The sequence below is a fragment of the Leptidea sinapis genome, chromosome 19 (genome assembly GCF_905404315.1).
Source record: "Leptidea sinapis chromosome 19, ilLepSina1.1, whole genome shotgun sequence".
In the NCBI taxonomy this organism is placed as follows: domain Eukaryota; kingdom Metazoa; phylum Arthropoda; class Insecta; order Lepidoptera; family Pieridae; genus Leptidea; species Leptidea sinapis.
In genome coordinates this window covers 11234705-11378883 of record NC_066283.1, presented here as the reverse complement: position 1 = coordinate 11378883, position 144179 = coordinate 11234705, and the positions used below count along the sequence as shown (strand labels likewise).

At 34.2% G+C, this 144179-nt stretch overlaps 1 protein-coding gene across 1 annotated transcript; it reads left to right on the top strand.

Moving 5' to 3' along the window:
* The first annotated feature begins 27499 nt into the window (after nt 1-27499).
* On the top strand, nt 27500-94562 carry LOC126969860 (serine/threonine-protein phosphatase rdgC). Its single transcript, XM_050815437.1, has 15 exons — nt 27500-27666; nt 42289-42667; nt 45234-45361; nt 55420-55510; nt 64660-64802; nt 65764-65928; nt 72574-72740; nt 73442-73478; nt 74267-74416; nt 78091-78171; nt 88706-88891; nt 89189-89444; nt 91670-91818; nt 92624-92726; nt 92795-94562. The coding sequence occupies exons 2-15, from the start codon at nt 42442-42444 to the stop codon at nt 93010-93012; spliced, it is 2100 nt and encodes a 699-aa protein (XP_050671394.1). The 5' UTR covers nt 27500-27666; nt 42289-42441; the 3' UTR covers nt 93013-94562.
* The last annotated feature ends 49617 nt before the right edge of the window (nt 94563-144179 follow it).

Below are 144179 nucleotides of genomic sequence, written 5' to 3'. Positions count from 1 at the left end.
AATCTGTCTTATTCGATTGTGGTCTCATTCGCGTCAATATTCAAATCTAATTCTTTAGCTTGACGGCCAACCATAGAACAATGAGTTCTTATATGCGGATAAGAAATCCTTCTAACAATACCAATATACGTCTTTCGATATAGTACGGGATTTTTATAACAACCGGTATATGGAATCATTAACAGAATAAGGAAGAGTTTAGATATAGTTTATTGATGAAGGGAAACGGACATAGAAGGACATCACTGACCTCTATGAATATACCACGAAATTTGTAGGTACTTGCTTATTTATTAACAATAGTGAGTGAATATGTATGAAATGTATAAAAGGAGAGGAGGCTTTCATAGAAAAATATTTTTTATAAATTTTAACACCATTCTTAATACCTTAGGCTAAAAATATTTCAGCCGCCCCTAGTTAAGTTGTAAAATTAGCTATATCAAACAGAAAAGTAGAAAAAAAGCGGAACTATAGACGGCGGCTATCGGTAGGAATGGAGAAGGTCTGGTAATTAGCCTGGATATAGCGAAGGTGTATGATTTTGATCGTGTATGGCACAAGGCACATCTCTCAAAACTTCGATCATTTGGGCTTCCCTAGATTTATGCGAGTGGACCTCCAGCTAACTAACGCAGCATACAGATCGTTATCGATGGTTATTGTTCAAACCCGAAGCTCGTGAACGCCTGAGTGTCGCATGGCTGTGTGCTATCTCCTACACTGTTTCGTCTAAGTCAATGATATGTTGGACACCTCCAAAATACATTGCTATGCAGACGACAGTACTGGTGATGCCGTATACATGAGCTATGCAAGTCTCTCTTAGGAAATTATCGTCCAGTGCCAGATGAAACTTGTGTCTTCCATCGAGTCCTCTCTTGAGAAGGTCGCGGAATAGGGTAAAATGAACCTTGTCCAATTTGACCCCCAGAAGACTCAAGTTTGCACGTTTACTACCAAAAAAAAACCATTTGTCGTATCACCGCCCTTCGACAACACCCCTTAAAGGCTAAAGCGTCACTCAGTATCGGAATACTAGGTCTCGAAATCTCGAAAGAATGCCAATTCCGCGGTCACCTGGAAGGCAGAGCCAAATTGGATTCGAAGGAGCTGGGCGTCATTAATAGAGCACGGAATACTTCAACCCAGCCCACATTCTAGAGCTCTTCAAAGCGCAGGTCCGGCCACATATAAAGTATTGCTGTCATCTCTGGTCTGGCGCACCCCAGTATCAGCTCGACCATTTGACCCCGTGCAACACAGGCTGCTTGAATTGGCGGAGACCCAGTGCTCAGTGAACGGTTCGATCAACTGGCGTTGCGTAGAAACGTATCTTCATTGTTTCAAGATAAATCTCCATGCAAAAATTCGCCGTCAAGTGGCAGCTATGCTGTCGCGTTTCGATTGGTCAGTGAGAGTCCCGGAGGTCCACTCCCTTTACCTCCACTACAGTCCCGTAGGTCTAACCCCTTTTCCTCCTCCACAGCCCCGTAAGTCCACTCTGCTTCCCTTTCCATACCATTTCCTAAAAATCCAGTAATGCATCGGCGAGCCCTCCGGTGGTGCAGTTTTCCATGGGCGGCAGTTCTTTCCATCAAGTAATCCTCATGCCCATCTGCCTTCTTTTTCCACAAAAAAAATCATTAATTCTATTGAAATAGTACGTATTTCTTATAAAAAAAAACTACGTTTAAAAAACCGAATTCAAAAACTGAAAAGTATCAAATAACTAAAAATTTAATACAATACACCTCTTATGTAAACCTTTACCTTTAACAGTAATAAAATACTATTATTTATATGTGCTACTTATTGATAGGTTTTAAGTCAGTACAAAGCCCTAAACAAAATAAAACTTATATATAAACAGCTTACTTACTGTATTTATTTAGATTGCCAGGCCTTGCGTGTCTATCCGCTTGGGTTGTTTTGTTCTAGACGAAGCTATCCCGCTCAAAGTCACGCGTGGCGAGTGTAGGTACCTTTATTATATTTGGCTTGGCACCGACTTCAAAGCTATCTATCTAAAATATGTTGCACATACAAATAATAGTATTTTATTAATATTAAAGGTAAAGGTTTGCTTAAGAGGTGTATTAAATTACATAACCAAATTATTTGATACTTTTTAGTTTTTGATGTCGGTTTTTTTAATGAAGTTTTTTTTTATTTTTTACCTTTTAGTGTATAATTCTAATTTATCATCTACCTGAATGAAAACCTCCAAAAAAGCCGTACACAGAAAACAATTATGTCATCCAGGTAGACGAAAACTTTCATGTAAATGATCATAAAATGAAAATTACTGGGCCAAACTATGTAAAATGTTTATGGGACCAAATAGCATCTATTTCGCATCAAACAAAAGAAGAATTACGTAAATCGGATCATAAATCTCAGAGTAATACATAAAAAAAATACCGATCGAATTGATAACTTTGAAGCCGGTTAAAAATAGACTTCTATTTTAAGAGATACTTAATTCAAACCTCGAATAAAGGCCCAAAAGCAAGAATTCAATAACTTTACATTTTTTTTTATTATGGCTTGTTCATATTGTCGCGTAGCAACGCTTCGACCTATATGACGAGAGTTGTCAAACGTCATATCGTGCAGCAACGTACGTGACGAGAGTTGTCAAACGTCTACACATTGATAATTTCAACAGCTCCGTCAGCAATTCTCGTAGCTTTAGCGTCAAAGTGTTTACTTTAGACGCTGTAGACCCGGGTTCGATACACCTACCAGTGTATGGAATTTTTTGGGTTTTGTAAAGTTAATGGAAATTTCTAGTAAGTTCAGGATCAAATCGAACAGAAAGAAAGGGATGGAAAATGTGTAAACAGGATAAAAATAGTTAAAAGAATTTTCTAGTACAATTTAAGTATAAAGATAGAATTGGAGAATCATTGTGAAAATAGATCAGATCCGGGGGTATATAAGCCGTACTAGCGTGGCCTACAGCAGTTCTAGTTCTGACTCGAAAGTGTAAAGAAGAAGAAGAAGAAAAGAAAAAGTAGTGAAAAGTGGAAATGTTGAAGAAGAAGATAGAAGAGACTTAGTGTTCGGTGCGGTAAGAGGAGCAGCGGCAGACCGGCGAAACGCAAGTTCAGAAAAAGTGAACGAAAATGAAGACTCGTTCTTATAAGCGGAGTATTATTTCCAATCCCTGACCCACTCTCATGTCAATATTTAAAAAACTCGCTTGATTTTAATTATACATATATTCAGCAATATAATAGTATTTTACTTTTCTTTAACATGATCATATTTAAGATGATATAGGGAAAACAATATTACTAAAACTATAAGTGGCTTTATTCATAGTTCTGTTTTTGTCAGTTAATGAGATCTTGCAGTAAACCGACGATATATAGAGCTTTACTCTAGGTATGACGGTACTGAAATCAAGGATGATCCGTACTATCATTCCAAAGGAGCTCCAAAGAAAACTGATGTGCACTATAACAAACACGCACACACGTTTCATTTAATTCAGAAGCATTTAAGTCTAGGACCGATGACAATTTATAATTTTGAACTTTAATCTTATATACTAACCAGGATCACCAGAGCAATATTTTTATACCAAGCTCTGTAGTACCGATCGGTGGCATATCATAGCCCTGGTTCGATGCGTCAGTTAAAGCAGCATTTGACTGCAAAAAACACGCGTATCGTACTTGGGTTGCGGCGCTGGGCTCAAAGGATCCGAACTCCAAAGTTCTAAAGAGGAAATAAAGGCATAAAAGGCATTTATTTTCTCAAAATTTATTCCTTTAGAATTCTTTTTGATGCCATTTCTAATAACTACTAGATACTACTACCGCTTCGGAAACAAATGGCGCTCTGAGAGAGAAGAAACGGCGCAAGAAACTCTCCCAGCATTCTTTTTTTGCGTTTTTTTAAATAAAAATATACAATATTTTACAATCATTTCTATCGCTATAAAATAATCACAATCTAGTCCCAGGCTGTTCGATCATTTAGATATTCAGCAGTGGAGTAATAGGATTTACGATAGAGCCATTTTTTTATAAAACATTTAAATTTATTTATAGATAATGCATGAACAGTGGCTTGGACTTTATTATAGAAGTGTATACATTTACCCTTAAAGCTATTATGTATCTTATGAAGCCTACTAGAATTAGTTACAAGCAATCCCTTATTTCTAGTGTTATAATAATGAAAATCACTATTAAGAGCAAAAAGGTGACGATTTTTGTGAACGTATATTAAATTTTCATAAATGTACTGAGAATGAACAGTCATAATATTTATTTCTTTAAATTTTTCTTTGAGAGACTGTCTATAACCAAGCTGATATATAGCACGAACAGCTCTCTTTTGCAGAGCAAACACTATATCAATGTCAGCAGCATGACCCCATAGTAAAATACCGTACGTCATGAGGCTGTGAAAATAACGGAAGTACACTAATCTAGCGGTCGCAACATTCGTGTACTCTCTAATCTTTCTAACTGCATATGCCACAGAGCTGAGTCTATCTGCTACATGGGCAATATGTGGACCCCACTGAAGCTTTTTATCTAACGTCATACCCAAGAAGACCGTAGTGTCCACAAGCTCCAATATAACCATGCCTCCAGAATTTTTATGCGGCAAATCACCCGTGGGAAATCGAAGCACGTCGTCAAAATGAGCGAGCAGCTTTCCAGCTACCCGACCGGAACACGCAAGTTCTGGTCGTTCTCGTAAGCTGCTCTTGGTAACTTTAACCAGCCTTCTATGCAAATGAGGAATGACACCCTGACCCATGCGGAAAAAGAGAAAGCCGATCTCCTATGTGCTCTTTTTGCCTCCAACTCGACTCTTGACGACAATGGAAAAACACCACCCTCCATCCCGCGGTGTCAGAGCTCTGTGCCTGAAGTATAGTTCAGACAAAAAAACTGTTTGGCGAGCTCAGTTTTCTTTGAACGTCAGGAAGTCGAGCGGGCCGGACGGCATTTCTCCAATCGTGCTTAGAACATGGAGAATATTCCAAAATCATGGAGAGCATAACTAACCGCTAGTTCAAATTGCATTGCCATGTCGTAACTTGCCGCAAGATAGCGCTATATGAATGAATGAATGAAAACTTTATTAATAACAAACACAAACCACACAGAATAATACAACTAAAAGACTTAGAGGTAAAAAAATAATTAAAAACTTATAGCATAAAAATATACAAATGATAAAAAAAAAAAACAAATATGTGCATAATATTATAGTGATTATCTTAATTTAAAAGTACTGTGTAGCAGTTATTGTTATCAAAAGGAACTGACTCAGCGTCATGCTGCATTGGAATAATACCAACACAGCGCTGATTTTCAGCAGCCCCCAGGTGACCCATTGAGTAACTACTATTGTTAAAAAATAAATTTAGTTGTATTAAAGGTTCCGTAATATTATTTTTAAACATGATAATTTGAAGTTAGGTTCTACTTGTTCAGAATATTATATAAATATACATACATACATACATAAATATTAAAATAATATCAATTTTAGAAATATTTGCAGAAACAAACTAAAACTTCGATCCCATTATGTATTGTTAATAAGATATTATATCTTATAACGTAGGACTTATGCACACAATTTGTGCGCAGATACTTAATAATTCAAATAAACATAAGGATGAGATTTTTAACTTTTTTTTGGAAAGTTCCAACAGTCTTCAAATTGCGAAACGGTGGTGGTATATCATTTCAGCACTTGGTGGCACTGTACCTAAAACTTCCTCTAAAAGAGGCGGAATGATGGAGTGGGACTGACAGGACATTGAATGCGAACCTTGTTTCAAAATTTAACTGGCTGCGCTGACCTAGCCATTCCAATTTACTATATAAATATTTTGGCGTTTTTGTCTTAATAATACCAAAAAGAAGCGTGGCTAAATGAAGTCGTCTACGAGCATCCATATTTAAAATATTTGCTTCTTTGAGGTATGGAGAAAGCGGGCCGGTATGTCCCAGCAAAAACGAGCACATGCATTTTGTACTCTTTGCATTGACTTTCTTGTTCTGCCAAGCAGCCTACATGTCATCTTTAACTTCGATCTTCATGAAAACTGGTGTGCATAGGTATTGTCACCATGTGCATTTGACTACTTGCCGCAAGATGGCGCTACAACGCATCAAAAATGACGTGAGCTGATTCGTTTCAGAGTTCTATAGGTACGTGGTTATAAGTATATGGGCCCCTATTTTGAAGGATTGGCTAATAGACTTAGTTCTGCAGCATTTGTGGACAGCACAGATACGGCCCTACTTAGTGTACTTTAGTAATTTACATAGTATTGTATCCTATGGTATATTGTTATGGGGCAGTACAGCTGATATTAATACCACCTTTGTGCTGCAGAAAAGGGTTATTCACGGTATTTATAACCTAGTTCCTAAGGAATCATTATGAGAAAAATTTAAAGAAATAAAAATTTGAACTTTTTCTTCTCAATACATTCTTTATAATATTATGTGAGTTCATAGTCACGTTAGAGAATTTGCTAGAAACTGTGATATTCATAATATTAACAGCAGGAACAGACGTGCCCTTGTTATGTCTATTACTCGGTTAAGTCGAGTTAGTAAGTCTTTTGTTGGGCGATGTATAATATTCCTATGCTTTTACAACATGACCCCAGAAAAAATACATATTACTTACATGATTAAATGACTTTCTGATACCACAGATTCAGAATGGAGCGCTCGCCCTCAGGCTATCGAATAATAATATTTATTGTATGAAATTATATTGTGATGAAATATAATTTAAAAATAAATAGGAAAATGGTTGACCTTAAAGGTTACTCTTCGAGCTCAAAACTCTATAATTTGAAAAAATCATTCTGAACATCATGTCTGATAAAAGTTTAATAAAACACTATTTTTAGAATTTTCACACGGCAATTACTTTTGAATGAATGATTTTTCACGCAGTTATGTGGCATAAACTTTCAGCAATATTTTATGTTTCAAAAGTGATTCTTAATCCTATTTTGGACTAACAACGTAACAGTTAAGAAATAAATTCCAGTTGGTGTAGGTAGGTATAAGTACTAAGAATATATGATCTTGGATAAATGATAGACTTCATGATAATACGATGTTGGTAATTATTTTGGATGGCGTTGTTAGCTGTAGTCATTTGTTTTATGACGTTCTATACATATGGACATATCATAAGTAAGTATTAAAAGTATTTATTATTATTATTATTATTTATTATTTAAGTATTCTTGGTACGCTTCCACGTAACGATAGTTTTAATTTTATGTAGTCGTAGTATTGTAAATATAGTTATAAGATTTGTTTTGATTAAATAAACATATAAAACGAATATATTTTGATTGAATATGGTATTAATTATTGATAAGTCCCCATACAAGCTTGTCAAAATGGGACAGATGAAAGGACACAGTCAGACATGCGAACAATAGAGTCGTTCTTTTTAACCGACTTCAAAAAAGCAGGAGGTTTTCGATTCATCGGTATATTTTTTTTATGTTTTTTACCTAAGAACTTTCGACTGGGTGAACCGATTTTGATAAAATATTTTTATTTAAAGCTGGTGGTTCCATGTTACTAGAATTAGATTGTATAAAATACGCAATTATTTTAGCAATATTGTATTTTGTGTGACGTGAACGCTTACATACTAGTGCTATTTACATTTTATCACAGAGAAATCGTTACATAGTGATAATTGATACTTATTTACATCGCAAATATGTAAAAGCTAATATTTTTCAGCTTTCCCGTACACGACATAATGAAAGAGAATTTGCACCTGTCATACAGAGAATTGTTGATGTCCGTACACACTTACACTACATATACCAAAAAGATACCCTGGAAAAGATATCTAAGTCTAAAAGACAATTTTTATTTAATTAAGGAACTTAACATTAATTAAATAAACAGTTTAACTAATAAAAAATATGTAAATAAAAATATTATATTTGAGTATTAGTTTCTCTCATTAAATGTTACCTTATCTTATTAAATCCAAATCACTTTAGAACGCAAAGAAGTAACAAATATAAACACAAACCAATTAATAAACATAAAAACTTTCCCCTTTATAATATGAGTGTGATTTTTGTGTAAAAACGTAAAACACCTCCGACTGAACAGATTTTTATCGGAAAATGGGATAGACTGACGAACGTAAAACTTATAGCAACCCACTTTTTCGTCTGGATTTAAAAAATACCTAACTGCTACTCCACTGATGTGACTGTCCAAATCAGGTTCTAAATTCAAAATATGCAGCTGAAACTGATATAGTGTTTACATTGCTGCCTACTGACCAATAATATTTTCAACAACTGGAGCAAACGCAGAAATGTATAGACATAGCAGGCGAAGGTGTTTATTGTGTAATTTGTGACATGTGCTATATTTCGGCTTTGATTTTGTATGAGGTGCATCCTACTAATATTATAAATGTGAAAGTTTGTATGACTGTTTGAACTTCTTTAACGCAAAAACATCTGAATAGATTTTGATGAAACTTTACAATAATATAGCTTACACACCAGAATAACAAATAGGCTATAATTTTTAAAACTATTGTGTGAATTAAACAAAATATAAAAGAAGTGTGATTGTTACTAATGAATACAACTAGCGCCATCTCTTATCGACAAGCAAGCAAAAGATATATACAAATGAAAACTTAACTAGCGCCATCTCTTATCGACTAGCAAGCAAAAGATGAATAGACAAATGAACACTTAACTTTTCTGAACATAATATTGTGTTGAATAGTTAATTATAAGGGATTACTTCGTTTTTATTTTTATTAACATAGTTTATAGGAGTATATTGCAGTAGCTTCTAACTCACTAACTTTTGCATTCCATCCCTTGAAACTATAGCGTTTATAATTCATTGAAAATTCTGTTACCAATAGAAAACTGCAATTTTTTGAGTATCATAGTGGTAGTCTTTGACATTCAATAAATGATATTAAATCCTACTTTGAATAACAATATTTGAATTTGTATTTATATTATAGATAGATAGATAAATATTTAAAAATCAAAAGGTTTATAGCAAAAAGTAGCAAACTCCTTAATAACCAATTCCTAGGCCAAAAATTTTGCAAAATTAGGTCAAAAAACCAAGAGTTGCTGAAAAAATTACAAAAATATAATAAAGAATTAACAGAGTCCCATATAATACATAAAATTGATACAGATATATTAAATAATAAAATATCTTCTCTAGAAACAATGTTGCAAAACATTACTCAAAAATATAATTCAGCGCAGGAGCAAATATCAGAACATATAAAGCAGGCTGATTGCTTAATTAAATTAGGCAATGAAAACATGGAACACTTTGAATCCTTTATAAACAATAATAATATGTGCCACTGCTCCAGCACAACTAATAAACATTCACTAGAAAATTATCAAGACCTAAGTGTATCCCCATTAAAAACTAGTCAAAGTATGGATACAAGTGCATCAAGTAGGTTTATATTATTTTCAGACAAAATTGGCCAAGGGTTTGGACCTTTATTAAATAATGCAGTTGCAAAGAATTGTGAGTTGATAAATATATGTAAACCCAATATAACTTTCAATAACCTCATAAATTCCATACCAAAAATAAATCTAAAAGAAAAAACAATCATAGGTATAATGTTTGGTAATAACTCTCATAATATTAGAAATAAGGACCTAATTAAAAATATAGAAAAATTAATTAATATTTCCAATAAGACAAAATCTAAAGTGATGATGTGTACATTCCCATACTCCTCGGATTTGACACAGGAGCAAAATAGAAAAATATTTAAATTAAATACAACTTTGTATAATGCGACATTCCACAACAATGAAAATTTTATTTTATTTGACACAAATAAATTCATTAATTATAAAATGAAAATAACCAATGGTAATCTATACCTACCATTTAGAGTTAAGCGACAGCTGGCTACTTTAGTAGCTTATAGTCTTAGTCAACAAACTACTTCCTCTGTAGTATTATTTAATAAACATGCCTCTATTGGGCAAAATTGTAAAATAATCGACATACAAGCCCCTATTGGGGAATGTATTAGTACTAATGTACAAAAATATAACAATGAAGATTTTTCTTCAATTAATTTAAATTAACTTATTTGACAAGGGAGGACAACTCTTGCAATATCATACAAAATAGGCAACATTCACCAAATATAAATGTTACTGCTATAGATAATCATAATATAAAGCTCATAAATATTGTTCACCAGAATATACAAGGTATCTCAAGTAAGGAATTAGAAATTGAACTGTTTTTGAGCTGCTGTAATATAGATATATTATGTATTACAGAACATTGGCGTAAGAGTCATCAGCTCCAGTTTAGTTTTAGAGAACATAAAGTAGTCAGTTCGTTTTGTAGAAGTAGGGCAATACATGGAGGTTCCCTAATTATTATTAATAATAGATTAAAATGTAAAAATAGAAGAGATATTGTTAATCTCTCTATAGAACAACTAATTGAGATAGCTTGTATAGAACTAGAGCAATTTATTATTGTAAGTGTATACCGCCCCCCCACTGCATCATATGAACAATTCCAACATAGAATGGAGGAGGTACTATCAAAATTTAGCAAAACTAGCAAGTCAATTATAGTGTGTGGAGATTTTAATATAAACTTGCTTGAACCTTCGGCCAATTGTACTAGCCTTAAAAATTTATTTCAAAGTTTTAATTTGTTCAATGTATTTTGGGAACCTACTAGAATCACTTCTACAACAGCAACCTGTTTAGATAATATTTTTACAGATGTTACTATTACTAGTAAACTCATAATTAATAATCTTCAGTCCGACCATAGTGGGCAACTTATAAAAGTAAATACAAGATTGGACAATGTCAGACCAAAAAAGGTGACGATTATACCAGTTACGGGTAGCCGTCTTGAGAGGTTTAGAAATAATTTGGTAAATACGATACCATTTTTACACTGTGGTGAAACTGCTAATTTTCACTATAACTTAGTCTTCAATTCCTTCTGTGAGGAATTTGACAGGATTTTTACTCCAGTAACGGTGACAGTAAACAACAAACATAGTTTTAATGATTGGGCAACAATGGGTATCCACAAAAGTCGTAAACGCTTATATGACCTTTATTATGAGAAACATTACAATAATAGTGAAGAATTTAAAATATATGTAAAAAAATACTCCAAGCTTTTTAAAATAGTTTGTCATGAAGCGAAAACACGTTTCATTGCAGATAAAATTAAAAACAGTAATAATAAAGTAAAAGCGACTTGGAGTGTAATTAACAATGAAACTGGTAGATCGAATTGCCGTAACACCTCTATCTGTTTAAATATTAATAATCGCGTTATAAATTCGGAAATAGAAATTGCAAATGAATTTGATAAATACTTCTCCGAAATCCCGATTGTCACGACCAAATACCTTAACGCTTCGCCAAAAGCAGCATATGATATGCTTAAATTACACGTACCAGTATCTTCTACTGACTTGAAATTTAAGTATGTTACAGGTAGCGATATAATAAAAATCTTCAAATTAATTAACCTAAAAAATACAAAAGACCTATGGGGCCATTCGACTAATATTGTTAAATACATACTTGACATTATAGCACCTGAATTAGCAATAATATTTAATGAATGCATAGATGAGGGTGTGTTCCCTGACCTCATGAAATACAGCATAGTTATACCTTTGTTTAAATCGGGCAGTTCTTTTGACCCTGCTAATTTCAGACCTATTTCAGTGCTGCCTGTTTTTAGTAAAATTTTTGAAAAACTTTTGCTTCAACAGCTACAAATGCATTTTTGTAAATTAATGAACAAAAATCAGTTTGGTTTCACTAGGGGTTTATCAACAATTAATGCGGGTACTAGACTCATTGAGCACATCTTTGACGCCTGGGAAGAGTCACAGGATGCATTGGGCATTTTTTGTGATTTGTCAAAAGCATTTGACTGCGTCCACCATGAAACTTTACTCCTAAAACTAAAGCATTATGGAGTGAAAAATAGAGCCCTAAATCTGTTAAAATCATATTTAAGCGAAAGAGTTCAGATAGTCGATGTAAATGGCAAACGGTCTTCGGGTAAACCTGTGCGAATAGGTGTTCCACAGGGTTCTATTCTCGGTCCTTTCTTGTTTCTTATATATATTAACGATCTACCGTTTGTGGTAGATGATAGCCATGAGATTGTATTGTTTGCTGATGATACTTCACTTATTTTTAAAGTGAAGCGACGTGCGGATATTGATGACGAGGTAAGCAATGCACTCTCAAAGATAGTGCGTTGGTTTGAGACGAATAATCTGCACTTAAACAGTAAAAAAACAAAGTGTTTACGGTTCATTACACCAAACACAGCGGAGGTGCAAACCAACGTACTTATAAATGACCAGAGATTGGAACTTGTGGACACTACGGTCTTCCTGGGTATCACGTTAGATAAAAAGCTTCAGTGGGGTCCACATATTACCCATCTAGCAGATAGACTCAGCTCTGCGGCATATGCAGTTAGAAAGATTAGAGAGAACACGAATGTTGCGACCGCTAGATTAGTGTACTTTAGTTATTTTCACAGCATCATGACGTACGGTATATTACTATGGGGTCATGCTGCTGACATTGATATAGTGTTTGCTCTGCAAAAGAGAGCTGTTCGTGCTATATATCAGCTTGGTTATAGACAGTCTCTCAAAGAAAAATTTAAAGAAATAAATATTATGACTGTTTATTGTCAGTACATTTATGAAAATTTAATATATGTTCACAAAAATCGTCACCTTTTTGCTCTTAATAGTGATTTTCATTATTATAACACTAGAAATAAGGGATTGCTTGTAACTAATTCTAGTAGGCTTCATAAGATACATAATAGCTTTAAGGGTAAATGTATACACTTCTACAATAAAGTCCCAGCCACTGTTCAGGCATTGTCTATAAATAAATTTAAATGTTTTATAAAAAAATGGCTCTGTCGTAAATCCTATTACTCCACTGCTGAATATCTAAATGATCGGACAGCCTGGGACTAGATTGTGATTATTTTATAGCAACTGTAAAATATTGTATATTTTTATTGAAAAGAGCTCAAAAAAAAAAGAATGCTGGGAGAGTTTCTTGCGCCGCTTCTTCTCTCTCAGAGCGCCATTTGTTTCCGAAGCGGTAGTAGTATCTAGTAGTATAAGAAATGACATCAAAAAGAATTCTAAAGGAATCAATTTTGAGAAAATAAATGCCTTTTATGCCTTTATTTATATAAATATATTAACCCGAAGAATGAATAGACTTTTTAGTAGCAGTCGGATTTGTTGAGTAAGTGGGATAAAAAAGGGTGGACCACTTAAAATAATTTATATGGCAAAACAACGTTTGCCGGGTCAGCTAGTTGTCTATACGTATAGAACGTCGTTGGTTCCAATATTGTCGTGGTTCTCCCAGATCCAGATTATGTGAGTCTGTTATTTCTTCTACGTGTGTTAGTAATAATTTTACCGAAAATACGTGTGTCTACCAAGTAAGGTCAAAAAATTGGAATTTTGTCATTTTTAAGGTCTTCATAATTAGGTACTTATAATTTCTTAATACATGTTTTTTTTATTGTACGACAAGACGTGTTATCGATAAAAAGTTCAAAATTTCGTATATATTATTATATCGATAAACGAAATCGTATCCTACACCTATATAGCGAGTGACCTTTCAGCACAGCTTAGGTAGATATACAAAATGAAGCAAGAGATATAATGATGGTTACAGCACAGTCGATAGTGTTTCTCACATCGAATTAATCTAATTCCTCATAATAATGCCTTTAATTTTAAACGTGTACAGTTTTCCGTGCGCTTTATATGTTACGAAGTACCTAACTAACTAGTAGTGCCATAAAAAGACACAAGGAAAAACTCTTTTCATTACAGGTTTGAGTGTGAGTTGATTTGAATGAGCGCAAATAACTTAATGCACACCTTTCTGGATATTTGACTTCTTTTTAACCGACTTCAAAAAAGGAGGAGGTTCTCAATTCGCCGGTATATTTATTTTATGTTTATTACCTCGAAACTTTCGACTGGGCACCGATTTTGATAATTATTCAGATCTGACAATGGCATCCATGAGAAAACCATAACGGCCTTACAAATAAACGTTTTATAAAGTTATACTTAAGTATAAAACAAGAATATCTTAAGTCCTTACAAATAAACTGAAAATAGTATTTTACCGACTATATCGCCACATGAGTAAAAAGAAAGGTACAGAGACTAAGCTTCATACAACCACGATAAACGGTTGCACTTCTACAATAATCCGGGGCAAGTGTGATTGTCCACTGGCCGCTTGTTCTTGTTGCGTACGCGGCAATACTGGTTATAACCGGTTGACGATCGCACAGACAGTTGACAACAGTTAGCGCGATACACGTATTGTTCTATTGATTGCAAGCTTGAATACTTTAACGTAGAAAGTGATATTAGAATATTATTATTAATATGGTAGATTACTGTATTGTATGAATAAATAATACGAGAAAAAATAAAAATGTATTATACTATGTTGACTATTCCATGGTCTATAATAGGTAAGTAAATATTTGATAATATTCATATTTGCATCATCCTTTTGCGTATGGGAAGAGATTACATCACGGTTTTGACAATTTTATTATTATTGCAAGGTTTTACTTAACATTTGTTTATCGGTTAGTTGGTATATAACTATGTAAGTATTTGTATCAATTCAGACTCTGAAATAAACTTTTATAACACTTCCCGATATCTAATTGAGCTAAAATTTTGTAAACCTACATAACTTCGGTGAAAATGTAATAACACGATATTATACATGATCTGACCTTGCAGCCAGGATTATCTCTTCAATAGGGAACTTTTCAACAGTACAGCACGATCACGTAATTTTATATATAAGTTTAGTTTTAATATCTAATCACGTTTTTATTACGAACTCTTGCTGCAGTGATGATTGTCACCTTACGAGATAACTCCTTATTAATAAGATGTTACGCATGTATGTAAATTTCTCTTAAGAAGCATTGTCTCTGTACTATTTTTCATCAGATGATATCGCTGACAACTGTCAAAACAATGTTTATTGTGAAGTTTTTGAATGTCATACAGCCTTGCAAATAAACGCGGGAAACGATGTACCTCCAAACAAATTAGACATAAGCAAAATGTCTACGAATAAAATGAGAACAATTTATTTTTCGTATATCAACGATATACGAAAAATATATCTGCCCATACAATGATTATTCTGATGTTATTCACATAGCAACCCTTGTGTAAGTCTAGTATAACTATGAAAATAACAGTTTGACTTCGTTTGCACGTACTTATGTACGTGTTACTATTTTAACTACAATTGAATTAAGCGTTATGGATAAAAATGGAGAAAAAGAAAAATATAATGCTCTTAAAAAACGAGAAAATCTTTGGACTTAAAACAAAAAAAAAATTCGTTTTTCTGTTCGTGATGTGCTGAAGGTACCAATGATTTAGTAGTCAGGTTAGTATGTTTCACTCGTATTACATACAGATTCGTATCTCCGCGATTTCAGAATAGTTTCCTAATTACCACAGCCGGTATTGTCATACTGTGCGTCGTTTGAGTGACGTTCAGTTTCGTGGTCACTTGGAAGAGAAGGCTTGAAAAATGCCTGTTGTGCTCGGTTAGGCGAGACAGCACTGGTGATGCCGTATACACGGGCCATGCAGGTCTCTCTCAATCGTAAGCCAGTACCGGGAGAAATTTGTGTCTTCTATCGAGTCCTCTCTTGAGAAGGTTGCGGAATGGGGTAAATTGAACCTTGTCCAATTTAACCCTCAGAAGACTCAAGTTTGCGAGTTTATTACTAAAAAAAAACATTTGCCGTATTACCGCTCTTCGACAAGACTAAGCGATTGCGAATTCCGTGGTCATCTGTAGAGCAAAGCTAAATTGGCTTCGAAGAACCTGGAGCGTCATAAATAGAGCACGGCAATACCTAAAGCAATAGTATCAGCCCGATCGATTTGTCTGCGTGCAACGCAGATCAGCTCGAATTGTCGAGGACCCAGTGCTTTGTGAACAGTTGGATCACTTGGCATTGCGTAGAGACGTCGATTCATTGTGTGTTTTCTAGCGCATTCATGTCGGGGAGTGTTCCTAAGAGCGGTTTCACCTGATTCCTACCGCCTAATTCCACCTTCGCACGACACGCCACAAATTTGGATATCTTCCACACCAAACAGTGGGAGGCTCTTTTGCACAGGATGCCGGCTAGATTATGGGTACCACAACGGCGCTATTTCTGCCGTAAAGCAGTAATGTGTAAATATTACTGTGTTTCGTTCTGAGGGAGCTGTAGCTAGTGAAATTACTGGGCAAATGAGACTTAACATCTTATGTTTCAAGGTGACGAGCGCAGTTGTTCTGCCACTGCAGAATTTTTGGGATTTTCAAGAATCCTCAGCGGCACTGCATTGTAATGGACAGGGCGTGTCACTTACCATCAGCTAAACGTCCTGCTCGTCCTTATACCTTTAAAACCTATTTGACCTTCAAATTTTCATCACATACTATGAATAAGTTAAGCAACGCATAATTACATAGGCTGCACTAAAAGTATCGGGAATGGAATATTTCCACTGTTCCTGTCATATTAAAATATTTTTAATTGAAAACTCTTTGGTTTTAAAAATCGAATTCCATTTATTTATTTAAAAAAAGATTCTCGGTCTTGTCACAAGGTCTTGTTAAACTTGTTGTCGTTGAGAAAATGGAATTGACTCGAGAAAATTCTAGAGAGATGATTTATTATGACTTTCGAAGTGGTTTAACACAAAAACAGTGTGTTGACTGGATGATTTCTGCATTTGGTGATGAAGCCCAATCCAAAAGCATAATTTATCACTGGTTTGCTGAATTTCAACGTGGACGTGTCAAGCTCAGTGATGATCCCCGACTCAAAAAAAAAGATGGTGTGACTTATCATCGGTAAGGTTATTTTTATATATAAGATTGTAATGCAAAAAGCGTAAGTAATTTAATAAAACGAATATATTTTGATTGAATATGGTATTAATTATTGATAAGTCCCCATACAAGCTTGTCAAAATGGGACAGATGAAAGGACACAGTCAGACATGCGAACAATAGAGTCGTTCTTTTTAACCGACTTCAAAAAAGCAGGAGGTTTTCGATTCATCGGTATATTTTTTTTATGTTTTTTACCTAAGAACTTTCGACTGGGTGAACCGATTTTGATAAAATATTTTTATTTAAAGCTGGTGGTTCCATGTTACTAGAATTAGATTGTATAAAATACGCAATTATTTTAGCAATATTGTATTTTGTGTGACGTGAACGCTTACATACTAGTGCTATTTACATTTTATCACAGAGAAATCGTTACATAGTGATAATTGATACTTATTTACATCGCAAATATGTAAAAGCTAATATTTTTCAGCTTTCCCGTACACGACATAATGAAAGAGAATTTGCACCTGTCATACAGAGAATTGTTGATGTCCGTACACACTTACACTACATATACCAAAAAGATACCCTGGAAAAGATATCTAAGTCTAAAAGACAATTTTTATTTAATTAAGGAACTTAACATTAATTAAATAAACAGTTTAACTAATAAAAAATATGTAAATAAAAATATTATATTTGAGTATTAGTTTCTCTCATTAAATGTTACCTTATCTTATTAAATCCAAATCACTTTAGAACGCAAAGAAGTAACAAATATAAACACAAACCAATTAATAAACATAAAAACTTTCCCCTTTATAATATGAGTGTGATTTTTGTGTAAAAACGTAAAACACCTCCGACTGAACAGATTTTTATCGGAAAATGGGATAGACTGACGAACGTAAAACTTATAGCAACCCACTTTTTCGTCTGGATTTAAAAAATACCTAACTGCTACTCCACTGATGTGACTGTCCAAATCAGGTTCTAAATTCAAAATATGCAGCTGAAACTGATATAGTGTTTACATTGCTGCCTACTGACCAATAATATTTTCAACAACTGGAGCAAACGCAGAAATGTATAGACATAGCAGGCGAAGGTGTTTATTGTGTAATTTGTGACATGTGCTATATTTCGGCTTTGATTTTGTATGAGGTGCATCCTACTAATATTATAAATGTGAAAGTTTGTATGACTGTTTGAACTTCTTTAACGCAAAAACATCTGAATAGATTTTGATGAAACTTTACAATAATATAGCTTACACACCAGAATAACAAATAGGCTATAACTTTTAAAACTATTGTGTGAATTAAACAAAATATAAAAGAAGTGTGATTGTTACTAATGAATACAACTAGCGCCATCTCTTATCGACAAGCAAGCAAAAGATATATACAAATGAAAACTTAACTAGCGCCATCTCTTATCGACTAGCAAGCAAAAGATGAATAGACAAATGAACACTTAACTTTTCTGAACATAATATTGTGTTGAATAGTTAATTATAAGGGATTACTTCGTTTTTATTTTTATTAACATAGTTTATAGGAGTATATTGCAGTAGCTTCTAACTCACTAACTTTTGCATTCCATCCCTTGAAACGCGTATATAATTCATTGAAAATTCTGTTACCAATAGAAAACTGCAATTTTTTGAGTATCATAGTGGTAGTCTTTGACATTCAATAAATGATATTAAATCCTACTTTGAATAACAATATTTGAATTTGTATTTATATTTATATAAATATATTAACCCGAAGAATGAATAGACTTTTTAGTAGCAGTCGGATTTGTTGAGTAAGTGGGATAAAAAAGGGTGGACCACTTAAAATAATTTATATGGCAAAACAACGTTTGCCGGGTCAGCTAGTTGTCTATACGTATAGAACGTCGTTGGTTCCAATATTGTCGTGGTTCTCCCAGATCCAGATTATGTGAGTCTGTTATTTCTTCTACGTGTGTTAGTAATAATTTTACCGAAAATACGTGTGTCTACCAAGTAAGGTCGAAAAATTGGAATTTTGTCATTTTTAAGGTCTTCATAATTAGGTAGGTACTTATAATTTCTTAATACATGTTTTTTTTATTATACGACAAGTGTTATCGATAAAAAGTTCAAAATTTCGTATATATTTTTATAGCGATAAACTAAATCGTATCCTACACCTATATAGCGAGTGACCTTTCAGCACAGCTTAGGTAGATATACAAAATGAAGCAAGAGATATAATGATGGTTGCAGCACAGTCGATAGAGTTTCTCACATCGAATTAATCTAATTCCTCATAATAATGCATTTAATTTTAAACGTGTACAGTTTCCCGTGCGCTTTATATGTTACGAAGTACCTAACTAACTAGTAGTGCCATAAAAAGACACAAGGAAAAACTCTTTTCATTACAGGTTTGAGTGTGAGTTGATTTGAATGAGCGCAAATAACTTAATGCACACCTTTCTGGATATTTGACTTCTTTTTAACCGACTTCATAAAAGGAGGAGTTTCTCAATTCGCCGGTATATTTATTTTATGTTTGTTACCTCGAAACTTTCGACTGGGCACCGATTTTGATAATTATTCAGATCTGACAATGGCATCCATGAGAAAACCATAACGGCCTTACAAATAAACGTTTTATAAAGTTATACTTAAGTATAAAACAAGAATATGTTAAATCCTTACAAATAAACTGAAAATAGTATTTTACCGACTATATCGCCACATGAGTAAAAAGAAAGGTACAGAGACTAACCTTCATACAACCACGATAAACGGTTGCACTTCTACAATAATCCGGGGCAAGTGTGATTGTCCACTGGCCGCTTGTTCTTGTTGCGTACGCGGCAATACTGGTTATAACCGGTTGACGATCGCACAGACAGTTGACAACAGTTAGCGCGATACACGTATTGTTCTATTGATTGCAAGCTTGAATACTTTAACGTAGAAAGTGATATTAGAATATTATTATTAATATGGTAGATTACTGTATTGTATGAATAAATAATACGAGAAAAAATAAAAATGTATCATACTATGTTGACTATTCCATGGTCTATAATAGGTAAGTAAATATTTGATAATATTCATATTTGCATCATCCTTTTGCGTATGGGAAGAGATTACATCACGGTTTTGACAATTTTATTATTATTGCAAGGTTTTACTTAACATTTGTTTATCGGTTAGTTGGTATATAACTATGTAAGTATTTGTATCAATTCAGACTCTGAAATAAACTTTTATAACACTTCCCGATATCTAATTGAGCTAAAATTTTGTAAACCTACATAACTTCGGTGAAAATGTAATAACATGATATTATACATGATCTGACCTTGCAGCCAGGATTATCTCTTCAATAGGGAACTTTTCAACAGTACAGCACGATCACGTAATTTTATATATAAGTTTAGTTTTAATATCTAATCACGTTTTTATTACGAACTCTTGCTGCAGTGATGATTGTCACCTTACGAGATAACTCCTTATTAATAAGATGTTACGCATGTATGTAAATTTCTCTTAAGAAGCATTGTCTCTGTACTGTTTTTCATCAGATGATATCGCTGACAACTGTCAAAACAATGTTTATTGTGAAGTTTTTCGAATGTCATACGGCCTTGCAAATAAACGCGGGAAACGATGTACCTCCAAACAAATTAGACATAAGCAAAATGTCTACGAATAAAATGAGAACAATTTATTTTTCGTATATCAACGATATACGAAAAATATATCTGCCCATACAATGATTATTCTGATGTTATTCACATAGCAACCCTTGTGTAAGTCTAGTATAACTATGAAAATAACAGTTTGACTTCGTTTGCACGTACTTATGTACGTGTTACTATTTTAACTACAATTGAATTAAGCGTTATGGATAAAAATGGAGAAAAAGAAAAATATAATGCTCTTAAAAAACGAGAAAATCTTTGGACTTAAAACAAAAAAAAAACGATTTTCTGTTCGTGATGTGCTGAAGGTACCAATGATTTAGTAGTCAGGTTAGTATGTTTCACTCGTATTACATACAGATTCGTATCTCCGCGATTTCAGAATAGTTTCCTAATTACCACAGCCGGTATTGTCATACACTGCAGAATTTTTGGGATTTTCCTTGGTTTTAAAAATCGAATACCATTTATTTATTAAAAAAAAAGATTCTCGGTCTTGTCACAAGGTCTTGTCAAACTTGTTGTCGTCGAGAAAATGGAATTGACTCGAGAAAATTCAAGAGAGATGATTTATTATGACTTTCGAAGTGGTTTAACACAAAAACAGTGTGTTGACCGCATGATTTCTGCATTTGGTGATGAAGCCCCATCCAAAACCATAATTTATCGCTGGTTTGCTGAATTTCAACGTGGACGTGTCAAGCTCAGTGATGATCCCCGTCAAGGTCGTCCAAAAACTGCAGTCGCCTCGACATGTGTCGACATGTGATATACCGCGAAATTCAGGCAACTTTAGACATTGGCATGAGTCAAATACAAATAATCTTGCATGAACAATTAGGTGTAAAAAAGTTGTTTTCCCAATGGATACCGCAATTGCTCTGTGAATAGAAAAAGCGGCTCGCGTTACTTGGTGCGTCAGAACTCTCGAAAGATTCCACGCAGGATCCTCAAATGCTGTATACAACATCGTATCAGGTGAGGAATCCTGGATATATGCGGACGAACCCGAAACAAAAAACCAGTCACGAGTTTGGGTGTTCGAAAATGAGTTAAAGCCAACAAAAATTGTTCGTTCACGGAGTGTTGCAAAAAATGGTGGCCATGTTTGTCTCCAAAACCAGCCATGTGGCGACTATTCCTCTTGAGGGACAAAGAACGGTTAATGCAGAATGGTATGCTAGCATTTGTTTGCCACAGGTCGTTTCTGAACTCCGTAAAGAGAACTGCAACCGCCACATCATCCTCCATCACGACAATACGAGTTTTCACACCGAGCACAGAACAAAAGAGTATTTAGAGCAAGAAAACATAGAATTATTAGACCATCCGCCGTACAGCCCCGACCTAAGCCGTAATGATTTCTATACTTTCCCTAAAATAAAGAATAAATTGCGTGGTCAGAGATTTTCATCACCTGTAGAAGCTGTGGACGTCTACAAAACGGCCATTTTGGAGACCCCAACTTCCGAATGGAATGGTTGCTTCAATGATTGGTTCCATCGTTTGGAAAAATGTGTCAAATTTCGCGGAGAATTGTCGAAAATCAATAAATACATTTTTAAATAGTAATGTTGAGTCACTTCCTTGATTCCCGAAATTATCAGTGCCGCCCTCGTACCTACACGCATTCTACAATTATTTTGTTTATTTATATATGATTATAGAATAGAAGTTGATTAGTATATTATAAGGAAAAAGAAAGCCTTTAGTAGAAAAATAATGAAAATAATTAACAATTAAGAACGGTAGAACGCTATGGGCCTCCAAAAAAAGAAAGCTCAAGGTCGCACAGAGGGCAATGGAGAGGGCTATGCTCGGAGTTACCTGCGAGATTGAATCAGTAATGTAGAGATCCGTAGGAGAAACAAAGTCCCGACCCAGCCCAGATTGTTGTGAAAGTGAAGTGTGGCAATGAGTTTCTTACTACTTCTTCTCATTAGTTCAACCGTTTACGAAGCAGCGGTAGATTTAGTAAGAAAAAATATTTTTTTGACATTTATAAGTGTCATTTCCGTGAACTACATGAATAAAGTGATTTTGATTTGATTTGATTTGAAGTGGCAGTTGGCAGGGTCTCGGGACGGCAGGACCGTTGGGAGACCGATCTTTGGGAGAGACTTGTTCCAGCAGTAGACGTGTACCGGCATGAATGATAATGATGACGGGAAAATACTTACCAATCTATAGTCCGCATTGGAGTAGATCTTAGGATCGGTATCTCTCATAAGGAACTGCATATATTTCATAATAATTGTACGGTAAAATGCCAGGGACTTATAAGGGTATAATTAAGAACAAGATTTATCGTGGGTTCAGCTGCACTTTCTATGACCCGCAATGTTGATTTAATACCGCATTATTCTTACATAATACAGAATGAATTACGTAAGCAATGTGCCAAAAATGAAATAATTACTACGTAAGTATCAATCCCTACTCTGTGGCAATACGCTTAAAGCACACCGCTAACAATAAAAGCACTTTATATAATGTTAATTATAATATATAATAGGGATAGATACTAACAAAAATAATGCGTCGCCCAGTTGTAATTTATTTGTCAAATCTACAAAACCCTTAATTGAAACATACGACCAGGCGTCCAGAAACTCTTTAATCAACATTTCAGCTTCCAATTTCCGGCCTATTTTCCTTAATTTTAATGTGAAAATAGCGTTTTGATGTCGTGTCGTTGTTCAATATTAAAAAGAGTAGAGAAAATGTAAGTAAACTTAAAAACATAATTTTTAAAATTACCTTAATAAGCTTAAATATATAATTATTCATTTTGTATATGGACCACATCGTAATTTCAGGTTTAAATTAAAAAATCATTTTTTTTTATGGAATAGGAGGACAAACCAGCGTACGGGTCACCTGGTGTTAAGTGATCACCGCCGCCCACATTCTCTTGCAACACCAGAGGAATCACAAGAGCGTTGCCGGCCTTTAAGGAAGGTGTACGCGCTTTTTTTGAAGGTACCCATGTCGTATTGTCCCGGAAACACCGCACAAGGAAGCTCATTCCATGGCTGTACTACAAAGCCATGGAATGAGCTGAATGGTATGAGGGAGAAAGCTCCTTGAAAACCGCACTGTGGAGGACCGCCTCACATCCAGATGGTGGGGATGAAATCCTAACTTGTGGCGCGTCGTGCGAAGGTGGAATTCGGCGGCAGGAATCAGGTTCAACAACTCTTCGGAACACTCCCCGTGATAAATGCGGTAGAAGACACACAATGAAGCGACGTCTCTACGCAACGCCAAGAGATCCAGCCGTTCACAGAGCACTGAGTCCCCGACAATTCGAGCTGCTCTACGTTGCACGCGGTCAAATGGATCGAGCAGATACTGGGGTGCGCCAGACCAGAGATGACAGCAATACTCCATGTGTGGCCGGACCTGCGCTTTGTAGAGCGCTAGAATGTGGGCCGGCTTGAAGTATTGCCGTGCTCTATTGATGACGCCCAGCTTCTTCGAAGCCACTCTTGGCTTCGAAGCCACTCTTCACTTTGGCTTTGCCCTCCAGATGGCCACTAAATTGGCAATCGCTCGAGATTTCGAGACCCAGTATTCCGATACTAGGCGCGGCTTTAAGAGAAGTGTTCTCGAAGAGCGGTGATACGACAAATGGTTTTTTTTAGTGGTAAACGCGCAAACTTGAGTCTTCTGGGGGTTAAATTGGGAGAGAGGACTCGATAGAAGACTCAAGTTTCTCCCGGCACTGGTCGACGATTTCCCGAGAGAGACCTGCATGGCCCGTGTCACCAGTGCTGTCGTCCGCATAGCAATGTATGTTGGAGGTGTCCAACATATCATTGATATGCAGAAGAAACAGCGTAGGAGATAGCACACAGCCTTGGGGCACTCCAGCATTCACAGGCTTCGGGTTCGAGCAATATCCGTCGACAACGACCAGTATGCTACGCCCAGTGAGGAAGCTGGAGGTCCACTTGCACAAGCTCTCGGGAAGCCCAAATGATGGAAGTTTATAGAGGAGCGCCTTGTGCCATACATGATCAAAGGCCTTCGCTATATCCAAGCTAAGTTGCTAGGCCTTCCCCCTTGCTTTCAATAGCCGCCGCCCATCTATGTGTTAGGTATACCAGAAGGTCACCTGCCGACCGTCCATGGCGAAAGCCGTACTGTCGGTCGTTGATCAACTGGTGACCCTCTAGGTATACTAAAAGCTGGCGGCTAATTATGCTCTCCATGATTTTAGAGAGCAGGGAGGTGATAGCAATAGGCCTGTAGTTCGCCGGATCCGAACTGTCTCCTTTTTTTTGGATCGGATGGACAAGGGCTGACTTCCATGAGTCAGGGACTACGCCTTTAGAATAAGAGTGCCGGAATAACCGCGTTAGCATCGGTGTCAACTCAGGGGCACACGTTCTAAGCACGATTGGAGAAATGCCATCCGGCCCGCTCGACTTCCTGACGTCCAACGAAAACAGAGCTCGCCTAACAGTTTTCTGTCTGAACTGTACTTCAGGCATAGAGCTCTGACACCGCGGGATGGTCGGCGGTGTATTTCCGTTGTCGTCAAGAGTCGAGTTGGAGGCGAAAAGAGCGCACAGGAGCTAGGCTTTCTCTTTTGCCGTATGGGCCAGAGTGTCATTCCTCATGTGCAACGGCGGCATGGACGGCTGGTTGAAGTTACCAAGAGCAGCTTTCGACAACGACCACGAACTTGCGTGTTCCGGTCGGGTAACTGGAAACCTGCTCGCCGATTTTGACGACGTGCTTAGACTTCGCACGGGCGATTTGCCGCTTAAAAAATCTGGAGGTACGGTTATATTTCCTCTTAGGAACTTTGCAGTTCGGATCCTTTGTGCCCAGCGCCGCAACCCAAGTTCGATACGCCTGTTTTTTGCAGTCAGATGCTGCTTTAACTGACGCATCGAACCAGGGCTGTGATCTGTACTACAGAGCTTGGTATAAAAATATCCATGCCCTGCAGTATCACATCGGCTACTGCAACGGCGCAGGCACTAGGATCATCCAAAATTATGCACAGATCGCCCTGCGTAGTCTGTGGTACGTGATTCAAGCCATTCGGCATTGTGCCCGTTGAAATCACCCAAGACTACGATTTCAGCGGAGGGGATATGTGCAAGCACGTCGTCAATTGCCGCTTGAACGCAGCCTATGAGATGATCGGTTTCTGCGTTACCACTATGGGACCCACATATGGTAGACACACGCATAGATACGGACGCGGTCCTCTAAATCTACGCGGAGCCAGAGAGTAGACAGGTCCCTACCCTCAAAATTGCCGAGACGGCGACAGCAGATATCCTCCCTAACGTACACACATACCCCGGCATGAGGCAAAAAATTGTGCTCAATTTTGTACCCGGGGTACGTTAAATATGACGTATCGCTAGGTCGAGATATCTGCGTCTCCGTAAGGAAATACAAGGCCGGCTGCGCCGTCTCAAGGTGGTGGTGGACGGCGTTTAAATTGGAGTGAATTCCCCTGATATTGCAAAAGTCCACGTTGAGCGTGGAGCGGGGTGCCGTGGTGTTTCTGCCTCGTTTGTCCTCGGTCATGCACGGTTCTGTGCCCATCCCAGAATACGAAGGGCACCCAAGCGAGAGTGCTCGGGGAGGGATTCTCCGGCTCTGGTAGAGCCGGTACCCTCCTGGGGTAATATCTCTTTATGGACCGCTCTCATATTTTGTTGGGGGGAGGGGGGGGGGGGTAAGGGATGGCCACATGCGAAACGTCAAAAAACTTCACGCCGGTATCTGTGCGAGTGTGGTAATTAACCCGGACGAGTCTGGCCCGATTGTGCTGACGTCATAAGACGGCAGCGTGAATCTCCCTTCTAAAAAGCCCTTAGTCGCCTCTTACGACACCCATGGGCCTGGGACTCCCCTATTCTTTTTACGCCCCAGGGAAAGTACAGGGCTTCATCATCTTCTAAAACTATTACACAATTTATACAAAATTCTGCGATAAAAATACTCAAATGTTTCTCAAATGTCGAATTACTTGAGTTAATAAAAACAAAGTAAATAAATTTTAAAAAATATACAAAGAGTAAGGTAAGATGCACCAATACGCACACACTGTAAATAAATATAAATGTGAAATAATTTTTAAGAAATAAATAACATTCATTTAATACAATAAGAAGAGATCTTGGTGACTGGATAAGCCACGCATTACAATAGCGGCCCAGCCATCGCATTCCTCACCATATCAGTCGGAAGATTCCTCCCCACGACGTCACCACAAGCAATGTCATTTTATGAAAGCACTAGAAACCTGCAACGGAAACTCAAACAAACAGAAGATTAATTACACTATACATATAGCCGAGTTTATATTGAATAACAGATAGCAATAAGATTAATAATGACCTCAATATCAGAGTTGTTTTATAGAACAGTCTGGTTTAGATTTATTAGCCAACCCCGAGGTAATATAAACACGTGAGGTACATACATGAGGAGCTTCATGGAATGTTCCTCAGGAAAATGACGCACCTCACCAAATGGAAAAAGGTCACGCACGGAGAGTCCCAGAGTTAAAACTATGCTCGTATCCATCACACTTTTAAATTAGCTGCAGTAAGTGTATTTTTACCTTTATGAATAATTAATAAATTTGAGGAGCTTTGATATTGTCATTAATATAATCGTCACTACTGATTAGATTTTGGATGTTAAAAGACAAGGTACCGTGGTAGTTGATTATGTAAATATTCCGTTCCCTAGCTCGTATTCCGCAGAACGCATTTACGTTTTCCACGTAGGTCCACACTCCACAGTCCACACAGCAGTGACTCAGTCAGTCGCGACACCTTACAATAAACGGTCGCGTTAACAGACATTGCAGCTTTCAGCGAATGTAGCCGGCCTTAATCGTGCATTTTATGTGACGAAAGTGTTTTTGTGTTGTGTTTTTTTTTTATTTTTAATTATTTTATAAAGCAGATTAAAATGTAAGTGAGAATTATTTAGAATAGTTTTAATTTTAATTCAGATATTAATATTCCGTTATTCTAAGTTAAATTAAATCTTTTGATTCTTGAAAGTAAATACTTTATATTTATAAATTGAACGGCAGCATAGATTTATAAATCAGATTAAGACTTCGGCGTAAACGAATAAATTTAGAAGCATTAAAAGTGTCCACACGTAATGAATACCACATTTCTCGAATAACAGGCAGCTGTCTGTAAAATTGGATTAGATGCCAATTGCTTCACTCATGGTCGCTGTAATAAACGTCCCAGCGGTTTAATACTGCCGTAAAAAATTACAGTTTGATGACTTTGATATCTTATTGCAGGGGTACAGTGTCTTGATAAGATAAAGTTAATTTAATATAGTTAAGGAAGAACTAGAGAATAATTTGAATGTGTGTGTGCAAACTATATAAATTGGATATACATTTACCCCCTTATTCATAATAGTCTGCCAACTAAAAGCATTGCTAATTCTCACTGTGTCTTCTTCTATTGACCTAAGTCAGAATGAGAAAAAACACTCCTTAGCGACTGTTTAAAGTTAACGGACCATTATGAATAAGGGGGATAATATGTAATAGTTATCCTTAAAACAAAGAATCCTATTAGCCCGATATGCGTAATAGCAATACACTTTTAAATGTAATTATACAATTTTGATACAATTAGTAGCTCCATCCTGTTTGGTCGTCTTTATCTTAAAGTATTTAGTTATAATAAATTATATTAAATATAAATATTTAAGCTCGTTATCCTGGCTTAAAAATTATCACGTAGTCACTGCTAAGTAAAAGTTACCTTCCATTATATTAATGAACAGCTAAATGTCCAATAGAACATGAACATTTAACAATTCATAATTTTTAATTGTAGAGGGTTTATCCAAAGTTGTCATTTTATTAAGCATTTATTCTGCTATGTTCTGTCTTTAATCAATTAAATATAAAGTCAGGGGACGCTGACTCGCCAAATTATGGCAATATATATCTCTTAACTGGGTACATAATTATGGGTTTCCGCAAAATAACGTCTAATTCAATATATTTTGTTTTGTAGAGTAGTTTGTAGTTTGTTCATTTAATTATTTATTTTATGAGTTTGATTAAAACTTTCATTAAAGTCATTTAAAATCAAATCAATACCACTTGATTCATTTAGGTTAAAGAAATGACACTTTTGAATTTCTGAATTTATACTTTTTACTTCAGAAAAGGTTGAAGGGATTTTAAATCAACATTTATAATATTATAGTTTTATAAATGACTTACAATCTGTGTAAAATTATGGAACAAAAATACTCAAACGCCAAAAGCTCATTGGCTTAAAGTCCTCCACAAGGTGGACCGACGATCAGGTCAAGATAGCCGGAATAGGATGGATGAGGGCAGCGCAGGACTGATCGTCACAGCTATCTTTGTGGTAGGCCTTTGTCCAGCAGTGGACGTGTTCCGGCTGATGATGATGGTAATGATGTCTACTCACAATTTGTCCACTTTGTTTCAATTCGTGTTTAGTTTTTCATTAAGCTAATAAGTCCTGACGGATCCACATATCCTGTGATTCACAGCTATTAATGTAAAATCTATGTTGTACTGATAGCGCTTGGAGTCAATAAATGGTCTAGAAAGTTCGAACACTTTTTAGTTTCGTTTTAAATAATTTTATATGGTCAGAATCTGGTCACTAAGGCCCTTTTTTATCACATGTGAAAATACAGAATATTGGGTCTTAGTTTTAATATAATAATGATGATGATTACTGATAAGCTAAGATAGACGAATTGTCGAATTACATAAGTAATAATTGTCGGAGACCCAGTGCTATGTGAACGGCTGCATGAAGACATCGCTTCGTTGTGTGTCTGCTACCGAAGTTATCACGGGGAGTGTTCCGAAGAGCTGTTTCACTTGATTTCTGCCACCGAATTCCATCTTCGCACGACACGCCAAAAATTACAATATCATCCCCAACATTTGGATGTTTGGAGGTCCTTTACAGTGTGGTTTTGTAGGAGCTTTCTCCCACGTTCTACAAAGCTGTGGAATGAGCTTCATTGTGCGGTGTTTCCGGGACGATACGACATGGGTATCTTAAAAAAAAGGCCGTACATCTTTCTGAAAGGCTGGCAACACTTCTGTGATTCCTCTGGTGAATGCAAGAGAATGTGGGCGGCGGTGATTACCCAACACCAAGTGAGCCGTACGCTTTGTCCGCCGTTTCCATACAAAAAATAAAATTATCATCTGTTGCGATAATCATTTTCGTAAATATGTAATGCCAAAAAGCCTCGACCATGTCAAGAGTCTCTCGCAAAATAACTGGGTTAAGGGTCAGATATAATATTAATAATAATAAATCATGTTTGATATTGTTTAACATCAATGTAAACTCAATTATGTAATGTAATTTAAGCCTTTCTGTTATAATAATACTACCTGACCCGGCAAACGTTGTATTGCCCTATAAATTAATAAAAAAAAATCCAATAAAAAAGGGGTATGAAAAACAGATATTTCCAGTGCACAAATTTTCATACTATAAAATCGGTTCAACCGTTTCGGAGGAGTTTGGTAACAAACGACGCAACACGAAAAATTTATATATAAGATATAAATTTATTTTTAATAATTCACATAAATACATAGTCACAAATGATAATTATTAAATAGTTACTCCTCCCTAATGTGGTTCACAAAATACGCGGATTGTTTTAATACAGCATACAAACCGCTAACCCTATTATTTGCAAACATACCCAACTCATTTCACCGTCACCATAGTTTAAGCACTCTAAAAGCGTTATTGTACTGCACACGTAGCGTATAGTATGCTCGTTTTGTATAGTTTTTCCTACAAGTACCTGGTATAGAAAGACTGTTATTAAGCGCCGAATAGTGAACAGACACGCTACATCTAGCGAATCTGCGGGCTAACATGTAACTTGTAGCGGCAGTGGACAATCCTTTATCTTTCAATGTCATCATCATCCTTCATGCAATGTATTTCAATTGATAGAATACAATTTAATCTGTGATCCTGCCAAAATGATAACTTGGTTCAACATATTAGTCCAATTTCGACCTGAATATAGTCCTCCGTCTTATCCATATTATATTTTTCATATATTTAAATAATTACTCTAAGATTTGATACTGTTAAAATTTATTGATATGGATGAGCGCGGACTTCTGGCACATGTGTTCTTAACTTAGTAGATTATGTTTGTACCCGTTTTTTTAACTGAAATAATTTTTAATTTTCTCAATTTACTAAATACTATGTACTGTGTGAGGGATTTGGTTCGTTTTTTACGCTTTCACGCCTACACTACTAAAAAGATTATACTAAAATTATGAACAGATGCTGTCAGGGTATGGTCTACAATCTACATAATATAATGCAAGGCGGTGATAGTGAGTTATGAAAGCTAATATTTCCGATCTTATTATCATAACTATCGATATTATTATCGTAGCACAGAATTAACTAATCTAAGATCATTTGTGAAATCTAAGATGGCTTGCAAAATTATTATTGCAACAATAGATACCTAGAAATCATTTCAAGGTTCTCGGGGTCGCGGAGGATGTACTTGGAAAACTTGAAGCCGGGCAAACCTTTGATATGGATTTGAACCATTTATCAATATGGATATCGTCTCTTAGATCTTCGGAGTAGAAAAGAGGGAATTTGGAATAATTTTTTAAATCCAGGACGTAGAAATTTGATGTGTGATATAAAACAATTAACAAATGATTTCCCGCCAATTTGTTTTTTTACTACTGAGAAGGTTGCAACGTTAAAAAATATATAACATTCGAAATTCAAATAGTTCCGACTAGTCAGAAGTGCAAAACTTTTATTATGCCTCATGTAGAATAGAGAGAAGAGATGTATGGAGTTCCCTTGCGACAGATAGGCATTATTAATTGTGTTCTTTTGCTTGTTCGAAAGTGTTAACAGTTTCTAATGCATTCTTCCAGCATCGAATAAGTACCCTATAAGAAATCTTCAATGTATATAGGATGAATTCTATGAGCAGATTTTTTTTAAGTGGATGGAAATTCCGACACTATGAAGAATAGCAAAATTTTTTAGTGGTTAACGCGCAAACTTAAGTTATTGACTTTATTTTGCCCAATCCGACGACTTCTGAAGAGAGGACTTATACAATTATTATTTTTTATTGTCACCTGCATACATAGCAAAGTATTTTGGAGACATCCAATATATCTTTAATATGCAGAAGAAACAGAATCGAAATGATAGAAATATCGAGAGTAGCGACTGTGTCAACATGAGCCAAGGTACTAAATGTACTGCTATGACGCTCAATCAATACTCACAATATAAGGACAAGATAGAATATAATGACAGGATTTATGACATGCATATTAAAATATAATTATTGATAAATATCCATCTTTGAAACAAACACATTTTCTATAAAATGTCATAATTAAACTGATATGGACATACGGAATACAACTATGGGGCACAGTCTCAAACTCGAATATCGAAATACTACAACGGTTCGAATCCAAAATGCTTCGAATGATCATTAATGCTCCATGGTACATTAAAAACGAACGTCGAGAATTAAATATAAAAACTATAAAGAAGGACGTAGTAGACTCACTACCAACTTATCAGAAGCGTCTGCAAAACCACCCAAATTGCAAGGAACTTAATGAAAAAGCAAACTGGCACAATATTTATAAGATTGAAAAGAGGACAAGATCTGATGGACAAGGAGATAGTAAATAATATTTAGGCAAATCACTGGATTCTGCTCCAAACACGACCCCTACTATAAATAATTAAAGTCCAGCTAAATGTTATTAAGACAGATTGCAGGTAAATATAAGAGTTAAAAAAAATCTTTGAAAAGTGAAAATATCAGATTCATTGCCAATTTAGTCAACCATTTAATATCTCGCTAATCAATTAATGATAATAAATAATTTATTGGCAAAAAGCCCACGCGCTAGTTAATAGCTGTATGTCCACATCTGCTTGATCATCTTATAGATAGCGCTTCTTAGTTCATTATTTTATGATGATTAGTTTTATCAAGTTACTGCATTTTATAAGAATGAGATTATTTTTGTATTGGAGCCAAGAGATCGTTGACTCAGTGAGATTACAATTTAAAATTAGGCGGGTACAAGTTGCCAAATCATTTGGAAAGCGGTCGCTATGTCACAACTCCCAAGTCCGTGGACCATTTAACAATATTGCATTTTATTTAATTGTATCATAAATTATTTCTGAATTTCGCCTTGTTGGAAACCCAATATTAGGAATATCATTGTCAGCCTAAGAATATTTCGTTATGGATTTTTTAAATATATGCAAGCAATATCTTTATTAGAATTGGACCTCTGTCTGTCACTCTCTAAGCCCCTATCATCCAACCTTGCTAATCACAGAAAGGTAAAATATTTTTTTTTTGAATAATAATTTAACAAAGAGAGTATTATGATTTTAGCAAGCTATCAAATAGTGAAGAAGAATTAAGTGCTTAAACAAATAGCGCAAAGCATTAGTTTATTTTCGAATTTACAAAGCTATAAAGTTAGATTGTAGAGCTCCAACAATATGGAGTCGTAAAATCGAGAAAAAGTACAAAAATAGATCGAACAATAGTGATGTTAACTATCTTTAAGAGATTATAGCTTCAGCTTTATTATCTTTCAAGTGTGATCTAATTTATTTATTTTTTAAATAAAGGACATATAATTCTATATAATATATGATATGATGGTACTCTTATTTATATGTATTGTATATAATATATTACGAAATAAAACATTGTTTTATATTTGTTTTTATATGACGTAGGTACCTGTTATTTTTGCAACTAAAGGTGTGTCATATAAACTTTTCCTGCTTACTCCATTTATATTTTATTTACACATAATTAGCAATGCTAATTTATCAAGATAAGCCATTGTCAAGAATTCCTTTGATAAACATGATCAAAACTATTTCTATGGTATTTATAAACGGTTTTATTTAGCTTGCCCTATATGATTTTGGGTCAAATTTTGTAATTGAAGTATTACCACTTTCCTGCTAGAAGGTTGACCTGATAACGGTTGCACCTTTAGTTTTGATGACATATTTTGTATATGAACAGTTTTTTTATTTTTAAAGTAAAATCACTCACATCTGGGCTTAAATATGCAAATTAAATTTGTGCCAAAATTTTAATTTGTGACATACTAAGTTTTACGATCGATGCGTCACTCGGACGATTCGCACAGTTGGTAAGAGCGCTCGGACGGAACCCGAGAAGCGCGGGTCCGAGTCCCACATCGTCCATAAATTTTGCGACAAATCAAATTTGTATAATTATTGTTTAAAAGTATTCAGTATTATTGTAAACCCAAGATGGCCGACGCCACAAAATGGCGGACTTCATATTTTTTCCATATCCAGTACTTAAGTGTATCAAAATAAGATTCTAGCTTGATTAGTAGGATACAGTTGATACACGATAAAAAATTGGTAAACAGCTCTATTAGTTAGCTACATTTCTGAATTTGCTTGGCCTCAATTTTATTGAATCTAAATCATCTAGCTACCAAGGAAAAATCTGTCACACTAAAACCATAACACTTACCAGCAAAGTTGAATTATGTGACGGCTGACAGAAGAATGCTGTCCTTACTTTTGTAATGAGCTGCAACTGCTCTAAAAATATAATGTGTATTTAGGATCGTAATTGTTTGAGGAAAGACAAGCATATGTACCTCTGAAATTGAGAAGTAAGCCGAGTAAGGTAGGATTATGTTCCTAACTGAGGTAACTGAATAAGACTGCATCAAATTGACATGAAAGAAACCATGTAATATTGAGAACAACAAATAACAAATGAACTTAACAGAATGATAAATTTTATCCCTTGAAATACAAGCTACACAAAACTCTTTTCAACAATGGCACAGACATATTATTGTTAATAAACGTTTGTGTGAAAATAAAAAACATTTTTAACTTTTTCTAAATTAAAAATGATTCTAAATTTCTAAAATGTAAATAGCATTTAGAATTTGAGCGGTTTGCTATTAGTACAAATGTCTCGTGCTCCACGATTTTTTAGATTATGAGGAGAGTTTTGGGGTGTTTTGTACCTAAGACCTATTTAAATTTCCATAGCTTTAAGTACATTATCCACGACAATATCATCTCTAGAGTTCAAATAAAAAAAACTTCAAAAATTAGATTTTTTCGCAATCGAATAAAAATAGGTCATGAATGTTTTTTATTCGATTATGAAAAAAAGTACACTGGCATAGGTTTGATGCTACTGCTTTTTTAAAAGAATTAATTAAGCTTTTGAATACCAATTTTCCTTCTTACATCATCAAATTAAATAACGCTATTGTTCTGTACAAAACCATATAAACCGACGTAGATATTGGGATATAACACATTCTATATGTCTGGAGATGTTGCTTCAACTTTATTCAAGACATGAAGATTTATTCTGCGTCTCTCACTTGCTCAATCATCAATCTCGTTGTGCAAATTGTTAATTGTATTTGCAAATGTTATATGCAAATGTTAAATGGTAACTTCAATACAGTCTAAAACAAAATACAGCTTAACGCAGTTGAACCATATGGGAGATAGCTTTATGTGGGTTTGTGGAGCCATTTATCGTGCCCTGTGGTAGAGATTGGGTGATAGACATAATCACGTAATGAAAAAACGTTACGAGGCATCATGCAACTTTTTTTTCTTCGACGTAATTAGGATTATATTGTCAAGAACTGGCCGATATACTTGTATTCACATATTTCAATGAATGTAACTAATACTACTAAATATGTCAGCGGGCTGCAGGATACGGTAGTCTCACGCGGTGCCCTTCCCCTCAACACCACAGCTACCCGCTGACATCTTATTACCCCGTCCCCGCCACCGTCTGTCACCCCGTGGGACGGTCGCGCACGAAGTTGACGCACTATAATTAGTCTAGCATTGCTTCCAGCTGCCTGCAGAAACTTAAAAAGACTGCTAGATTTCTGGAATGAACTGGGCTGGTTGGAGTAAGAAGATATTTTCTTTTAAAAAACGCACAATTACCCAATCAAGAGGCTAAGTGTGTAATCAGCCCATCTAAACTAAACTAGTCTAGCATTGGATAGATACAGGTCTTTTAATATTTAGTATTTTCATTTTAGTTTCAATTCACTCAACTCAAAACAAACAGATTAGGGAGAGAGAGTATTGCATAGAGGAGACTAACATATTATATTTATATATATAAGCAATCGAATATTCATTAAATCAAGTAAAAAAGGCACGAGGAACCTAGCCGCACACGTTTAACATCGAAACAATGTGTAAGATGATTTGGTTGTACGTGGAAGTTAGTTCCTTGAAAACCGTGTTGTGGTTGAACACTCCACATCAAATGGCGTGGATATCAATTAAGATTGCAGCGAATAGTGCCATGCTGTTATTTGTGCACTCCAGTGATTAGTTCCATGTGTTGAACGGAGCGACAACTCTATGCAACGCCAAGCCATTTGAAAGTCTACAATTGCGACCGTCACGTTTACAAGCATCCTTACACAAACATTGAATTGAATTCAAAAAGGCTTTAGAGCTTGATGCATCCAATTTTACGATCATTTATATTTATACAGTTAATTATTTATTACTTTTTATGAAATAGTTTATATTATTTAAATACGACTAATATATTGGATGCAGCAACTTATAAAACTGATTTGTTATGTTTTTAACAGCCCTTATAAAATACTCTGATGGAAAGGAGTGTCCGTTGAGTTTCTTATAATATGTTCTACTCGCGAGCTCAACTATTTACGAATATATGGTAAATTCAGTCATTTAAAAGAAATATTAAATAGTGATGATTCAAAAGTGCTTAGTTTAAGCCTAATTGAATAAAGGTAATTTGACTTTAACAACACCATTCGAGAAGATCTGTGTTTTATACGGTCAAATGGTCCCATACATATTGCAGTGCATGGGGCAGGGGATTAACCCAGACTTGCACTTACAAATTCAATTTTTTATTCAATATAGGGTTTAAAATGACTTATTGAATGTCCACAACTACCACCCGTTCGAAAGAATGTGCCTCAGACCTGGGAAGAAACCGGTGCAAGAAACTCACTATGTACTAAAGTGAAATATTATCTCGCACTATGAATATCACCCAGCTTCTTTGAATGTGCCCTTCCATTTAACTGCTGTAATGGCATTTGATATTTCCAAAGCTCAGCAAGTAACGGACTTGAGTGAAACATATTAGGGATATATTCAGATGAGCAGCGATATTAAAACCGGAATTGTCTTAGTGGTTACCGAGCAAATCATAAAATCCTTCACCAAAAAAACTTCAATTGATGATACAAGTTCCTTCTTGCTATTTATTGCCTTTTCCCGAGAGGGCCATGCGTAATATCGTCTACAGGACCGTCACGACAGTTGGAGACATAGCATTTCATAGGTATGTTATATTGTATACAGTAGATATAGTATAGGAGATAGTAAGCAGCCTTGGGGAACACTTTTATTATTTGCAATTTAAAAAATTAGTTTATAATAATTTAATAAAAACAATATCTTTTAACTTATATTATAATAACTGTACGTGCTCCTAAGGAACATAATGTTTCAATTCTTAAGTTTATTCAAAATCCAAATATAAATATGGATACTAAGATAGCTGTAAAAGGTTGTAATGGTAAATGTATTAATAGGTTTAACAAACACTTAGTAACGTGTACATTAGAAATACAATAATTTTGTCCAAGAAATCCACCTCTTTACATTTAATCAAAAAAGTAAACTCACCCTTATTTCAACCTAATTCTTTGTTAATCCCAAATAAACTACCTATTGATCTTTCAAACAATCTGATGGGAAAGTTGATAAAAGTTTCATACAAATTGTTATTGTTACTATTAAATTACATTCTTGTGTTAACTTTTGATATATCGAATTGACATTATTTGCAGATAACTAACTAACTAACTCATCTTACATACCTATACCTAAAGCCATAAGTACTGTTACAAACGGAAATGCGTCTTTTTATCTTCATACTATATATATATACTAACTATATACTTAATAGTATTGATGATTACAATACTCAATATAATATACGGTTCTTAAAACTCATTTTCACATATTTATTCTCAATGTCTTTGCAATAAATAATGTAAGTAATGTTATTGTAAACGGCGTGTTGAATGTGTCTGGTGTAGTAAGTCGGGCGGTCTCTAGAGATTTATGAACAGAAGATGAAAGTTGAGAGTCAATACCGAGTCGATGCCGTTTATGGTGGGACAACTTTACCATACTATAATATTTTTCCAAGCCAGTCATGACCTCGTGTATCTATAGTTCAAGACCGACTGATATACCTACCATGGTTACTTTTACAAGTTCATTGCTTAGGGTTTTCACAACATGAAGGTTTCTAAGACGGTATTTTGATACACAGAGAAAAAAATATAATTTTTCTAATAAAATTAACAATTATAAGTTGTGACTCCTTGGTAAAAAAAAATGGCAGGTCTAGAAACTGCCGAGAGAAGTGAAAACTTAGGACTTTTAGTAAAGCAATTAACTTAATAAAATTAAATTAATAAATTAAATAAATAGAATTTATTTATAAAACTTAGTTTCGATAATATATTATTCAAACAAATACACTATTTCAACAATGCACTGTATATACACATTGAACTTTTCACTAAATCCATTCAATTTCACTTATAAGATATACACAGCACTAATGTTGCACAATACGTCAGCTGTATACAACTGCAAATGCTGCTACAGATATACTGCTAAAAGCATGTTGGTGACGCGAACTCATAAGATGTCACATCACGTCATTATGATTGATATAACCACTTTCGAAGTACTTTGATCAATACACTCTCTGTAACTGTATATAGATTCATTAAGAGCACATTCAATATGTCTTTTTATTTATTCATTTATTTAATCCACCGCTTTTTATATTCCATTAAAGAATAATACAATATTAATTCTAAATTTAATTCTAAATGCATTTCCTCTTAAGGCAGATACAGCATGCAATTATTATGACTTTTACATATATTTATATGTATAATCAAGATAAAAGACATATTGACTTATTGCCGAACAATGATCACATTGAAATAGTTCTAGGTAGGTCGTTATATTAAATTAGCTGCTATGGAACTACGGAATGTTATGACTGAGTCCCAGAAAGGGTCTCACTCTGAGATCTATAGAGTGAACTTAGAATTTGCTAAAACTTTACTGACGTAAAACTTAGCTGTGTGTGATGAAACGTGAACTTCACTTTTGAATTGGGTTGTCTTAGCTTAAACTTAGCATAATTTCAGTAATGTCAAATGACTATAAAAACATAATCAAAGAATATGCTAAGCTTACTCTCAGAAAATTTCTATGTAAGTAAAGTCTGAGTAAAGTCTAAGTACGCTGTATATCATTGAAGTCTTCCTTGGCTTTTCAACATTTGTTGTGAATATACTTTCCAAAGCCTTCTATATCAAATTGAATTTGTTTTGAAAACTCTTATGTAGTGAATAATGTAATGTAATGTAGTGAATCTGAATGTAGTGAATACTGAACCAAATTAAGATGCATACAAATAATTGTAAAATGTAATGTGACTTATATAATTCTCATCTACATAGCAGCAAAATGGTAAATATATTTCATGTTTATGTTTCTAAATGTAATCTGCTCTTCAAAGATCATAAAAAGTACCCAATCGTCATGCTTAAAAATAAACAGCGACAGACATATATTTTGCTCTCTGTTTTATAGAGTGGAAAATATTTGTGTGGTATGACGAGCAGCTTACGTTTCCGTTTAATATTAATACGAGACGAAAAATATTTACTCCTCAATTTCGAGTCAGCGACTATAGTACTTCTACTTTTAGTAGAAATAGAATATGCAGTGATGTATTTAGTTATAGTTATAGTTAGTAGTTATAACAGTTAGTTGTACGTTAATGTCAAACAGGCATACAAAACATACAGACATGGGCATGCGAGACATTAACACTGAGAAGTGATCGGGGTGGGACGAATTAAGTTGTAGAGCCAAGGTTTATTTAAAATATTATACAGTATTTTCTATAATTAACGCGAATGTTATACATTTAGACAAAATACTTTTCAAAGGATTAAAATGCCTGTAATTATATCTAATTGTATTTTAAGATTAGGTTTTTGCGTAAAAAGTTAATTTTAATTATTTTATTTAACCCGATTTTCCTTGACCTTTGCAGAGTGGGTTTTTAGGAAAACTGACCCCCTGAAAATCCTTTACTGAAACTTTTCCGAAAAATGGTAATGTAATACAGTAAAATTCCACACGTTTTAATAATTAAAAAATATTTTATTTCAATGAAAAAAACATTAATAATGAAATTTATTTTAATCTAAATTGTTTTTCTAACAAGTTTTTTTTAATAAATTAAATGCTTAAACTTATCATTATTTCCTCACTGTTTTGTATAAGTAAAACTAATTGTTTTAATTAATTGTTGTTATTGTGCTGAAACAGATGTACAATCTAAATTATACATCTAAAGATAGTTTGGGTAGGGCTGTCAACCTTAACTCACGCGTTATCTAAGATTTTGTAATACGTTATAACTTCGATAACACTGTCCCTGCTATAGGTCGATAATGCCACTTAACTCATGTGGAAACCTCTGGTCTTTCCTTCCAAAATAAAAAACTAATAATTCAAACTAATAATAACGAAATAATAAATCATAATAATGAGTGGACTATTTTTATATCAGATACATACAGGTAAGAACAACTAAGTACAAAATATTACATACTAGCTGACCCGGCAAACGTTGTTTTGCCATATAAAGTATAATTCACGCGAAAGTTTTATATGTAATAAAATATTGCCTATATTATAGCCTGTACATCATTTTGTTCTATTGTCAATAGTTTTTGCAGCGCACGCAAAAATAGGTTTTCGATTTTACACCTTGTGTTACAAAATAGCAATTTTATTACGGATCCCTAATTTTGAAAAAAAAAAACAAACATAGCCTATAGCCTTCCTCGATAAATGGACTACCCAACACTGAAAGAATCATTCAAATCGGACCAGTAGTACCAGAGATTAGCGCGTTCAAACAAACAAACAAACATTGCAGCTTTATAATATAAGTATAGATTCGGAAAATGTTTGACGAAAACAAGGATAGGACTTAGGAGAGTCGATAGGTTTCAACCTGTGGTTTCAACAGCAGATAAACCTTAGGAAAAATTTATGAAGTAAATTATAATATTTACAAGGATTATTTAAAGTATTAGTCAAGTCACTAAGAATTTTATACTCAGGGGCTGTTTCACAATATTCAAGTAAAGTAGAAGATTTTTTTTTTTTTTATGGAATAGGAGGACAAACGAGCGTATGGGTCACCTGGTGTTAAGATTGTCATAGACTAGATAAATTAATGGCTAAGGGTTAATGGCAATTATTATGGGTCAGGACGACAAGGACATTAAGATGAACCGTTTGTATAATAATATGACGCGCTCGGGTATTTCATGGTCGGGATTTTTTTGTATTTTCAAAATCGTCAGTCTTTTTACAAGGAGCTACAATAGGGTTCACTTAACATCTCCTCTCAATGACGCGGTGTAAAAGATTTTTTTTTCAATTTCTATCCCATTGTTTGACCACCCCCTACATGCAAACCAGTAGATTAATTTAATTACTTTTTCCATTATCAGCGCTTGAGTATTTCTTTGTGACTACTTTTTTATATTGTTGTACACACTCCCCCCACCAGTGAGAGGTCACATCATATAGACTTTTTTTTCATCTAACCTACACAATCCAATAGGTGCCCACGACGCTCGAGTAATTCCCTATTTAGTCTCTTGAGCTCCCCTACCTTTATATTAATCGACATTATTATTAGACCAGTGCCGAAGCCTTTGAAAATGATAAAAAGTGAAACAAAATAATAGTAGGATGAAACCCATTGGTAACGGACGAGAATAAAACAAAAATTAAGGGAAAAATAAATTACGGGCGATCTGAGGTCGGGAAGTGGAATAGGGGGGGTGTTTTAGGGTAAAAAACGGTTTATCTCAATTTACGGCAAAACTACAAGTCTTATGGTAAAAAGTTAATGGGCAAAGTTGTAGGTAATAAAGAGATCTACAACTTTTGTAATTACACTTAACACATAACCTCAAAATTTAGGTGAAAAATTCAAAAAATCAAGTTTTTGGTTTTTTATTTATCAGAAAGTAGATATTTCAACGAACAAAAAGCCCCCAAACTTTTTGAAAAAAGCTGATATTTTGACGTCAGAATTTTTGATTGAAAGTCGAAGATTAGTCTCCACGCATTCCCGAGATTAAGGGTCATGACAGACAGACACACGAACTGACAACAAAGTGATCCTATAAGGATTCCATACTTTCTTTTTGAGTCTTTCTGTTTTATAATTTTAGCAAATTAGCACATATTATTTTTAAAGTAGAAATTTATGCGCTAACATTTAAGTAATGCTGGGTGTTTTACTTGCAGGGAGATGGCTCTCTAAAAGCCCAAGCATGGTCACATTCTTCATATGTAACGTCTGAAGTTTTGGTCATCACAATTCCCAAATCGCGCCAAAAAACTCCACGATGTGCCCGGAAAAGAAGAGATAAAAAGTATAAGAGGGAGAAGAGTCCCGCGATGTTTTCGTTGACGGAGGGCTGCGGCTGTGTTAGCTTTGGGAGCGGGAGACGAGCGCGGTCTATGGGCGACGATTCGTCATCCTGTAGAAGCTCCGAGATAGAACAGGAGATTCCTAAGAAGCTGGGCAAAAGAGTCCTAAGTGGCGAGTGCACCATGAAAGCATTGGCGCCGTTTCTTAAGTTCTGGAAGAGAGATGACGTGAGCATGACTAAAGCAGAGAGAAGTAAGTGAATATTTTATATATATTTTTAATATAAGATTCTTATTATGTACGTTTATTGAAAGCTTTTTGAGGTCGGCTACGCTGTTGTGATTCTGGTGTTACAAGAGAGTATTGGCAGCGATGATTATATATATCTTATACTATCAGATGACGCTGGTCTGTCCTCCTCTTTCATAAAATGTTAATGAATTCTTCTTAGAATCGCGATATTCGTTATATTGTATTGTCATATTATAACGTTTAGTTTGCTAGGGTTTGTGTATCGCACATTGAGCGCCTGCAATATGTTGAGAGCAAAACTGTCTTCTCGCGTCGTACATCATGCTTGTGTCTAATTACTTTTACTTTGTTGTCTTTCATAAGTAACTTATGGAGCCCTTGTTGCTCGTATCAAGGTACTCTCTTATCTGACCCGGAAGATACAGTTTTAACTAGTTTCGGGGTCAGAGGTCCACCCCTTCTGATATCACTGCAAACCGTGAATTTTATTAGATACAATTAGCAATAAGAACATGTATATAAACTAATATTAAATAATAAACACTGTATATTTTTTAATATTAAGTTATTCGCAGTGAGTCTTAAGAAATGAAAATAAAGTATTAATTATTAGTATTATCTCGTTTTTATGTAAATGTATTAAGTATACATAACTTAAAAGTAAATGAAATATATTACTGCAAATAGTATCATGCATTGCTCCAGCGAAGCTGTGGCACTCCGTAATTCAAATCCTGAGAGTATTAACCAATTAATTTAGACTTAAAATACTTACCAAATACTTTATTATGTTAGTTGGTAACGTACTTAGTATAATAGATAACGTACTTATAACAAATAAATAATATTATAATTTAAAAAATAAGCTACGTTTGGTAATAATGTTCCCATCGCACAACCACTTTGTAGTATCAGCTTATGGCTGCAGTAATCCGAAAGTAATATGAATCTGCTACCTCACTTACGGTTATGGCTTGGAAAGCGGCTTTAGTGCAGTTCAGTGCAGCCTTCACTGTAACCAATGTGATCTATTGTGATAGCCACTGTTAACTATAGCTCACGTCTATGATTGATTCATTCCATGAATCTTAAAATATCTTTTTTTTATGGAAAAGGAGGACAAACGAGCGTACGGGTCACCTGGTGTTAAGTGATCACCGCCGCCCACATTCTCTTGCAACACCACAGGAATCACAGAAACGTTGCCGGACTTGTCGTATCATCCCGGAATCACCGCACAAGGAAGATCATACCACAGTTTTTTAGTACGTGGAAGAAAGCTCCTTGAGAACCGCACTGTGGAGGAACGCTACACATCCATATGGTGGGGATGATATTCTCATTTGTGGTGCGTCGTGCGAACTTGGAATTTTTTCAGCAGTGAGCTGACTTGTCTCAAGTCGTTGAAGAATTGGATTAAAGAGATGCTAGGTTTCGCATTATAGGCCGACATTGGGAAATGTGTAGATTCTGTAATAGTGCACATGGGTTTCATCTACACGCTGTGCAATCTTTGAGGCCTACGATTGAGAGGTTATTGTATAATCTTCAGTGTCCCGCTTACCGTTAGTGCCACGTTGTAAGAATCATTGTTAGAATGCGTAAGTTTATTTTAAGCGTAGTGTCTCATGCGCAGTCTTCTTGTTGAAGGCTTGGATTAGGGTTATTCGAATGGATTAAACCCGGAGTGTTGCTCCAGAGTTTATAACACTATTGAGAACATGATGTCAATTATCAAGGGTTGATTTAACAAGAGTCTTTGGAACACCACAGAAGGGTTCACCATTTACTATCACTTTAAGGCCGTAAACGTATATAAGAGATATTGCAGATGTCCATGAGCACAGCTTATCACATATATCAAATTTTGATTAGAATGTCTAAATTTTGATTTTGATCATCTTGTAGTTAGCTCGCTACCTACGAACCTATAGTTGACTCAAAGACTTAATATTACATTTGTGTATTCTAATTCTAAATAGTTTGTTATTTTTAACCTGTACCCCTTATTTCTGGGATTAAATACACAATTTTAATTTGTATCTAAATTTTTGGACCATCCGAGACTCGAGCCCGCGCCTCTCTGGTTCCGTCGAAGCGCTTTTACCAACTAAGCTAAGCATCCGTGTGACGCATTGAGTAAATCTTGATATGTTTTTGATAATTTATGAAAGTAGGTATTTAATTAAATCCAGAACTATTTATTAAATTAAAATACGCAAACTGAGCAATAATCGTCTTATATTTCGACCAGAAAAAAAGTTACAGACTACAGAACAGTGCACAGTTTAATATATACATAATAGAACACAGAATAGCATATGACATATTGAAGATGGCACATAGAGAACAATTAATTAATTCCAACAGTTTTGTTCAACTCTCAGGTTGTCGCTCAAGCGCTCGGACGTTATCCAAGAGGCGCGGGATCGAGTCCCACATCGTCCATAAATTTTGGTTCAAATAAAAGTTGAGGTGACTACATATACACAATAACTTTCTTGTCTACATATACATAATAACTTTATTGTTTACAATCTACATGCTAATTAAGTTTACATTACAGCAATGAAAGCAGCGATACTCATTCAGCAGTGGTACAGAAGATACTTAGCCCGGATGGAAGTGAGGCGCCGGTACACCTGGACCATATTCCAGAGTATTGAGTACGCCGGTGAGCAGGACCAGGTGAAGGTGAGGAGGACGTGATCTAAAGATTATACTTATAAGAAACATTGTCTTGCAACTCATACAATAAGGCTATGCCTAGTTTTTGAATTTAGAACATAAAGCAGGATTCTGTAAAAATTAAGTCATGTGAAATCGTATAATACATTATTTATAAAAGAGAAGAAAAATTACCAATTCCTATGAGGGTGTAGTTTGTGGGCACGAGGCTCTCAGCCTTTAACCACCCAAATAGGGGATTTGTGCATTATATTTAGTACGTAGTGCTAATACAATAATATAGATTAAATTAATATTATAGAATTAATAAAAAAAGCAAACTACATTTACACAAATAGAATTCTGCATAAAAAGCTTTGAATTTGAATGAATGAAAACGCTTGGTTTATTCTATGACACACATATGTCACATAATTAATCCTAGATATAATTTCTTGTCAAAATATTCAACAGCCAACGTAAAAACAAATGAAAAATAGCGCAGTAATCGATTTGATACAACTTTCCTGCCCGATAAACCACGGCAGAAATAATTCTTCATCCAACTATTCCGCCTGCATATTTCGTACGAAAAAAGACGCAATTTCGGCACTCTTTTCTTATAATACGAAGGCACTGAAAACGCACCTTAATATACTAACGTAACGTTAAATTTTAACTTAGCTATAAAAAGCTTAACAAGATTATCGATTTTCTAAAGTAGTATTCGTATTGAATGACCGGCGAACCATTACGTACTTATTTACTACCGCCTTGATATTATAAATAAGAATGCCTTCACAATACGTAGAGGCAAACGGGGCAAACAATGAGTTAGTTCGATCCGACATGACAGTCAGAACATTTGTTGTAAATGATGCCGTACGTGTGCGTATGTGTGCGTCTTTTCACTCCAAAAATACATCGCTACAGCGTGCTACAAATATTTTCCTCGTATGAATTTGATTGATTGATGTGTTTTGAAAATTCTTTGTGTTTCTATTTTGAATTGCCTTCTATTAGTGACGTTGTTGATTGTAAATCATGTTATGATAATATAATATACTAGCTAACCCGAAAAAATGATAAGAATTAATACCGTATTTTGTGCAAAACAGCTTTTACATTACCGCTTTATAATTGAAAATTTATGACATATTAAAATGGATATAGTATGTTATATTTAAGAGATAGACTTATGCAATCAGACTTCTATAGACTTATATGAAATACACAATTCCACCATACATTATTTTGTTATATCTCAAAGGGTTTAGACAGCGTTTTTGTTCATAACTCCCAGACGGCTTATTTTTTCCGACATCTCCAACAAATTTCTTTTATATATCCAAAAATGTATACAAAAACTTAACTAATTATATATAGTATATAAAACCTTCCTCAAGAACTACGCTATTCATTGGTGAAATCAGCTTGCAGATAGGTGCAGTAGTTTTTGAGTCTATCGCGAACATACAGACAGATGCGGCGGAAAGTCCTCCGTTTTATAATATGTAGTGATAAACACAGACGTATGTATTTTATTAGTATTGGGACCAATGACGTTCTATACATATAGACAATGCACACACACAATAACCTTCGACTGCTAAGTCTATACATTTCTGCGTTTATTCCAGTTTTTTAAAATATTATTGGTCAATAGGCAGCAATGTAAACACAATTTTAGTTTCAGCTGCGTATTTTGAATTAAGAACCCAATTTGGACAGTGACATCAGTGGAGTGGATTTTCCGATCAAAATCTGTTCAGTCGAGGGTTTTTTACGTTTTCATCAAAAATCACACTCATATTATAAAGAGGAAAGTTTGTATGTTTATTTCTTGACTTGGGTTTTTATTTGTTACTTCTTTACGTTCTAAAGGAATTTGGATTTAATAAGTTAAGATAACGTTTAATGAGAGAAATTAATACTCAAATATAATATTTTTATTTACATAACAAATTATTGTTAAACTGGTTATTTAAATGTTAAGTTCCTTGAATTAAAAAAAATTGTCTTGTTTATATATATTTTTTTAGAATATGCTTACACTAAACGGACATCAAAATATATTTGTATGACAGCTTTTGTAAAATTTTAAATGTGGTTAAATCCAAACAACTTAAATCCTTTAGTGATGCAATATAAATATGCTTATTTGGTTTGTAAATTTCTTCATATCTATCTTGCTACCAACTGGCGCCAATTTCCTTTCATTTTATCGTGTACAGGAAAGCTGAAGAATATTAGTATCACTGGGTAACGATACTTCCGTGATAACGTGTAAATAGCACCAGTATGTTATTGTTCACGTTCTTGTAACCCGTTCACATTACACAACATACAATATTGCTAATCATTGCTCATTAAGCCTTAAAAAAATCGAAGTCGGTTATTTTTTGTTAATTTTATTTTTTATTTTTAAATTTTTAGTGAATTAAAACTACACTAACTAATAATTTATCTAAATTTGTGTAGATCTACTAAATTTTGCAATGTTGCAATGAATGTAAGCGCATTGCAATTTTAATACAGACAGAAATTCTGCCACCGCACCCTTACTGTACGTCATTAAGGAGTTCCATTGATTCCATTGATATTTGACTACGACAATTATTCGACCATAACGACGTGACGGTAGGTGACTCAAATATCCGGATAGCATAAAAAAGATTCGGCCTAGTATCGTTAATTTACTCCTTAGAATTGAAGAGTACCGTTACTTTGTCATGGACCCCATAATCGGAACTTAACCAAACTCTCACTAACTACTTTCAAAGTATATTCTTTCCAATAAAAAAAGAATTATCGAAATCAGTTGGCGTAATATTAAGTAATTCTCAAATGTGTCGCGTACATTCTTATAGCAAATTTAAAACTTTCATGGTTTTCTCATGGTTGCCATTATCAGATCTCAACCAAATTGCGATGCAAATGGGACCATACAAGAAGCACCAGCTTTAAAAAAAATATATCAATTATCAAAATCGGTTCACCCAGTCGAAAGTTCTGAGGTAACAAACATAAAAAACATACCGACGAACGACTCTATTGTTTTCATTTCTGACTGTGTCCTTTCATCTGTCCCATTCTGACAAGCGGATCTTGTCTGGGAATTGTCAATAATTGTACCATATTTGATGGAAAAATCTTAATTTTATTAAATTACTTACGCTTTTTGCATATCTATCTTATATAAATAAAATAACCTTACCGATGATAAGTCACACCATCTTTTTAGAGTCGTTAATGAATTATTTAAGCACTTTTTATAGTTGTTACACTTAGGCTTGTTGATTGACACACAGTTGACACACGACTAAGGAGAAAAGTGTGCTTACATTGTCTTTAAGCAAACTTTTGCCGTTCCACCGTCAGATTGCGAATGATATGTCCATATGTATAGAACGTCATTGATTGGGACGTATCTTTCCTGGTCGATACCCCACTCTGTGGTATTACTTATTTCAGAAGGGATTGTAATAGCATACAGATTAAAAAAAAATACTGATATGTATTGAAATTTAAAAATTTATTTAAAACATCTATTTTCCCCATCACCTTGACACTTTGTTGAACGCAACTTCCGTTCAGTAACTATTTAATGGTATTGTGTACCACCAACCCATAGAGATTTTATCAGAATAGTTAGATTCGAATGCACCAACCAGTATTGTTAGTCCAGTAAATAGAAAAAGTCCTTAGTGTTATGTTAATGACTATGACATATCTAAAAAGAATATTTTAACGTTATCTATGAGTGTAATAGATTAAAGAGTATGTTATATACACATGTCTAAAATAGAGTGCAATACTTTATTTTAGACTGCGGTTGACAACCCTAGTTGTGAAGTAATTTTAATGTCCTTACAGATAAAGTGCGGATTAGGTATCGCCTATCTTGGTGTCTTTAGTTTATAAATTTGTAGAATGATGGTCGAATATTAAAATGAATGAAATGTTGAACACTGTGAACACAGCACATCAGATGCTGTGGACACGACCTTATTATTGAGCAGTCATGTGGATGCACTATGGTGAGACAGTAACGTTAATTACACATGACATCATAACAAAATTATGTTTTATAATATTCCAAATTGAATTTAAATTTTCAATTCAAATTTAGAAATCGTTACTCGAATAAAAATCTATTAAACCAAATCACACTTGCCTGTCTGTCTGAACGACGAAAACTTTAAAACTACGAAATAGATTTTCACGCAGTTTCCACCAATTTAATGAGTGGATCATAAGCAAATTATCCAAATAGGTATTTTTTATGTGATTGACATTCCAGGCTTTTAAAACAAAAATGCAAATACTAAAAAATTTTTCTTCTTTAGTTTTTTCAAATTCATAAAAAACTTCAAATGTGTGTCTGTCTATAAAAAATATTTAAGTATTTTTAATAGACATGCAGAATTTTCAGGAGGCTACTCTCGTGTTGGAATCCAACCGATCGAGTGAGGCATCAAACAAAACTGGTAAAAACTCCAAATAAATCAATTGAATATAGTATTTCATGGCAACCAAACAACAATTTGTTACCAAATAATTTTTAAATATCATTCATTTTTGATAAATTTTAAATGCTTAAGTGTATCACTGAAGAGTTTTTCCTAACTATTCTCGAAATAGAAGGTTCATTATTGACTTTTCTAGCACCATAACTTCACTTTGATTGTTATGGGTTCTTTCTTATTTGGTATTATTAAATGGATTGTATTTAAATGATCGTAAATCTAAATGGTCACCCTTTTTTAAAATTGATCCTCTTCATTTTTTATATAAGAGAGGGCAAGTGGATCACGTGATGCGAGGTGGTGAAGTAATTGCCAACATCAGAAGTCAAGAGTAGGTCCTTAGTCCCTAAGTCGTATCGGTTATCAAATAATAATTGACACATATCATGAAAACATCAGAACTTATATCATTTATACGTCTAGATAGAGCTGTTAGGCTTCGTTCACACGGCATTGTCCTGCACGTTTCTTTGTAATCGTTTTCTTAACGTATAGTCAACTGGGTGTTCATATGGTAAATTTTCATTCGTGTAAAAACGAAGAGCCGCAGTTTCCACACAGTTGTCACAGTGAGTAGACGTCACTGATAGATCGACGATGCCACCCCTCTAAAAGACGTTCAGGTACTAAACGCTTCTTCGATTGCTGTTCGATAAAACACGTATGACATCGTGTCGCGTGAAGGAGGCAAAGCTATACCATATGCCATTGCGAACCGAATACGTCAAAGTTCATTCGATTTGCTTGACAAGACCGTTGAGTATGCGTTTAAAAGTATAACCGCACACTTTTTTTTGCAGTACAATCGATGGTCACTATTTATACGTTAAGACGTATACTGCAAATAAAACGTGCAGGGCAACGCCGTGTGTACGAAGCCTTAGACAACCGATGAAAGCAGGCCGGGAATATTAGTTGATTGTGCGTGACAAGCTGTAATAAATTAATTGCTCAAAATGGCGGTTAATTCTAAATTCTATTTTTTTTTTCGTCTTTTTCACAACTGTCATAGTCTCTCTAGATGTATAAATGATGTATCAGCACATGAAAACTCAAAATTGTCACCCCCCTCATCCGCTGTTCGATTTATGTTTCCTATTGTTGAAGCTTTCTATAGGTTTCGTTAATAATCTGCCTATTTAAAATTTATTTTCGGATAAATAAATAATACAAAACTCCTTTTGACTGCTTACAAAAAAATAAATATATTTAAAAGCTTCCCAGCGAAGCTCCGTTTAACATCATTATTACCTAAGTACGAAGTTTGCCCCAATTAAACAACTTTTATCATTAACCCCGTTCGTAGCCCCATCGATTCACATTTCCTAATGGTAATCTGCGCCCTTATAATAATATCAAAGGTGTTAGGGTTGATAGTTCCTTAACGTTCAAGTTCTCTTTAATTCCAAACTAACCTTAAATTATACGAGCCTAGTTGTTATCTGAAAAGACAATGTACAAAATCAATCAAAAATCATATCTTATTAAGTTACTTAGTTTAGTTTTATATATTTAGAGCATTAGTAACAAGACCATTAGCTCAAACCAAAATACAATAAAAGAAGAATATTTTAATCATTTTTCAATATACTCGATCTCAAAAAATAATCTTGATCTTAAATCATTTATACGACAGCTGTGAAAATGTCGAAAAAGAATATGTTTAGAACTAATCTCTATTTAGAGCAATTCACACACACTAACACAAAGTGTCATACAAATCGCGAGTGTAAGACGTAGGTTGTCATGCACGCTATACTAATATTCCTGGCCTGTTCTCATAAATTGTCTAACTAACAGCAAGAGACTCTATTTAGACGTATGTTGATGATTGATTAGGGGTTAGTTCCAAAGTCAATTTGTTTCGACGTTTTCACAGCTGTCATACTCTATCTAGACGTATAAATGATCTAAGGTTGACCATTATATTTGTGTCATTTTAATTTTTTATCCTATTCTACAATCCTTTTCGTCATATCCTGTTATACGATATAATATACAGTATAAAAGCGACAGCTGTTTTATGATGTTTTATCTGTACAGTTTTCACATGTACCCAACATACTATATTTAAACATATTTTCAGTAGCCCAAACACGAAAACTTATCGAATTCGATACACACAATAGTTAAGGTTTCGAGTGAACGATACGATAAAGATAACTGATACTTTTATATAATATTTTTTATTGATTATAATATTGACCACTACGGATTGGATAGCTGAGTTTTAGAAATATAATTCCCATTTGTTACACTTGGGGTACGGATCCCTTAATGCATGTGATTGGTAAAGATTGACGGAGTGATCATTGAAAAATTTAAGCTAAATCAAGGAAAATTTAAAGGACCCTTCTATTTCTCTTACATGTGTAGAAGGGGGTGACAATTTAAACACACACAATTCATATAACCACTGTATTTGGACAAAGTTTCCACTTAGAATTCACAATAGTAATGAATACTCGAAAAAAACATCAAATTGCATTTACTATAAAATATTTACATCAGAGTTTACTATCTAATTATAGAAGCATTTAATAATTTAGGCCTTATATGTATGGTATCAGAATACTTATTTCTGTAACCCTATTTACGAGACTATTAAACTTATAAGCTAATACAATATTATGGTCTTAGGGGAAGGAGTCCAGGGAAACCCGGCTATTTGTTTGTAAATATGAATAATTGAACTTAGGAATCTAGCTTATATAGGACACGAACAGCCAGCCGTGATGATGCTACAAGCTATTGGCACTGCTGTAGTGCCCAATAACTTACATCTTACACGAACCAAATTTAACTGAAGATCTGATCTATTATTGTTTTGTTGTTGACATATTTTCTATGAGACGCACAAATTTAGTGACGCACGGTTTGACAGTTCCGCTGTGAAACAATTTCATTATAACACACACAAGCACATCTCATCTACAACTATGCATATAGTTACAAACCTACCGTTGCTGACAACGAAATTGGTTGGCGTGATATTGAGTTATTCGTCCATTTGTCGCGCACATATAAGTATGCGTAGACTAAGCGCAAATAATAATTTTTATGGTAACTTTTATGGTTTTCTCTTGGATGCCCAGCTTTCAAATTTAAAAAAATATCAAATTCGGTTTACCCAGTCGAAAGTTCTGAGGTAACAAACATAAAAAAATACCGAATAATTGAGGACCTTCTTCTTTTTTGAAGTCGGTTAAATAGAAAGAGAATCAACAATAAAAACGAACGATCATTTAAATACAATCTATTGAATTAGGCGTTACTTTGCGGAAATCCATAATTATACAAATGATTTAGGTTTTCTTTAGTGTGTTTAAAGGAACATATTGCCGCATTTAGGAATAATCATCCCGAAAAATCACACTTCGCGAAACATTTAATTGATACAGGTCACTTACTCGGAAACAATAATAATTTTAATATTTTACATATATGTGAAAAAGGATTTCGCTTAAATGTGTTAGAGCAATTAGAAATAATAAAACACAAAAATAACATGTTTACATTGTTGAATGAACAAACAAATTTAATCCCATCACCTTTGTTACGTGTCTCTTCCGGGGGTAATACGTCACAACAGCCGACCAATCACAACGCGTCATTTCATGGGACGAGGGTATAAAACAGCGGCTTCCAGCTCATTTGATTCAGTCTCGTGCCAGATTTTGGCGAGACAACACGTCCTGAGGATGCCTCGTGTAGAGGCGAAACACGTGTCGAATTGTTTTAAAAACAAATATTGGCGGAATTAACACTAAATAAAACCTAAATCATTTGTATAAATACAATCTGTTAAATAATAGATAACAAGGAAGAACTCATGTTGGTGAAGATGAAATTATCTATTTATATATAGATAAGAGATTTCCACGTTTATAGTCACTCATCACGATATCTCTAGAACCATTAGAGCTAAAGACTTGAAATTTGGTAGGAATATTCTTTTCACCGAGTAGAGGTTAGCTAAGAACGGATTTCTTTTTTCGGAACAGAACAACACCTGTCGGGTCAGCTAGTATTGATATATATTATGTTGATACATTATATTATGTTTTTAACATCCGAGTCTATAATAAACCTTTGTTTTCGAGAATAATTTATCCGACAGAAAAAAGAAACTTCAAAATTCATGTAATTCTAGCCTGTTCAATAAAATTGTATTAATTACTTACTGTACACAGACGTGGTCGCTTACTATTACTTTATGAGGAAGCTCATGGTCGCTTAGAGAGCAATGGAGAGGGTTATGCTTGGAGTCTCCCTGAGAAATCGAATCAGAAATCAACAGATCCAAAGCCCACCAACATAGCCCAGATGGTTGCGAAACTGAAGTGGGCAGGGCACATAGTTCAACGGACAGATGGCCGTTGGTGTAGTAAAGTTCTAGAATGGTGACCACGTACCGAAAGACGTAGTTTTGGCAGGCCCCCCACAAGATCGACCCACAATCTGGGCAAGATGGCCAGAATAGGTTCCATAAGGTCAGCGCAGGACTGATCGTCATAGAGATCTTTGGGGAGGCCTTTATCCAGCAGTTGGCGTCTTCCGAGGTTTCTTTGCAGTTCTTTTACCAGTGGATATTAAATATCCACATCCATAGCGTAAAATTCGTGCTCTTTAGAAAACGAATGTTATGGTGATAACAGAAAGACCGCATGACATTCGTTAACATGTTGTTTTTGGCATGTTATAAAAACACACGAAGTTTATGAAATATCCATGCAGGATATGAAACCATATTATAAGACAACGCACAGTGATTGGCGTAATGGGTACTACAGCCCTGATAATTTTAAAACTTTTCAGTAGAAGTCTTTATTTTCTATGGAAGAGGAGGTTAAACGAGCGTACGGTTCATCTGATGTTAAGTGATCACCGCCGCCCACATTCTCTTGCAATACCAGAGTAATCATAGGAGCGTTGTCGGCCTTTTGCTAAGGTATACGCGCTTTGTTTGAAGGTACCCAAGTGTTATCGTACTGGAAACACCGCACAAGGAAGCTCATTCCACAGCTTGGTTATGCATGGAAGAAAGTTTCTTGATAGCACCGTGCTGGTTGGAGATTATATAGTAATTTGTGGCGAGTCGTGCGGAGGTGGAATTCGGCGGCAGGAAATAGGTGAACAGCTCTCCGGAACACTCCCCTTGGTAAATGCGGTAAAAGACACACAATGAAGCGACGCCTCTACGCAACACCAAGTCATCTAGCCTTTCACAGCCAACAATTTTGCAATCTTTAATAAAAAAACAACAGACATCCGTCAACGAAATATGTTTTGTTACTACCTACACTATACGAGAACATTCGAGAATAATTCTTACTAGTGTAAATAGAGGAATCATTTTAGCGAAACCTTTACCAAGCGACACAAATATTTAATATTTATTGTAGAAGTGATACTGATATTTACTGAAAAGTTGAAAATTTCATATCTGCCGCAGCAATTCTTTAATCCATAACTTCTATTTTATCGTGTGGGTATAAAAGTTGACTCAGCTCTCGAGAGTTTTCAAACGAATATAAAATGAAAGTTATTTTTCAGTTGTACAACTTCTTTAATGCATTGCTGACTCACATGCGGGACACTACTGGTCGCTTGTCATCTGAACGCACGTCACGGACTGCTTCTGTTTGTAAGTATACCTTATATTACTTAATATCTATGTATTATTCTTTACAATGTGTTATTTTTAAAGTGATAACCCTCACTTTAGATTTTAAAGGGCGACATGGCAAGTCAACTTCTAACTTGCTCAACCCCAATATATGATTATGGTGGTTGCAGGTTATCGACTATAGACTATACCTACTGATAGATCCTGTAGATGAAGCCACATCCTGAGAGTTGAATTGAAGTTGAAAGTTAGTTAATTTGGCTCACTTGGAAGAGCGCTCGGACGGAACTCAAACCGGAACTCGATCCGGGTTCGAGACCCGCATCCTTCATAAATTTTGGACACAAATTTAATTTCTATGTATTATTTCTCAAATTTGTTTTATTTTCGTTCTCAAACGTAATAAATTCCATTACTTTTCATCAGATTTAATGCATGCCGCCAATGACGTTCTATACAAATCACTTCGTATAACATCAAAGCCGAAATATGGAACTTGCAACTTCGACTGCTACATCTTTTCATTGCCGCATTTACTCCAGTTGTTTATAATTTAGAAGTCGATTCGGACAGTGACAGTTGACACACGACTAAGAAGAAAAGTGTGCTTACATTGTCTTTAAGCACACTTTTGCCGTTCCGTTATCAGACTGTGAATGTTATTTCTTTATATATGTGTATAGAACGTCATTGTTTGCTTTATATTTTTCGTAAATAGCGACAAAAAAAGGTTTTTAAAATTAAAAAAAGTATTTTCAAAGAAAAAGATGGCCTAATTGCCTGATTTAATTTATAATTATATTATTAACTTTGGATTACATGCATAGCCGATTTTAGGATGCACCTTTTATCATTGATAAGTAAGGTTATTTCAGTGTGAATATTTCGCCTAAATTAAATCAATATGTAATAAACTGTGTCTGGTATGTAATGCCACGTTAAATAATAAAAATATAAAATATATAAGGAGCCGAAAACAAACATTTAGACTTTTTAAGGCTGGAACCATCGCAAGTGACCCCAGAACACTATCTAAGTTTCATTATAATCATGGTTTTTGGAACGCATAGGATACAAACATTGATTTTAAACAGATCCACGATTTTTGTAGATCATTAATTGTAAATTGTAGAGTAGAAAAAAGAAAAACCGCGTGGGGGAAAAGCTAGCTAACACAGTTGACCTAAAACGGATCAACGCAAATAGATCTATATTTAGATCACTCATTCCCGACATCCGCTAGCATACACACCTGTTAAAGAAGAAATATAATGTTCATTAGTTGGTTTTTTCGTTTGGAAATTAGTACACTTCAAATATGAGTTGCTTGGTTGAATTATTAAGCAATATTCGTAAATCAATTCATCAGTGTTCCCAACTACTTTCAGCATTTTAAGTGATCGAAATTGGTAAGAATTATCCCTTACTTATAATATTGTACACACTTTATCAGATGTTGCCAAAGGACAATGGAAACATTTTACAAATTTTTAATTGATCTTGATGTAAGAACAAAGGAAATATAATCATCTCTAAGGTTGTCGCAATGACAAATTATAAATTTGCGTTCATACAATGGCGTTCTATACACATGCAAGGACATAATATCGTTTGCAGTCTGATAAAGGAATGACAAAAGGACTAAGGCTGAGATCTATATCTACTCAGGCTTTGCTCAGACTTTACATACGTAAAACTTAGCTGAGTGTGATAAAACGTGAAATTGACTTTTGCATTGCCTTAGCTTAAGGTCAGTATAACTTAAACTGTTAAATAACAACGATATCAAAGATTATGTTAAGCTTACACTCAGCTAAGTTTTCGTAAGTAAAGTCTGACCAAAGTCTAAGTATCCTTTATAGATCTCAGCCTAAGTCGCGGGTGAACGCTTTTCTACATATATACGTATATCTAAAATACAACCGTCTTTTCTTAAGAGAGCAATCACACAAATACTACTAAATGTATTGGTATGGCACTATGGCCATCAGGTGTACAAGTTTTCATACAATATTAAATGCTACTTTTTGATTTTTTCGATTCCAGTCACCTTTTGGCCTAATTTTTCGTTTGACTTTGGCAGATAATACATTCACACATACACATACTCACGCCTTGTTCCCGTCGGGGTAGGCAGAGACAATAGAATTCCATTTGCTTCTATCCTTACAAACCTTACGCGCTTCCTCTACATTCATTACTCTTTTCATATATGCTCGCTGGTTGCGGGTGCTTCGGACCTCTGCTTTTCTCAAAACGTCTCCAATTTGGCAGATAATAATAATAATATATCTTTATTAAAAGATATTCACCCAGTTAAAATTACAATAATATATGTATAAAGTAAAATACTGTAATATAAAACAATTTGTCACTAAAAGAATGAGATATGCGAAAATTTTGGCGAACTTATATTATTTCAACATTAAAATTAAATATTGCAACGCAAACTGTTCTGCAGTTTTTCTTATCATGGGCACTTAAACTCTGTTATGAAACCATTTTATTTCTAAGCATTTATATCTTGTTGCAGAAATGTAAGTTTAAAAACCTCAGCCACAAACACTGCGGTAGTAGAGACCTACATTTCCACATTCACTGTAAACCAAGCACATTTATTACATTGCAGTTTCATTATGCACATTTTGTACTGTTAATAGGATTTATAGGTAGCGTGACCTTTGGCACTTGGTCACACAGATACATTCAACGCTCTAGCTATTATTAGATAGATAATATGTCGAATAATCTTTGTATTTTTCTAAATCCTATGTCCGTGATGAATATAAGTAATCCATTTAATTAAATTTAGTTTTATTTAAAATAAATTACTTATACATAAATTCTGAGCATTTGGATAATTTTTTTTATGAATTTCATTTTTAAGGGGGAAGAAATAGTGCTTAATACGTACGTTATCTGTAAATAAATTTCATTACATTCGTATCTATTACAACTCAGTTATACATACATATCTGAACGATCAAACAGCTTGCGAGTCAATTATGGTTATATTGTAGCAACAACTTAAATATAGCACGTACAATATTGATTACATTGTATTTTATAAATATATTACTTTTTTTATAACATCTAGCAAATTAAGGCCGGCAACGCTCTAAGGCCGGCAACGCTCTTGTGATTCCTCTGGTGTTGCAAGAGAATGTGGGCGGCGGTGATCACTTAACACCAGGTGACCCGTACGATCGTTTGTCCTCCTATTCCATAAAAAAAAAAATTAGGCACTGTAGAGTTAAGTAGTCGTAGTTGGGTTTCAGTACGACATAAGTTGTATAAGACTGCCTACAGTAGGTATTAAATTAACTATAACACTAGTGCTATATTTATTTAGGTTCACTAGCTGACTCAGCAAACGTTGTATTGCCGATATTAAAATCGCGATACAAAAGTAACTGTTGATCGTAGATGGGTGAAAATTTGAAGTTGTATGTATTTTTAATGCTGCCTCATAATCCAACAATTAAAAAAAAAATTTGGCCGATTCTCAGACCTACTCAATATGCTCACAAAATTTCATGAGAATCGGTCAAGCCGTTTCGGAGGAGTACAGGAACGAACATTGTGACACGAGAATTTTATATATAAGATAGTGAGGTAGGCACTGCCTAATTGCCTATATGATATGCACGCCCCTGACTGCAAGAGTGTTTGAACTAAAAACGAAGAAGTGACCTGATCGAAAATTCGTAAGACGTCGTTATAATTATGAATGGGTATAAAATGTTAAATTCCCGTCAGGACACGTGACCTGATCGAAAATTCGTAAGACAGTCATTGAAATATGGATGAAAGTTGATTTATCTGGAGAATAAACTTTTTAACGTAAAATATTGTAACAGTTCTGAAGTGTTAATTTTTTTTAATATAATACAAATTGTCATTTTTGTGTACGATAGATAGCTCAATACATGAATATTGTATTTAACCACATTAATGCTAGTACCTTCATATTGATTAATAAAGCAATTCGTGCGAATTTATTCCCTAACCATTGCAAAATATTCAAAAATGCACAACGTTAATGTTCAAGTTTTCACTTCTGGAGTGCTACCCGCTATTTTTTTTCTTCGTATTTTCTCTTTCAGTGCGCAATTTGTTTCCGAAGCAATAATAGTGTTTTAATTGAATGAATAGCTTTTATTACTTTTATCATGTTTTGAAAATAATATTGTCTGGGGCAACCCAGTATCAGCTCGAACCATTTGACTTCGTGCTCTATGAACGTCTACATCAGTTGGCGTTAAGTAGAGACGTCGAGTCACTGTGTACCTTTTACCGCATTTATCACGGAGAGTGCTCCGAAGAGCTATTTCACCTGATTTCTGTCACTGAATTCCACCTTCGCACTTCACGCCACAAATTACAATATCATCCCCACTATCTGGATGTGTCTCCACAGTGCTTTTTTTAAAGGAAATTTCTTCCACGTATTACAAAGCTGTGGAATGAGCTTCCTTGTGCGGTGTTTCCGGGACCTTCCTTAAAGGTAAACAATGCTCCTGCAATTCCTCTGTTGTTGTAAGAGAATATGGGCGGACTTAACATCAGGGGAACCGGACACTCGATTTCCTAATCTTCCATAAAAAAATATATAGATATGTGTTAAATATATAACTATATGTTATGTTTAAAGTGATATACCATAGTTCTGAGGTTAATAATATATTTTATAATACCTAATAGGTATAAACATTGACACACATCTGCAATCGCGGGATTCCAAACAAATCCCTATCCTTGAAGTCTCATAATACACAATATCAATATAGTAGACACCTGGTATAAAATTATAAACAATATAATATTATAGTGTGAGGTAAGAATGTGCTTGCAGCTATTAAATGGAGAGCCTCGGCACACGACATGTCTGGCAACAATGTGAGCACGACGCGTTGTTAATGACACAAAATTGATACGATATTATTGTTGCCAACAACACTAATAACGGGTGTTCAAAATCAATTTTCTGCGGATAATTAAACTTAAACTCAAACATACTCTATCTTATGATAACATTACTAATGGGAGGCTCCTTTGCTCAGGATGCCGGCTAGATAATGGATACCACAACGGCGCCTATTTCTACCGTGAAGCAGTAATGTGTAAGCATTACTGTGTTTCGGTCTGAAGGGCGCCGTAGCTAGTGAAATTACTGGGCAAATGAGACTTAACACCTTATGTCTCAAGCTGACGAGCGCAGTTGTAGTGCCGCTCATAGATTTTGGGTTTTATCAAGAATCCCGAGCGACACTGCATTATAATGGATACCTAATAGGTAATTACCATCAGCTGCTTGTCTCGTCCCTGATTTTCTTAAAATAAACATATATTTCAAGCTTTAATCTCAAGAGAATCAGAAATTTAATTAAAGTAAATTCAGTTCATAATTGAAAACATGTTGAAGTCGTTAGAAAGAAGGTATATAATAGAATCTTTTAAATAGTATGGAAAATCGAATATAGCACCTCATCGTCTCAAAAAACAATACCTAGTAACAACTATACCTTCGTACTATGAATAAAATATTTATATCTTTGCTATTTCTATTTTTTCATCAGATTGGAATACAACTGATAGTAATTAATCACCACTTTTTAGGTTAACATTCCTCATTAACTTGACTTTGAGAAATTCATTAATGATATTTTTATAATGACATAACAGAGTACGTCGGGTCGACAATTAGTATCATATCTACGATGGAAAGGAAAAACAAATGAAACGTCATTTTGGTAAATGTGTTTTATTTGATAGTAGGTACTATAGGGTTTTGAATCCTCTATCGATATGTCTATAGTCTGGTCAATCTAAATCAAAAAATGACAGCGATGGTGCATTAATTCCCAACAAGTAACACATAATTATAAATAAAATATTTAAATTCCCCATCATTCCCGTATATGAAAAAAAAAGTATTAAAGAACAAAGGTCAAAAAATAATAATTTTCGCTAAAACTATCTATAATTTTTTCATTACAAATTTAATTTAACTAAACCCAGAGCTTATAATCTCGGATGGAGCCACAACCTGAACAAGACTCAGTGTATTTTGATTACAAATTTAATTTCCCTTACTCAAAATACCTCTTGAATTAAATGTCACTTTTTTCTTAAAACCTTAATTCAATGGTCACAAAATTTCGAAAATCCCTTAATAAATACAAACGTTGCAATATATTTTTTTAAAGTTGCTCTCTGAATTGAATCAATTGGCCAATTGACGCTACATTTGATTTTTCCTTTCCACCACCGATGAAATATTTGATCATGACCCGTTGCTAACAAGGATTTCCTATATTACTTCATTTATAATATGCTTTGAAGTTATAACACGAAGATGAATGATTTCAGCCGGCACTCGGATACCTACGCCTACACCTACCTACGCACTGTACATATAAATAAAATTAAAATGTGTATTGATAGCATCAAAATAGTAACATTCTTTAATATATGTATATAAAGTTAACAAATAATCGATTATTTAGACACTCTGATTGTAAACGCAGAAAATATAAAGTATGTTTCACGTAGCATACCTACAACGACATTTTTTGGTAATTATAGTCAGTCCATGTCAGGTGAAGCTGAGCCTGTTCCTTCTGCCTTTTGTTTCATCGCGTATCCTAATTGTTCATTTTATATTTGTAATGATGTGTATGTCAATAAAGAATTTATTATTATTATTATTATAGTAATTTAATATATCTTCTCAACTGTATAATAAACTAACCGCATTATAAGCGCCCCAAAACTCAAATATGAACTCTTTTAAGAATAAAATTAAGGAATTTTTAATAACGAAGAATTATTATTCATTTGAAGAGTATTTAACAAACATGAATCTATAGTTAGTACCTAGATATATTATGTACATTCATTATTTTGTTTTTAAGTGGTTGTGTGTTTAAAATAGAATAAGAATTAGTATAGTATTATTTTTGCATGCCTACCCGGCAGAATGTAAGCACTTATAATTTTAGTGTAACACCAAGTGCACCCCCTCAATCTATGCAAATAAATGACTTGATTTGATTTGAAACATTTTTAAATGGTTTTTTTTGTATCGTAAGGAATTTTCAATGGCTGATAGCTCTTCTAGCTTTTAAAGAGTATATAAATTAAATTTGGTATGTCTTCTTCAACTCTCAGGTTGTGGCATCATCTACAGGATCTACTTAACAGTTGATAACCTGCCCAACCCCAATAATTACATATTAGTAAATTGACTTGAGATGTCGTTCTTGCTAACATAAACAGATTGTTAATTTTAAGTGATATCCTTCACTTGCGGGATTCACACGTTGTCCTAACATAATCACGCACCGTCCAAAAATTTTTGTATACAAAATTATTTTGTAATCGCAGAAGTTTTATCACTTAAAAATAACAAATTGTTTAAATTTGTAAAGAGTAATTAAGGCTAATTATAAAAATAAAATAAAAGTTAATAAAAAACAACCGACTTCAAAAACACTTTTCCAAAACAATAGATATAATATGCACTTAAAAGTATAAAAATAATTGTGTATTTTTATATAATCTAATTAATTAATCTAATTCTAGTTACGATTATTGCTATTTTTGGAATCGGTGTGCTTCCGCCGCGACCCGCTCTCGCCTCTTGCCTCCTCACGACTCAAGCACATCTCACCTATAGCTATGTATGTAGTTACAAAGCTATCTTGGATGACACCGACTCCAAAAATTACAATAATCGTAACTAGAATTAGATTTATTAATTACATTGTATAAGAATACACAATTTTTTTTATACTTTTTAGTGCATATTATATCTATTGTTTTGGAATAGTGTTTTTGAAGTCGGTTGTTTTTTGTTAATTTTTATTTTATTTTATAATTTTTAGTGAATTTGAAGTACACTAACTAACAAATATGTGTAGATATACAAAAATTTTTGCAATGTTGCAATGAACGTAACCGCTTTGCAATTTTATTACAGACAGTTAGAAATTCTGCCACAGACCGCACCCTTACTGTAAGTCGTTAAGGAGTCCCATTGATCATCATATTCGACTACGACGATTACTTGACCATAGCTATGTTATGGTAGATGAAGCTTAAATATCCGGTTAGCATAAAAAAGATTCTGCCAAGTATTGTTAATTTGTTCCTAAGAATTGAAGAGTTCCGTTACTTTGTCATGAATTCCGTAATCAGAACCTAACTAAACTCTCACCAAATTATCTTTAAAGTATTTCCTTTCCCATAAAAAAAGAATCATTGAAATCGGTTGGCGCGATATTGAGTTATTCGTTAATTTATCATCCACTTTGATATACGTATGTATAGCAAATTAAAGAATTTTAAGGTTCTCTCATGTATGCCACTGTCAAATCTGGACCAAATTACAATGGAACCACACGGGAAGCACCAGCCTTCAATTAAAAAAGAATTATAAAAACCAGTTTACCCAGTCGAAAGTTTTAAGGTAACAAACATTAAAAAAAACATACTGACGAATTGAGAACCTTTTTTGAATTCGGTTAAAAAATCACAAAAAAATTCTACGCAAAAGTCATAATATTTCAAACGTAAATGAAATGTATAAAATAAATCACAACACAAGCGCAAGTAGACAAAATATATTTGTTTGTGATATGTTATACGATGGGTACATCAGATTTTATCGGATTATCCCTCGAAAGGGACCGTGATAAATGATATAATGTACCTCGACACATTATAATAGCATTGTGATATATTTTAGTGGAACAAGAATAAACACACACACACACCTGTTTCCCGTGGGGTAGTCAGAGAAAATAGAACGCTTGCTTCTATCCTTACAAACCTCTCGCGCTTCCTCTGCATTCGTTACCCTTTTCATACATGCTCGCCGGTTCTGGGTGCTTTTTTCAATACGACCCCAATTTTGTCGACGAATGTTCTACGAGGTCTTTCGCGACTGACTTGCCCATACATACTTGTCTTATATATTTGATGCGTCATTCTTTCTTCATTCATTTGCTCCACGTGTCTTTGTCACAACATCTTTCAGATCACACCGCGCTCGTATTCGGACATTACATACTACGCAGTGATCGCATCTCAACTGCGTTAATTCTTTTCTTCTGCAATACCCAAGTGTCACTTAACAAGTATAACATTGTGATATATTTTAGTGGAACAAGTATTTTCGGAGGAGTCTGACGAAGGCGGAGGCATTGACGAGACAGCGCCACCCAAGTCACGTGGACCAGACATTGAGTTTCCACTCAAGAAAAAAGATGTCGATTTGCTCATTGAGATGTTTCGCAAGAAAAAGGTAATATAAAGATGATTTATTATTATGAATCCTTTGAAGTATTTTTCAAGCTTTTAATTATGTCCTTTGACTTTGTTTTGAATAAAGCATCTTCAATACTCCTTAATGTCGTATTCCGTTCAAATGAATACGTAAACCAAACATACAATAAATTTAAGATTTTCTTTTCGTGATAGACCTTTATTGAGGTATTTTGATCAAACTATAACCATAATCTTTTCATAATTCATCAAAACTAACAAAAACTTGGGATCCTTATAGGCTGAATTAATTATTTTAAATTTTCTATGCTAAATATCAGACCCTTCTGACAATATTCCTAAAAAGATTACTAAGGATTTTGCCAAACGTGTATATTAGTACTGTAACATTATTAATTATTTCATTCATGTTCTATATTTTCAATATCGTGGCCTTAAACATTTTTCACCTACAACTTTATTTTATGTTACCTGTACTGATATCCTAAGAATCTAGGCCCTGAAAAATTCGAAACTTAATAAGAGGCAAAGTTAATCCGACACCGCAGAAGTAAGCCTCTAGGGTGGAGGCTTTAGATTGTTCTAAGTACTATTTTAAGGTTTGGCCGTCTCTTCCTGCAAACACCACGCAAGGATGATCATTCCATAGTTAAGTTGTACGAGGATAAAAGTTCCGTGATAGCCACACTGTAAAAGTTCGCCCTAGGCCAGGAAAATATCCTCGTGATAAATGCGGAATTAGACACTCAACTTACGGAACGACAAGCTATCGAGTCATTCACAATCCCAGTATAATTTGTACATAAGGTAGACTTTAACTTCCGATTTCGTACGAAAATAATTTAGCATAACTATGTAGACCCTCGTTTTCCACATCTGCTAAAGAGACGAAATCAGAAGACGTGCCAATGAAGAGACATAAAATATCCAATTATAGAAAATATTTAAATGTACATATTCTTATAAGTTGGATATTTCAGCATCGTCTACACCCGAAGTACGTGGCTCAGATTCTGAAGGAAGCTGCACAAACCTTGAAGAGACTCCCAAACATCAACGTAGCAACAACATCTATATCCAGTCAGATCACTATATGTGGTGACCTGCACGGCAAGCTGGATGACTTGCTGGTTATATTTCACAAGGTACCTACCACAGAAAATATCTATCAAATACATCATTATTTAAATGGAGGTCTATAATCTCTGCAGACTTCTTTGGCTGGCAGGCGTACTTTTAACTATGTATTTGGTAGGATCAAATGCATAACAGAAAATTGATATTATTAATTACGTAAAATGAAAATATATAGTCAGTTACAGTGACGCGCGAGGTTATGAGGTCATTAAAAATGCGGAAACAAAGACTACCGTAGCTTCTAAACATTCGGTTAATTTTATTTAATTAAGAACTAAAATATTTACAGGTATATAAGATCTACGATCATAGTTTAAAGTAATTTCAAGGAATAAGTGTATTTTCTATTAACATTTTACTATGCGAATATTATTTTCGTTTTTCCAAACAGAAATAAATTGGGACTAATCAGAAATTAGATTGTTAGAAACAAGCGTTTTAACCATATTCAAAAGCCGAGTTTCTTAAAAGTTTACTTTATTCTGGTAGCGCTAACGCTGCCTTAAATATCGTTGACCAGTTCTTTGATCAGACAAGATACAAATAGTGGTGATATATTGAAAACAGAAATCACAGTTGGAAAACAATCCTCATACATTATTGAAGTCCAATACATCACAGAGCTATTTTCGGACCTATTGCATAATAGTGTTCTAAATTATCTTCGATCGACATAGTATCTTAAAAATAAAGCAATGGTAAATAACTGAAAAATACTATAATTACCATGATTACTTGTGTTAGAACTTATAATAATATATTTATTAACCTTTGAATGCCTTTAATTCAAATTAAGACGTGTGTTATAAAAGGAAAAGAGATTTATCATTTTAATTAAACTAAACCTAATTTATGTGACGTAGTCGCTAACTGACGTTTACCTGATGATAAAGGTCATCGTCACTCAGAGGGCGATTCACTGCGAGATACAATTAGAAATGAGGAGATTCGTAGGAGAATCAAAGTAACCGATATAGCACAAATGATTGCGAAACTTAAGTGGCAGTGGGCAGTGCACATAGTTCAACGAACAGATGGCCGGTGGGGCAGTAAAGTCCTCGAATGGCTACCACGTAGACACCGTGTTGTTAGGTCCCCAACAAGATGGTTCGCCGCAATACGTTGGATTAGGGCAGCGCAGGACCGATCGCCGTGGAGATCTCTGGCCCTTTAGGGGTGGGCTTTATCCAACAGTGGACGTCTTCCGGCTGATGATTATGGTGATTAATTATTTATGTCTAAAAGATCCACGTTCCATAGTTGGCGTATAGATTTAAGTAGTAGGTGCAAGTACCAGCACTATTCTGCTTTGTTCAAAATTCTGAGGACCTCACAAAAAATATAACGTGACGGGGTAAGGCCGGTCACATGGTCAGGATAGGAGAGTGCTATGCTCGGAGTTTCCCTTCGAGATCGAATCAAATATAAGCAGATCTGTAGGAATGGTAGAGTCCTCGAATGGCGATCACGTACCGCAAGACTTAGTGTGGCTAGGCCTCCCACAAGATGGACCGACGATCTGGTTAAGATCGCCGGAATACGATGGATGAGGGCAGCGCAGGACCGATCGTCAAGGTGACCTTTGGGGTAGGCCTTTGACCAGCAGTGGACGTTTTCCGGCTGAAATGATGATTAAAAAATGATGAATAAGAACGTAGTGTACCCGGCATGCGCGTGTGACACAACCGCCTCGCTCGATCGTTCTTCCCTGACAAAGAGGATGTTAACACTACGTTATAAGAGATGAGACTGCCTTTTTTCTTAGAGTTTCGCTAGCCTGTTCCCTGACTGCTCGGCGCTCGCCCGGTGCCTGCTCTCGTCCACACTCGCAAATTCAAATTCAAATATTTTTATTCAAAATAGGATGTGAAATTAAAGTATTTAAAGTCAAAAAAACTACCACCCATTCCAAAGTGAATGCCTCAGGCCTGAGAAGAATGGGCGCAACAAACTCAACGGGCTTTTTTTTTCATCAAAAATATGTTTATAATTAAAGTAACATTTACAAAGTAACATTGTACAATTAAACTTATTATTTAATAGCCTGAGGGCGGTCGCTCCATTCCCAATCTTTGGTATCATTAAGAAAGTCATTTATGTTATAGTAACCTTTACCACACAAACGTTTTTTAACAATTCTTTTGAATAACGTAACACCTTTGTTTTGAACATTTTCTGGGATCTTGTTGTAAAAGCATATACATCGCCCCACAAAAGACTTACTAACTCGACTTAGCCGAGTAGTAGGCATCATCAGTTGATGTCTGTTCCTGGTATTAACATTATGGTTATGACAGTTTCTGGCAAATTCACTTATGTGCTAATGAACATACATTAAATTATCAAGAATATATTGAGAAGCAACAGTCAAGATGTTAATTTCTTTGACTTTTGCACTCAATGATTCTCTAGGACCTAGGTTATAAATAGCGCGAATAGCCCTCTTCTACCACTCTACAATTACTCCTGAGCCAAGACGAATACCGAATCATCTTCGTACGTGCTTTTTCTACTCGAAGTTCTTGACTACGTAAATAATATAATAATTTTCGGTAAATCGAATTGGAAAACAAAAGTGTAGTATAACAGTTATTATGAATATAACAAATATTATGCATATCTTTAAGAGTGAAATGTGATGTCCCAGTTCACTGGCTTGGAATGTGGGTGAAACTGGCACTTCAGTGAATTGAAATATCTCATCGAATCCTTACGACTCCCGATCTCAAATTGAATCATGAGATTCTATGCATACTTGTTAGTGTAATAGATATGAAATCTAATGTAGTGTTGAGGTCTGACTGGTTGACATATCAATATGTTTACACCTGCTATTATTTTAGTAGTAATATTGTGATATATTAACGTTCCTAAATATCCCTAATATAATTAATTTGAATGATTGATGATGAAGCTTTATTGCTTTCTTAAAATTGGAGCAATATTAATACCAGTTTTACTGTTACTGTAATGTTATATGTACTAATAAATGCCTACTAATAAAAAATATATGAGATTTAATAGAGATATTGGTATAATTTTAAGGATTTAAGAATTGACACTTATAAACTTGAAGCATAAATAAACAGAAAAAAATAAAATGAAGTGAAGCAGTAATGTGTAAGCATCATTGTGTTTCGGTCTGAAGGGCGCCGTAGCTAGTGAAATTACTGGACAAATGAGACTTAACATCTTATGTCTCAAGGTGACGAGCGCTAGAGTAGTGCCGCTCAGAATTTTTGTGTTTTTCTTGAATCCTGAGCGTCACTACATTGCAATGGGCAGGGCGTATCAATAACAACCAGCTGAACATCCTGCTCGTCTCGTCCCTTACTGTCTTAGAATCTAATAACAAGAAATAAGTTGGTGTCAAAATTAGCACAAATCGTAAGATTTGTTACTAACGCTTAGGTAAGCTGATGAACTCCAGCCTAGTGGCTGGAGTTCATCAGCTTTACTAGTGTAAGGCTTTATTTATCTACTTACCAATAAATTAAGCCTTACTATTGCCCGTCAGCTTATTCACTACACTAAGGTGGTGACGAGCCAAGATAATGAACGTCACAATAGTACCTATTACATTACCACGGCCGAATGATTGATATTCCTGTATTATGACGCGCACTTCAGACTATAATATTTTTCTTTATATATTCAAATATCATAAACCCTCCATGATGCGTTCCAAAACCGCATATTATGACCACTATAACAATAGACTGCTTTGTTAGAACACATTGCCTATCTGTAAATGATGTTATTACTACATAATATTAAAAAACAAAGTCCTCCTCCGCGTTTGTCTGTCTGTTCGCGATAAACTAAAAAAGTACTGCACCGATTTTCCTTTACTTTTCACCGATATATAGCGTGTTTCTCGAGGAGGTTTTAGTATATAACTTGATCAGTTGTTGTATATTTTTTTGTATATATGAACGGTATTTGTTGGAGGTGTCGGAAAAAATAAGCCGTCTGGGAGCTTTCAACGAAAACATTGTCTAAACCCTTTCAGAAATTACAAAATAATGGAATTGTGTATCTTATAAAGGTCTACAGAAAAGTCTGCGATGACATAATATGTCTATCTCTTAAGGATAACATACTAAATCCATTTAAATACTTTAAAAAATTGTCGATTATAAAGTGGTAATGTAAAAGCTGTTTACACAAATATCGTTTTGTTTCATTTTGAATTCATTAACTTTTATAACACATTTCCGTTGATTTAGACATCATTTCCCGAATACCTATATCATTTTTATTCTATTAACAGTTATTGTTAAATAAAAACATCGATTTCGTTAATATTTCATTCAAATATCTCTGAAAAACAAAGAAATTTGATTTGACCTCTATTCTAATATCAGTCGAGATGACGTTTAGTTCGAAATGATAAAAATCGCTTAGTAAGTTAATTCGTAAGTTTCAAATCATACTTAAAGATTAAAACATAATACAATAATGAGAAAAAGGTCTAAAGGAGACACAAAAAGCACGAAAATGTTTCTCTGTATAACGTCACATAAAAAGTGACGTCACTTTTAATCAATTCCTTCATTTGTGTACACTTTTCATGATTAACAAATGTGAATGCTACACAAGTTATATTGTGAGGCTTTACTAAGGACGGACGTCATAGTCCGCGTCGAGCGTCATAACACTGGTAAGTAGGAACCACACAATAATTGGGAGTGGCGTTAACGTCAGCGTCATCTAACTTGAGTCGTCTTAATTGTTCAACTGTATGATTGGTTGATAGACCGCCTGCTATTGTACTCTTTGTTTATCGTTATTACTGCTGTTTTATTTGAATTGTGGTCGCTTTTCTTTTAAGGAAAATAATTCAATCCGCTAAGGTTAATATGTTTTTAATTTTCGCAAATTCGGAATTCAATTTGAAATAATGTCTCTTTTACCTACTTGTGTTTGCAAAACCCACTGTCCAGAAACACTCTTAAATATTATAAAACTATATTTAAATCGATATAGATCATTCATTTATACTATTAATAACATTTTTATTTGTATTAGAAAATAAAAAACCTAAAAGTGAAGAAAACTAACATAAATAAAAAAACAGTTGCGAAAAAGTCTATGTAGAAACATATTTCACGCGAAGCTGCATTTAAATTGATCTAACGAATTTACAGATAATTTTGTTGTGGCAATTTTTGGTGTCATGCCAAATCATTCATTTGAACTGAGCTAAAATTTTACAAGCAATGTAAGAAAATGCTGCTATTCGACTTGAACTTTCTGAAGCTCTGCGTATTCTGTACATGCCAAAACGTGGTATCGTAGTGTTGTTGTCAGGATATCATAGTATAGAGTAGTGGCAGACCAGCTCAAGGGTATATAAAATAGATATAGTATTTTCTCCAAATGACCATCCTAAGATAATGCAGTATCTCAGCGTCGCAACTATTGCCCAGCCTCCACTAGTTACTGGTGCAAAGAGTGTCGCAAGAAACTTGTCTTGATGCCCAAGACCGCTAGAGGTCATAGAAATGCGACGTGGCAATAATACTAAAAAAGGAAACCTCTCAGTTTTCCATCTGGAAGATTTCGATAAACATTGTACTGCCTGAAGGCGCGGTGAAAAGGGTTGAAATACAAAATAGTCGTTCAAGTGACAGCGATAAGTTAACTCGATTGAGAATTGTGGAAAAGGGCCAAACCCAAACTCAGCAGGGCATTTGTCCCAAACACCGGCACTGAATGGATAATGAAAGTGAATCTTTAGAATATCGATTAGATATTGTGATGTTGAGTAAGAACGTATAAGTCAAGGTCTGCCGCATCTGTAGGGATTCGCGGTGTACATTAATTATTATGTTTGTACTGTCTCTGTGACGTAATCTTAATCTATTTATGAGCTTGTTCAACTTCACGATAACATTGAAATCTTATAACATTAATCCGGTGTTGACTGCCTTCAATATACTTATTACCAATACAAAATATAGAATGCTGTAAAATTCCATTATTTTCCAATAATAGGTTATCACCATTGACTTTGAACTTTTTACCTTATTTATAAATTGAAATTTGAAAAACCAAGCTTAGAGGAAAGCCATTTTGGTAGCTGACGTCAGCGCTATATTTGTAAGAAAATATAGATGTGTCACAATTGTGATAAAAAAAAATATCAGCCGTTACTTGATCTTCTCAACTTGACCACTGAATTAAAGAAAAAGAAAACAATAACTTTCATATTTTAAAATGAAGCTCTGAGATGTATCTTATAACATGTCCCAGTGAAGTCCCGTGGTAAAAATCTGGCAAAATACTGTTATTTTCATATCACAAAACATCAACTTTAATAACCTACTATATAATATAAAATAGGACGAAAATTTTCAGATACCGCTTTAAGAGAATAAATGCTATATAAATCAACATCTGCTAGTAAAGTTTGCTAACGATAAGTTTTGATTATAATCTGACCAATTACAATACGTCATAGTCATCAACTGACCAATGAGCATTCAGTATTTCGTGCATTGCAAATAAAATTTTATTTATATTTGTAGATGACACTCGGGTTTTATGACTTTATTTTTTATATTATTATTAATCCTAAATTGTAGTATTGAAATAAAAGTAGGTCACAGAATTTGTACAGTTAATATTTTTATCTTGTTTATTCACAGAACGGATTGCCATCCACGGAAAATCCATACATATTTAACGGAGACTTTGTGGATAGAGGCAAGAAAAGTTTAGAAGTGTTCCTGTTGTTATTGGCTTGTATACTGGCATTTCCTGGGGGAGTTTATTTGAACAGAGGAAACCATGAGGATCTTATCATGAATGCTAGGTAAACTATATTTTCATAACTTTATATCGTATTTAAAATTTTCATGTTGTTAGTAATTTTGAATTAGCTAAATGTTTTCATAAAAACTGTATTCGTATTGGTACTTCCACGTTCACGACGAGTTCATTAGTATTATGTATATGTACATTATTAGTATCGTTATTTGATAATAGAAAAGTAGCAATTGTTAGTATATTTGTATTAGAGTGAGATAGGAGGAGCCTGCCTACCGCTGCCGTATGTGTGAGAGAAAGGTAAGCCAGACAAAATGGCGCCGTAACGCGTTACGTTACGAAGCGGTTTACTATCCCATAAGTAGGTCAAAAATAAAAATAGAATTAGGCGCTATTTTGCGATAGTAACTTGCTATCCACAATATAATAAATGATGATCTTTAGTGTTAACTCTGTCAAGTTCCAAATCATTTCAACATCTTGAGAGAGACATCTTGTACCAGCGTTTGACGAGTTAACAGCTCTAGAAGATGCCTCGTAGAGACAAAACACGCATCGAAGTGATTTTGTGAAACATTGCGGTATAAAAAGAAGAGAGTCAACATTATTAAGTGTTTATATAATATATAATGTATGTACATATGTACAAATATATATAAAGAAATCCTTTATATAATTTAATATTTTCTGTTAACAACCTAACCTTTTAATATTAAATTACTTATTTAAACTTTAACTTTCCCACAGGTATGGGTTTATAAGAGAAGTACATCAAAAGTATCGGGTAAGTGACTACTTAATACTTATTAACATGTTAAGAACTTTAATTATTCTATAACAGTAACGATTTAATTGAAGTCGTTTCAAAGAAGCCATAAAGTATTTCAAAGGCCTCTTTATAGCGCGTTACATTAAATATTCTGAAGATGTTTATTCTCGAATGTTCAGTTGGCGTTGCCGTATATCTTATCTTTATGCGTGTTGAAGGAATACTTTATGTTTAAGTTATAACTTTATGATATACATTACATAATATGTCCAGTTTTTATCGTTACTCATAATAATGTTGATCAATATATAAAACCTCATTTTTTATACAACTGTATAATATTTAGTAACTGATTGGAATGAACATAAAATGTTATGGGGAGCTTTCTTTCAATAAAAATCTCATAGATAATTTTTAAGATAGATAGAGTCTCTTTTTGATAGACAACCAATGAGAACAGGCCAGGTTTATTACTTTGCGTGACAAGCGAGGTCTCACTGCTCAAAATAGAGATTAATTGTCAACCTCTATTTTTTCGAAGTTTTCACATCTGTCACTTTATATAGACGTATAAAATATGATCTAACGAAAACCTCATCAATTTGTTAACACGGTTTGATATAAGTACGCACAAACTTTATAAAGGCAAATATATTAATTTTTTAGTCCTCGGTTACAAAACTAGAACATATAAGAATAAATTGTTTTTTTTTTTTGGTAATTGATACAGAAAGATGTTTTATTTCATTTCTTTTTTTTTAATTAAAGTTCATGATTTTCTGTAAAAATGTATCATATTATAGCACAATGCAGAACGATTACTGAAGCTGGTTGAGAACGTATACCGCTGGCTTCCCCTGGCCACCATCATCAACAACCGAGTGTTTGTGGTGCATGGTGGTATATCAGACACCACCGACCTGGACATGGTGAAGAGTCTGGAACGAGAAAAGGTGAGTTGGGGAAACTGAGATGACAAACTATGTTCACAGGAAAATTAATTATCAATTAATAAGAATTGGCAGTAGTTGACACTGCCAATAGAAGTGAAAATTTTAATTTTCATAATGTTAAAAACATTTAAATTATTAATTTCAATTTATTTTTCAAACATATTTTCAATAATATTCTTAATAATAAAAAAAACACTACTTCAACAATGCACAGTATATACTCATTGAACTTTTCACTAAATCCATTAAATTTCACTAATAAGATATACACAGCACCTTCTTACCAGCTATGAGCATGTCGGTGACGCGAATCTATAAGATTATCCTCTACCAAAAAATGCCCAACGCGTCAACAGTGTTAATGTAAAATGTTTTCATATGAAATAATAATTTGTAATTTATTACTCCAAAAGTGTTTCATTTTAATTTGTGTTGTTCACGTGTCTCTCCACGCTCCGACGTCAGCTCAGAGAACTTTGTGCCTTGCGAAACAAGTTTCCTAATTTGTTTTTGTTTTGTAACAATGACTTATTTCTATATCCAAAGTGTCGCTTGCCCTTTATTTTGCCCATCATTAGAAAGTGTAAAAGATCGTAGGACATGACGCAGATATACCATGCCACCTTTCTTCGTTTAATGGTTTGTATCTCTTTCTGACGACGCGCGGTATGTATATATTTTCTTATTTGAAACCTCACAAACTTTACTAGCCACTATATCTGTGATATAAAAGCAATGAATACTCGATTGTCTCTGTCGTAAACTGTTGTAAGCAAACCAAGCAATTATTAAAGATTAATGGCTGCTGTGGCATGTCTATGTTTTCAGGGTTTTGTGATTAGACTCTGTGCAATGTGACAACTTGTGTTATTATGCTTGGTACAATTGGAGAGGCAGTTTGATATTGACTTAACACCCAGTTATATTATCACTGTACCTGACGTCGATGACGTCACATGGTCGCTTTGTTACGGTGTCCAAAACAAACATCACTAGGATATTAATATTAATAAATAAATTACGATTTCTTTTTTCTGTATTATAGATTGGTGTTAAGGTGTTGTGTTGTGATGCTGATCATTATTGAGTACAAAAAATATAATAATGAAAAATCTAGGAAATAATCTGGGTTACGAATAAAAAAGTATTTAATTATATGGCAATACATTATAGCGACACAGAACAATAGAAACAACTATTTACAAAAAAAGTCAAAACTTAACTATGAAAACTCCAAAAACAAAGCAGTGATAGCACGAAAATGACACGACAAGTAACGGTAATGAAACTGCAAACCGTACTCACACAACAAGAGGAGCACGAGATGGTGAAAGGGGAACGAGAGGGGGCTTCACGTTCCAGCGAGGTCCAGAGATAATGTGGGCGTAGCCCCAAACAAAGCATAGTCTGTACTGTGGATGCTAGATCTAAACTTAGCGTTATTTGATTTTGCTTTCGTGTTTACAGTAGCAAAATTTGTTAACTTATAGTTGCCAACCAACTGAGCTTTCCAAATATATTGGTTTCGAATCAATATCCGAAGCAAGTTTCGCAATTAGGATTAATGCTGATGATTGTAGCCACAAATAAATCTATTCTAATGGTATTAAGAGCTGTAGAAACCCTTAATATGGGAGTAGATGTAAAATAATAACTCTTTGAATTTAAATTACATTGGGTACTTATATTTACGGTCAATACCAAACAATAATGCTGCAAGTTAAACGTTTCTTTAATGAGCCAAGATATTTCATCGTTAAAATTTATATTGCTTATAAGTGTTCTACGACGTAAGGGTCATTGTGAAATGTATTATAATGCAAAGGGTAAAAGGTCTCTTAGCGAGCTATTTATATTTTTAGCATCGAATTTCGTTGTTGCTGCAATACATAAATATTTTGTGAAATGGGTTCTATGAGTTATGATCCTTAAACGAATGAAATCTATTTCTGTAGTTTTGGTAAGAGCTTGACTAATGCGGTTCGTTAAATGATGTTTCTCTTTGTAGGTAATATGTGGTAAGGGTTACTATAATATGAATTACTTTCTTAATAATACCGTAGATTAGGAATAGAGCGACCGCCCTCAGGTAATTTAATAATATATTGTATTGTACAGTAATATATTTTTACAAAATAATTAAAAAAAAAAAACTATTCCGCTGAGTTTCTTCCGACCATTCTTTTCCTTATATTTTCGAATGAATGGTAGTTTTTGATGATTAATACGTGACTCTTAATCCTATTTCAAATATAAATATTAGAATTTCTATTTGAAAGTGATTTTCACCCACTTCAAGACACCAATTTATGGGTTCTATAAGTTTTGATCCTTAATCGAAAGAAATCCATTGCACACACCCGTGTGACGATGACCGTTGACAATATTATTCCCAAGATTACCAAGTTAATAAAAAACTGTCGACACAAATACGATAAAGCAACTAATTGGTACTTTTGCTCCTTTTAATATTTATATTCATACCAAAAGTAGTTAATGAAAGTTAAAAATGAAATACTAAATAAAATAAGCATTATAATATAGTCTTAAATTAAATGACTTCCTTTGGTTTAAATTTGTGAAAAAATTTCAGCGAGGAATTCTCGGAATTTGTACAATCTCTTCATATTTGTTCCATCCAGACGGACTGTAGCGTTCCCTACACGTTGGCTTTTCAAGGAACTTTCTGCCATGTACGACCAAACTATATAAAAAACTTCCTTGTGCATGTAATTCCCTCTAGTGGCAGGAGAATGTGGGTCGTGGTGGTCACTTTTTTATTTCCATAAAAAAATAATTTTCAATGTATTCTATTAGTTTTTCTAAGCTAAGTATAATTTATTACAGTTTTAGTATATTGTCTAGTTTTAACTCTATGTGGAATAATTAGATATTTAGGTCAATGAATATATACATATATATGAATTAAGTAATCATTTATATATATGTACAGATAGAAGACATGTTTAGGTAATGTTGTTACCACAACTATAAAACAATATGACTTCGGCATCGTGTTAACGTCTAATAAACATCGTATCTATACATTAACAGAAATAGGTCAGTCCGGACATCGCATTTAATGACAAAAATACACGTCATAAAAAGGATAATCAGTTGGCTTATTGTTGATAAGCTGTTCGTCCGAAAATGTTAATTAGTAACCCTTGTCAGAGATGTTCTATGGATCAATTACAGAATTTTATTGGTGAGATCTTAACATTTAAGGAGAAAATTTTAGGAGAATACTTCATAACGTTTCCCTATAAATAAAGTATGGTATCATCCGCACATTTTAGTTTGTAAGTGCAAGCCCCGTGTCCGAAAATTCGTGTCTCCTATTTCCGCTTCGTCCCCGCACCCCGTGATTAGTTTACAATAAGTGCGCTCGCGCGGTAACCATATATGTTGCGTTACGTATTTACTTAACTTTCAGTAAAGTTTACTAAGTAGTCAATCAATATTTATTTTTAATGTTATTTTTTTCTTCATATATTATGATAAACAAATATCACACCCTGTTGAGTATTGTTAGTGTCTCCCCAGTCGTGCTGTATATTACACTAGGTCTTGTTTCAGGAGTAGATCCTTACAGGAAAGTAGATATTTACATTTCTGTTCTATACTTTCTATTATATTAACTACTATAAATATAAATCTTTATTTTTTCGTAGTACGTGTCATTGCTGCGGCCTCCAGTTGCTGAGAACTCAGCACCCGGCGCTGAAACCATCGACAAGGTGGAGTGGAAACAGGTAATTAATAATATTAACATAGCTGAAATTCACACAGGAGATAGATTAATTTTTAAGTGGCGGTTTGAAAGCCACGTTGTATTGTAATCGAGTCGTATCAAGTTACGCTTAAAATTAGTTTTCTAAGGCGTTAGGAATCTGATGATAATGTTATTCTTGTGTGCTAAGTAGCTTAACATAGAACCTATTCGATCCATTACTTATTCTTATAAACCAGATACTTCCAGGATTGCTAGCAACACGCGATTTTATGCCAAGTTTATGTTTTTCAATCGTATATTCATTAACATAGACAGCTTTAACACTGACTTACAGGCTATAAACTGGGATAACATATTAACACTACATGATGTCAATGAAATGGTAGGTAATTTTAATTCGCAAATCCTTGCACTTTTTAATCTACATGCACCAATAAGAACAGCTAGAATTAAAAAGAAATCCCACCCTTGGGTCACAGACTCTATTAAATTAATGATGAGACTGCGTGACAGAGCACTAGCGGAGTATCACAGAACAAAACTTGACAGTAAAAAAGAATATTATAAAAGTTTAAAAACATTAGTAAACAAGGCGCTATACAATGAAAAAGTAGCATATTTTAAATTTAATATAAATAGTAAACTCAAACAACCTAAGCAATTATGGAAAAATATAAAAAAAATAATTTTACCTAAAATTGGAAGAGAACTCCCTTTGCACTTTAATGACCCTAATATGATTAACAGGCACTTCTTGAAGACACCATCAGTTCCTAACACACAGCTTTCTTACATTACCTTTTTTGAATACCATAAATTTAATGATGCTATATTTCACCTTGAGACAATATCCACAGACTCTTTGATAAGAATTATAAAATCATTGAAATCCAAAGCTGTAGGATGTGATGGTATCAGCTTAGATATGGTTTTATTGTCTTTACCTAATTCTTTAGACACAATTAAATGTATTATAAATACATCTATAACAACTGGTGTTTATCCTGATTGCTGGAAGCAGGCTGTAGTGAGGCCTCTGTCTAAAGTTCCTAACCCTGCTGAGGTTAAGGATCTCAGACCTATAAGTATCTTGCCATGTCTCTCAAAGGTACTGGAGAAAGTAGTATGCGAGCAGGTTACAGGTTACCTGGAGAAAAATTATATGTTACCAGAGACACAATCAGGTTTTAGGAAATGCCGGAGTACAGTGACCGCATTGCTTGATGTCACTGACAACATACTTAGTTTGCAAGACAGTGGTCATTGTACTCTTCTTGTTCTTTTGGATTTTTCTAGGGCATTTGAAACAATAAATATCGATATAATGCTATCAAAATTAAATTATTATGGATTTGATTTTGCTGCATTAAAATGGTTCAATAGCTACCTATGTGAGCGTCACCAATGTGTACAGCTGTCCCACAACAGTTCTTCCTCCTTGACATCTGACACTTTACCGGTTGTAGAAGGAGTACCGCAAGGTTCTATTTTGGGCCCCATATTATTTATTTTATACACAGCAGACATCAAAAGCCATATCAGACATTGCAAATACCACTTTTATGCTGATGACACCCAAATATATATATCTTGTAAGCCAAGTGAAATAGATAATGCGGTCCAGTTGCTTAATGATGACCTTAATAGTATTATGTTGTGGGCCCAGAAAAACAGTCTATGTCTTAATCCGGTGAAATCAAAATACATAATTTGTGGCACCAACAAACAGCTGAGCAGTTTAAAGTCTTCACATGACATTATCTTGATGGGTGAACCCATTGAACGTACATATGTAGCACGTAATCTTGGTCTTCTTCTCGACAGCAAACTGAGATTCCATGATCACATCACTAGCCTAGTCAGTAACTCTTTTTACAGGCTGAAAATATTATATAGGATGAGACCTTATCTGTCAAAGGAGATGCGTATCCGTCTTGTTGAAAGTCTAGTTCTCTCAAAGCTGAATTATACAGATGTTGTCTTTGGCCCACGTTTAGTTTCTGTAACTAAAAAATTGATTCAGAGAGCCCAGAATGCATGTGCCCGTTTTTGTTTCAATATAAAACATAGAGACCATGTCACCCCTTTCTTGAATAAGCATTCAATGTTAAAAATGAAACATCGGCGAAAACTTCATTTAGCTTGTATCCTTTTTGGTGTATTGAAGTTCGAAAAGCCAAAATACCTTTATGACAAACTATCTAGAACGGCTAGTCTTAGGTCGTGTGGGTCACGGCATTGTTCTGTTCAGATGGTTATTGAGAAGCATCGATCGGCGTCATTTAGAGGGAGCTTTCGTTACTCGGCATCCAAATGCTGGAATAACATCCCACCGCCTATTAGAAATTTAAAAAGTCTATCCTTATTTAAAACGAAATTAAGACAATTTCTTTTACAGGAGCAAAGAGCACAAGAGAACTTGGCTCAAGATATGAGTGTAATATAGGTTAGATTCAGATTGCTCTTGTCTCTTTAGTACTATAGGATCTTCCCTCTTAAATTAATAAGTGATTCGATTGGCAACCGAACTAATTATCTATTTTCGTACTCTAATCATAGTTCATTTTAATAATATATTTATCTAGTAGGTACTTATTCTTTGTATGGTGCTAGTATTTTTATTATCATTTTGGTTTTGATTGTATTACACTGCAAAATAATGTCGTAGGTATTTTTTAGTTCAAAATAATTGTAAGCCTAATGCACAATATAAAATGAATAACATATTAGTTGACAATAATTGTTTGTTGATATAATGTGGCTCTAGAAGTCCTGCAATTATTTTGACAGTTGACAGTGTCATCTGTCACCTAGACAGTTGGTTGACGCTTGAAGACCACAGAGCAAGCAACCATCGGTTCGATACTGGTTACACCGAGAAAGTCGCAAATGAAAACGTGTAATTCACAACAAAATTAAAAATTATAAAAATCATAGCGTACATTCGTATTGGGACAGCTTCAAGGTCACAGAATGGCTCAAGCGGAAGATCGGCGCTGGACATACATGATGTGTGTCAGCATATGCCGAGCTTGTGCCTATTTGCAGCTGATGTTTTTTATTTCTATTATGTTTAAGTTTCATTTTAATTTTAAGCTGTAATATATTTTGTTTTGGTAAGTTTACTTTTGTTAATTACACATTTTTTAGCTGCAAATAAAATATTTTATTATTATTATTATTATTATTATTATATATTCAGAAGAAAGTTAAGGTTTCCTTATTTTTTGCCACATGCGAATGGTGGATTTGTGTTTTCCCTCAAGGCATAAGTGGTGTTTTGTACAACACGTACTAAGAAAAAAAAATAAAAAAATTGCGTGAGTACAAAGTACACATGTCAGAAGTGAAACCTTCATCGTGCATGAACCTCTTAACTGCATATGAAGTCCTGGTACATATTGCTTGGATGACACATGATTTCAACCGCTAGAAAGCTAAATTACTATCACCGCTATCATATTTATGTTCTTCTGTCTATGTAGTAATACGTCGTACGCATGACGTCACAATATATTAACGTATACTCGCGTCAAAGATAAGACAATATCTTCTTCAACTATGATCGCCTGGTACCAAAACATATAATGCTTCCTATCTCATTTTATTCCACGTTAAATCTTCTGAATTTATGTGTGTCTCGCTTTTTCGTTTCTTCATCGACTTTCAAATCACAATGATGCTAAAGAAGTTTTCACTTCAATAATAGTTTCGCAAACAAAATACAAATATCAATTTTTCAAATTTAACGCAGAGAGATGTGTGAAGTAAGTATTTTTAGCAGCCTTTTTAAAATAGGCCGAGGCTTAGTCAATGTTTGTATCTACTGAAACGTCCGGGCAACTAGAGCGGCTTTTTTCTTTAGACAGTCAAACGTCCAGGCAACCAGAGTGGCCCAGTCGACTTGCGTATTTATTTTGTGTTATAATCTGTAGTATGAGTGAATTAGCTTGTCAAATACGATTTTTAAGACTCTATGGTAAGTAATTGTAATAGGCTTATCTTTAAATATCAAGTATCCGAGCAAAAATTAAAAGAAATAATTAATTGAAAATCGCTTTGCGGGGGGAATTGTCATTTGTTTATTTTTGTAGTGTCAAGTGTTTTGTTATTGTTTTGTTTATCATGTAAGTGTAATATTTTAATTACGTATTATATTTGTTTTATATATGAAATTAATCCTCATGATATCTAGTTTCCGATTTTATCATTATGTTATTACAAATTACATATAAAATTCTTCTTACGACATTAAATCGACAAGTTATAACAGTATGATCGATACTACTTTATCGATTTGGTTTAAATATCAAATTTTTATTGTAATCCAATTAATTAACAGTAAATCATTGCTTGTAATAGGTACAAAATATCATAAATATAATGTTTATAATATTCAACAATCTGGATGTATTGAGACAACCAAGTATTTCACGTTTTACTTGTGCATTCCGCAGATAAATTGTAGGTATATACTAAGAATGGGTGCTTTATTTTAGTTTAATGCAACAATCCCGTAAGTCGAAGTAATGACATATTAATATCAAAAAATAGGTTATATAGTCTATTTCAATAATAATCAAGTTTTATTAATGTGTGCGCTAATATTTTACATAAAAACTTAATATAATGAAAATGTTATCACATTTCTACCTATAATCTCGAGCTTTAACCTTTTATTTATATATAACTTGGGTTCAAAAACATAATTTATGATTTTACACGTTGATTTTCTATACTTTTAACTACGTGAATGTATTTTTTATATAGCCATAGGTGGAGTCGTTATGTAATTATATCGCTTTTAATAATGATGAATCTCGCGCTCGCCGTCGGATAATCTTAATCGCGTCATCGGACGTTTCGCTACCTGCCAGCTGTCATTAATCGGACGTTGCAATAGGTATATAATAATCAAATCGGTCAAAATATTCAACAGTTAAACAAAGTCTGAATTCACCATAGATCTTAGGAATTTCCATACATTTATTCTGCCCGAAAATTCACGTATGTAATGGAATTTATTTCAACTATTCCGCAGCTTATTTGTACAGTGGTATACTCGTATGACAAGTTTTCCGCGTGTGATTAAAATGAAATCATATTCACATAAATATATTAAGTTTAGATCATTTATACGTCTACATAGACTATGACAGCTGTGAAAAATCCGAAAAAAATAGACTTTAATCTCTATTTTGAGCAATTCACGCACACTAACACAAAGTGTCATACACATAGCGAGTGTAAGACGTAGCTTGTCACGCACCATAAATTATTAAACCTGGTCTGTTTTTATCGGTTGTTTAACTGCAAGACACTGTAGACTTATAAATTATTTAAGGATAAGGCTACTTTTTGTCCGCTGTCGTTGAACTTGTCAATCCTTGCACATATGCATATATATTTTTTTAATGAAAATAAGGGACGATACGAGCAGGATGTTCAGCTGATGGTAATTGATACGCCCTGTACATTACAATGCAGTGCCGCTCAGGAGAGCAGCTCTCATTTAGCGTAATCCTTTATTGAAAAACCCAAAAAGTGTGAGTGGCACTACAATTGCGCTCGTCGCCTTGGGACATAAGATGATAAGTCTCATTTGCCCAGCAATTTCACTAGCTACAGCGCTCTAGACCGAAAACAGTAATGCTTAGACATTACACGGCAGAAATAGGCGCCGTTGTCATCATCTAGCTGGCATCAAATAATTTTAATCATGTAAATTATGCAATTTATGACACTGTTATGTTTAAAAATACCCAACTAACTGTATATATACTGAGGCAAGGTGGTTAATGATTCTGTCGTCATAATTACTTATTCACGTATCATGATATGGCTTCGGTTATCGATCGATGTCATACATGTTTCAGGAACTCTCTAGCATCGATTCGTTGAAAATTGTGTGTACCTACATATTGGAATGTTTAATAATCCAAGTTTATGGCTATAGATCAAGTCTACTGTTGTCAAGACAACGACAGTATGGGAGTGCGCTTTGCGGCGAAATCTAGAATTTAGACCACAACTGATTTTTTTTGTAATTATGTATTATTTTATCTCCGGAATAGGTTGGATGACGGCAGCGCAGAACCGATTTTTATTTTCAGGGACTTCAAATGCAGTTAAGAGGTTCATGCACAATGAAGGTTTCACTTTTGACATGTGTACTTTGTACGCACGCAATTTTTTTACTTTTTTTTCTTCGTAGGTGTTGTACAAAGCACTACTTATGCCTCGAGAGAAAACATAAATCCACCATTCGAAATGGAAGGAGGAAACCTTAACTTTCCTCTGAAATTTTGGGGAGACCCTTCAAAGTCACAGTCAAAGTCAAATAAAGTTGTTCAAGTAGGCTTAAATAAGGCACTTTTGAATCGCCACTATAAATATTTATTTTATATTACTGAATCTTCCATATGCTCGAAAAAAGTAGAGCTCGTGATAAAAATAATACAAGAAACTCAACGGCCACTCTTTTCAATCATATGGAATATTTTACAATGGCTGTAAAATACATAACAAATTAGTTTGTAAGGTGTTGCATACAATATATTATGAAGAATTGTGTTAGTTAAAAGCTTTTTTAATACCAAACATTTCATAAAAAGAATGAGGAATAAACTGACACATATAAATTATGGCATACTACTACAAAACTGTGGAATTAACTTCCTTGTGCGGTGTTTCCGGGAAATACGACATGGGTACCTTCAAAAGCGCGTACACATTCCTTAAAGGCCGGCAACTCTCCTGTGATTTCTCTGGTGTTGCAACAGAATGTGGGTTGCGGTGATCACTTAACACCAGGTGATCCGTACGCTCGTTTGTCCTCCTTTTCCATTTTTTTTAATTTGGTAATTGATACGCCCTGCCCATTACAATGCAGTGCCGCTTAGGATTCTTGAAACCCCCAAAAATTCTGAGCGGCACTATACCTGCGCCTGTCACCTTGAGACAAGATATTAAGTCTCATTTGCCCATTAATTTCACTAGCTACGGCGCCCTTCAGACCGAAACACAGTAATGCTTACACATTACTGCTTCACGGCAGAAATAGGCGCCGTTGTGGTACCCATAATCTAGCCGGCATCCTGTGCAAAGGAGCCTCCCACTGGTATATAAGTAAATAAATAAATAATCTGTAGTAGACCTTTTATTAATGGTTGGGAAGTGTTCTTATATTGCCCAAAACATTTTTAGTCCACACGATTACGATTGCAAATAAAGCTTTATCTTATCTTATTCATTTAGTATGTCAATCTGTCTATATTACAAAAAATAAGTTAAGATTTGGGATGCAAGTTATTTTTATGATAGACTCACACAAATATTTATCATGTAATCTTTTGATTCTCTGCCTGTTTTCTACTTAACTCAAGAACGGCTTATCTCAGTCTGATGAAAATTATATATATTTATGTAGTGATTTAGGGACCTTCAAACATAGAACATTCTCCTCCACCTTAAAGGACGGCCACTCATCTCTTGACTTCTGGTGTTGCGGGCTGTATATTAGATAGGTGATTTAATCTTATGTAGGAAATTATAGTAACGCAAATCCTAAACTAGATATTATAAATTCATATATTTTTTTTATGGTACGGACACAGTTTTGAAGTCTAAACAAATGAACCTGCGGTCAATAGTTTGCATTTTAATTCACTAAGTCACAATATCAGCAAGTCTGATGAGAATAAATAGTTCATAACGAAATAAAACTAGCGCTTTTCACGAGAGAACGATTCGGAAATATAATCAACTCGTTGACTACTAGAACTCATTTACTACGAGTAATATAGAGGTCTTATTTTCACGATTCAGCTTCTTTCATTTTCGTGACCTTGTTTGTATCCTAAACGTTTGCCGGACTCTGAAATTAAACGAATCGTTCCCTCGACTTTCTGTATCTCTTTCGGATAATTGAGTAGATTCCATAATATGATGATTTAGGTTGACTTAAGTATTGCGTTTGTAATAAATAATAATTGGTAACTCTTAATAATAGGGGTTACAGTATGAAATTGTCTTATTATTGCTGGAACTTAGGTACTTCGAAATTGACATAAAACCTTCATGGTTTTATATATTTGAGTGAATCTTTTTTCTCATGGTACCGATGTAGTTCTTCTTTTAAAAAATATGCAACATTGGATTGACTTTCAGTTGTTTTTTTTTATTCACCTTAGACAAGAACGATGGATACAACAGTTTCCTTCAGCAAACCTTACCAATAAAAAGATAATGGTAACTGTTTGGTGGTCTGAGCATGATGTCAATCACTATAGCTTTCTATGGTCTGGTCAAGCAATAACGGCAGATGTTTACTGTGCCGAACTCCGATAGCAAATCTAGCAGTGAAACATCCCAAACTCATGAATCGATCTTCAACATTATTGCTCCCTGATTACGCGAGCGAACTCTACAGGAACTGCAATTAGAAACCATTCGTCACCATCCGTATTCGCCAGACCTTGCTCTAACGGCATACCATTTTTTTGGTGATTTGGATAATTTCTACGTGATAAAAAGTTTTCTTCTACGGAGGCAGTACCAAATGCTCTTACATAGTTTGTCGAATCTAGACCACAGTTCTATCGCAAAGGCATAAATGACTAATACGTTATTTTTTCAAAATTGTCTTTAATTTTAAGTAGCACAAAGTAAAAAGTTTTAGTTAAACAAATAATGTATATAATACCTATTAAGCATGTTGAGTTAGCCTCTGTAAGTGGAGTGTACAACATTATGAAATAATTTATAAATGTGTCCGTAGATTAAGATAGTTGTATGCGTGTTGGCTTCCTATTAAATATATAAATGACCTTCCTATTAGATGGCAGCAATAATTATATAGATGATAATGGTAATTTTGATTAAAGATTTTAAGAAAATATTATAATTGAAGTTAAAAAAAAATAAGTTTTTCAGTCAAATCGGCAAATTCATAATTTAACCCCTAATAATATTAACATTGACAAAACTATGATGGTATTATGACGCTACTACTAAAATAGCGTGGATTCGCAATTTATCAGTTTATCATAAAAACCACTATAGTCAGACAGACTTATAGACCAAGATAGTAAATTCCTTATTTATAAATTTTACATATTAGCGACCTTGAATGATTGGCGAACTTTTAACAGTGGCATTATGCATTGTTTTTTTCTGATGCCAACCTATTTGCATGTTAGACCAGGGTCGGTAATTTTTGAAACCAAAAAAATAAACCTATTGGAATAGGAAGAAAATATAACAAAAATGAAAGGAAAAATAAATAACGGGTGATTTGAGGTCGGGAAGTGGACAAGGGGGGATTTTTATGGGTAAAAAAACGGTTAATCTTGATTTCCGGTAAAATTACAAGTCCTATGGAAAAGAGTTAAATAGCAAAGTTGTAGGTTATAAAAAGATCTACAACTTTTGTTATTTTACTTTTTTCACATAATCTCAAAAGTGTTCACCCCGCTAATATTTGTGTTTAAACAATTCGCCACATGTTTGGCCTCACGGGGCATCCTCAGGAGATGGAAACTTTGAATGGACAGACTATTTTCATGTCTCGACGCCTTGGGAAGGATTATCTTAACTTCAGGAATATAATATTATTTTACGTTTTATATAACATAGTACTCAAGTTGTACGACTTGAAAGCAAGAAGTGAACATTAAAATTTCTTATTTAACCCTTCATTTACTGGACCATTTCAACCTTGTTAAAAGGAAACTCTCATTCTAGCGCAAGCTTCAATAAAAACTTTAATGGAATGGAAGTTGTTTCTACGTAAATTACTTTTTTCTATTAAAAGATTTACTTAAACTTAGGTAGAGATATTCGTGATTTAAATACCGTTTTAAATGAAATTATAAACGCACGTGAAAATGCTACTGTCAAAGGTTCAAAGACAGAATTCTAAATATAAAGAGATATTGAAATATTCGAAATATGTTAATGTGATAATAATTAAATTTAAACTGGCACTTAAATATAATAAACAAACACTTAAAATAATTTTGAGAATTTCATGCTAAGACGCACGGGCTCATTTATTGAATATATAAATATATAAATGAGCCCTCGAGAAAATCTTTCCGATTTTATTCTATGTATGAAAACTTCTTGCTACTAAACTTTTTAAATTGACTTATAATAATAAAAGTTAACTGCAAAAGTAATGATCCAGCTCGTAAAAGAGAGTCACGACCGCGTAAAAGAAAAATCCCTGTGCGATAGATTTAATTTTCGAGCGAATAATTATAGCTTCTGACAGTACATAAGCCATGTTTAACTAGTTTTTAATTTTATTTATTTAGAGTATTGATTACAAGACCGTAAGCTGAAACCAAAATACAATAAACGAAGAATATTTAAATCATTTTTCAGTAATCTCGATTGCTAGACAAACCCTTGTGAAGTATATAGACAATGAATTCTATAGGTACTTGGTCAGACCGCCATTTTGATTTTTCAATTAATGAATAGCACATAACTCGTTAGACTAGTGTATTTAAATTAAAACTTTTATTATAGCCTATCATTTTGTTCAGGTATTTGACATATTGTGGTCTGATCCGCAATGTATCGGAGGCTGTGTGGCGAACGCTCTGCGAGGTGCCGGCACATACTTCGGGCCCGACGTGACCGAGAGTTTTCTGCTCAAGAATAAATTAAGCTTCATTGTTCGAAGCCACGAATGTAAACCGGGCGGTTACGAAATTTTACATAATGGAAATGTTAGTCAGTTAATATTTACATATTCAAATATTTGGTGACTTTAACAGAATTATTCAAATGATAAATTAAGTAATTTCATTATAAAATGTAAACTAAAATGAAGTCATATTTTATTGAATTAACATTGATTTTACTTTTTCTACGAGTATATATTTGCTGATATGGGCTTTTAATGAGATCGTAATTTTCTTTATATTATTATGGCAACTGTTTCAAGTATGTTAAGGTATATGAATCTTATTAAAAGCCCATATGACGATTGACTATTCAACCATAAAATGTATGTTACATTGTAGGTTATAACTATCTTCTCAGCATCAAACTATTACGAGCTGGGCTCTAATAAAGGTGCTTATCTCAAGTTGCGGGGCAATGCTCTGGAACGACAGTTTGTTCAATACACGGCAGCTGTGTCCCGAACTAGAAGGTTAACATTTAGACAGAAAGTTGGTCTTGTTGAATCTTCAGCCATGAGAGAACTTCACAGCCATATTGTAATGGCGAGGCGAACTCTGGAGGCAACCTTCAGATGTATGGACAAGGATCAGAGTGGTAAGTACCTCTAATTGGCAGTCATTATTCGACTTTAGTAAAACTCTTAGTTTTGTTAAAATCCATTTCGAAAATAACAAATTTATAAACAGTTGTAATAACATTAATTCAAATATTGTATTTCATGATTAATTAGTGAAAAGGAGTAAAAAATAGGCTTCTAATAAAAAATACAATTAAAAGAATTTCGTATGCACCAATATTACTTTAACGCTTTGCCTTACTAGTGTTATTTAAAACTTAACTGACCCTAGTCGACTATTCCCCATGAGCATAACCACTCAACAGTCACAATATACTTAGTCTGGCCATAAATAATATAACAATTAAAAATAAACAAATTATTTGAATTTGGAATCTGTCATCTTTATAATATGATTGTTCATTGAGTTTTCTGGCGCCACTACATTGTACAACATTTTGCGATATTAAAATGGAGTGGGGTGATAAAGAGAACCGAATCGCTGTGATTGCATTACACAAAGTAGATATGGAGACAAATGGAATTTTTAAAACTCTCCATTCGCTTGGTATTAGTAAAATGTTTGTGTACCGGGCTAGGTACAATGAGACCTCCTCTATTTGTGACAGAAAAAGATCTGGCCGTCCACGTAGTGTTCGTACGAAAAAGGTAGTCAAAGCAGTAAGGGATAGAATTCAGAGAAGTCTTGTCCATTTTTTCTTTGTTTCATTATTTATGGCAAGACTAGGTAAATCAATATCCGATATTTTTAGTACAAGTTCAGATTCAACTCCTCTGTTTTTGAAATCTACACGACATTATAAAATCATGCTGAAAATGCGTCATAGATGTATAAAGCCCTTTATTCAAACCAACTTAGTGTCTATTTACAAAGTATTAAGAACTAAAAAATTATAAATGTAGATATACAAATATATCTTTGTAGCTGAACTAATCGTAACAATATATTCTATTCTGATACTTATTTATTTTTTGTCGGTCTGTTTGCCAATCGGCAAAGGCCTCCTCAAACTTTTTCCATTTATGTCTATCTTAGGCCACTCTATTCCATGTTACTCCTGCTACTTTTCTAATGTCATTATCCCACCGTTTCTGTGGTTTGCCCCTTTTCTTTTTCCCTTCTCTAGGGTACCATCGTGTCACAATTTTGCTCCCCATTCTCATGCCCTCTTATCATATTGTGCCCTGCCCATTGCCATTTGAGTCTACTGATTTTCGATGTTATGTCCATGACCTTCATCTTTTTTTTAATCACATGGCGTCATAGATGTAGTATTGTATAATATTTTTGATAATATAATAAAGGTTATCAATAATTTGGTTAGCAAAGAGTTAACTCTTCTTAATAATATTGTGGACTTTTAGTAGATAGACAAACAATGGAAATTCTTTACGATAAATAGCACGAAAGTTTACAAATTGATGATGAGCTGAGTTATTATTATTTTATGTATCATTTTATGACCTAATTACTTAAGATTTAAGATTATTTTATACTTGCTACGCTCAGCCAGGAGTCTCTGTGGCCCATTCTTATGTGTTCGATATATTTTGTTGATTTGTTACAGCCATTTGTGAAGCTAAAGTGCATAATATTTTTTCATGGTAATAAGGGACGAGACGATTAGAACGTTCAGCTGATGGTAATTCATACGCCCTGTCCATTACAATTCAGTGCCGCTTACGATTCTAGAAAAACCCAAAAATTCTAAGGGGCACAACAAATGCGCACGTTACTTTGAGACATAGATATAAAGTCGCATTTGCCCAGTAATTTCACTAGCTACCGCGTCCTTTAGAACAATACATAATGATCCTTACACATTACTGCTTCACGGCAGAAATAGGCGCCGTTGTGGTACCCATAATCTAGCCTGTGCATACGAGCCTGCCACTGGTTATGAAGTTATGTTAATATAAAGCTATTTTGCGTTTTATAGGTAAACATTATCGTCTGAAGGCGAATAGTAGGAAAATTTAAAATACATAGAATATCTCCGTAAAATACTATTCTGATTTGTAAAGCCACGGAAAATAGTTAATAATACATTTATATCAGCCCTTTCATTTGATACCCGACACGGCATTGTCCTCCACAAGACATGTTCAATAGTGATGTGATAGTCACTGACGGACAAACAATACACTTCCGACACACCAACCCACACACATACATACCAAACATGTTTTAGATGTGTGCTAATAATAATATGTATTTCATACCTGGCAATATATTCTTTAGGATTTATATCGGTGAGTGACTGGTGTTTTGCTATGGAGGAGACAACTCATCTTGGGCTACCGTGGCGGATGCTAAAAGATAAATTGGTCCGAACCGAGCCTGACTCCAGAAGGGTTCGGTATATGGACACATTCGACTTGTCGGCTACTGTAAGTTAAAGTGAAACAAAATTGCATAAATATACAACGACTCCAACCATACGTAAATTACTAGCACAAGTTAATGAATTCCTTTCCTTAAATATATTAAAATAACTATGTAGTTCTTTATTAGTAAAAACATTAACTACTTTTTTTATGACAATAAGGGATGGGACGAATAGAATGTTTAGCTGATGGTAATTGATACGCCCTACCCATTTAAATGCAGTGCCGCTCAGGATTCTTGAAAAACCAAAAAAAACAGCGGCAATACAGTGATTGCGCTCGTCACCTTCAGACATAAGATGTTAAATCTCATTTTCCCAGTAATTTCACTAGCTACGGCGCCCTTCAGACCGAAACACAAAAATGCTTACACATTTCTGCTTCACGAAAGATAGAGGCCCCGTTGTGGTTCCCATAATCTAGCCGGTATCCTGTGAAAAGGAGCCTCCCACTAGTATCTTACCCTTAGTCATCTCTTTCGAAACCCTTGGGCCTGGGACTTTTTTTTCATATCCAGGGGAAGCTTAGGGCATTAATATATTCGTTATTATGTTCTATGGGTTATTATGGTCTAAAACGTTTTTCTCTAATTCGTGCAAAGTTTCGCCGTCTTTTGCTACTGTAAGCCATTTTTGGCTAGCTTGTGTTATTCTTTCGTGCCTGTCCATTTCTTGGATCATTTGTGATCGTGCGATCATGATACATGGTCTGTTGACTTCCATTTCCACATTCGTAAAATTTTATCAGTAGATAAATATTTGTATTGTTTTTCTCAATTCTATCTTTAACAACATTCAATTTGTTGTAGAAATTTGGAAGGAAGTCGGATACCCAAACTGTTGTTGAAACTCTTTACAAGAACAAGCAAAGCTTAGAAGCAATCTTCAAGATTCTCGATAAGGATAATTCAGGTAAACTTAACTAAACGAAAAAATATTTTGATATTTAACTATTTTCTTACATGATCAATATTTTGCAGGTTACATAACCCTGGAAGAGTTCTCCGAAGCGTGCCAGCTAATTGGTAAATATATGCCGAATCCTTTAACTCAAGAACAATTAGTTGATATTTGCCGTTTAATGGATATAAATAAGGACGGTCTTGTTGATCTGAATGAGTTTCTTGAGAGCTTTCGTCTTGCTGAGAAGAATCTGCACGAAGAAGAACTTCAACTGGAGGAAATCAACGCCACCTGACATGAGCTCGACCGCTGTCCCAGTAGGACAGCGGTCGATAAAGATGAGACCGGTGTCGAAGTGGAACTGTTGAGAATTGACGATGATCAGAACAAAACCGATAGTAGACGCTGCGTGGATGATATGAGATACATTGCGAGTGGTTCTAGACAAGCAGAGGAAATTGAATTATTGGATTGTTCCAACTCAAGGCGCCCGGGGCTTCTGGAAAGCAACATGTGAGACATATACTGATTTGAGAATCAAATTAGTCATAAACACGTAAAATTTATGATGTCGATCGCGTTATATACCAGAATGACCTGGTAATATATATAACAGCTACGTAACATACTTAATAATACATCGTTTCATCAATCTTCGTAGAATTACGCAATTAGAACGATGTGATAATCGTATTTTACGCTCTAAGTAGGAATCTTTACTTGCATTTTGATTCTAAATTCCTACGACAAGGGAAATTAGATTTGCTTATTCTGAAGCTAGGCTGTACTTTCATACCTAAGTCTAGTAATAGTATTTATTTTATTGTCGTGATAAAGCGATTTTAATAGGAGTTCTTAAAATGCTCTTTTGGTATTCCAAAGCTTATTAAATACTACTTGTAATATATAACTACTTTATATTATATATCTTAAGCATTTTTACTAATGACAGTAATTGTATGTATAACCTATTCATATTTTGATCAAATATCACTTTGCAAATACATTTATACGCATTGTGCCAAGAAAATTATTTACTGGAGTAATTGTCAATTGATAAACAATTTTTTCACTTTGTGAGTTTTTCAAAAATATAATAAGTTAACGAACGGGAACAATGAAATTGACTTTTCACATTGATTGTATTATAATAATATCTATACAAAGAATTAATATCGTGTATATTATTTTAATACTATTTTTGTACTCAACTGCCTAAATTTATTAAATGTGCTGTCTTGTAATGAAATTCTATATAAACTATTGTATTTTTAGCTTAATGATTATTAATACTTTTAAACTTATTGTAGAAATGCCAGAAAATTTTGAATATTGTAGACTTTTTATTAATTATTCTGTCTACTGTAGTGTTAAATAAATTGGAAACTAACTAAATAATATTAAGAAAGCTAGTAAGTCTATATTGTAACCAAAAGTCCCTAAATTGTTATCCAAACAATGAAAAATGAAAAAAATATATATTTTGTTTCGCGGGAATGTAATATTGCAGATATATATCACTCAAAACTTCATAAACAACTTCCACATCGCGGAGTGGAAAAAGTTTGTACACGGGACTTACAAACGGTAGTTTATTATTATCGCAGAAAGTTTATAAGCTCGGTAAAAACGGAAAATTATTAAAATGTCATTAATTCTAATTTAATTAAAAGTGTTGGATAACAAACATATAAGGGACTCCGTCATTTTATCTTCTCTTCTAGTCATATTTTGTCTTTCAATTATCTTAAATACATATCTTTATTAGTAAACTTTTTGATCATTCCAACGCTTATAAACTTAAATATTCAAAATTACATCATAATAAATATACTTAAATAATAAGTTGTTATATATTTACCTAAACCTCCTTTTTCCTTTTAATGTAACTGATGTTGTATGAAGTAACGTTCATTTGGTTTGAGTTTTTATTTCTTTCCAAACAGAGCAACTCTGAGATTTTTTTTTTTTTTTTTTTTATGGAATAGGAGGACAAACGAGCGTACGGGTCACCTGTTGTTAAGTGATCACCGCCGCCCACAATCTCTTGCAACACCGGAGGAATCACAGGAGCGTTGCCGGCCTTTAAGGAAGGAGATTAATGGCTGAACTATCTATTTACGGTACGTATTCAAAGGGTAACCAACAGGACCCCAATTACTAAGACTTATTTATGTCAGAGGAGGACAAACATACATACGGGTCACCTGATGTTAAGTGATCCCTTGTAACACCAGAGGATTCAATGGAGCGTTGCCGGCCCTTTAAAAAAGTGTACTCACTTTTTTGAAGGTATGTCGTATCGTCCTGGAAACACCGCACAAGGAAACTCATTCCACAGCTTGGTTGTATGTGGAAGAAAGATCCTTGAATACTACACTGTGGCGGACTGCCACACATTCAGATGGTGGGGATGATATCCTAATTTATGGCGTGTCGTGTGGAGGTGGAATTCGGCGGCAGGAATCAGGTGAAACAGCTCTTCGGACACTCCCCGTGATAAATGCGGTAGAAGACACACAATGAAGCGACGTCTCTACGTAACGCCAAGTGATCCAACCATTCACATAGAACTGGGTCTCCGACAATTCGAGCCGCTCTGCGTTCTGAGATTTTGACCAAAATGTAACTACTATCTCTAGGCTTCATCTTATAAACCACAAACAATACCAGATAGGTACACGTTTAAAAAAAATACTATTACATAATTAAATACACCAAGCGTGGCTAACTTTTTACGAGTTGTCAATCAAAATGTTCTTCTGTTCCGCAAAATATTGTTTGTGTACAGGCTAGTATATTGTAAGTAGGTAAAGCAGGACGTTGACAAAACTCATCTGTCCATAATAGTGACAGTACGTTCTGAATCGTAACACATGACAATACGACATAATCAAAGAGTTTTAAGTATATAGAACAGCCATTGGTAATTTTCTAAACATTACTTTTAATTCCAAGAGATGATTGATGATTACCTAGAGCACTACCTATAATGCTTATTAAAACAAAATAATGTATTGAACCTACCGAACGGCAGAGACCGAGCCATTTTGCGATACCTACACGTAAGTATCCATCCTCACTCCGTGGTGATACTGAGAAGTGAGTGAACTGTCAAAAATAACAGCAGAGACATTTGATTACAATTGGGTAAAACAAATTGAATTTTTAGTCCGTATTGGCGCTCTATGTCATATAATTTGGGGCTATGGCTGTTCAATATAATAATTAATGATATTGTATCTCATATCCAACACAGTAGCACTTATCTCTTTGCAGATGATCTGAAGTTATACAGATCAAGCCTTTTGGATTGCGATTTACTTCAAGAAGATCTTTATGCAATATACAAATGGTGTGCTAGTAATAAAATGACATTGAACGCAAGTGAATGTTACTCTATCACATTCACTCGCAACCGCGATATACTCAGAACTCAATATAGTATTAATGGTTTAGTTCTAGAGGATAAAATTGATATTAGAGACTTAGGGGTTGTTTTCGTTAAGAAATTAAAGTTTCTGCCTCATATTGATAATGTTATTAATAAATCTTCAAATATGCTAGGCTTTATCATCCGTAACTGGGGGTCTACTCTCTATCTCCGAAACGAAACTTCGTAAACGAACGAAATTTAAGCGAAGTTTCGATAGTGACCCTACTCTATTTTGTGTTCGGACACATTGACAAAGTTCGGAACCATAGACAATATTCGTGAACGAATGGTGAACGATTGGAATGAACATTATTTTAATCCAACTAATTTGAATAGTTCTATTTCATGCCAATGTTGGGTAGTAACTAATGACAACCAAAAATATCTGTATTACGCAATGTAAACATGTCAAATTCGTACTTCAGTAGGTCTACTCTAATTCAACGAAAAACGATGTTTCCTACTACGGTTCCATTCGTTTCGAAGTTTCGTCCCGAACGTCATTGCTTGACATTTCGAATTTTTAAACCTACTATAAATCATTTACGTTCCGAACGCAAATATGAAGATGTCAGCTGTTTGTTCGATTTTCATTTGTGTGTATTTTGTTGCAAATTGGCTTGCTTGCTTCTACGTGAAGAACATTAAGAACATAGAAGAAACCGACGCCGCTTATGCAATCAATTTAATATTATTGAAATTAATTATTGACTTAGAGTTTGTAGGGAATTACAGAATAAAATAAATTATAGCATGCTATGTTTAACTTATGTATCAAGGGTGGTATTAATATTCCCGAGTTCACCGAGGATGAATTCCAATGTGAATGAAGCAGGCGGGTTCCGTTTTTGAATGGTGAACGCATTCAAAAACGGTTCTTATGGCATCTTGTTTCTTCTTGTGGGGTACAAAAGCAATTGCCATCGTATTTGGATAAGTTGAGACACTTTAACTTGAAAAGTCTTTCTGTTCGACGACAAATGCTAGATCTAATATTTTTATACAAAATAATTATAAATCAGCTCGAATGTCGATCACTCGTGCACTCCATCAGCTTACGAGTTCCCCGCCGAGTACCAAGGCGTACGCAGGTCAAAACTAACCTTAAGCAATTTTCTCCCATACCACGTCTATCAAGAACTTATAACACCATCTGTGGTGAAGTAGATATTTTTAAAGATTCTTTACCTGTGTTTAAAAAAAATATTACGAGATTGTTAGGCGCCAAATGATTGATGTTCTTCTTCTTTTTTTCTTCTTTTCAAATTCGCATGTATATTGATTTTATAATTTTTGTTTTATTTTATATTATTGTTTCCTTGGTGTCACGGAAGCAAAGACTGTTGTGGTGCATGTTGTGACACCTTAATTTGTTGTACATTCAACTCATTATTTGTTAATATTTGATATATGTTAAGCGTATTAGAATGTAACAACTACTGGTTGTCCAATAAGTAAATAAATAATATGTCGACTCACGGTCGTCCACACCGCATTAAATCGAACGACTACCGTCGGCCTCTTCACCACGTTGCATACTTTGGCTTATTTTCAAGAAATAACACGAAAAGAGTCTAGTTGGCTTGTTTAACAAAGGTATACTTAGTTTCAATAGTAAAAATCAATACAGTACGGATGGAAATAAATAAAAAGTGTATTGAGCTCTGCGTGCCGCACTCTCAGCTACGCCTGCGGTATCTAGTTGGAGCGCAGCGGAGACCAGATAAACATATACGCTTGAGTAAAAAAGTAGTACGTAATAATATCTAAAGAGAAGTCGGAATGTCAGATACATCTCTCTGACTGCAATTGCAGATTACAGTGTCGAGTACAAAACAGTTAATCATCTTTTTATTGAAGAATAAAATATATTTAAAAAAATGTGATGTACGACCGGCGATGAAGGTATTATACTATGATAATTTATACGTCTAGATCTCTATCTTGTCTAGCAGCAAGAGGAGAGCCTCTTGATGATAAATTTACATGTCACTTTGTGTTAGTGTGTCTGCATTACTGCTGTAATGTTCGGGTGGTCAGAGGGGTCTTGAAATGACAACAGCAGAGTAAAGACGAAATAAAGAGTTTATTAAATAAGATTAAAATGCACTTACTCACTACTCTTACACTAACTCTCAATAACATATTGAATTAACTTCAGTTACTAGAGCGTATCGAGCGCTACTCGAGGAACCATGAGCTATGGAGGACTGATAGGAACTAACGATACGGCCAGGCGGAGGACCTTATATCTCAAAATAATCTAAACATCATTTAGCTGGAATGTTAATCTAAATAAACCATAACTTATAACTTAATATAAACATCATTTAGCTATAAGAGTAATCTAAATAAATAATAACATGGACTTCGCTTTGGTGACCAATTTACTAGGAATGTCAATCTAAACAATGATTTCCCCTAGTCATCATCAAATGGCTCTATGGTGAATATATTTCAATATCAAAAGTTAATAATATGCAAATATTACACTGAAAATAGAGGTGAACAGTCAACCATAATTTTTTTCAACGTTTTCACAGGTGTCTATCTAGACGTATAAATGATCTAAAGTATTGTACAAATTATAATATGATGTGACGATTACATTTTACAGTCAAAAGGTATTCGAGTGTGGCTATGAAGCAACGGGTTGCAGTTTGAATTATTGTTCTACCTCTGGGTGTTGGTGTTGTTATTTAAGTTGGTATTTTCAGGCCGGCGAAGAGTTTAATTAATACATTCCGACGAATAAATTAGCCAATGTTAAAAAATTTATGGATCATGAAATTCATAAATTTATAGAGTTGTAAGTTTTTGGCTTGAAATTTGTTATGAAACCAGGATGCAAGTGAAATTATATAGTACAAAATAACATATTAATATCAGCATAATAATCGGATGTAAAAAATATGCATAGTTTTACTTATTCATAAAATAAAAACATGATGTAACAAAAAAACCTTTGTCAGGTGTGGGCTTCCATACAATATAACAGCGAAGAGCAGCTGACTATATCTTTCTCGCTCGGGTACACTCAGAGCGTGACGGATCAGTCTAACTTACTACCAACGAAAAAATGTGTATGCGGTGAGCCAAAAGAAGTTTTCACTTCAATACTTTAAGGCGATGTAACAAAAGTTTAACTTTAATAATGTATATAACCTTGTAACTACGTTATTTACTTCACTCATACTTCATACTAAACACGTTCACTTCGTATTTATCCAATTTGTGTAGAGAACTCTCATGTGCGTACTCAACCCGACGCGAGTGCCTCCGTCATCTACATAACAGATAAACCAAAGTTAATTGGATCTGCAAATCCTTTAGGTGTAAATTGAGTACTTGGCATACAAACATAATCTGCAAACGCTATCAATAAAAAAACATAATACAGCATTGTAACTTTAGAACCGTTAATTTTACAAAAATTCATGGAGTTTTTTCATTTTCGCGTCACTCTTAATTAAGGGCCATGCAAAATAGCTTAAAGCGGTAACAACCACGTGACCAGGTCAAAGGGATTACAGTACAAATCTGCAAAAAGGACTTTACGTGAGTTTTATTTGACATTCATCATTTTGTGATTTAAAAATCATCAAATAAATATCTGCTTGGGGTGTTCATTATTACAGTACCTTAATAAAGAACCTTATTGTCTTAGATAAAGGATTGGTCGCCGCTGCGCTCCAACTAGATACCACACTACCAATACCTATACTTAGAAGAATAGCTTTTTTTATTACGGCAACTATTAGATGCTTGTGTGCGTGACATCTTGAAACTCAATGGTATCTTTCAAATTGTGTAACTTAATATATACGCTTCGTGTTATTTTATATTGAAAGTAATAATATACAAAGTTTTACTACGTTACCCGGTATTTTAGTTTCAATTAAAGAAGTTTAACAGATCATGTGGAACGTTAACGTCACACATTGTTCAAGACTGGTTCAAGTACGCCCACCTGAGCGTAGTATTAGTTGCCGCACATTGCGACTACGCCTGCGGTATCTAGTTGCAGCGCAGCGGAGACCAATCCTTATAACTAAGCTTATTGTATTCAATATTGAAAACGATTAACACCTGATTGACAGCGTAATATATTCAGTGAACGCGATTCAAGTGATTGAGCAGTCATGTGGATGTACAGTGATGAGATGGTTGCGTAAATAATACATGACGTCACAACGAAATAATATTATACTGTTTATAAGTGAGCAATAATTGTCGTAAGGAGGGTAGTCGATAAATAATAAACGATTTTATAATAAATGGCCTAAAAATATAAGCGATAGCTCACTGATCACTAATTGATTCAGAACGTCGTTTAGAAAAAATAATCTCAAGGATATTATTTGTGGCTAGCATAAAATATATTTTAACAATAAAGTGAAAAAAAAGTATTATTACGTATTTTTATACAATATAATTAATTAATCTAATTCTAGTTATGATTCTTGTTATTTTTGTTATCGGTGTCCTCCCGCCGCGGACTCGTTCTCACCTCTCGCCTCCTCACGTCACGTATGCGATTATTAAGTTAATTTTCTCCTAAGAATTGAAGAGGTCCGTTACTATTTCATGGATCCCATAATCAGAACCAAACCAAACTCTCAACAAACTACCTTTGCATATCCTTTCCAATAAAAAAACATAATCGAAATCGGTTGGCACGATATTGAGTTATTCGTAAATTTGTCGCGCACATACTTCTACACCGCTAGCTTTCAATTAAAAAAGAATTATCAAAATCGGTTTATCCAGTCGAAAGTTCTGAGGTAACAAACACAAAAAACACATACCGAATATTTGCGAAAATCCACCTTTATTGAAGTCGATTAAAAATGGCAATTTTTGTAATAATTAATGGTAATAATTTCGTTTATCTGTAGTAACTCAAAAACAATCAATATTTAAGTAATTTTGCGAAAAGATCCTTTAAGTGGAGGAAATTTCTAAATACTGGTTGAATATCCTATTGTGTACTTAGTCTGGCCATAAATATTACATTTGAATTTGGAATCTGTTACTTTTATATGATTGTTCGTTGAGTTTTCTCATTTTGGCGCCAATATAATAGTACAATATTTTACGATATTAAAATGGAGTGGGGTGACAAAGAGAACCGAATCACTGTGATTGCATTACACGAAGTAGATGTGAAGACAAATGCAATTATTTTATAACTCTTCATACGGTTTTATCTCGGTAGATGAAGATCACCTAGAACCATGTCACGTATTTAAAAAAAAAAGAGCCGTCACGGGACGCCTGGCAGATGTGAAACATCGACATTATTTTGTAAAAGTAATATGCAGAAAAGAACATATTGTGATAGGAACTAAATATATCATAATGATAAAATAAAATATTACGATTTTTTTCCAGATAACGATGACTATTTATTGAATAAACATTTATTTTCATTAAATACAAAAATTTCCGAATTTATTTCAAATCGTGACTACTTAATCCGTTTAATCAGTGACTTCGGTAATAGTTATATTCGATGTTGCCTCTGAGGACGGTATTACTGTGACAAGGCGACGCGTCGCCACGGCATGCGTCGTCACGCCAGTAATCGGTTTTACGTGCGGCTATAGATGTTTCACATCAAAATGACTTAGAACTTGTGGCCTATAAGAGACGTTCTGGTCATTTCTTACATTGTCAGAGTACGAACGATCTACGATCCCTTCATTAAGTATGTTAAAAAGATCTAAATCACGTGAGCAAATCATAGGCGACAGGGTCAGAGTACGAACGATCTACGATGCCTTCATCAAGTGTGTTAAAAAGATTGATGGAGCTGATCGAAGGACGAAGTGACAGATGTTTACCCGGACCGGACCGCGCGACGGAATTGGCTGAGACAATTTATATCGCTTGATAGAGTCTCTTGTTGCTAGACAACCGTTAAATAGTTGAAAACAGGCCAGGAATATTAGCATAGTGTGCGTGACAAGCTAAGTCTTACACTCGCAATTTGTATAACACTGCGTTAGTGTGCGTGAATTGCTCAAAATCGAGGTTAACTTTAAATTAATTTGTATGATATCTAAGTCTAAAAAGACAATTTTTATTTAATTAAGGAACTTAACATTTAAATAACCAGTTTAACTAATAATACAAAAAAAATATGTAAATAAAAATATTATATTTGAGTATTAGTTTCTCTCATTAATGGTTACCTTATCTTATTAAATCCAAATCCCTTTAGAACGCAAAGAAGTAACAAATATAAACACAAACCAATTAATAAACATAAAAACTTTCCCCTTTATAATATGAGTGTGATTTTTGTGTAAAAACGTAAACCACCTCCGACTGAACAGATCTTTATCGGAAAATGGGACAGACTGACGAACGTAAAACTTATAGCAACCCACTTTTTCGTCTGGATTTAAAAAAATACCTAACTGCTACTCCACTGATGTGACTGTCCAAATCGGGTTCTAAATTCAAAATATGCAGCTGAAACTGATATAGTGTTTACAATGCTGCCTATTGACCAATAATATTTTAACACTCAAAAATACAATGTTTGTTTCCAAATGACCCCATTTGGGGCAGACATTATCTAAGAACGAGGACATTCTAGGTATTTATTTATTTACTTATATACTTACATACAATACAGTAGAAGAATAACGTACCTACTATACTTTTTCCTATGTATTGTGTATACATTCTAAAAAAAGTATTTATAAATCAGTAATACGGGTTTTGCTTTTGATATTGTAGATATAAGGACAGATTCACCATGGTATTGGATCACAGCTTAAATTTGTACAATTATACTTCATGGACAACATGGAGGAATAACTTGATGAACTTGATGTCAAGAGATCAATGCAGCAATGATAATAGCAATTCTTCAGATCTGCAACAACTACTTAATGAGCATTTTGCATGTCGAGTTAGCCCGCAAATCTTTAATTTCCGATCCGTCTCGCATTTGCCCTGACCATTCAAATCTTAAGTCCAATCATTGAAAGTTTGTGGTATGAATCAAGACAATCCATTTCCCATGTTCAATCTATATATATAAAATAATCTAAATAATATATATATATATATCTATACTAATATTATAAAGCTGCAGTGTTTGTTTGTTTATTTGAACGCACTAATCTCTGGTACTACTGGTCCGATTTGAATGATTCTTTCAGTGTTGGGTAGTCCATTTATCGAGGAAGGCTATAGGCTATGTTTTTTTTATATATAGTCACTCATACGATATCTCTGGAACCATTAGAGCTAAAGACTTGAAATTTGGTAGGAATATTCTTTGCACCGAGTAGAGGTGAGCTAAGAACGGATTTTCCAAAATTCCATCCGCAAGAGTTTTTTTTTATTATGAACAGAACAACGTCTGTCGGGTCAAGTAGTATTTATATATAATCGCTTATAAAATGCTCACAAAATACCTTTATTAATTTATGGTGTGTGTGGATGATGATGCAGCTACTGTATTCAATAACTTTTGTTTTGTATTAATTTACATTTAGGTACTTTTTTGACTTACTTGTGTAAGACATTGATTTTTTGACGTTTCAGTATGTTTGTTGCAAAACTTTACATATTATATTAAATTGTAATTAAAATGATTTGTAAAACGCACGGACCAGTAAAAAAATAAGGACTCCGAGTCACCTACATAACAGTGAAGCATCAAAACCAGCCAGTGAACGTGTAAATACTAACACTAATAGAAACCGATCAGCCGCCATTATGACATCTGCCATCGTCTGTGACGGATTTCTTGTGACAGCTTCTCTTCTTCTTCGACAAATCGACGTCATATGCGACGTATTTTGCGTGCGAGGGTGGTAGAGTCTACTCCAACCAGCCAAGCTCCTCCAAGAAGTCACCCAACTTCTTAACGTCTCGGAAGACTTCCCGAAGAGCGCCTGGTGACCCCAGGTGCTTCGACCTGTAGTTTGCCACCTCACTGCATTCCAGCAGGACGTGAGCGGCTGTTTCCTCTGCCCCCAGGCAACCTCTGCATAGAGGGCTGTCCGTGACACCTATATTAAAGAGTTAAAATTGCCGTGACCTGTTGCCGCACATAATATTAATCTTAGTCGACACCGATTAAGTTGTAAGATTTCCCTGGTAAAACGCAAGTCGGCGCAAGGTAAAGCTGCTTTGGCTTGCCTGCACTCCTCAAGGCTATCCCAGTATTGTTGATGTAGTGCTTCCTGAACCAACTATGTGGCAGAGGCAGGAAAGGCTCTGGTTCAACCGGTTGGGTCTTAGAACCCCTTCTAGCTAGCTGGTCTGCCGCCTCGTTGCCCCTGACCCCACTGTGACCTTTGATCCACTGAAGTGTTAAGTTGTTGTTTTTGCCAGCCACCTTATTTAATGCTGAGTGGGACGGACAGCTTACGGCGCATTAAAATATTTTTAAAATGCTGCCGTGTATTGAAAAATAGTGTAAAAACAAGGCTAGGGTACAATAAAAGTGTCAAGGAATTACCTTTTATATATAGAATAATAGTAATCAAACTATTTTTTGTTCTTTTCATAATATAAATTAATTCAATGTTTGGAACACAAAACCTCCGCTACGCGTGTTAGTAACAGTGTGACCGGAAAATAAACAGGGAAATTACCCGAGCACATACACTAGCTTAATGATGCTTCACTTGTTAATATCACGGCCCGGAGTCTTTCTTTTTTTTTAATCGTTTGTGGTAAAACGATGAAAATGTAAATCACGATTTAAAAGAGGGGCAATGCGTTTTTGCTACTTCTTCTCATTAGCTCAACCCTAGGAGATTTTTTTTTGACATTCATAAGTGTCATTTCCGTGACCTACATGAATAAAGTGATTTTGTTTTGATTTGAAAAAAAAGCAGACCGGCGGTTGTCTAGCAGCAAGAGGTTCTATATTTTCGTTTTGTTTTATAAATGAAATTTTTTTTACAATAAAGTTCGTTGATCCAAGCGTTCCCGCATCAAAACCACAAATTGAGCGACTTGTTCGGATGAAGTATCGTACTATGCTTACTGGATCAACGAACTTTATTGTAAAAAAAAAATCAATTACCAACCATAACCAATTCTTATTACATTTAACGTTTTTGTTAAAAAAAAAGTGATGGGCCTTTCCAGTATACAGACATAAACTATAGATTTCAAATTATTGCATATAAAGTATGAATAATTGGTTTAAATGTTTATTTTGAAGGCGTCTTGAGCATTGATGCAGTTTATGGCTTAGATCTATAGAGCGTACGTAGAACCTAACCTGACTTTTGTATTAATATCTATAAAACAAAATTACTAATACGACTATGAAACGAAAAGAATATGTCAAGTTTACTCTCAGCTAGATTCCTTGTAAGTAAAGTCTGAGCAAAGTCTGAGTAGCCCTCTAGAGATCTAAGCCTATGAGTCAGTGTAAAATCATCTTTTGTTCACTATAATATTGCACGTTATGCGCTCTAGTGTTGCTTGTTTAAACTTTGTCTGGTTGAGTAACAAATTACTGTTACAGTCCGGTACTTTACCTTAAACTTAATTCAGAATGGCATTATTTTGGATAGCTCTGTACGTTGGTAATAGGCATCTACATACGCTGACCAAACAAATAATAGAAAAAGTTAGGCTGTTATTACTAAAATAACCATGTTAAAAAAACTATTCCGCGAAAAACACTGACAATAAAATAATATAAAAAGTATCGCGTGATAAAACAATAAGATCATTTTGCATCACTGCCATACTTTGTGTAAGCAAACTGTCAAAATATGCCCTAAATGGGACGACTTCACGTCACCAAACATAATATGATACTGATTTTAGTTTGCAGTTGACGTTGACGTTTTAAAGAAGATTAACAAATTCATTGCCAAGGAAGATTGAAAACTAAACGATATTAGATTATAATCTAATAGGTTTTTCATTACGTAAAAAAATAGTTTTGAAACAAGCCTTAGCCGTCAACTTAGACTTGGTGATTTCGAACTTATTTAATCTGATTCTTACAGACATCGTTTACTTTCTGTTTTAATATTTATTTAGTTTGAAGATAGATTTATTTCCCTTCTTGTTTTCAAAACTTGACGTTGTGATGGATAGCAAGTCGTATCCAATTCATTTCAAAAGTAATTAGGGTGTCCTAGTAATTAGATGACTTTACTAAGATTTCGCAAATCAATCACTCTTGTGGATTGCGTTTGCTAGCCAAATTTTAAGATAATTAAGTCTGTATAAATTTAGCACTTACAAATTCTCTGTTATTTTAGCTTTCGCTATTATGTACTAAATTTATCTGATTGAAAATGATACGTCATGTTATTTAAGTTCTATAGAGCACTCAGTTAACACGTTAGCTTGAGTTGCTTTGTGTCTCAGGTACAATTAATATTAATTGGTTACTTGATAACTCTATTATATTGTATAATAGAATAACAAAATTGGAATCATAAGAACGGCGCGAAGGACCAATTTTATGGGTGTTATTTACTTAATTACTATTGTCACTGAGAGAGTGAACTGTGTTAATTAAAATACACTCAGAGAAGCACTCTATAACATGTCTGTGTTTAGAGATGAAAAATGGTCAATTATATTTTATTAGCATAAAATAATAAATAGGAATGTTGCCAGGCTTCTCAATATTCGGTGGCAACGACTGACAAGATCTAGAGGCTCTTTGAAACCTAGATAAATGCATGCATAATATTTACAATAAATAGTACGAGCATTGCACTCACAGATTACTGAATTTCTAACAAATCAAGCAGTTTTTTGTTAAAATTATGAAGGAGATACAAAATAAAATAATGATTTAATTTAAATACAAATATAAGACTACAATAGACATGATAATTTATCAATGTTACGTACGTAGGGCCTACGTATAATATAAAGTAAAATAATACGTAGTTTTTAAATTAACATATTAAGTACACATATTCAATATTATATGATGTCTAATGAGAAAACTCAATGTCTCTCGGAGGGCATTGGAGAGGACTATGCTAGGTGTTTCCCTGCGAGATTGAATCAGAAATGAGTAGATAGGTAGGATTTTTTTTTTGAGAGGAGGAAATACATTTACGTATTTACGCCCCGGGACGGGGCGTAATATGTCGGACTCGAGTGTCCGCGTAAGCGACTAATACCGACTAAAACCTCCTCTATACTGTTAGCCATGGCTTTTACAGCGAAATAGGACATGGGCCGTGGAGGCCGCAACGACTACGCAACAACAGTCGCGGGGCGTCTCCTAAGGAGACTCGAACCTCGAACCGGCTGTGTGCTTGTGGGAAGGAGAGAGAATGAAAATGAAGAAGCCCTTGGATTTATTATAAGAAGCTCGCGTGATTTACGTCAAGTCAAGACACTGAAGATATTGTACTGCACCTTCGTTCGTGGTCACTTAGAATATGCCTCTCAAATCTGGAATCCTTTGTATTCTACATATATTTCTCGAATAGAAAATATTCAAAAAAAATTCTTACGCTTTCTATGCTACCGTACTAACGACAGATACAATTCAAAGTCTTACGAACAGCATTGTAAAAAGCAACATTTACTACCGCTTGAGAAACGACGTATGATCTCTGACATTGCTTTCCTCTTGAAAATAGCTCAAAATAAGGTTGATTGTCCAGATCTTCTTTCGACAATTTCATTGAGAACTTCGTCAACTGCACTACGCTATAGCCGTTTATTGTATATACCTCAATCATCTACTAACTACCGGAGCAATAGTTATATCTTGCGAGCTAGCACCACCTGTAATAAACTAAGCAGTGAAATAATTAATTTGGATATTTTTAATACATCTGTCAAAGCAATGAAACAATGTATCATGAAAACGTTTTTTGAATCCTAACCTGTGAACATCAAGTGTGCTTATTATTAGATTATAATTTTACATGTTTACTCTTTATAATTTTGCTTCTTACTACTTCTATTGTCTATTAGTGAATATCTGTGATTAGCTCTAAGTTTCTATTGTATTTTTATTTTGTGTAAATAGCTGTTGATATTCCTTGAAATAAATAAATAAATAAATAAATAAAGATGAAAGATTAGAAGAACACACTCGCCGGCGAGTGTGGTGATGTTTTGTGTAATGTATGTAAGTGTTTATGAGAGTATGTATGTATGTTTGTAAGTAGTGTAAATGTTTGTGTGCATGTATGTTTGTCTGTGGATTCGTAGGAGAAACAAAATTACCGACATAGCCCAGATGGTTGCTAAGCTAAAGTGGCAGTGGGCAGGGCACATAGCTCGGCGGACATATGGCCGTTGGGACAGTCCTCGAAGGGAGACCACGTACCAGAAGACGTGTGTTGGTAGGCCCCCCACTTGATAGACTGACGATCTGGTCAAGTTAGCCGGATTAGGTTGGATGACGACAACGTAGGACCATTCGTCGTGGAGATCTTTGGGGAAAAGCCTTTGTCCAGCAGTGAACGTCTTCCGGCTGATATGATGATTTTGGTGATATTTAATAAAGATTATATACTTATTTAAAAGGGTAAGCATATAGTAATGTATTTCGATAACGTGTGTTGGTTGTGGTTACTAGTCGATGGGTACTCACGATAAATATTTTATTTATTTGAAGCTGATATTTCAATACAATTGCATGAATAAAATTTAATTAGTTCACTGCGGCTGCAGAATCTCATATATCGGACAAACGAAAAGTGTTATTTTTCAACGCATTAAGGATATATCAGCGCTGTCAAAAATAACGATCCTTAAAAATCCGCTACAGCCGAACACCTGCTGAAAGCCGGTACGAACCACTGGATCAAGTTGCAAAACCTACGGGTGATTTTTGTTGAACGCCAATATACGCCAACTTTGCATATTTTTATTGAAAAGAGCACAAAAAAAGAATGCTGGGAGAGTTTCTTGCGCCGCTTCTTCTCTTTCAGAGCGCCATTTGTTTCTGAAGCGGTAGTAGTCTCTATTATATTAGAAATAACATCAAAAATAATTCTAAAGGAATCAATTTTGAGAAAATATATGCCTTTTCTGCCTTTTGTAGGGGCACACGTATGAAAATATGCTTATGGAAGCTATTTGTTTATGTATACGTGTCCACACTGTGTTCCCATCAATTATATTTGTATTTTATACTAGCTGACCCGACAGACGTTGTCCTGTATATAATAAATAAAATAATGTTTTTATATGAATTTGTCAATAATTATATCGACGGTGGAAAGGCAAAATTTACTAAGCGACACTTTTTGCGATTCAGAAAAAAAAAACTGCATCGTTCAGTCTCACTATCATGCTTCTATGATGTCGCTTAGGTATTCGAATCTTAGGTGATTTCTTAAAGTTTTCGGCGACTAAACGACAACTTTCTAACCTTTTTATAAAAAATGCCACATAGACAATTTTCTAATATAAGATATTGTACATAGTAAATTTTACCTGATTTTTATTTTTAGTACTTTGGCTTTTAGTTTTTTTTACTCGAACCCAATAAATTAAAAAAACACACTAAGACATTTTTGCCCTCTTGCTTAATTTTTATTTTTGTGACTTAGATATTTTTACCATACCGTAAGTTATAGTAATTTGGCGGTTAGTCAATAATTGCCCTTTCTCTCTATTTAAAATATGTCGTTTAGTAATTTTTTCTTGAATAAATTCAATTTGGTAGTATGGCGCTTGGTAAAACATGTCCTGCCTACTTTATAAACATTTATGTCGCTTAGATATATGTCACTTGATTTGATTTTTATATGAATACGGCGGTTGTCAGATTTGTAAGGGATGCGTTGTCGTTTAGTATCATCGCGGTATGAGCTTAATAGGGCTGTTAGGAACAAAAACACATTCAGGGCGCGACGCACCCGTCGCTTGGGTATCCCGTGTGTCTGCACTCACGCCGGTCAGACTGCTTTCTAAAGTAAGTAAATTTCATTAAAATATTTTTTTCACCTTTCGACGTAAATAAGTTTAAAAGTAATGTATTGTAATAATAAATTTGACACCTACTTACATGAGCTTGGTTATTAAAATTATTTTCTATTTGATTTTAAAAGTCTTTTGTATTTTTTTTATATTTACAGCTATGAAGCGAAGATCTTGCATTAATGGAAGAGGTAAAGGTATTGGAAGGCCTTATTACTAAATCTACTACAAACGTTTTTTTTTAATTTATTTCATGTAACACGTCCATAGATTTCATTTTAAGCATTTTTGTCTAATTGTTAGATAAATCTTCGGTAAAATCTAGAAAGATAGAAAAAGCCTATGTATGGCTGGTTGTAAAAACGAAACTCAGGTTTCTGGTTTTGGATTTTAGTAGTTAAGGTTTTGTCTTTTTTTAATAATATTAACAGATTGTGATTTTGTCTTTCCATTTGTTTCCAAGAATTTAAGAATGGGATTTTTTATTATTATTGTTTTGTTAAAACTATTACGAAAGACATTATTTATGTTACAAATAAAAGTGAGTCAATTTTTAAATGTCTTCTTTATTTTGTCTTAATTTAAGCTTTATATACTAATTTTTTTCGAGCCCAAAATTAAAATGTTTCAGTCAACACCCACAAACATATTGTTACTTGGTTAAATTTATCCTGTTGTTAACAGCTTATTGGAAGGTGTTTGACCAATTTTACCCAGATCATGAAAACATTGGATTCAGGCTTAGGATTTTTTTACCGGTCTGAAATCACGAATTTCTTTTGACTCTCCTGTAAAGTAACCTCCATGTCGCTTAGTAAATTTTGCTTTTCCACCGTCGATATCATAACATCAAAAATTACTTCGTAAATATGCACCCTGCTGTCGTAATGAAATTGTTTCACAGCAGAACTGTCAAACCGTGCGTCAATAAATTCTCTTAAATTTTTATTTAATTTAGCAGCATTATTATTGACCTTTACTATTTACCAACAACATATTTATTTACCTTTTAAACCTTCTCTGGACTTCCACAAATGATTCAAGACCTAAATTTGCCAAATCGGTCCAGCCGTTCTCGAGTTTTAGCGAGACTAACGAACAGCAATTCATTTTTATATATATAGATAGATTCTGTAGCGGTCTGTAACTCATGTAGTTCGGTTCACTTATAATAAATAATGTGAATAAGTAATATACATATTAGAGAAGCTATATTGGATTTTTATTGAAGACAACACTTCCGCCGCTTAATAGGACCCTACTCTACACCTTTTATGCCTTTTAATGCATCCCACGGCTTGTTGGAGATCAAAACTGTTTAGTATAAAAGAGAGAAAAGATAAATTATAAGACATTCTTTGAATTTTAATATGAAGGATGTTTTTAGTCTAGAGCAAGCATGGAATACCGTGGTCTCACTCTGCGGTGGAAATACAACCGTGACCACGATTATTATTTTTTCATTTTCTATGAATAGTAATGGACGAGACGAGCAGGACGTTCAGCTGATGGTAATTGATACGCCCTGCGCATTACAATGCAGTGCCGCTTAGGATTCTTTGAGACATGAGATGTTAAATCTCATTTGCCCAGTAATTTCACTAGCTACGGCGCTCTTTAGACCGAAACACAATATTTTTTACACATTACTGCTTCAAAATATCGTGAGTGACCTAATATAATAACTAAACTTAATTACTAATTTTAATTCGTTGATTAGGAATACAATATAGTGGCAGATTCAATAATTTAAACCGTCCTACAAAAATAAAATTATTATGAGTACTTATACATATAATAATAATAATATTAATAATATTCGACACACATTTTACACAATTTATCTTGCCCCAAGTTAAGCATATATAGCCTGTGTTATGGGTTACAAGACAACGATATATTTAATACAATATACTTACTTAAACATACATAAGTTCATATAAACATACATAAATACATTTAAACACCCATGACTCGGAAACAAACATCCATATTCATCATATAAATGCTTGCACCTACCGGGATTCGAACCCGGTACCTCTAGCTTAGTAGGTAGGATCGCTAACCACTCCGCTATACAGGTCGTCAAATATAGATCGATTTACTTTACAACATTAAAACTCGATTAAAATATTTAACTTAGATAACATATAGATAGACAACCGATGAAAACATGCCAGGTTTATTACATTAGTGTGTGTGACAAGCTACGTCTTACACTCGCTATTTGTATGTCACTTTCTGTTAGTGTGCGTGCATTGCTCAAAATGGAGGTTAACTATCAACCTCGATTTTTTCGACGTTTTCACAGGTGTCACATATGTATATGAATAATAATAATAAATAAATAATGTTCGATGCAATACGTGTTCTTGTGTAATCAATATTTAAACCTTGGATCATTTATATGTTACATAGACTGTGACAGCTGTGAATACGTCCAAAAAATAGCGGTAAACAGAACCTCTTTTTTTCTCAAAGCACGCACACTAAAACATAGTGACATACGTATCCCGAGTGTAAGCGTAGCTTGCCACGCACTTTAAAGTAATAAACCTGGCCTGTTTTCATGTATTGCCTAACAGCAAGCCCTACCTAGAGGTATAAATTATTGATTTAAACCAATTAAAATATTACATCAGTGATTTTGTCAGATGTGTTTGCACAGAAATATTTTCAAGTCAACCTATTAAAATTTTCGTGGTGCTTAGCTATTTCATTTGTTAATTTTTATAAATAAGTATATACTGTCAGATACTTACAAATTAATATTTTGTTATTATTTTAAATCTATGGATTGCTATTGTTATTATATTATGTAATGTAATTTTATAAAAAAATGGGTTTGGATCGAGTTTGCAGGTATTTAATGGCGAGCTTTGTTGAATGTATTGTCTAGCTATATTACTTTTAGTCACGAACATTTGTAAAATAAATAAGTAAATGAAAAAATTAAGTAGTCAACAGTTTAATGGAGACAGTTTTTTTTGACCGACGATTAGGCCTACCTCGAGATGTCGTGTATATTATTGAAACATATATATTGATTTATTCCTCATTATCTCTAGATTCGAACGCTATATTTAGTTAGATATGGTTTAACTGGAATTCTGAGAAATACGACAAAAATGTGATTGTCAAAATTACCTAAAAAGCATATAGAAATGTTTACAATAAACTATTACGTAATATCTTGAGAAAATATAATATTGTTAACACCTTAAGTACAATGTGTCCTGCAAATAAATTTCATTTCAATTTCATTTCGTTTCGTTTCGTTTCGTTTCGTTTCGTTTCGTTTCGTTTCGTTTCGTTTCGTTTCGTTTCGTTTCGTTTCGTTTCGTTTCGTTTCGTTTCGTTTCGTTTCATTTCATTTCATTTCATTTCAAAACAGAAACGGCCATAATTATGTAGGAGTAGAACTATCTGCTATCAAAATAAACAGCCTGTAGGAAGAGTAAGGATACAGCTGATAAAAGATGGTTTACAATTATATTAATAGTCCCAGGCGTGTCCCACCCTCATACTTCAGTTTAGCAGTCAGGGTACTAAATCTTAAAAATACTTCACTACAATCATTATAATTTCAAAGTCTAGCCTTAATAAAATAAGTTTGTCATAAAATACTATTGAGGTAAGGTTTTGTACACTGTTTATCATAGGAAGAAAAAACACATTGTTTATATAGTATAAATATTTATTTATTTCCAAAATCATATTTTATAATTATAATCTCATCCAGAAACTATGCAGGTAGCTCACTTTCATCTTAATGCCCTGCCCTAAATACCACACAACAGACATTTCACATGCACAGCAACCAACAGAATGTCTACCCACGAAACAATTTTCCGGCAAGAGCAACTCTAGTATTAGAAATCGATGGGTCAACCAGTAGATAAGATGTTCTACTTGTGTGCCTTGATTGTATCCTACCCCGTAAAAGATATTTATTTTGACTAAACTCATGGATAGGTTGCCGGAATTCTTCAATTTTGTATTCTCCGGAGGCCAGTTCCTGTCTCCAGGTATCTCAGACTTTTCTCAGACACATGTCACATTACAATCGTACTGCATAATTTACACAACGACTCTCTGGAGTATAATATGCGGTTAAAACTTAATATCCCTTAGCACAAATTTGGATGTAAAAAATATTATATTATATTATATACTAGCTGACCCGACAGACGTTGTTCTGTATATAATAAATAAAATAATGTTTTTATATGAATTTGTCAATAATTATATCGACGGTGGAAAGGCAAAATTTACTAAGCGACACTTTTTGCGATATTGAGTTATATACACCAAACGATTCAGAAAAAAAAAAACTGCATCGTTCAGTCTCACTATCATGCTTCTATGATGTCGCTTAGGTATTCGAATCTTAGGTGATTTCTTATAGTTTTCGGCGACTAAACGACAACTTTCTAACCTTTTTATAAAAAATGCCACATAGACAATTTTCTAATACATAGTAAATTTTACCTGATTTTTATTTTTAGTACTTTGGCTTTTAGTTTTTTTTACTCGAACCCAATAAATTAAAAAAACACACTAAGACATTTTTGCCCTCTTGCTTAATTTTTATTTTTGTGACTTAGATATTTTTACCATACCGTAAGTTATAGTAATTTGGCGGTTAGTCAATAATTGCCCTTTCTCACTATTTAAAATATGTCGTTTAGTAATTTTTTCTTGAATAAATTCAATTTGGTAGTATGGCGCTTGGTAAAACATGTCCTGCCTATTTTATAAACATTTATGTCGTTTAGATATATGTCACTTGATTTGATTTTTATATGAATACGGCGGTTGTCAAATTTGTAAGGGATGCGTTGTCGTTTAGTATCATCGCGGTATGAGCTTAATAGGGCTGTTAGGAACAAAAACACATTCAGGGCGCGACGCACCCGTCGCTTGGGTATCCCGTGTGTCTGCACTCACGCCGGTCAGACTGCTTTCTAAAGTAAGTAAATTTCATTAAAATATTTTTTTCACCTTTCGACGTAAATAAGTTTAAAAGTAATGTATTGTAATAATAAATTTGACACCTACTTACATGAGCTTGGTTATTAAAATTATTTTCTATTTGATTTTAAAAGTCTTTTGTATTTTTTTTATATTTACAGCTATGAAGCGAAGATCTTGCATTAATGGAAGAGGTAAAGGTATTGGAAGGCCTTATTACTAAATCTACTACGTACGTTTTTTTTAAATTTATTTCATGTAACACGTCCATAGATTTCATTTTAAGCATTTTTGTCTAATTGATAGATAAATCTTTGGTAAAATCTAGAAAGATAGAAAAAGCCTATGTATGGCTGGTTGTAAAAACGAAACTCAGTTCTGGTTTTGGATTTTAGTAGTTAAGGTTTTGTCTTTTTTTAATAATATTAACAGATTGTGATTTTGTCTTTCCTTTTGTTTCCAAGAATTTAAGAAAGGGATTTTTTATTATTACTGTTTTGTTAAAACTATTACGAAAGACATTATTTATGTTACAAAATAAAAGTGAGTCGATTTTTAAATGTCTTCTTTATTTTGTCTTAATTTAAGCTTTATATACTCATTTTTTTCGAGCCCCAAATTAAAATGTTTCAGTCAACACCCACAAACATATTGTTACTTGGTTAAATTTATCCTTTTGTTAATAGCTTATTGGAAGGTGTTTGACCAATTTTACCCAGATCATGAAAACATTGGATTGAGGCTTAGGATTTTTTTACCGGTCTGAAATCACGAATTTCTTTTGACTCTCCTGTAAAGTAACCCCCATGTCGCTTAGTAAATTTTGCTTTTCCACCGTCGATATCATAACATCAAAAATTACTTCGTAAATATGCACCCTGCTGTCGTAATGAAATTGTTTCACAGCAGAACTGTCAAACCGTGCGTCAATAAATTCTCTTAAATTTTTATTTAATTTAGCAGCATTATTATTTACCAACAACATATTTATTTACCTTTTAAACCTTCTCTGGACTTCCACAAATGATTCAAGACCTAAATTTGCCAAATCGGTCCAGCCGTTCTCGAGTTTTAGCGAGACTAACGAACAGCAATTCATTTTTATATATATAGATAGATTCTGTAGCGGTCTGTAACTCATGTAGTTCGGTTCACTTATAATAAATAATGTGAATAAGTAATATACATATTAGAGAAGCTATATTGGATTTTTATTGAAGACAACACTTCCGCCGCTTAATAGGACCCTACTCTACACCTTTTATGCCTTTTAATGCATCCCACGGCTTGTTGGAGATCAAAACTGTTTAGTATAAAAGAGAGAAAAGATAAATTATAAGACATTCTTTGAATTTTAATATGAAGGATGTTTTTAGTCTAGAGCAAGCATGGAATACCGTGGTCTCACTCTGCGGTGGAAATACAACCGTGACCACGTTTTTTTTTATTTTCTATGAAAAGTAATGGACGAGACGAGCAGGACGTTCAGCTGATGGTAATTGATACGCCCTGCGCATTACAAAGCAGTGCCGCTTAGGATTCTTTGAGACATAAGATGTTAAATCTCATTTGCCCAGTAATTTCACTCGCTACGGCGCTCTTTAGACCGAAACACAATATTTTTTACACATTACTGCTTCGAAATATCGTGAGTGACCTAATATAATAACTAAATTTAATTACTAATTTTAATTCGTTGATTACTATTTTATATCTGTGTCTAAATTTGGAAATGAAATAAAATTATACACAGAAATTGAGATTTGTTTTCTATAGGCTAATCCTTGTTACAACCAAATTAAATTGACTACCCTTAGTTAAGAATGAAATTAATTGAGCTCAGGGTGAAAATCTAATTTGAATTTGCCAAAGGAATACAATATAGTGGCAGATTCAATAATTTAAACCGTCCTACAAAAATAAAATTATTATGAGTACTTATACATATAATAATAATAATATTAATAATATTCGACACACATTTTACACAATTTATCTTGCCCCAAGTTAAGTATATATAGCCTGTGTTATGGGTTACAAGACAACGATATATTTAATACAATATACTTACTTAAACATACATAAGTTCATATAAACATACATAAATACATTTAAACACCCATGACTCGGAAAAAAACATCCATATTCATCATATAAATGCTTGCACCTACCGGGATTCGCTTAGTAGGTAGGATCGCTAACCACTCGGCTATACAGGTCGTCAAATATAGATCGATTTACTTTACAACATTAAAACTCGATTAAAATATTTAACTTAGATAACATATAGATAGACAACCGATGAAAACAGGCCAGGTTTATTACTTTAGTGTGCGTGACAAGCTAAGTCTTACACTCGCTATTTGTATGTCACTTTCTGTTAGTGTGCGTGCATTGCTCAAAATGGATGTTAACTATCAACCTCGATTTTTTTCGACGTTTTCACAGGTGTCACATATGTATATGAATAATAATAATAAATAAATAATGTTCGATGCAATACGTGTTCTTGTGTAATCAATATTTAAACCTTGCATCATTTATATGTTACATAGACTGTGACAGCTGTGAATACGTCCAAAAAATAGCGGCGAACAGAACCTCTTTTTTTCTCAAAGCACGCACACTAAAACATAGTGACATACGTATCCCGAGTGTAAGCGTAGCTTGCCACGCACTTTAAAGTAATAAACCTGGCCTGTTTTCATGTATTGCCTAACAGCAAGCCCTACCTAGAGGTATAAATTATGGATTTAAACCAATTAAAATATTACATTAGTGATTTTGTCGGATGTGTTTGTACAGAAATATTTTCAAGTCAACCTATTAAAATTTTCGTGGTGCTTAGCTATTTCATTTGTTATTTTTTTATAAATAAGTATATACTGTCAGATACTTACAAATTAATATTTTGTTATTATTTTAAATCAATGGATTGCTATTGTTATTATATTATGCAATGTAATTATAAAAAAAAGTGGGTTTAGATCGAGTTTGCAGGTATTTAATGGCGAGCTTTGTTGAATGTATTGTCTAGCAATATTGTGAAACATACAAGTTCGTAATAATAAACTTGTTACGATATTACTGTTAGTGACGAACATTTGTAAAATAAATAAGTAAACGAAAAAATTAAGTAGTCAACAGTTTAATGGAGACAGTTTTTTTGACCGACGATTAGGCCTACCTCGAGATGTCGTGTATATTATTGAAACATAAATATTGATTTATTCCTCATTATCTCTAGATTCGAACGCTATATTTAGTTAGATATGGTCTAACCGGAATACTGAGAAATACGACAAAAATGTGATCGTCAAAATGACCTAAAAAGCATATAAAAATGTTTACAATAAACTATTACGTAATATCTTGAGAAAACAGAAACGGCCATAATTATGTAGGAGTAGTACTATCTACTATCAAAATAAACAGAGCCTGTAGGAAGAGTAAGGATACAGCTGATAAAAGATGGTTTACAATTATATTAATAGTCCCAGGCGTGTCCCACCCTCATACTTCAGTTTAGCAGTCAGGACACAAAATCTTAAAAATACTTCACAACCATCATTATAATTTCAAAGTCTAGCCTTAATAAAATAAGTATGTCATAAAATACTATTGAGGTAAGGTTTTGTACACTGTTTATCACAGGAAGAAAAAACACATTGTTTATATAGTATAAATATTTATTAGTCATCATCATTTCCAAAATCATATTTTATAATTATAATCTCATCCAGAAACGATGCAGGTAGCTCAATTTCATCTTAATGCCCTGCCCTAAATACCACACAACAGACATTTCATATGCACAGCAACCAACAGAATGTCTACCCACGAAACAAGTATCCGGCAAGAGCAGCTCTAGTATTAGATATCGATGGGTCAACCAGTAGGTAAGATTTTCTACTTGTGTGCCTTGATTGAATCCTACCCCGTAAAATATATTTAATTTGACTAAACTCATGGATAGGTTGCCGGAAATCTTCAATTTCAGGTATCTCAGACTTTTCTCAGACACATGTCACATTACGATGAAATCGTACTGCATAATTTACACAACGACTCTCTGGAGTATAATATGCGGTTAAAACTTAGTATCCCTTAGCACGAATTTGGATGTAAAAATATTGTATGTAGTTAATAGAGCTTTAGTCCACGATTACAATGATATCACTCTTATTACAAGGTAATGCACCGTTTTCAAAAAAATAAAGAAAAAAATTCGAACCGAAAACAGATAAATCACGTAAATAAACACTACTGACTTCGCGGCGGGAGGCTAGAAACTGTCATGAAATGATTTTGGTTTCTTCGTAAAATATTTGTACAGGCAAAGGGTTTAAGCCCATACTACCATAAATTGTATGAAAAACAGTGAAATGAAATGTAAAAAATAAATGTAAAAAACCAAAATAAAAGTCTACCCTACCCCTCCTTAATTTGTTAATTGGGGGAAACGCCTACAGTTTGGTTCTGGCAAGCCGTCTTATGTGTCATAGACTATTTTTTACATTTCATTTCACTGTTTTTCATACAATTTATGGCTGTATGAGCTTAAACCCTTTGCCTGTACAAATATTTTACGAAGAAACCAAAATCATTTCATGACAGTTTTTAGCCTCCCGCCGCGATATCAGTAGTGTTTATTTACGTGATTTATCTGTTTTAGATTAGAATTTTTTCGTTATTTTCTTGAAAACGATGCATTACCTTGTAATAAGAATGGTATCATTGTAATCGTGGACAAAAGCTCTATCCAATACAATATTCTTTACATCCAAGTTCGTGCTAAGGGATACTAAGTCCAACCCTAATATGCTGTAGATACGATATTAAAATCTATGAAATAAACCAAATAATTATAATAATGCAAATAAAACTTACACGCAACTTTAAAGAAACGAAAAATACACAATTCTGTTTTGATAACATAAAAATCAAAATGACAGATGCACAGTTCACACATAATATAGACTTTGTCTATGTTACTTTATTGCAGGATAATAATATTAAACTATGTACTTATTGCTAAATTAGTTTAATCTCTAAAACAATAATTGAAATGAGGTTCATGGATCCAATAGATATTTTTTAGTTTTCAAAAGACGATAATCACTGTTACTACCACGTTTTGCAGTAATATTTTTATTTTCTCAAATGAATGTTACAAATGTTTCATTATACGAATTTTTTTGCAATGGTGATAATGACTGGATACAGGAAATGTATCAAGTTTGCCTTTTTGTTATAATTTCATGAACACGGTTGGACTTTACAATAAAATATGGCCTGTTGACAATAATAAATTAGTTACAATTTTAGTAGCATAATAAGATTAATAAACATCACCACCATATCCAGTGGGCCCAAAAAAAATTGTCTCCCTTGATTTTGGGACCTACTAGTGAACAAAAGCCGATTCGCTTAGATAACAATTAGTTGATTACACTAATGTATAACTAAAAAATAATGACTACAATAAATAGAAGAAACAGATCAATTATAGGCGGCCTCATAAACCAACGGCCAGTAAAATTGTCAAAATATCATTGCCTTACAATAGTGTACTCGTGACATTACAATGCCAGTAAAACCAGTCCCTTAAATTGTAAGAAATGGAGTCGATTGACAATCTACCGGTTAATTATAGCATGACTAGTGAAATTGTCATATCACGGCTTTGACAATATACCTGCGATAGAAACACTGTGAAAAAAAGTGTTTTCCAGAGAGAGATAGTGAGAACACTATTCTACTTAACTCTCCAAAAATAATGTAGGAACGTAACTATTTTCACATTTGTTCGGGGATTACGACGTGGATTATGAAAGACGCAGGGCAACGGCGAGGAACGAAATAGTAAAGCTCCTAAACAATCTTGTAAGTACCTGTTTAGTATTATCTTTGTGGATTTTTGTAAGATTAAGACAAGGCATACAAAAATGCGACCCCTCTCAATAAAAAAAAAGTGTGCGTCTCGGGACGCCAGAGAGAAGTGATAACTTAAAGTAATCTATTACATAAATTAGTTTTTACTTAAATTTTATGTATATTAATATGATAATGTAAGGAAAGGTTAGTTTTTTATTGATAAAATATTTTATTGGTTATAAAATGTATTTTATTTCTTGAATATATAAATTAGAATTTTGTGTATGTACATTATTAGTATTATTATTTAATCCTACAACAGTAATAATTGGTTAGAGTGAGACAGGAGAAGCCTGCCTATCGCTGCCATATGCGTGAGAGAAAGGGAAGCCAGCCTAACTGGCACCGTAACGTGTTACGTTACGAAGTGGCTTTCCCTTCCATAAGAAGTTATCACTTCAGAACACATTCCCATACTTTTCAGGAATGCACCTCATCCCATAGGGTAGTATTCATTGTCTTTAACAATCTCCGAATAGTTTCATTACTGGTCGCTGGTAGGTCGGAACAAAAAGCGCATGCACCTTTAATAAAGCATATTATAATGGTGGTCGCTAACTATGGGCCTGATGAGGAAGCTCATGATCGCTCAGAGGGCTATGGAGAGGGCTATGATCGGTGTTTCCCTGTGGGATCGAATCAGACATGAAAATAGGACATGATTGTGAAACAGAAGTGGCAGTGGGCAGGGCACATAGCTCGACGGACAGATGACCAGTGGGGCAGAAATGTCCTCGAATGGCGAACACGTACCGGAAGACACACTGGTGGTAGGGCCCCCATAAAATGGTCCAACGATCTGGTCAAAATCGCCGGAATACGTTGCGTGAGATCAGCGCAGGACCGATCTTTGTCCAGCAGTGGACGTCTTCTTGCCGATGATGGTGATGAAGCATATTATTGATTTACATCTGAACGAAGTTTGCTGGTTTCATACTAATATCTTATATCTTAACAGTCTTAGAGAGTGTAACATGTCACGTCACAATCACCGGAATGGAACGAAGATGAATAAGAAAAGTGAATGAAATATGTCATCGAAGTCGTGGAGTTATTGAAAGAAAATTAAATACGTGCTTCTTGCTATAAATATGAAAATTTCTTTGAAAATTTATACGTCTAGATACAGCCTCTTGCTGCTAGACAACCGATGAAAACGGCCAGATTTATTACTTTAGTGTGTGTGACAAGCTACCTCTTACATTCGCGATCTGTATATCACTTTGTGTTAGTGTGCGTCAACCTCAAATTTTATTCAACTGATCTGCAGACCGTAGTACCGTAGACCCATATGTTTATATTATATTATATTATGTTTCGTTGTCTACGTTTCGAATTTTGTCTGGCAAATTATTATATATTTTTATAGACATTACGTATGGACTCGAAGTATGCAGTACCAAGGTGATTATTAAAGGGTTTGTAGATAGCAATGTGCTGCTTGAAAGATTGATGGTGACGGGGACGGTAGAGGAGAAAAAACCGAGAGGCCGAAGAGACGGTTGGATCAGATATCCGAACATCTGGTAATCCCTGTAACCGTAGCGCAGCACCAGACCACCGACCGTAACCGATGGAGGCGTGAGGATCATCAGCAGTGAAAGAGGTGACGAGGAAGAAGATAACAATGTGAGATAAGAATATTTACTGGATATAAACATCAGAGACCGCTTTTATCACGGAGTAGTTATAAACGTAGTACATTTTCAATCGTATGATAACATACCAAGGAGTGATAAACACTGGATGAAAACCGCAGGTAAAAGAAGCTTTACCTCAAATAGAGTTCAAGCTCTCACACGCTAGCGAAACTCCCACGCCCAAGGTTACGTTCTTACCTTTAACTCATGTGGTCATGGTCCTGTTAACAAGCACCTGTTTAATATAGGTGAGAAGATATTTGAACAGCTTTTATTTAAGGTTTGCAAATATATCAACACATGATATTGTAAACGGAATCCTATTTCATGGGTGATTTCGTATCTATCCCTCAAATACTAATTAATTTAATATAACATCGATACCCAGTTTGCCAAAGCGGTTGCTAAGTAATTGATAGAATCAAAAGGCGATTCTGAATTTAAGTTTTTTAAAATTGCCTTGAAAGTTTTATGGAGAGCTATATGAAATAAGCAAATTGACTTTCCAATTGAATATATATTGAAAACTCGACTTTAGAGATTCTCTGACATTTTTATGAATTAATGAAAGAGTTTTTTAGTCTAATTTAGTTTCGTTTCCTTTTATACTTTTAGGCTTTTTGCTTTCGAATTAGTGCATTATGATAAATGATCTCAACTTTTTACGAACGTATGGTAGATTCAGTAATTTTAAAGAAATATTTATAGGGACGATTCAAAAGCGATTAGCTTAAGGCTAATTGAATAAATTTTACTTGACTTTGACTTTGATCATTTAAAAAAACTTTCTGTTAGGATAATGTGTTGTACTGTCAATTTACCAAATCAATCTTGTCAGAAACAGCATAAATTGATTATGTTGTTGTTTGTGGTATTTTATATCACTAGATAATATTATTATAAAACAAAGTCCTCCACAGGATCTGTCTGTCTGTCTGTTCGCGATAAACTCAAACACTACTGAACCGATTTTCATACTGTTTTACACCAATGGATAGCGTGTTTCTCGAGGAAGGTTTTCGTATATGATTTGTTAAGTTTTTTAATACATACTTGAATACATTAATTTTTGTTGGAGGTGTCACAAAAATAAGCTGTCTGGGAGCTTTCAACGAAAACGTTGTCTAATCCCTTTGAGATATAACAAAAAAAATGTATGATGAAATTGTGTATCTTATACTGGTCTACAGAAAAGTCCACGATGGTATATGGCTATCTCTTAAGGATAAAATACTTTATCCATTTTAATACTTAAAAAAATTAACAATTCATTAAGCTGTAATGTAAAAGCTATTTACACAAATACTATATTTATCTTATTATTGTAACACTACATATTATAAAATCATTCAGATAAACGTTTTTGTTTCATTTTTAACTAATTAACTTTGATTACACATTTCCGATGGCTACAATTTTTTTTCTATTGACTGAACATCGTCTGTCAGGTCGGCTAGTATACTAGTTCAATAAGCCCCACAGGTAAGAAACTTTCATAATTTTAAGATATCGAATCAAATATAATTTTTAATGTTAATCTTGAGGTATTTTTTCTAGTTTTTTAAAGCCATTTTTAATTCAATTTATAATGTGCAGTAACTATACGTAGAAGGGGTCCGCTTTAAATATCAGAAATTTTTTAAAGTCCGTTTAACAGATTTTAAAATCTGCCTACGTAATATATCAAAATATAAAAACGTTATGTAGCATAATATATATATATATATATATATATATATATATATAATAGTATAATGTTAGAACAGACGACATTGCCACTCATAGTAAATACACACATCAAAAAAGTCTAAGCAACATGTGCTAATTATAATTTTAGGATGGTTTTTCACATTATAACGTTATATTTTATTTTTAAAATAATATTATTAGGGTCCTATGATGTAAAAATAACAGCTGTTGTCTTTATAAATTCATTTAATGACAGAAATTAACAATATTAGAATATACTGCAGAAACTAAGGTACATAAGCAAATAAACATTTTTTTAACAAAATAAAATTGCAATTGCAAGTGCAAATGGATGGACATAAGGTCTGAGAATATCCTCAACGTAATTTTCAGCGTTCATGTTTCCATTTACAAAAACGAGCTCAGTTCGCCTGTTCTTCATAATACCCGCCCATATCATAACTGTTGAGCCGCTGTATGGATGAACTTCCTGAATGCACCTGAGCCACAGTATTTCCGGGCCGACGGTACATTCGCAGCCTTCTTGTCTAGGCCTAAACCCGAATCAAAAAACATAATTTCATCCCATTGTTCCCGGGTCATGTTCTGCGTTCTCTACACCATTCATTTCGACGAGCGCGATTCCCGTGACGTATCGGTGGGCACCTAATTGGGCGTCCAGCTCGTAGGCCATACTCATGCAGTCGATTTCGCACAGTTTGGGAACTTACATCAACACCACTTGAATTTTCTAGCCTCAAACTTATCTCTCGAGCGGTTAACAACGGCTGGCGTCTTGCAGTCAGTTCTATGTACCGGTCTTGCCAAGTGGTTGTACTCCTTTTACGGCCTGAATGCTGTTCAGCGGGTTCCCTTGTATTATTGTAGCGCTGCCAAAGACGACAAGTAACACTTCTATGAATGCCAAAATGCCGAGATACCTGAGATTGATTACTTTCCGCTTGCAACATCCCTACAGCTCTTTGCATTTCATTTGCCGTCAAACGACGTCGCTCCATGACGTAAATAATATCTAACAATTAAATTTTGTCGCTTACTTTATTTAAACGGGTTGTAAAATTATAAAATCAAGACTAAACATAGCAATAAAAACGCGCTGAAATTCAAACAAATTCCTTTTCATTTAATTTTATGAAAAAACAAAACATAATAGATTTTTTTTTTCAACCAGCCAGTATATCATCAATAACAAAAAAGTTTAGATACCTATGCACTTTGAGTGAATAAAGACTCAGAAATTAATTAATATAAATGGTAAATTTGTAATATCATGCATGTTGCTTAGACTTTTTTGATGTGTGTATTTTAACGTTATAATATATAAATATTTGGCAGTCCAATTTTGTGACATTGGTATTGCAATACAAATTTAAAGTTTATTCCAAATTAATATATAAGCTTTCGTGGAATGAAACAGTAAGCTCGACATTTAATATCGCCGAGGTTAATTAAAGCTGCGGTACTTAATGTACCGGTAATGAAACATGCAAAAATATCTTTCTCTAAAAGATTTTTTCTGTGTACGGACTTAAACACACGCTCACACTCACGCACATACACAAACACACATACATACACACAAACACACACACACAGATACACACACACACACACTTACATACACTTGCAAGGGTAATCAAAACACTTTTTTTTTTCTAATATTACATATTATAAAAAAAAGATAGATTTAGTAGGTAATCGGGGAGCCACAATACATTCACTCCCGCCTAACACCTTAGGGAGGAGGGAATGGCTGAAAAACAGCGCTGCATGGAATCATAAATCCATGATTCCATGTCAGATGATGTCTTTTGTCTTTTGTTTCATCGCTTATTCTTATTGTTCATTTTATATTTGTAATGATTTGTATGGCAATAAAGAATTTATTATTATTATTATTATTATTAAAAAAAATATTTGAAAATATTTTATAGATGGACAAAAATATGTTCCCATTGTTTCGTATGTGACTTACCATCACGTGTATTTTTGACAAGTTAAATTACATTGCAATAATTTGCATTAATTAATTAATTGTGATTGGTTTCTGTTGAGTGTTGAATATTATATTTAAGTATATCTCTAAGTTATCAGTGAACTATCTATTTTATATATTACAAGCTGACCCGACACACGCTGTTATGTCAATAAAAAAAATAATTCTAACCGCTAGTTGCAGAAAGAATCCTTGAAGTTAATGTTTCATTAAATATAAGTAAAGTATGCTAGATCAATGTTGTCTAAAGTAATCGGAAATATGTAATCAAAGTTTCTAATTTTAAAATGAAACAAAAACATATTTCTGAATGATTTGATAATATGTAGTAATAAAATAATAATAAGGATTAATATAGTATTTGTGTAAACAGCTTTTATATTACCGCTTTATAATTGTCAATTTTTTAAAGTATTAAAATGGGTATAGTGTGTAATGTATTCTTAAGAAATAGACATATGCCATTGCGGACTTTTCTGTAGACCGGTATAATATACACCATTCCATCATTCATTATTTTGTTATATCTCGAAGGGTTTAGACATCGTTATGTAAACAAAAACTTAACAAATTTCAAACTAAAGTCTTCTTCAAATAAAACGCTTTCCAATGGTGGAAACAACATGGAAATCCCAATTAACAGTAGTTTTTGAGTTTATCGCGAACAGACACACAGTAGTGATATAAACTTATTGCTCCTCCAATTCCATACTAAAATAAACAGCAATTATTTGAAACAATTACAAAATATGACTATAAAGTAAAGTACATTAAAAAAAAATAAGTGGAAGCAAAAAACAACAACATGAAAAAATAACAAGTTGAGTAATAGCGTGTTTGCTCCCAACCCAGTATACAGTATAATAATATCAAAATAATGTGATACTAAGACGTACACAATGAATCACTCATTAAAAAGTGTAAAATTAACATTTACATCAGGCTTATTTATACAGAGAATGGATTGCCGACGACAGAACCGTCATACATATTTAACGTGAGATTTGTGGATGACGAAATGAAAAGTAATTGCGACCGTTTTGTATACTGACCTCTTTTGAGGGAGGTCATTCAAATAGACCGAGGTATCACGAGGACCGAATTATGAATTTCAGGGAAGTATTGTTATAAATGAATATATATATATATATATATTTAAAGTAATACACATAAAAAGAAGCAATACTTCGAGCCGGCCCACATTCTAGCCACATATGGAGTATTGCTGTCATTTCGCACTATTTGACCGCGTTCAACGCAGAGCTGCACGAATTTTCAGGGACCCAGTGCTTTGTAAATGGCTAGATCACTTGGCGTTGCGTACAGACGTCGCTTCATTGTGTGTCTTCTACGACATTTATCACGGGGAGTGTTCCGAAGAGCCTACCGACGAATTCCACCTTCGCACGACACGCCACAAATTAGGATATCGTCCCCACCATCTGGATGTGTGGCGGTCGTCCACAGTGCGATTTTCAAGGAACTTTCTTCCACGTACAATAAAGCGTTAGAATGAGATTCCTTGTGCAGTGTTACCGGGACGATACGTCATGGGTACCTTCAAAAAAAGCGCGTTCACCTTCCGTTAAGGCCGGCAACGCTTCTGTGATTCCTCTGGAAGAATGTGGGCGGCGGTGATCACTTCACATCAGGTGACTCGGACGCTCGTTTGTCCTCCTCTTTACAAAAAAGAAACCCCGCCCGTGCTTCCCAGGTGTGATGCATATATTTTCGAATGGGTAATAAAATTCCTAATTTGAATAAAAAATCATCATCTTCAAAAAATAATCATTAATCTTTCCACGAAATTTATAGCTTAAATAATCCTGTACTTTTATGGTCAACATAGTTCTTATAGTAGTTATTACCAGATCACATATTCATTCTAAGTTTTCCTCCAACGTAAGTAAATACTTTTTTTTTAAAGAATTAGATATAAAAAAACATTGTGACGTTTAGCTACATGAATATTAATACTATATAATATAATTATACATTCTTTTACGTTTGCTCACAAAGTTTTAAGTAATAAAATTAATATTATCAATAATTTCGTGAATCACTCTAAACTTCAGTCTTTGATCAATTAAGCTTTCTTATTTGGGCTCCAACTTCCATAAAAAATTATAAGAGACTTCTCTCGATGACCTCCAAACTCTTATTAGTAATGAGCTCTACGTTGAGGACCTCCCTCCATCCTATACTTGAACTTTACGGTTACCTTTGATTTCTTTAAGGACCGAGCGTCTGAACGAATCGAGAGGAGAGTGCAGGAAAGTACGTCTTGAAACTGTCTAGTCAATAATAATTTATTAGATAATTTAAATGTCTTGATAGAGCTTCTTGCTGACTGACAACCGATCAGAACAGGCCAGATTTATTACTTTAGTGTGCGTGACAAGCTGCGTCTTAATACTCGCGATTTGTATGTCACTTTGTGTTAGTGTACGTGCATTGCTCAAAACAGAGGTTAACTGTCACCTCTTCTTTTTTCCGCGTGTTCACAGCTGTCACAGTCTATCTAGACGTATAAATGATCTAAGAATAATTATAGTTTGTTAAAAGAATTCTAAAAGCGTTACAAATGGTTAAGTTGACAATTGACAGAGATACAATACGATTCCATGTAAATTATAATATAACATATTTTTCCAAATCTAACTATCGTGTTTGTGTGGTTTTGTTCGAGTTTATATAACTGGATAGAGCTTCGATCAAATTTGTTTCAAATTTAAAGTTCATTTATGGCCATATTTTTGGGTTATCACAGCCATTGTGTGACGTGGCACTCCGTTAAATATGGTGAAATCACTCCTGGAACAGGTTTCTATTATTCGGAAAATAACAATATTTTTTATTAATCAACTGTTATTGTACATATTAAGTCAAGCAATTGTAATATACAAAATAAATTATTCATATATTAATTCGTTATGAAGAGTGTGAATTCAATGATAAGTGTATATATATAAGACTAGCTGATCCGACAGACGTTGTTTGTACATATTAAAAAAAAACTCTTGCGGGTGGAATTTCGTAAAATCCGTTCTATACTCGTCGAAAGGAATATTCCTACCAAATTTCAAGTCTCTACGCCTAATGGTTCCAGAGATATCTTGATTAGTGACTATATACGTGGACATTTCATATTCTAATATATAAAATTCTCGTGTCATGGTGTGAAACTTTGAACTCCTCCGAAAGGGCTTGACCGATTCTCATGAAATTTCGAGTGCATATTGGGTAGGTCTGAGAATCGGACAACATCTATTTTTCATCGCCCTAAATGTTAAAGTCCACACGATTTTTTTTTTCATTTTTTTTTTTACATTTTTTTAAATTTTTAAGTTTGATTATGAGTCAGCATTAAAAAATATATACACCTTCAAATTTTCACCCATCTACGATCAACAGTTACTTTTGTATCGCGATTTTTATATCGGCAATACACCGTTTGCTGGGTCAGCTAGTATATGTATATAGATAACACGACCAATTGGAAAGCTCACTAACGTTTTATATGGACGCATCGAAATGCTAAACCATTTGAGTGTCTTCATCATATGAGATAGATTGCTTGCAATACTTTTAGTCATTCTTTTTTTAATGATAATAAGGGGCGACATCTGCAGGACGTTCAGCTGATGGTAATTGATACGTCCTGCCCATTACAATGCAGTGCCACTCATGTTAAATCTCATTTGCTCGGTAATTTCACTAGCTACGGCGTCTTTTAGACCGAAACACAATAATGCTTACACATTACTACTCCACGGCAGAAATAGGCGCCCTTGTGGTACCCATAATCTGGACGGTATCCTGTGCAAAGGAGCCTCCCAATGGTAAAATTTCTGAAGATGTTAAGAATTTTGTTATAGACAATTTTTTATTAATTCGTAATGAAAACCGCGAATTCAATGAGACTTGTTATATAATATAACTAGCTGGCCTGACAGACGCTGTTCTGTCAATAGAAAAAAATATAAGTGTCAAAAAGTAAAATATCTAACTTAATTAAAATGATAAGGATTAATACCATATTTGTGTAAACAACTTTCACATTACCCCCTTATAAAATATTATTTTACAAATTTTGAATGATATACTATATCCATCTCAATATTATCTATCAACTTATAAAATATTGAGATGAATGAAGTATGTTATCCTTAAGAGATATTGGCAATATGCCATCGGACTTTTCTGTATATATAAGATGAATAATTCCTCCACACCAAATTTTGTTATATCTCAAAGAATTTACACAATGTTTTCGTTGAAAGCTCCCAAACTTAAACCAGAGCAGCTTTGAAAGCTTATTTTTTCCGACACCTCCAACTCCACCAAATATCGTTAATGTACAACAAAAACTTAACAAATCATATAATAAAACCTACCTCAAAAACTATGCTATCCATTGGTGAAAACAACATTTAAAATCGGTGCAGTATAGTTTTTGAGTTTACCGCGAACAGACAAACAGACAGACGTGGCGAAAGACTTTGTTTCATAAAATGTAATTACACATTAGAATGCTAATAATTTTTTTGGATTTTTTTGTAATTGAATTTTTTCTAAATGCGATAAGGCTTAACAAGCCTGAGTGACATCTAAAAATCTGCATGGACATACCCACACGCATGGAAGCGTAAAAGTCTTCATATTTTTTTTATGGAATAGGAGGACAAACGAGCGTCCGGGTCACCTGGTGTTAAGTGATCACCGCCGCCCACATTCTCTTGCAACACCAGAGGAATCACAAGAGCGTTGCCGGCCTTTAAGGAAGGTGAACGCGCTTTTTTTGAAGGTACCCATGTCGTATCGTCCCGGAAACACCGCACACTTTGTAGTACGTGGAAGAAAGCTCCTTGAAAACCGCACTGTGGAGGACCGCCACACATCCAGATGGTGGGGATGACATCCTAACTTGTGGCGAGTTATGTTAAGATATGTTATTGATTGGTCGCGATACGTTTGGTCTCGTTCTCTCGATATATATAATAAAAAAAAGAAAATTTGGACAATTTATTGCAACTCTTCCTCTCTGTAAAAGCGTCATTTGTTACCGGTAGCGTCGGTAGTAATATGTAGTCATCTTGAATAATTGTTTATATTTTTTGTAGTTGCTTTATTCTAAGGTGTGCTATGTTGGTATGAATACAATTTTTCTCCTCGACATGTGGTTGGCAATATTTTTTTATAAATAAAACACTTTTGAAAGCTGTTTGTAACTGTGTCTTTACATTTGTTTTTGCGTAAAAACGTTATCCTGAAAACGTTAGGAAAAGTCGGGTTAGCTAAAATAATATTAAAAAACAACTTTTACGGAAAAACCAATGTGAAAATACATTAAGAAATACACGCGTTTTATTCTTTAATAATGTTTTATTTAAATGTATATTGTTTAAATTCCGGAATGGTGGAAAGAAAGTGTGGATATATATATTTTTTTGGAATAGGAGGACAAACGAGCGTACGGGTCACCTGGTGTTAAGTGATAACCGCCGCCCACATTCTCTTGCAACACCAGAGGAATCACAAGAGCGTTGCCGGCCTTTAAGGAAGGTGTACGCGCTTTTTTGAAGGTACCCATGTCGTATTATCCCGGAAACACCACACAAGGAAGCTCATTCCATAGCTTTGTAGTACGAGGGAGAAAGCTCCTTGAAAACCACACTGTAGAGGACCGCCACACATCCAGATGGTGGGGATGAAATCCTAACTTGTGGCGTGTCATGCGAAGGTGGAATTCGGCGGCAGGAATCAGGTTAAACAGCTCTTCGGAACACTCCCCGTGATAGATGCGGTAGAAGACACACAATGAAGCGACGTCTCTACGCAACGCCAAGAGATCCAGCCGTTCACAGAGCACTTAGTCCCCGACAATTCGAGCTGCTTTACTTTGCAGGCGGTCTAATGGATCGAGCAGATACTGGGGTGCGCCAGACCAGAGATGACAGCAATACTCTATGTTTATATTAAAATCGCGATACAAAAGTAACTGTTGATCGTAAATGGGTGAAAATTTGAAGTTGTATGTATTTTTTAATGCTGACTCATAATCCAACAAATTAAAAAAAATATAAAAAAAAAAATCGTGTGTACCACCCTTAAAATTTAGGGGGATGAAAAATAGATGTTGTCCGATTCTCAGACCTACCCAATATGCACTCAAAATTTCACGAGAATCGGTCAAGCCGTTTCGGAGGAGTTCAAAGTTTAACACCATGACACGAGAATTTTATGTTAGATATACTATATATATACTGGTCGTTGTGACCCCAGAGTTTATAATGACACCAGAACGAGAAATCTAATAAATTATTATAAATTATTTATCGGCTGGCAACACCTGGAGGTCTACTCGCAAAATCGACAACGATACATTCGGAACGATACGATAATACTCCGAATATATCGCAACTATCCTACTTTAACAAATGATCGAATTCCTTATCGTTTATCGTTACGATAGACTAATATTAAAATATGTAATGAATATAATATAACCATTTAAAATTGAATAAATAAAACAAAACTCGCGGATAATAAAATGTAAAAAAAAGTAACTCAACCCTTCTCGTCGACTTCCTATTTCTCAGGCGGCCATTTGCATTATTTCTACGCATAAACGATCAACAAAATGACTTAAATAACTTAGTAGTAAAAAAATCCTCTTGAATAGTAAATCACATATAATTATTTTAATAATATTTATTAACTATGTATATTGTATGGCAAATATATCTATACAACTTAATAGCAACGACAGCCTAGATGGTGTCGTTAAAATTATCGTAAAAGTGACGTTTGATTATTTGTGAAATTCGAATATTCGTCTCTCTCACATTTTCAACTAAGAGTAGGGTTAGGACCGATAATATCGAATAGTGTTTCGTTCGTTCAATCATCGTTTCGACATTGATAACGACGTAACTAAGAGTAGGATTCGACACGACTAATGCCACGATTTCTCGAATATCGATTTTAGGAGTAGGCCCCCTGACGCTAGGTCTCTAGGACACAATGATTATCGTATAAGTATCTATATGTAATGTGTCGTGTCTGTACCTGTCGACAAAATTGATTCATGATCCACTTGCTGGTTTATTTTTTTAAATCATAAAATTTTTATATTTTATCCAAAAAGATTGTATGACAATTGGTGGACTATCTGTGTTTAAAAAATGATAACAGTTACGGAATGTATGTTCAAGCGAATTTAGACCTACTGGTTTATTATGACTGTAGAAAAGGTACCTTAAGGTGGGTCATGTCATGGGTCACGATTCAATTTTATTGATGGTACATTAAATATTTTTCCGAAAAACAATGAATACACACAAGTTGTATTCATGTTACAGAACATAACTTATAGAACTTATGTTCGTTTGTCGATAAACGAAATATACGCACCGAATGTCGTTGCCACCCAATCTAATGTTCATAAAACCTTTGGGTAAGACTATAAATTCTATTCTACAGCGAATAACTTACAACAAAATTAAAGAGCTTTAGTTAAGAACGCTAAGTTCAGTTCTTAGCATAAGTTTGACCGTTATAACTTTGCAGCAAACTTGAACATCGGAAAGGAATAATTTTACATTTATTTATCTATGAGATTTCTAAGAGATAATGTTACTTGTAAATAGATTACCCTTTTTCATATATTTATTGCCGTTTTATATTTGTATGAGGATTTATTCAATGATCACTGTTGAAACGTACATGTACAGACCCTAGGTCTGTATGAAAATTCTGAAAAGAAGTACATACTTTCTTTCTTAAATTTTTTTTCTAGCAATCTCCCTGCTGAACCGGGTTTGTTTTTCGAATATTGAACTTCAGTTATATTATCATTTGAAAAAAAATATTAAGTTACTCCGAGAAACATGAGCCAAAGAATTTTTCGTCGAAATTAGACCATCCGGGTATAGAGATTAGCTGGAATATACAATCAGATAAACAAAAAATTAAAAAAAAAACAACTGAAAGTATGACGGAGCAAAGCACATGGTCAAAATCTTCATGGTTGTTTCGTTAGATTATTACATTAACATAGGTCCTAAATAATTGTGTAAAATTCAAAATAAATCCAACGTTTTCAACGAGTCGATAATTTCTGTTAAAGATTACAAACAAACATACATACCAAGTTACAAAAAATGGGACAAGACTACTTAAATTATTGTATTGTTACCCATCCTTGCGCACGGAACAGATTTTCTGTTCTGTGATCAGTACGACGTTGGTACGACGTTTCAATTCAATCTGACGTTTTTAAGTGAAAATTTCGTTCAAAATTTCGTCCAAGAAAATTCCGTTACATTGATATATATACACATCTATAGATACACATCGAATAATAACGCTTAGAACGTGAGTAGGCCTAAGCGAATTGAAGCACTTTCAATGTGGACGTTTATGACCACATACGTTTCCCGCCGCGTCAGTGTTATTCTGTCAACTTCCATGACAAACAGCGCACGAAATTTAATTTAATAATTACTTACTGCGCAGTGAAAGGATGTCACAACGCATCTCAAAATAAAAATAAAGATAAGAAAATCACATTTCACACTTAATACTATTTCACAACTTTTAATTTAAGCTAATACATTCGTCAAAACAGCAAAATATTTTATAAACAAAACAGACGCCATTAAAAAAATATGTTGCCAGCTATGAGTGTACTATATACCCCGAGTTCCTTCGCTGGCATAATTTTTTGCATTTATTGGTAGATATTGATAGGAGGCTATAATGTACGACGCCACATGATGTTATAAGTATTCAAAGTCAAAGTCAAATAATCTTAATTCAATTAGGAAACTATCTTGGATTTGAAAAATGATCCCAAATTCGTTATCTGCACCCTCGAGAACCTCGGATACGATATCCATACTATTGAAATAATAATTTTGCATGGCGGCCATCTTGGATTTCAAAAATGATCTCCAATTTGTTCTCTGCACCTTTGAGAACCTCGGATTCGATATCCATATTGTTGGAATCATAAATTTGCGCGGCGGCCATCTTGGATTACAAAAATGATCGGAAATTCGTTCTCTGCACCCTCGAGAACCCACACATTAATCATAATGTTACTTCTTTAATGACAGGAACTATGAATGAAACTATCGTTCTGAGCGTTATTATTCTATGGATATACATATACGTAAGTAGGTACATACATATCAAAATGATTAAAGAGAGATAAAAAGCACACGTGCTTAATAAGATGCACGTTACGGGTAGGGTTGACAACTTTTATTAGAAGAAATATAGTATATCTGATTTCAAAGAAGGTAAATAAAGAGTACGGATTTGCAAAAACAGTATCATTTATTTTATATTTTTAAAAAAGGTTCTTTTTCCAGTACATAACATATTTTCATGGTTTATAAATTATTTGTGTAAAAAGAGTATTTTATCATACTCTATCAGTGTATCTATCTAGATTATAGAGTACGCCTATATGATATAGAGTACAATACTCTATTTTAGAGTACGATTGACAACCCTAGTTAGGCAACTGTGATGAGAATAATTTAATTAAATTATTAAATGCTGATTGTACGATAGCAATTTCGCCGTTGACATTTTGAACATACTAGCTGTACTCGGCACACGGTGCAATGTTACGGTAGGTATAATTAATAAAGAGAAATAAATTGTCGAAAAAAAATTTTCATTTTTATTCAGATTTTTATAGGCCAGGAACCGTCGCGTCGCGTTTTCTGAACACTATATCCAAGTTTCATCATAATCTGATCAATGGTTTCAGAACGCATTGGGACGTTATAGTAACGCCAATTCTTAGATAATTTATACGTCTAGAGAGAGTCTTTTGCTGTAAGACAATAGATAAAAACAGGCCAGGAATAGTAGTTTAGTGTGCGTGACAAGCTACGTCTTACACTCGCGATTTATATGACTCTTTGTTTTAGTGTGCGTGAATTGCTCTAAATATAGGTTTGTGCTAAATTATTTTTTTTGACGTTTTTACAGCTGTCATAGTCTATCTAGACGTATAAATGATCTAAGCGCCAATTAATGAAAGCGATGAAGTGCAAATCGGACTCACACACGAAGGTTACTAAAACTGAATTCGGAATAATAATAATTTCGGTTTCCATACAAAGGCACATTTTTCATAAAAGCAATCTACTGAAATCGCGAAACACGAATCATAATTTTGAGAATTCAAATAGGGAAAATTTTGCTTCATAAATCTAAAATAATAGTTGCATTATTATGAGAAGGCAAGTGCAATTAAAGGTTTCACAAATAAAATTAGATTCAAGTAAGCACTTTGGATTATATTAAGAAAATAACTTAAGAAACAACAAAAAATTATTAGTCTCTCTTAAGAATTGCCAAACAAATAACTAATTGCCTTTTCTTTCATAAATACAGTCTAGATTTACAACAGTAACGACTTTTTACAATAACTGTTATATTAAATAACGTTGTTGGACTATTAAAATTAAAATTGTTGTTGTTTAATATTGTGTATGCTTAAAATGTAATGTACGTGTAATTAATAAATAATGTTTTTTTTGGAGAAAAACAAAAGTCTCAATATAATATATTGACGTAAATCAATTGTCATTATGGTTTTCCAAATCTACAGAAACCAAACGAGTGAGTTAATCGGAAGTATTGTGGAGACAATTTAATGCGACGGTTGAAATAAGAGCCATAATGAATTCTACGCAGACAGACTTCGCGGGTATAACCTAGTCCTGTAAACATAAATATAAAATAAAACGTGAAATGCAAGTTATGTATTCCTTACAGTAACGTTGCATTCAAAATTGTAGTAGGCGCCATCACAAATAGCACTGTTATCCTGAAAAGATTGAACATCATTAGTCATCTTTTGAATTCAGAAGAACTTTTAACGTTTTGTTAACGAGGGTCATCTGAACTTGTCACGTTTTCATTCGCTTTGAAAGCATTTCGACAAAAAGTCACTTCTAATGTTGGAAATATTTCTGATATTTTTCTATTCAAACTGACTTAAATGTTAATACGAATATTTTTTTAATTTCAAGTTTTTAAATTAGTCCAAGATAAAACAGTGGATTGATGTTGATTTTATATCAGTGAATAATTATTAATAATAAAAGGCATTTATTTTCTCAAAATTGATTCCTTTAGAATTCTTTTTGATGTCATTTCTAATAACTACTAGATACTACTACCGCTTCGAAAACAAATGGCGCTCTGAGAGAGAAGAAGCGGCGCAAGAAACTCTCCCAGCATTCTTTTTTTGCACTTCTTTCAATAAAAATATACAATATTGTACAATCATTTCTATCGCTATAAAATAATCAGAATCTAGTCCCAGGCTGTCCGATCATTTAGATATTCAGCAGTGGAGTAATAGGATTTACGACACTGCCATTTTTTTATAAAACATTTACACTGAACAGTAACAATGATAATAATATTGACACACTTTTACACAAATTATGCGCATTTATAATATTATATTACGAACTCAAATTGTTCTAGAAGCATTTTACACACACACACACACACACCATAAGTGAGTTTTAGCACAATCTTTATATATATAATTCTTGTGTGCGTGTGTATGTCACTGAACTCCTCCTAGACGGCTGGACCGATTTTATTGAAACTTTCTGTGTGTCTTCAGGTGGATTCGAGAATGGTTTAGATTCACAATTGAACTACCTCCTGAACGGCTTGACCGATTTTGATGAGATTTTTGTGTGTTCCAGTGAATTTGAGATTGATGTGTGTCTTCGGGTGGAATCAAGAATAGTTTAGATTCCCAATTAAACTACCTCCTAAACGGCTGGACCGATTTTGATGACTTTTTGTCTGTTTCAGTGAATCTGAGATTGGTTTAGATTCTCAATTACGTCCATATAATATAATTCTCCTGCTCATGTGTATGTTAGTGAACTCCTCCTAACGGCTGGACAGATTTTTCAAATTTAAGACGTGTGTACAGGACAACGTCTGTTGGGTCTACTAGTAGACATATGTAACCGGATGGAAACTAACTACAAACGTTCGAAGAGACACACAAACATGCGCATCTACGAGGTGCCTAAGCTGATTTCGCGGTGTTGCAGTAGCGAGTGTCACGTAGTTAGGGTTTTGTTTCCGCGATCTTTTAAAAAATGCCAGCGTATTGCGTGGTATACGGCTGTTTGAACTCGGCTCTATCAAAACCGGAGCTATAGTTTTTTAAACTATAAAGTAGTATAGTATATTAACAATGATTTAATGTTATGCTATTATTATAATTATTAGGTATTCGAATTATAAGTCCGTGAGATCGATTGTAATAAATTCGTGAATATAATTCAAAATGTTGAATTAAGATGGCGGTGATTTATCATCAAGTTTTTTTATAAGTGTAGTTTAATGGTTTTCGAGAATGTTTTTTATATTTATTTTATTCATTAGTTACCTACATTTGTTTTGTCATGGTTTTCGTGGATTTGTTAGTTAGAGCTACATGAAATTATCAACTTTTTCATCATGGATGTTGTTTTCATGATTTTCGAGGGTGCTGAAGCCGATAATACTGGACTTTTGAAATTTAATTGTGTATTCACCTTCGTCCGAGTTGTAAGAAATGAACTCGAGTTTGAACTTTTTGTTTATGCAAACCAACACTTTTTCTGATGATAATGACGAAGAGAATATTTTGTTATCTTTTTCAGACGTTGGCAATGGCTTCGTTTTAAAGACACATCCGCCATCTTAGATCTCGAAATGGACATCATATTTGTAATAGACACTCCCGAAAATCTCGAAAGATATACCCATATTGATATTATTGAAAATGTCACATCGACCAATTTGGATCTCAAAATAGATGTCATATTCGTTATTGACACTCCCGAAAACCTCGAAAATGATACAAATATTGATTTTATTGAAAAAGTCATATCCACCATCTTGTATCTATATACTGTCAATACGATCAATTAACATCTATATGTTAATTGATCGTTATTGACAGTCACGAAAACTGCTCCGTATAGACATGTTCGTGGTATTACTGTAGGAAAGAGTTTCTTAAGACTGTGGTAGAAGTAAAACTACAAAGGAATAAGTTTAAAAACAAATATTTCAAAGTTTCCGGTCAATATTTGAAATAAAATATTTCAAAGAAACATAAAAAATATATATTAAAAAAAAAATCCTCCTCCATTTTTAAAGTCGGTTAGAAAAATAACCTGACAACCTTAATGATTCAATGAAGTATAGGCACCTGTAGGTAAGTATTTTATCAACAAGACTAAGTTTCCATATGTTATATATGTCTACTGTGGTTTTAGTAAGTAAAGCCAAATTGATTGAAGAAAAATATCATCAGATAGAGAGGAATAATTAACCTCATTGGAAACTGGGTGGGTATTGTTTGAAAATATAGTAATATTTAACAAACACGACATTTTCTTTAAGAATCGTGTCATTTTTTTTTTGGCTATTAATATATAAATTTTTTTCAACTAAAACGCTTCATTATCTTCATAGTTCTTTAAAATTTGCCCTGTAGATAGCATGTACCTAATATCCAGATGGAGAGGATTATATCTAAGTCTGTGGCGTGTTCTGAAAAGGTGGATTGGTTGCAGGGATCAGGCCATACAGCTCTTCAGAATACTCCCTGTGATAAACGCGGTTGAAGACACTCAATGCGACACAACACAACGCCAACTGTTCAAGCCATTCACAGAGCAACTTGAGTAGCTCTGCGTTGCTCGTGGTTCAAGATACCAGACCAGAGATGAGAGCAAAAGTAAAAATATCACGTGACTTGAGCTTTGAAGAGCTCTGGACAGCTAAAGCAGGAGGGGAGGAGAGATGATGGCCTTGAGAAGCTGGTCGTAGTTAGTAGGAACACTGTCCTGAACACGGTCCCCTACCAGAAGGAACGATCAGTGAAAGGCGCAACTTAGACTAAGTTCTGCTCTGTTATTAGAGATACAGTGGACGGGCAACAAAGAGAGAGACAGAGAGGCATCGGGACAGAGTATTCCGACACTAGGCAGGAGGAGTGTTGTCGAGGGGAGGTGATACAATTAACGGACTCTTTTTAGCGGCAACTTAAGTATTATGGGAGTTAAATTGAACAAGATTAATTTCACCCCAATAGTAATAACAACGTAATACTGAATATATTTCTTATAATCGTTTAATATTATAACAGTAGCTGACCCGGCAAATGTTGTTTCGTTTTTTCAGACCTACCGAATATACATATTTCATAAATATATATTTACTTCATAAAAAGTATGGCAATTAACATGAGACATGAGTATTTTACATATGACTTGCTGTCACGTTGTTCTGTTTATAATACTATCTACTCGGCGAAAGGAATATTCCTACCAAATGTCAAGTCTCTACCTTATGGTTCCAGAGATATTAACGTAATGATGAGTTTTTTTTATAAATTCCGTTGGTATGCATAAGCATTCACCACCTCCTTCCCGTCATTATCCCGGAGGTTAGCCCTTCCCCTTTGTCCGGGTGCAAAAAAAAAAGTTTGATTCACGAAATTACGTAGAAATTGTAGGAGGGAAGAAGTTGTTATCAGTTACATTAACCCTTGAAGAAAATGGCAGAATTTGAACATTAATAATTGAAGGCGGTTTGTCGTAACGCTAAGTCGAAAGTCCTTTCTGAGATTAGCGAGACCAACTTGACGATTATGGGTTAAAGTCACCCTACCCTGTTTATTACCCTACTTATTACCTTGCCCGAGTCAGATAAAAAGAACTTCAACTGCCTGTGACCATTGCTCGTTTTGATAATAAGTACTGTTTGTGTGTGAACAATGATAGCTTCCTGTGCCAAATATATTTAAATTTTCGTAATCACTTTATACTCGTATCCTAACTAGCTGACCCAGCAAACGTTGTATTGCCGATATTAAAATCGCGATACAAAAGTAACTGTTGATCGTAGATGGGTGAAAATTTGAAGTTGTATGTATTTTTTAATGCTGACTCATAATCAAACAACTTTAAAAAAAAAAAAAAAATTCGTGTGGACCACCCTTAACACTTAGGGGGATGAAAAATAGACGTTCTCCGATTATCAGACCTACCCAATATGCACTTAAAATTTCATGAGAATCGGTCAAGCCGTTTCGGAATAGTTCAACACCATGACACGAGAATTTTATTTATTATATTAGATTTAATTTGCCAACAACTTCAAAATGTTGTGCAAAAAGTATTCTTTTTAATATTTTTTTTAAGTTATAGTCGAGTTTAAAATAGGTATGTATGTTTTCGTAAAAAGTAGTTTATGTGAGGCATCGCGGGCATATGGGCCATATTTTAAATTTGATTCACGGACGGAGGACTATTTTTTTCCTTGGAGTGAGTCTAGTCTTGCTGATGTATTCATTCAGTTGTATCAAGTATCAATATGAAAAAAATGCAGGTCAGTTATATAAAAACAAGTACATTAATACCACAGAACATGTCTTTTACCTGTTCCACAGAACTAAATCTCATAGTAATTAGTTCGTATTAGTCACAACTAATAAGAACTAATTACTATGAGATTTAGTCATAAAACTTTATTAGAACATTCATCCTAAAATGTTTACTGTATTCAACTTAGTTATAATTTATGTCTATGCGACAGAAGTAAACAAGTCGATAAACAATAACGGCGAACCGTTAACCTCTAAAACAAAGCGACTGAGGTATCGAGTGTGCAAGACCTACCTGTCATGCACACTAAAGTAATAAACCTAGCCTGTTGTCATGTGTTGCCTAACATTAAGAGGCTCTATCTTGACCAATAACGTTCTATACACATAATAATATGAGGACATGAGCGGAACGGCAAAACGGTGCTTAAAGACAATGTAAGCACACTATTCCTTAGCCGTGTGTCAACTGTCACTGTCCGAAACGGGTTCTAAACTAAATAAATGTTTTACATTGCTGATTATTGATCAAAAATATTTTAGACAATTGGAGTAAATGCGGCAATGTAGAGAAGCTTACTTTGGTGCAATTTGTGGCATGTTCCATATTTTGGTTTGGTGTTTATATGACGTGCATTGTCTATATGTATAGAATGTCATTGATCTTGACGTATAAATTATATAAGGTATCCAATATGCTCGTAGTTTCTCGTGTGTGTACTTATGTGATGCCAAGTGACTCTTTGATTAATATAAAATTTCACCAAATTAAATTGGATCTGTATATCCTAAAGGTCTGAAATATAAGCATTTGGGAGCTTGGCTCATGTCTACATTTAAATATAAAACATCTAAAAAAACTGCTTGACGATATCCATAAATTATGAAAATAATTGGTCATAAGATCGTGTCAATATGAATTCATGTTTTCTTTTTCCTGTCACCGAATTCCACCTTCGCACTGCATGCCGTAAATTAGAATATCATCCCCACCATCTCACCACCAGCGATTTTCAAGGAACTTTCTTCCACGTACAACCAAGCTCTGAAATTGATTTGAATCATATTGAAACATAAACAAGCATTGTAGTTTATTACGAATCAAAATATATTTAAAATGGAATTTATGTAACGCTGTGAAATTGATTAAAAATGGAGGTCCCTCAACCGGGAGCAATAATTTACAGTGCGTGAGTTGAATGATCAACATGAAAATTCATTTGACTCTTTAGCTATTGAATCGTGTAATTAAACTTTGGATGTGTGTCTGTTTTTGTATTACCTCCTACTATTGCAGCAAATTTAAAGATGATATTAATCACGTTTAAAGTACTAGCCCCGCGAGGTTGTCTGTGTATACACGTGTTTTACACCTTGGGTTACATTATTGGGGATTTAGTAAGGATCCCTAATTTTATTTTAAATGTAATGTGAGCTCTGCCCACTGCTACTTTAGTTTCGCAATCATCAAACTCCGAGCATAGCCCTCTCCATTGCCCTCTGAGTGACTCTGAGGTTTCTCATCATGTCCACAGTAAGCTGCGTTCCGTATGTCATCATTGACTACGTTGGTACTTGACGGGCGACGAACCTTACTGTATATAGTATAGTTCTGGTAAGTCTATCTATTTAGCGCATTCTCATTCAATATCCACAAATAAATAATCAGCGTGCCTAAATATTATTTTTAAAAACGCCTATACATACATACAAATCCAAATTTTACTAAACAACAATGCCATTGAATCACTAATGAAATACTACGTATATATGGAGAAAACCTCTTAATTGTACGTAAACTCAAATCGTATATGTCTGACAAGGGAGTCGTAACGAACAACAATATATACGTTACAAACGATCACGTTTTATTGTTGCCCGCTTTATGTTTAGATAAAACAGACAATAATCCTACACGCCACTTCTATTATTAATCTTCTCATGTTATTCATTCAGTCAACGAGTGCTGTCTCCATCGCTCCGTCGCCTGTTGGAGTAAGGCACATATGGGTTTCAGGTTTTCAGGTTTTCGGAAATTCTTATCCTCTTTCTTAAGCTGCTTTAAGATGTAGATGTTTGTGCACCAACACCACATTTCAAGGGTATTGATTCTCTGTCTGTCTGCGGCATTGAAAGTCCATGTCTCTGCGCCGTATAGAGCAATGGGAATGACAATCTAATAGAACGCCCGTACTGCGAGAATGATATCAATGTTGATTGATATATTGATGAGCCAATTAGTCGAAATGTTTCATTAGAACTTTCGTTGATTGGATTCGGATCTCAATTTGTCTCTTCGATCCTGAAGACTATTCATTTATTACAATGATACGACAAATATATAGGATAACATTTCTCTCGTATATTTTTGCGGTTTGTTAATCACTTGATTTGGTAGTAAATATTGAACGGC

Coding starts and splice junctions, on each gene's coding strand:
- LOC126969860 (XM_050815437.1), top strand. CDS start 42,442: ATGTTTTCGTTGACGGAGGGCTGCGGCTGTGTTAGCTTTGGGAGCGGG. Junction 64,803..65,763: donor AGATGTTTCGCAAGAAAAAG/GTAATATAAAGA, acceptor TGGATATTTCAG/CATCGTCTACACCCGAAGTA. Junction 92,727..92,794: donor TCTCGATAAGGATAATTCAG/GTAAACTTAACT, acceptor AATATTTTGCAG/GTTACATAACCCTGGAAGAG.